Below are 144,179 nucleotides of genomic sequence, written 5' to 3' on the forward strand. Positions count from 1 at the left end.
TTATAGAGAAAGATGAACAGTGTAACTAATGATCTCCCAAATTAATGGCGCAGCTAGTTTCGTTTCAGCTGGGCATAGTTAATTTATCTCTGGTACTAAATTACTCTTTAACTGCTTTGTTATGCATTTGACGTTTGTACTGGGTCCATAACCTGGATGTAGACAGATTGAGAGGTTATATTTGCATCGAGAGCCCCGTCATCATCGCGTTCTATTTCACAAGAAACATAGGAACCGGCGTTATTAAAGGGAGTGTTCACAGTATCACCCAATCTTTCCTCGCGCTGCGCTTCTCCATTTATGGTAAGCTCCACACACATATATCTTTTTCCTCGAAGTAAGTGAGTTCACCACGGCCCATATCTATCTTTGGCAGTTTCGGTATTTTTTATGTAGTTCGAATGTATCAGTGTCCCGGGTGGTCACAAAGTGATGATATAACTTGTTCTTTACCCCTTTGAAGGTTTTAGCCGTACATGTACGGCGGCGGTTTTCTGTCCCGCAAGGTCTTCGCCGTACGGGTACGGTTCCGACCCTCCGTTTGAAATTTCGCGCCATAATGACGATGAGCGCTCATCGGGAAGTGCTGCCACCTCTTAGCACTTACAAGATGCGTTTGAAATTGGTGCTACCTTCTTGGGCAGATAAACAGAGCTGATTGCTAGCTTCAGCGCGTCGCTCAGACTGCGGCAACGCCCCTTTGGCGGTTTCGGTTTCGCCGCGTGATCGCAACGGAGGCGCGCGAAACGTCATTTTTTTCTTTGTCGGCACTCTCTTGCAGGGCGGTGGAAGTTTGATTTCTATCTTGATTGGCGCTGCTCTTAGCTTGCTTATAGCGGCGTTCGCGAGGTATTCCCGCTCTCAGTGGCAACGCGCTTTCGCGGTTTCGGTTCCGCCGCGTGATCGCAACGGAGGCGCGCGAAACGTTTTTCTCTTTGTCGGCACGCTCTCGCAGGGGCGGTGGAATTTGATTTCTATCTTGATTGGCACTTCTCTTAGCTTGGTTATCACCACTTGCTTATCAGCGCCGTTCGCGAGGTATTCTCGCTCTCCCCGGCAACGCGCTTACGCAAGAGGGTGCCTCAGACCTCTGCCCAAGGCAGCCGCACGCAGAGATGGCATGTGTGCGCCAACACAACTCCTCGCTTCAAGAGAACAGACACGCATTTTAGGCGTGCAGACTGCGATAAGGCGCTGTGCGCAGACCCGTGTTACAAGGAGTACCACGCTCGGAAATACTATTGAACATTTTGCAATTCTGAGTGATGCCGACACCAAAATACTGTTCCTAATTATTTTTGACTATTTATTCCCGACTTAATACATTTTGGACATTCAAGATCCGCAAAAAAATAATTTGACCACCTGGGAAAGTTTTTTTCAAAATAATTCGACCCTCAAAGGGTTACTTTGGTGCGATCATATCCATCTGAGGTAAATCACGGCCTTCTTTGCTTTTCTTTATTTTTAGAAGATATTTTTACTGGAAACGCAGCGTCATAGCTAGCGTGAAGCAGCTTTATGAATGTATCATACAGATCACTTGCATTTTATTTGCAAAAGATGTCTTGCCAATCGATTTTTTTTCAACAAGAAAAACAGACAGACAAGATATCTGATCCGTGACGGCTGGCGCGCGGCGACGAATGACGTTTTTTGTCGAAGCAGCGCAGTGTTACCGGCGCCACGTTTGCCGCCAGCGTTGGAAACAAAGTGCGGTGCTTCGACAAAAGTTAATTTTGCTGTGATAACCGCAGCTAACTTGCGATTTGCTTTCCAGCGTTAGTCCAACGCGTCCTGAGCAACACCGCGTAATCTAACATCGAGGCGCCAGTGTATGGTGCGGACGGCATCTCTGGTCGTGCTTTCGCGCATTATCATGAGCAGTTGTGCGGTTTACGTAGGAGACACGAGCACGTCGTCAATGCCGATAGGAAGTCGTGCGACGGCACCCCACGCATGCAAATCACCACCACACAGGCACACCAACTACATACATCGGCTCTGTGAGCGGCTATAGACGAACTAACAAGCAAGCACCGGCCAGCGATTCAGCGACAAATTTTAGATACCCAGGAGCGATAGAGCAAGCTACGCCATTTTGTTGCATGTCCAGGAGGAATGGCGACGTCTGAACGTCACAAAAGCATTCGCACGAGGTCTAGAATACTAACCTATAGGAAGGAAGCACGCCATATAGGCAGGCGCATGGGCAGGTAGTGGTTTAGTGATTCGTGTATGAATAGCCTTCTGACCCAACAAAGAACACAAGTTAATTCCAATTTACCATGCCATCCTAGACAGGAGCCGGAGAATCCGCAACGCTGCACGGTTGGACCTTGCAGCAGCGAAAAACGCGACAAATGATAAAACCTGGGACCAAGCCGCCGCTGCTCGCACATCCGAAGCCACCACAGAAAGCAGGCCGGCGTGCGCCAAGCCATGTTCTTCCGTGTGGTGGCGCCGTCACGCAAGTTCCGAGCAAAAAGTTAGTTCGATCGAAGTTTTAAAGGGCTCTTCACCAGGTCAGTCCATTTTGAGCTGACAAGCGCAAAGCCTACATTGCACGATAACGATCGTGTTTGCAATGTATTACCTCGCTACGCGCAGTGGAAAGATCCGAAATTTCAAACCGAACGCCGTTTTTCATTCTCCTCGCGGCCACCGCGCTCAAAGCCGGAGGATGACGTAGTCGCGTCCCTGCGCCTACGTACTCGAGTCCGCAGTATGACGTCGTTCGTGGTGGCACGTGACTTCGAGAATTATTCAAGGCACCATCTGTTATATGTGTGATCTGCTGCTAGAATTGACGAATTCAAGTTTAGGGAACTAAGAAAACACACAAACGGAATGTCTGCGTGTTTTTTGCTATACTTCGCACCGAAGCAAGAGAGATGTATTCCGCTTCGTCTGCTTGTTCCATTGATGAAGGAAACTGAGGCGGGGCACTGACGTCTCTCTTTGTGCAGCTAACTGAAGCCGGAAGTTGGCGTTGCTCCGCCTATCGGGCCAGCTCTCATCTCTTCTCTGCATTTCTTGCAAAACCACGCCGCGCTGCGCGCAACCGGGCTGCTCGGACGCGCGGGCTCCGCCGCAATACTAAACAATCGCGATGTCTCATTGCATTACCGTTGCCGAAATCAGGTTGAAAGAAGTTCATAATGAACTTCCCAAATTGAGCCGTGATGTCGAATGGGCTGCTTTTACCGTCATTTATGAAAATAAACAAGCCATATAAGGCCAGCCAACTTAATTGTTCTCATCTACCGCAGGGGCCGGCCGCTGCCCAGTTCTTGTGTGTTTTAAAGAAAAGTCACCTTTATCGCTGCCTTCCCCATGCATTTGTCTGCTTGGGCTTCCTGGGGCTCTCAAACGCACTTGCGAGCTAGACGCGTGGTGATACGAAAAAAATGTATGCATTCTCACTGCACTGCAAGAACGCACTGGAGACACTTATGACACCCCGACCAATTTGAGATCCATTTGGTCTTTATGAGCACAAACACATATTCTCGCTGTGGCTTGAGGAATCGCCTTGCTTTATTGAACAAACTTCGGCTGGCCGCGCATCAATACGACAGCGCGCCGGCGAGGAGGCAGAATTTCATTTCTGTCTGCGCGTTTAGATTCATTGACTGCGACGTGAGGTGCCTTCTTCGCACGGTAAGTGAAGCTTCCCACGGAACAAAAGTTTTGCGATAGAAGGCGCACGGTGCAGAACAGTACGCGCGTAGAACCGGCGTGCATGCGACCATAGAACAGCCGTTTGATGTATTCGCGGGCGTACGTTCTATGGAGCATTGCTCACTATGGCAGCGCATCCACTAACCTTCACTTCTCTGCGTTGCTCGCACGCACAGATAAGATACTCCTGCGGTCTGGATGATTCGTTCCTTAAGTCAAAGCAGCCGCTTCTTTCCAATCTTCCAGGATGAAGCATCAGCTGGCCGGCGCACGGTGCCGAGGGCAGCAAACTGCACATATTCTGCGTAACGCTCCATTAGCACGTGTATTGAGGTACACCTGTGCAGGTGTGCATGAACCTCGAACGCGCTCTGCTTAAGGACTTCGTGTTGTCACGAGTATCGCGAGAATCAAGCAACAGTTCAGCAACACGTGTTTTAATGTGCACAAAAGCAAGTTGTTACTGAACACGAATGTTCTAAAACCAGGACTGTGCATTCTTGCCGGATGAGAAGCCCTACCCCGGAATACCGTGGTGCCGAGCTCCAGTTCCCGGAGCTCGACCAGCATCGGTCCCAGCAAACAGCCCCCGAGGGAGGTCGCCGTCGCTCCAGATCGCGGTCTAGGGGTCGCCACCGTTCCAGGAGTTTATCCCGGAGCCATTCCAGTGGCCGCTCCAGAGGACGATCTGCTTCCATGGTTCGCTTCGAGCCCAAAAACCGGTCCAGGTCAAGATCCAGAGCCCGGGAACATCATCATCAGCAGCAGGTGGTACACAAGGAGGGCCGCCCTACTTGGGCAGATCGGGTCCGTGGAGGACCATCGGAGGTGATGTCGAGGTCGCTGCCAGAGCATGATGATAGTTTGGAAAAAATCACGAGATTAGAGCGCGAAACGCGGCTATGAGAGAGAACATTAATAGGCTATTGGCTGAGATAGCACAGATTAAGGGCGCTAGGAACTCGCAACCCACCGCTACCGTCAACGCGGAAATTCTGGAAGGCCCGATGGCCGAGGGTAGCGACGTGTCACGACCACCGAAGAAGCGGGCAATAGCTTGTGATCAGGAGAACGTGTCACGTAAAGCTAAATCAGAGGTGCGCGAGATGTTAACCGCTCTCAGCGAAAGTATGAAACAGTTAGGTGATAGGATCACTGATATGCTAAGCAAGATGACGACCTTAGAAGCAAACACCAACCAGCGGTTAGCCAAAATGGAATCCTTTCTCGAGTTTGTTGTGGGCCCGATAACGCCACCGAACCCACCGATGTGTCTTTCTGACCCAACAGCTAGCAACGTAGCCCCGATTCTAGCCCCGCCTAGGGTCGGTGTCCAGCTCGTAAGAGATGGCTCCGCCCTTTGAGACATTCCGAATTTGGCAATGGAACTGTAGGGGCTTCTCTAGAAAGAAGGCTCCCCTACAGCGATATCTATGCAGTTGTAAAAAGAGGCCCCAGGTTATCTTATTACAGGAAACTCTGTCGCCTGGCATCTCGATGACTGGGTTCTGCTCGGTCGCCGTGTAGTCGGGGGGAAGGGGGGTATGTACTCTCGTTAGTAAGAAACTCACTCATGTGACACATGATCTTAAATTGTCTAGTAGTAATATTGAGTATGTTATGGTAGAGATCATACCTGGTCGGGTCAACCGAGGCAGCATATACGTTCTTAACATATATAGTAGTCCCAATGAAAAAAGGCAACGATTTAACACTCTGCTCCGCAAGGCTGTAGACCTGGCAGGCTCAAGCCCTCTTATTGTCGCAGGGGACTTTAATGCCCCGCTTCATGTCTGGGGTTATAAATATGATACCAATAAGGGTAAGCATCTCTGGCAGAATGCCATGGATCTGGACCTGACTCCGATCACTGACCCTAACTTTCCAACACGAATCGGGACATCCACGTGTAGAGACTTTACACCTGATCTCATCTTCGTCAAGAACGTGACTGAAGCCAGATGGAATAACTTGGTGGAGAACCTTGCTAGTGACCACTATATTTGTGAGACCCAGCTTCCTATCGTGGGTAAAAAACAGCGCGAATTCTCGTACACGGACTGGGATAAATTCCGCAAGCTTCGGGAGGACAGGCCTCCCCCAGATTCCCGACCTACCATCGAGCAATGGATGGTTCAGGTCCAAGAGGACGTTCGGCGTGCAACCTCTAAGGTCTACACCAACCTTCCCGTTGAGAAAATGGATAGCAGGTTAGCCCATCTGTTAGGGGCCAAACAGTCCATTCTCAACAGATGGAAGTGTCAACGGCTTAATCGTAGGCTACGCAAAAATATATCTGAGATTAACAAACACAATGAGGAGCATTGTGTAACCCTCTCTAAACAGCAGTGGGACGAGGTTTGCAATTCGATAGACGGCCAAATGCGCAATGGTAAAGCTTGGAACTTGCTTAAGCATCTGCTTAACGAGACCAATACTAAGTCTAATCAGAGGCAAGTAATTGGTAGAAGCATACATGAGGCCGCACGAATGACCTCTGAGGACGAATTAATCCGCACGCTTGCTAACAAATATCTTCCAGTCGGCTCAGGGCGGTCTCCTGTACGTCTCGATTACCAGGGCCAGGCCAATTCCTACCTGGATGCAGAGTTTGCATTGAGGAGATTCGTAGCGTTCTACATGGACTCAATGGTAGATCCGCAGCAGGACCTGATGGCATCTCCAACAAGACGTTGCGAAATCTGGATGAAAAATCAGTCGCATACCTCACAGAGGATATTAATGAAATTTGGAGGAATGGAACCGTGCCATTACCTTGGAAGACTGCTCTCGCAGTACTCATCCCCAAACCTGGCAAAACACCTAGTGTTGAGAACTTGAGGCCCATCTCGCTTACATCCTGTGTGGGTAAGGTAGCGGAGCACGCGGTCCTGAATCGACTCTCCCGGTTTCTGAAGAATAATGACATTTACCCCCATAGTATGATAGGATTCAGATCAGGCCTATCCACACAGGATACCATGAAAATGATTAAGCATCAAATCATAGACAACGACTCTAGCGACACTCGGGCCGTTTTGGGACTTGATCTTGAGAAGGCGTTCGACAGCGTTCTACATTCGCATATCCTAGCCTCGATATCTCGACTCAATCTGGGTGAGAGATTTTATAACTACGTTAGATCGTTCCTCTCGGATAGGAAGGCTACCCTCCGGGTAGCCGATCTCGAATCACAACTGCTGGAACTTGGCGAGAAGGGCACCCCACAGGGGTCAGTCATTTCCCCCTGTTTGTTCAATATAGCCATGGTCGACCTAAGCAGAAAGCTTCTCGAGATTGAAGGCATCAAACATACTATGTATGCTGACGATATAACTATATGGTGCACAGGAGGCAATGACGGTCAGGTTGAGGGCGCCTTACAGGAGGCCATAGACACTATCGAAACCTATCTCGAACCCACCGGTCTCAGATGCTCCCCCTTGAAGTCGGAATTTTTGCTGTATAGTCCCAAGAAACGCGGTCCAAGGCCCAAGGGGTGGACATCGTTGGAAGACAGAGACATTAATCTATATACAAGAAACGGTTGCCGTATACCCAGAGTCAATTCAATCAAAATCTTGGGCATGATCGTTGAGTCAGGGGGTACAAATGGCAAGACTATACGCAAGCTAATTGCTAAAACTGAAAGTGCTGTTCGTTTAGTTCGGAGGGTATCAAATCGGCATCACGGACTCAAGGAGGATAACCTCATTCGACTAATGCACGCCTTCATTCTGTGCCACTTTAGATACGTGGCAGCCATGCATCGATGGAAACGGGCAGAGCGAGATAAATTGAATGCACAGCTTAGGAAGATTACTAAACGGGTTCTCGGGTTACCCGTATACACTTGTACAGAGCGCTTAATGCAGCTTGGCGTTCATAATACTCTTGAAGAGATTGCAGAGGCCCAGGAGCGCGCACAGCTAACTCGCCTCACAACAACGAAGGCAGGGAGATCCATCTTGCAGGAACTCGTATATCACCCCCATAGAGTAGCGGAGGAGTTCTCTGACGTTCCTCCGTCGATTCGTGAAAACATTACGGTCGCGCCAATACCTAGGAACATGCACCCCGATCATAATCGCGGTAGAAGGAGGGCAAGGGCGGCCAACCTCCTTAGGCAAATACACAGTGATCAGCTACAGGTCAGCTTTGTGGATGCCGTTTCTTGTAAGGAACGTCGGGCGTTCACCATCGTCGCTGTTGATAGTCGGCAAGGAATCACCAATGCTGCGTCGGTTCGGACGAAGGACTCCGAAATAGCTGAACAAATGGCTATTGCACTAGCCCTGCTGGATAGCTCACGGGATGTCATCTATAGTGATTTAAGATCTGCAGTCAGAGCATTTGAAAAAGGCACCATTTCCAAACCGGCCCTCAGACTTTTGGGGCCAAGGCAATCACGCACCACTTCATTTATTGGTTGCCCGCACACCAGGGTCAGATAAAGGGTACTCCTCCCAACCTCAACGAGTCGGCTCACGGGGCTGCGCGTGAACTTGCCCATCGCGCTACCCTCGACCCATCGAAAGCCGACTTCCCAGAGAACAGGGACACGCCCTCCACCTACAACGAGATTACTAAACACAACTATCTCAGCCGTAGAACCTACTTTGTTCCTCATCCGCGCCTCAATAGAGCTCAAGCATTAACGCTCCGTCTACTACAAACGAATACCTATCCCAATCCGTCGCTTTTACATAAAATCTATCCGGATATTTACACCAATGCTACCTGCCACGATTGTGGAGAAATAGCCACGTTAGACCACAAGCTCTGGCGATGTGCCCGGTCACGCTCTATCATCGCTAACAGCTCGGCCTGATGGGAGGCGGTTCTCCGCAGCCCTCTTGTGGCTGACCAACTCTGGGCTGTCCAGCAGGCCCACGATGCGGCCGAGAGGCTCGGCCTTCCGGTTCCCACGTGGGAGCGGCCCGCTTCGTGAAGACGCACGACCTGCAGGACTTCATTAAAGTTTTATCATACCATACCATACCATTCTTGCATACCGTACCTTCTACGTGCCGCAATTAGCACTATGTGCTTTCAAAAGCACCAATCACTGACCTGCAAGGCGTTCATTGTGCAGATTCTGAAATGAATCGGTTTCGGCCTGCGATGGCACGTTAGCGTGACTCCGCCAATGGGGGAAAAATTTCCCGCGGATATTCCTTCGTGCGTAGCCATTGCCGTAGTGCGGTACATTGCGTAAAGCGTTGCACGCGCGTTCATTTCACGAACTTTAGTTCCTCCTGTCGCGCCTGTCCCCAGCAACATCCGGGAGTGCACGGTCCAGATAATACAGCGCAACAAAGCAGGGAGACCAACACAAACCTGCCCACACGGCGGATGTGCCACGGTACAAAACTTAAGGAGCAAGACGTGTGATCGCACACCACAACAAAGCCGCCATTGTGGCCCGAAAGGCGTGGCTGCTACAGCAAAAGAAATAAAAAAACAGCAAAAAAGGTGACGCACTACGTCATTTCCTCCACATTTTTCTCCTAGCGCGCGGACCGGATAGGGCCTCTCCTAGCTTGTTCCCACGGTCTCGCGGTCACGTGCGTAGGTACCGAAACTATGCCATTTTTTACCGTGCTCCAGAGCGTGATCATGCTCTGCGATCCACTTGTTCTGCCTCAGTATTCGTGTAGCTAGCACTGACTTATACCGCTCGTCAGGCGATCTCGTGCCCACCGCGCAAAATCGTGCGCTGCGCGAACGAGACAACAGCTCGCGCGCGACGCCGTCAGCGGAAATGCGTAGCGCCGGAAGACAAAAAAAAAAAGCGCGAAGAAAACAAGAAGTAAAGGTTGGGTTCATGACGTATGTGTCATGCAATCCTCTAGGTACGGCATGGGAGAACGCAGGGAAGGAATATCGCTTGCGAAGGCTAGATGGGGTGAGTGAAGAAGGAGTCTTGCTATGCAGTTGGGCCCACCTGCTGAAATCATGGGTTAGCAGCACTGAAATATTTCTATCTCGGCTATTAATGAGCCGACAAGAAAACTTTTTGTGGCACAGCGCTCCCTAAAGGACACGCAACAACTTCCAGCGTATAACCAAAATTTGTTATGGTGCCTGGTGAGGGTTCCTTTAATGATGCATTAGCAAAACGGATATAGGAAGGGCTTCCTGGCGATCACAGTCAATTACAGTACTTACCACACCAGTCACACTAAGCGTAACTACTTATCCTAACCCTATATAGGATTCCATTGTTAAACGGCTTCTGAGCCGTTGAAGCCCGTTCGGCTGCTGTTCGGATGTTGCTGTTCTTTCGCGTTCTTTTCAGCAGCATGCGTCATGGTCGCAAGATGCCGCCCCGTATACTGTGCTATCACGGTCGCATAGTAAACGTCTCGGATTCAGGCTACTGAGTCCAGTTGTAAATTCTCTGTGTCTTTTCGTGCTCCACGTATCTTCAGTTGTCCAACGATGTAGTGACGCACTAGGACATCAGAGTGGACACCGGACTTGCACCCCCTTTGGGTAACCCCCTTCAATCAATCAAATCAGTTTATTCAAGATTTCTTACAGCACGCTTACATTAGAACCCTTCTACGGAAAGTATAATTTTTAAAGAAGTACTTGAAGGTATGAATAACTTGTGCGATAGTTCTATTTGTGCGTGTTCTATTGTGCCCCTTGGCCGTACGCACATCACAAGTCTCACGATAGATCCTCATTGGACTTTATGGAGCAAACTCATAAATATAACATGCATGCTTCGCGCGTTTTATACCACACCATAGACTTTCCAATAAAAAACAAACAAAACAAATCACTGTAGCACAATCCTTTATTGCGTCCGTCATTCTATTTTTATTTAATTCGTCATTTCTGTAATGAACGTTACATTACTTACTTTATACCATGAATACCGCAGGCCTTGGGATAGAATTTTTATTTATTGTGAGCAGATATTTTCAGTGCTAAAAATTACGGAATAGACTTATTTCACAGATGTCAAGATGTCAACATTGCACAGATGCTAAGGTTTTTCAGATGTGTACTTGCTGTTATCTCAGTAATTGTATTCTTTCTTTACAAAAACTATTGTGCGTGAGGAAGCTGCAGGTATTTGTTTATATAAATAAACTAAAAACTTGAAAGGCGATTAAACGTCTAGTTGATGTCAAAGAAAGACAAAATCTTGGGCGAGTTTGAGGAGAGAATGGGGCGTACAAACCGTATAATTTATTGTGAGCGCCGAGCTGGATTGACGACGTTTGATCGGCGCCAACTACAGGTTGAACCACCTTCAAACTTCTTGTCCTTATTTGTCACCCTCAGCATCATCATAACTACGCAACAGCTATTGTCATGATCACCACAACCATATTCATTGCCATTGTTATCATCTTCACCCCAATCGCCATCAGAATCGTTATTAAAGGGACACTAAAGTGAGAAATGATTTCTTCTGCATCTGTAAATTACCTTTCTACAACACCAAAAGCACCACTCTTACAACGATAAGACGTTTGGTAAGCCATAAAAAGGGCAAGAACGAAATACGGATTGCCGACGCTTACTTAATTTCCCGCACCTGGTGGCTGTGACGTGAGAGATTTTTATGGCATCTTGTAGGGCCTACTAATTATATATAGTGGTACAGATTGACTACATTGTGTTCTAAAGGAAGCGAATAATAAAAATGGCAAGTTTCGGGAATCTTTACTCAGCCAATGCGGCCCAAATGCGAAAACATACTTTGGAATCCCTGACGTCACGCTGACGTTCCGGCGCTGAGATTTCGGCGCGAAATTCAAATACTGATACTTGGACCTTCATTTTCTAATCTAAAAATCAAGCTACTTTTTTAAATGACTGCCTGCAGGGTTTTGAAACCATGCTTCATTAGTCTAAACTGATTTATTGTTTCACTTTAGTGTCCCTTTAACGTAGTGATCACTTATCAAGGGGCACATACCCAAGTTGGCATCCAATAGGCTTATTGAAAAATGGTACGTAGGCAGTAGGCCCAGTGGCACTTGTATTTAAACTGTACTATGTCGGACGCTGTAAAAAGACTAGAAACAGAATTAAAAAAAAAAACATACCGATACGGAAAAGGAGTGGTAACTGGGAAAGGAAGACATTGCCTTTTATAAATGAAAGTCATAAGCGGCCTACAGGTTAGTCTATTCCGCTATTGCACTAGGGGAAACTGGTTCTAATTTCATTCCTACACAATTTTGATGGAGCCGTAAATCACGACCGAGTCATCACAAGCAAGAACTGGCTGTATTTGTAAAGTAGTCTTCGTATTAACAAAAAAAAAAAAAACTGAAAAATTGTCACCAACAAGCAGGTAGTATAACTATGGTGGATTATTCTCAAGGAAAGAAACGACGGACGCAGAGATTGCCTCAAGAGGTATACATTTAGGCGAAAATAGCTTTGGTAGAAAAAAATGTAAATTCATGTATTGTAGAAACTTTACAACAAAAGAGTTCAAAATAGCTAATACATGAAGAAACAGGCAATAAACTTATCGAATAATATAAAGAATTTGACAGAAACGAAGTAATAAAAGTTCGGTGGTGATTAAACCCTTAGTGGAATTCGTTAAGAGACAGAGTCTTCCTGAGTGAGTTGGAGGTAAGATAGGAACGGAGTATACGCGTGGCATTCTATCCCACCACTCCTCACGTGAGGGTAGTAACAGCAGTGTCGGACTCCTACATTTATAGGCTTCACTATGTTCTGGAGTGGTCCACACTTGGGCGTGTGATGACGCATTAATTATTTTAAATTATATCCATGGTTGCACATACCAAACCTCAATTGGATTTTGAGCCATGTCATTGTGGGGGAGCGGGAGGGAGGCGTCGCCCCGAGTGAGCTAAGTACGCTCGCTAAGCTCGCGTGCTGTTCTGTAGAAAGGTTATCTCTCTTACTCTCCATGGCCTAATGGTTGCAGCAAGAGGCTTCTGTGCTGGAGGCCATCTGCTCGAACCCAACGTCACACGATCGGACTATTTTATGGATTCATTTGTACATCTTGTCGCACCCTTTTCTGCATCGAGCCACGATGGTGACGACAAAGATGGCCTGCTCGAGAGTGAGTGCAGGCTAAATTGAAAAAGGCCCCTTTGATCAGGATCAAGGCTCATGATCAGGATGATCAGAACTCCTCTGAGGAGCCCTACATCTAGCGGAGCGAAACATTCCTCTGTCGAGACGCTTGTACACTGTGCAAGCCGCCGCCTGCAATGCCTAAGCACAGAATTTGGTCTCCTTGAAAGACTGAAAGACCAGCCCTCTCAAAAATCAGCCTTGCTCAAGAAATGGCGTTCGCAAGACCAAAGTCGGTGACGGTTCAAAGCTTTCGCATCCCCGCGAGCTTTCAGGGCGGCGCGCATGAATATGCTGAATACCGGCTGGACCAGTATATGAGCGCGTAAACTTCAGTCACTGTTGTCGAACGTGTACCTCGCGCTAAAAGGGAACGTAAGAACACGGTTCGTGAACCGCGAGGGAAGATTGCCAAACCAGGACGAATTTTGTCATCGGTTACTTCAGACCTTTGGAAATACGAACCGAGTTTCGCCTATCGCGCCTTTTGCGTAGAACGCCTATCGCGTATCCAAAAGGCAAATGAGGGCGTCGTGATGTTTGCCGAAAACATGGCACGTTTGTTTCGCCGCGCAGATCCTAGCATGGCAGAGACAATGAAGCTGAGTCACTTCACGTGTGGCGTCAAAGAAAAGCTCTTTCTTAGTCCTGTGCGCAACTCAGCGAGAAGCATGGACGAATTTATTAGCGAATACCCCACAATCGAGCCGGCGCTGCAGCAACGTAACCAGCAATGTTACCGGCATGCTGTAAGAGCGTCTGCAGGCGCCCTAGTACTGGCGGCCACCAACGAAAATCATCTACGTCAATGGATAACAGAGATTGGGCGCGAGGAGACTGCAAAACAAACAGCGGCGCCGAAGAAATTCACAGTCAGCTCCATCACTGCAGTCATGCTCCAAGAACTCCGACAACCCTTTGCATGTCCTAAACCATTTCCAGAGCCATGCTTCCAGCCAAGCGCATACAGCTATGCCGACGCTGTGCGTCGTCCACTGTCTACAATACCGACGCCACAGCACAGCCAGCACGTCTTTAATAGCCAGCCTTTAATAGCCATGGCCGAACCACCAACGAGAGCCTTCTTGGTGATACCAACAGCTTCGCAGGACGGATATATGGAGCACCACCGACTTCCTACTATTCTGCTACAGTTGTGGAGAACTAGAGCATATTTTTTCGCTTCTGCCTTCATCGTGAAGTTGGCTACGAAGGTTATTCACTTGCAGTTACACGCAGTCAGCTTGATGAAAGCCGTGACCCTTTTGGTGGCTGCCTAATTGGACAGCAAGCAATCCCATCTAAAATTTTTTTGACAACCCCATTTTGGTCGGCGTTCGGTATTTTATTCATATTATGCTGATCCCATCTAATATGTGGTGGCGGTCACACCCTTGAGCACGTTTGTCATCGCAGAAACGCAGCGGTATTGTTGACGGGGTGAGAGGGAGGTGCACGACGCAGAAGCTGAAAGCAGCAATTTCTCGGGGGAGTTTGCAAGTAATCAACTTGCTAAAAAGCGCCCAGTATTGCCACAAATGCAGTAGACGACCTACCTGAGCAGAACGCCGACAAAATTCTGAGTGCCGACTTCCCTGTAATCGTTCATGGGCACGAAGTGACGGTCTTAGTTGACACTGGTGCCGACTTTTCTATAATGAGCGAGCCCTTGGAAGACAAACTTAGGGTGATTAAAACGCAACAGATGAGCCCTCCCATAAGAAATTCCGTAGGTCAGCCGATGACGCCTACACGTAAATGTACAGCAAGACTGGAGACCGAGAATATAGCTTGTGTCACATACCTTCGTCATTTTACCACAATGTAGCAAACCGCTCCTACTACGCATGCACTTCTTGCGGTAATATGGCGCCTTGGCTAACATACATCACGGCGTGGTGATCTTTTGCACTAGTAGACACACGACGGCCCATGGTGCAGAACCGTTACCCATATCGTACGGGTCGCCGAGGACCAGTGCTGGGCAGTATCACAGATAGATGTCTTAGATACTTTTTGGGTATCTTGTATGTGTACCTGATACGCCTGGCAAGACGTGTATCGGTTTCTGTATTTCAGATATAAGGTAGGATGTATCGTGCATCTTAGATACAAGGTCGAAAAGGTAATTAAATGGTGCGAATTCACGAAGGACTGAAGCAAGAATATCCTCTGTCTCTATTGTTGTTCACGCCTTATGTTAAGGGCACAGAATAACAACTGGAAAAAAGTGAATTAGGGTTTGAAGCCGACGACATAGTGCTACTAGTGGACAACAAAATACATTTAAAGAGACTTGCGAATATACGTGGCAGTGAAGCGGCAACTTCAGGCGCCAATTTTAGCACAGAGAAATCGGGGATTATGATGTTGAATTGAGAGACGAGTAATTACGTGGTGTCAATTCAACAGCAAGTCATACCCATAGTCAAGCAATGCAAGTACGTTGGTGTGTACATAAACGAAGGAAGGGCTTACGCAAGCACGCCCCAGGAGAATCTGAAAATAAAGGGAGAGCCGAATGCTGCAATAATGAAACACAGAGCACTGTGGGGCTACAGTAAGTATGAGGTGGTGCGTGGAATTTGGAAAGGAGTAATGGTGCCTGTGCTACCGTTCGCAAATTCCATTTTATGCTTAAAACCGGATATCTTGTCGGGGTGGACGTTGACCAAAGGTCGGCAGGCCGGCTGGCTTTTGGAGCCCACGATAAAACCACAATTGAGGCAGAGCAAGGTGACATAGGTTAGCCCTCTTTTTAAGTCGGAGAAGTACAGAACAAAATTAGTTTTGAAGAAAGACTCAAGAACATGGTTGAAAATAAAGTGCACAATACCTGTACTTGAAAAGAGTGGACGCAGAATAGAAGAAGTGTTCAAGAAACTTGGTAAAGAAGCGCAAAAATTATTGGGTTTTACGTGCCGAAACCACGCTCTCATTATGCGGGATGCAGTAGTGGGGGACTCCGGAAATTTGGACCACATCGGCTTCTTTAACGTGCACCTAATTCTAAGTACACGGGTGTTTTCGCATTTCGCTTTATCGAAATGCCGCCGCCGTAGCCGAGATTCGATCCCGCGACCTCATGCTAAGCAGTCGAACATTTTGCCATTTAGCAAACACAGCGGGTCGGCAACCAAGTGCAGGGTAACTGAAACTGTAAATAGACAACGAGAAGTCATCAGAAAGAAAGTGAGAGGAACACGGACACTTAATTCTATCCAAACAATGGAAACAAAGAGGAACTTGGAGATTCAAAATAATGAGAAAAATAAATTAGAAGGCAAAATCTGTACCATAACACTAAGGACAGTACCTTGCTATTTGAGGTTAGAGCCGATTGTCTAAAGACCAAAACATATCGGAGCAAATATTCAGAACTAGATGAGGCATGTGTATGCTGCAGCCACAATGCAGAGACCACTCAGCCCATTCTAACGGAATGCGAAGGGATTCACCCTGTGAGAACCGTAGCTAACGCACACCTTCGAGGAGTACTTGGGTGGACGCAAGTGGACACAAGCGTCAACCGATCAACAGTCGACATAAGTAAGAGACGCTTAGAGTATTGGTGGAAAAAAAAAAAGCAGTGCCGAATGTAATGGGAATATTTTTCCTCCAGAAAACCGGGATATGTATAGGGTCTTGTATCGCTCCATTGTTGAGCGATTTATTTTTGGCCTGCCCAGACAAAAACGACATGTCACGGCTGGGCAATACAAAAATGGAAAAAAGATTTTCGTTATGGGGATAATTTTTTTATTCTGTTCAATTGTGAGGACAGCTGTGTGGAGGACTCCGTTCGTCAGACGTCGGTTCTGTTTAAAGAATGCTTAGCTCCGCTCTCACTCACACATGGGCGTCCGGAGTATGGGTCTCTTAGGTATTTAGAATTTAAATTATCTTTTGCCCGGCAACATGTATGCTGGATGTATGAGCTGCGTGCCAATAAACCTCTATTATCCTATGCATTCGCCCATTCAAAAATGATTAAGAAAGGCATTGTTCATGCTTACTTGCATAATGCACTAACAAAATGCTATTATCATTTGGTAGAACCTAGTTTCAATTCGCAGATCGCTCGGTTGAGGGCGGCAGGGTTCCCTAGCAGCCTTCTTGTCTCAGTCTCGGGGAAATTGCGTACTAGGTTAAGCACTGATCTTCACAGCATTGAGCCTCAGGAACATGATCGACGACACAAAACAGCTGTTATCCCGTACGTTCATGGGACCTCTCACAAACTTAAAAAACAAGGACAAAAAGAAGGTATCGATGTTGCTTTCTCTGAGCCTAAAAAACCCGCAGAGCTTCGCGTTTCAACTAATCCTGTTGCTAAGGGACGTAGGTCTTGCAGTATCAATCACAGAAAAAAGTATACAGGTTGTTCGAAAGGTGTAGTGTACAAGATAGCCCTGAAATGCGGTCGGTCTTATATAAGAAAGACAGGTAGACGTCTAAATGTTAGATTACAAGAACATAGCAACAAAGTGCGCAAGGGCGGGAAGGGTTTCTAGGTGGCCATTGCGCACAATGCGGCTGTATTCTGGTTTTGGAAAAAAAAACAGTGTCTTAGGTAGGCATCCTAATGAAAACACTAGACGTATCATTGAAGCAGTAGCGATGGCTGAAGGTGATTCGGTTAGTAAGCTGTCGATTGCATTGACAGCTAAAAAACTTGCTTTTCTGAGGTCTCACATGCGCGCCCGTTCATCTTCAGGAGGCGGTCATGGTTCCTTTGAATTTTTAATGCTTACTTATGTCGGTTTTGTGCTTTATGGGGGGGGGGGTTCTTTTGTCTTGGTAAATATGTGTGTTACTCAAGATAAAAACCATTTGGGAGTCAGCGCTTGTCTTCGTCGTTCTTTTGGTCCCTCTGTCTATGTACGCGCTCTAAGTGATGTTTCCAATGGAATACTCCCGAGCCCGTACCCAAACCTTGCTTCGTTTCTCTTGGCCAGCGTTCTCCTTTCTACATCAACCATATAGTATGGATCGACAAATTGACATTTGTATGATGAATTCCACATGATACACATTCCCGCGTAGGATCTTGCCACCAAAGTGGCACTCGGTATGGCGAAGTTAGCTCTTTCTGAGCGACAATGAAATTGCCCGTGAGACAGGATAACTGGGCTGGGATGTCTCAAACAATTTATTCGAATGCAATTTCTATACACGCTTCGTGAGTGGCCTGAACCAAACAGAATAGTGCGAAAAGAATGCGCACATAATACCAACCCTGCTAAAGTTCCGCCTTCCATCGAATCTGAAGAACACTCTTAATCTGTAGAAAAAAAAGGGGAGAGGAGAGGGGGGCGTGATTCGGGCAAACGAACTATGATGGTTTGTTTTTCTGCTAGCTTTGTGCACCCGACTATTTGCAGGATCCCCATGTGTGCACCACGGGACTGAAATCCCAGCGGTCGGGGTGTCCAACGTGACTGTCGCGGAAACCGCTGGTGCTCCACTGGAACACGGGCTGCACGCTCCAGCTCGGGCCACTGATTCCAAAGAACTGCAGATTCTTGAACCTTTCGTAGCTGGTTACCTGAAACAAAGTGAAAGAAAAGGAGACCACGCACTCACACTGAAAATGCTGAGTGTCGTTCCCTGCTGTCGAGGAGATAAACACAAGAAATGACGTACAGCGCGAAGGACAACGCCTGCGAGAGGTGACATACAAGCTCTTTTCATTCAGCGCTGTGTATGTCATCTCTCGCAGTCCTTGTCCTTCGCGCTGTACATCATTTTTTGTCATGTATTGCCAACTAGCCCAAGCAGCCACCCTAGAGATAAGTACAATACGACTGTGTAACAGGCCATACGTGAAGAAGCTGCGTGCTGGTTTCGTGGCCGCATTACAGGTGCCTGCTGCCATTTTAAGGGAGAGCACTAACCGAGGGTCTTGTTTTTTGGTTAGTAAAAACGACATGAAGTCATGGAATAATATAGGCAATAAAAGCAAAAAAATATGTAAATAATTCTTTTCCTAATTGTAATGTAGGGCTCATAAGGAAAGAGGTGATGAAAGACACGAAAAGATTATTTGCTGCAAGTGGGAGCCGACGCCACACCTTCCCTATCGCGCGTGCTACGCACTCATACGGAGCTGCGGTGGCGTCGGTCTTCCATTCCGCTTTCTTGGGTATTACCTGTTTGTATATGTGCACTATATCTAGCCTTGGGATTGTTATGTCAGTTTGAGTGGCAAGTGCGGCCGATACATGAGAAACATTCTTTCACTCCACGTAACATAAGGGTAAGAAAGCCCCCCCCCCTCCCCCAGCAACAAGCATATAAACCCTCGTATGCTGCGTCATTACATCACCCCTGAAAACATCGGAAATGAGGAGCATTTTTTTTGTCAGTTATAATCACTTGAAGGCAGCATACATTGTAGTCCGGAAAGCACAAGGAAGAACAGTTTTATTTTACTGAAACCTAGAAATAAGAAAAGGGAAATTAAACATCATGAAAAGACACCTTGCTTCAGGTGGAAGATGAATCCATAGTTTTGGCAGAGTTGTCTTTTGGGCATCACGGAACAGCTCTCTGTTACTTCAGAAGCGAGCACTACGGTTAAAATGCACATTATGTAGGATTATTTCAAGTGTTTTATCGCCAGAAAGAAAAACAACAACAAAGTACGAAGGCATTTTTGAGGCAGGGGTTGTGGCAAATAGAACCTGTGCTTATTGCTTCCAACATGCTCTGCAGTTATCTGGATACTGTTGTGCTCATGGCATGTTCGCGGTGGAGCAATTGTCAAGTCCAGCGACCATCGCAGCCACTACTACTATGATGTCAACATCCGGTAGAGGGCGCCTGGTAGCTTGACGTCACAAACGTATATGTAAAAGGACGCTACCTTGAGACACATATCATTTTTTGAGGCAGCGGTTGTGGTAACCAAACCCTCTTCTGATTGCTTTGCGCTTGCTCTACCGGTTAGTGTCTGTTTTCTATACGCGATTATGTGTTCCTTGTTGCCGCGACTGCTGCCTTCGAATCCGTGTCTCTTTTCTCTTGTATGCGTTTGCTACTTTTGCTGCCCTTGCCTTCCAATGCAAAGCGGGCCAAGAAATATTGAATTTCTTGAGGCATTGCATCGCTCTTGGCTCGGCATGCTCGGTAATTATTTAACAGCTAAAATTAAAGAGAAGTTAGCTCAGGAAGCTATCGGGGAACATGCGTTCCTAGGTGAGAGTGTGCAATTTCTGCGTGACAGTTTTGACTCTGTCGAGGTGATGCAGGATGAATTGACACTACCTAACAAGGAATCCGTTGGGCGAAATGAAGCGCTAACCAGAAGAGTTACAGAACTCGAACAGTATTCTTGGCTAAGTAATGTTCAAATCAAGCGCATGCCAGTGTCAGCACTGTGGTGCCATTGTGATGTGGATTGGTGAAGCTAATCAATGTCCTATGACGCCTAGCGACATTGACAGAATTCATCGCATCTCAACTAAATCAGAAGAAAAGAGCATTGTCGCAAGGATATGTTGGCGGGGCAAGCAAAATGACTTTGTCAGTAAAGCGCGTAAGGTTCATCTGAACTTTTCCGATGTTGGCTTCTCTGGTGCTCTGATAGCGCAATTTGTGCGAATTATCGCCTGCCTTCCGAGAACGAACGATGGTTTTCCAAGGCTGTTACACTAAAAAAAAAAAAAAAGGCTTACAAATGGCAATTTAGAGGGACCGACAATTGCATTATCAAGGCTCCCAGGTCTGGTGATAGGGTATCTCGTATTAGTGACCTAAGCATGTTTTCTTAGCCACTGGGTTCTTTGTTCATTCTTTTTCCGCACACATTTTCCCCTTCTATCGTTTATCATGGCTCTGGTCTCTTCTGAACAGCCGAAGCACATGCTAGGTAAAAGTAATCACTCTCAGGAACATTTTAACGCACGAAGGCTCCGCAAAAAATTAGGATAGTGACAATAATTGTACAAGTTCAATTGCTCATTTCTTATCAATCGTTTGCATCTTTGAAACTTGGCTCTGCACATACTAAAGGAGCCTTTGGGGCCTGTCATCGTACTGAAGCTCAGTTACTGCCACCATTGTACTGGTAGGTATGATGGCGCAGCAATCTTTATTACCTCATATCTATAGTATAGCACGCTGTGAGGCTAGTTGGTTCATAGACTCTAAAAACAGAGAGTTTCGCGAGTATCTGCTTGTCTCATATTTTACTTATTTCCAGAGTAGATCGACCCCCATTGAGAGCGAGCAGAATAACTTCCCCTGAGAGAGTTTTATTACTCCACCGCAAGGGAGAGCTAGTACTCTTCTGCAGAATTCTCGTACTCTCCCCACAAGGGTTATAATTCACCCCCAGAGTGATTCTACTTCCCCAAACCGAGCACTTCTACTCCTTCAAGCCGAGTGTTTCTACTCCCCCAAACAGAGTGCTTGTACTCCTTCAGAAGAGAGTGCTACTACGCTTCCCAATAGTGGGAAAGCACGGTGTAGAGCCATGGTCACGTTAGAGGGCATTCGCAACATTTACATGTGGGGAATATTTGGTTACTTCCTAAGCAGCTACTGCATTTATGCTTGGTGAATAGAATGTAATCTGTAGTTGCCGAGTTACTCAAATGGAACATTTTCTCTCTTAAAAGGGCAAAGTCTTTATTGATCAGTCACAAGCGAAACTGCATAATAATTTGAGTAACATACTGACACACATAAAATCAGATTACAACGATGCCCACGAACTTTACAGCCCACCTTGTAATAAAACATTAGTGTACTGTCTAAAGGTTCATCAGTATTACAGTGTAGAAATATATTTTATATTAAATTGTCTCCATCTTTTCAGATATATATTATACAATAGAAAGTTAAACAAAGAACAAACATGCGCAAACTCACAAGGTATTGACACTATGATCGAAGAGAAATATGCTCCATATTACTGGCCAGAAAAGGCATTTCTGGCACAAAACGCGTGCACTTATGTGGCAGAGGTTGCCAGATGAGCTGCTAAGCATGGGTACTGGTAACGTAAATTGCGCAAGAAACTTTTTTTTTGCATATTTTTGTGGAATAGACAGCAGCTCATTTGATAACGCCCTGTACACCGTATGGAATTTCCTGACTGCGAGTACAGTGAATATAGAAATGTGTTGTATATTCTCATGTGAGGCCGTGGGTCAAGCTAGCTTTGCTTATATTTCACATAAAGTTATTCATGTATGGGCTGCACCCCATTCTTTCTAAGCGTGTCTTGTCGTGGTTCTGCAGCAATATCCCGCCCGGTCTCAAAGCAGTACAGAGGCGTATCATATTTCCTATTTGGTCGGCGTCCTCACGAAAGCAGTTTCCTTTTGCTGTTGGGATTGATCCGTTACACTTTCTCACGAATAAATTAAATTAAATTTACAATATTATCTATTGTGTAGCAAATGAGTGCAAAACTGCAAGGAGGATTGTCAAGAAAATCTTGCGCATCAGATTTCTTGTCATGTATGTACGTAGCTTTTCATTCCGCATTACGGTAAGAATGCGATACTTCTGAGCAGCAGCTAGCACAAATACATAATGAATTATTGTGAGCAGTAGAAAATGCAATCTAACTAAAGTATCGCATGGCTACAGTTGTGAACCAAAAATCAGATGTGATGAATATGATGCATCAAAGGCGACATAAGCATAAGTACAGGCACGGAAGTGCACGAAAAAGACAAACAAAGAAGCTAATCATCAATCAGGAAAGGCACCATTCTGTTTTACATATCCCTTCCATGCATGTGGATTTTGCATACGGCTATGCATATACTTGCACAATTAACCAACGACCTCAAACCATAGCATTTTTCCTACTGAAGTGGTTAAGGTACACTAAAGTAAGAAAAATTATTTCGCTTTACGGATTCTTATCTTCGTCTCAAAAGAAGTATATATGTGTCTGGGAAGACTAATACATCGCCTCACTGTGCAGTCTATCTTAAGTCCAGAAGTTTACATTTACTATTCGCGAGCAGGGGTCGAACTTCACCCGTACCGAGAAATGGAATATGTGCATGATCCATTAAACACGACGCAGTTCATTCCTGCATCACCACTGCACCAATCGATCGAGTAGCTTGGAGGTACACGCCCGCGTCTTGGTCGCGCTGGCATCCCTGAAGCAGAAATGATTACTAATGCTATCAACTTCCGTATGTTGACTAATGTTAAAAAGTTAACGAGCTATTTACGCCGCTGCCTCTATTCTATATTGAAGAAGACGTACTAGATGAAGTTATGTGCGCATGTCGTATTTGTCCTCTGTGGCAATATATTTTGCATATTTCTGCATAATGCCAATGGATGTCCGTGGTGGCTAACACAGACAACATGGATTTGTAGCTGGCGTTTTGTGAGAAGTTGCAAAAATGCCTTGAGTCAACACGCATCGTATGCGCCGACGATGTTTCTGGAGGCCACCGTGGGTCCCCTAGAGTGTAAAACTATTCCACTCTGTTTTTATTTCAAATAGGCCATTAGCCCTACGTGATAGGTCAAAATGGTTCGGGCTCTGTCCATATGGGTGTGACGGCCGCCCATGTGGGCTGGACCCGAACCATTCCCACCTATCAGGGAGGGCTAATGGCCGATTTGGAATAAAAATAAATTGGAATAGTTTTACGTTATGGGGCGCATGATATCGTCTCCAATTAACTACGCCGCGTCATGGCTAAGCAGACGCTGCCCTTTCGCCACATTGTAGCCACGAAAAATAGTCCTCAACTGTACAGATCTTCTTAAAGGCAAATTGAAGAGTACATTGTGTACATGTTATTAGAATGGAACGTACACACAGACACACGCGCGCGGTGCGAGACCTGGGGCGCTATTACGTAAGACTATTCCTAACTTTTCTATTCCAATGCTGCAATCAGCCCTCCGCGATTGGTGAAAAACTTTTTCGGGCCAACCCCACTTAACATGTCTGTCAGGCGACGTCACGAAAACTGCGATGGCTCCCCATCTGATATAACGTGTACACACTGATTACGCATGATTTGACCGAACAAGAGAAAAATAGTTATTTCTAATTCGACGCCTTTTCGCCATTAGCCCTCTGCTATTGATGAAAAGTTTTCGGACTGCACCGATTTCACCTGCTTGTCACGCGACGTCACAAAACCGCAAGAACTCACCTCGTCAAAGTGACGTGTACGCGTTAAAGATGCATTAATATGCCGAACAAAACTGAATTTCCTTCTGAATAGCCGCAGGCTGCCCCGTTCCGAAAGGAATAAAAGATGGCTGCCGCCGATCGCTCAGGCACTGGCCACTTGCACCTGCCGAAGAGCACGGGTTTATTTACATGTAATACAACTTTTTGCGTGGCCGTGTAACGTTTTCAAGCACTTTCGGCACGTTTACGACCTCGTTCTGCCAACTCTTCTTTGCTGAGGATCCGTTTTAGCGTCATTCTTAAGTTACCGTTGCATGCCGCCGCGATTGTCGACGAGCCATTGCCAGCTAAGTAAGGGAAAGCGGACCAATCACAGACGCCGGCACCACCATCTTCATCTGGTTATCGATTTTCAGTGCAGCGGCTCGGCCCCGTCGAATCCCTCTCCACTTGAGCGTGCTCCTCGCGTCTTGCGAGCCAATTAGATAAGACAAGCCGCTTACTGTAAACAATGTTATTCGTTTTCAAGCAAACAAAAGTGACCTCCTAGGAACGAGAAGAGCGTTTGATTGGTCTGTTGAGATAACCCTGCGGGTTACCGTCTGATGCTTGCGTCGGCGGTTACGCAAATTTGCCGTCAGGAGATTGGAATAAAAACATATTGGAATAATTATACGTTATAGGGCCCCTGCACAAACACGTGCAGTGCTGCAGGCAATCAAGGCGGTGCGAAGGAGAGATGTACTCCCGCTGGTTGGAAATTTTACCCCTCATGCGGCGTCATATAAGTACTATAGAATAGTACCATAGAAGTGGTATAGAATGGTATCAAGCTGCCCCTAATAGGAAATGTCTGAGCTTAGAGTGGGTCATGGTGGTGTGGGCTAACGAAATCTTTAAGAAAGATAAATTTAAAGTGAAGGGAAGTGAAAAGTATACAACAGGGCATCGCGTACCTTTGAGTCCATGCCACCGACTGGCCGTCGGTACATTTTCGGGATGTCGTACTTTCCGTGTGGGTCGAGCAGGTCATAGCGGGACGATACCGCGTACACTGGGTTGTACGGTGGAGTGCAGTTGCAGCGGGAGAAAGGGTCCCGGGTGTAGTCGTTGTACCTTGAGTAGGAGAAGCACAAAAAAAAAGAAAGAAACCACTTTGGAGGTTAGCACATGTACTCTAGAAGAACGCTGACTGCCACACGCTGACAAAATACCATGGAGGGAGTTTGCAATTCACTGCATAATGTCATGGTGAGTTTAATGAGAAAATGGAAAAGTTGATCTCAGTAATGGCATAATAGGCTATTCCAGATGATTGGCAAAGAATGTGACATACGCGTGCTGATCCACACACACACACACACACACACACACACACACACACACACACACACACACACACACACACATATATATATATATATATATATATATATATATATATATATATATATATATATATCCATCTATATAACCGACGCATTTGGGCCAGAGCCTCCTGATGCAGCGGGTGCCATCGTTGAAAAGCCCTTTAGACGTAGATTCCATTCCGTTCAGCATCAGAAAAATTAAAGCGTCGGTTTTTTCATTGAAGAGCGGCACATTTCCAGTAGCACACAGTTACCAAAGCTGGCGTTAAAGACGTTCAGTGAAAAGCGGCACACACAAGTACTGACACATACCCAGTAACTCAAGGTTCACTGAACACCAGCATACACAAATTGGCCCATAGCCAGTGCTCGAACTCGGCGACAAAGGGTTGCTTCGAACAGCGATACCTACCAAGTCCTGCACGTAATGACCCCTGTCGGTGTGAAAGAGGTTCATAGAAGAGCGGCACGTGTGTACACATTGGGACATAATAAATCACTCAAGCTGGCCCGACGGAATTGGCTTCAATACCTGCTTTCTCAGCGAAGCAGCCTGATGCGCCACCCACTTGGCCACGGACTACCCAGCAATCTCGGTAGGCGGTAAGACGGTTACACTCCGTTTCATACGTTGCGTGCAACGCTACCAAAGCTGGGGAGCGTAATACGGTGCTGTACTTGCGACAAGAAAGGTAGCGCTCAACGCTGCCCAAATGCAATTAAAGAGAGATTCTGTAAACACAAATATAATAATTAGTATTTTGTTAATGTTTTGTGAACAGACAAGATCTATGCACGCCTAAAGCTCCAGTATCCAAAGCGTCATAGTACTTTCAATATCCCTCTCAGTTCTCGCCAGGTTTAGCGCCGTCCGAACAGCAGACACAAAGATGGCGTCTCCCACTTCAGCAGGAAGCACATCACTTCATCGTTTGTTTTTGAAGATATCTCCTGCGAAGTTTTCAAGGGAATGCAAGCAACTTATCGTCAACGTCTACGCAGGGACAAATGCACGCTTCTCAGAGAGTACAGTCGGCGAAGTTTTTGATACTTTGAGTGCTCATACCGGAGTTAGTTAATTCGGGTTTAATGGCGCAAAAGCGACTAAGGCCATGCTGCGCCAGCCACAAGATATTAAGAATTCAAATCTTAAAGCAGCGCAAGCTGCGATACTTTAGAGTTTGTGTAAAAAACCAGTTTCTTCTAAAAAGCTGAACAAGTCACTGAAGGGCACTAGCGGTTAATCTCCGAGTATTGATGCGGGGTGTAAAGGTATGTGTAAGTTGTAGAGATTCTGTAAAAGCCTTTGTCTCTGTGTTTCAATGTTTCGACATGTCATAATAATGTGCATTATGGTGAGTGGTTCATGGCACTTCTCGCAAGTTGGCGGGTTTTCGTTTTGAAGTAGAAAATGGTGTGTCAGGTGTGTATGCCCGATTCGAATTCTACATAGGATCACCTCATAGAAGCGTTGCTGGTGACTGCACGACTTCCATTTATTAAGCAGGGGTGTTATTGTGTGTAACTTGTTATTTGTGCATGAGTCCCATTCTAGTTGCCACTTTGATGTCAGGGCCTTATGAATCGCTCGGATACTGTCTTTGTATGGAAGTGTTGTTTGTGTTATACTTTTGTGCGCTGCCATGAACGCGCATCTATCTGGTGCTTCATTCCCTGGTATCCCGACATGGCTTGGGACCCAGCAGAATCGTAAGGTTCTTCCGTATTCATTATAGGCCAACATGTTTAGGATATCACCAATTAGGGGTTCAGACGCGGAGTTAAGGTTTAGAGATCTGAGTGCGCTTAACGAATCGGTATATATGATAGCATTCATCTGCTTGTCGCTGGTAATTTTTTTACTGCCGTCCATATTGCAAAAGCTTCGGCGGTAAACACTGAAGAAAAATTATTTATCCGAATGCTATTTGCCAATTTTTTGTTACGATCCCGACACCTACGTATTCTTGTGTTTTGGAGCTGTCAGTGTAAAACTCGGTGTAATTTTTATATTTTTCTTGAATGGCTCGGAACTCTTGTATTATGTGTTCTTGCGGAATGTCTTTTTTCTTTAGATATGTTAGTGTCCAGTCACATAGCTGTGAAAAGTTGTACCATGGTGGCAACCTTGGTGACCTTTCAGCAACCTGCAGGGCCTCATGAGGAACATCGTAATTCTGACAGTATTCTTCGTGTCGTAAGATGAGTGGCCGAATCATGTTTGGTTTGTTTGTGTAGTGTATCCGTGATTTGCACTGTGTTACGATGCTGTAGCATATATGCTGTGGTGATGATCGAATTCGTAGCACATAGGAAAGTGTAAGTAGTGCTCTGCGTTGCTGTAAGGACGGCTCATTGCAGTCAACATATAAACTTTGGACAGGCGATGTTCTGTAGGCATCGCTCGCCAGTCGTAGGCCAAGATTGTGAACTGGATCAAGTCGCTTAATGTAGGACTGCCTAGCTGCACCATAAACTACACTACCGTAGTCGAGAATGCTACGTACAACAGACCGGTATATACGTAATAGACATGTTCGGTCAGATCCCCAGTGCTTGTGCGATAAAGCCTTAATGATATTTAGCGTTTCATTTGCTTTTATCTTAGTTGAGTTAATGTGGGCAAGGAAATTCAGTTTTGTGTCAAAAGTTACACCTAAAAATTTGTAGTCTTCTTTGACCGGTAGCGTTGTACCATACCATGTGAGAACTGGAGTGCAGTGTAAACCTCGCTTCTGGGAAAAGAGAACTGTGACAGTTTTGTGTATTGAAAAACGGAAACCATTTTTGTCAGCCCATTGTGTCAGATTATTTATCGTTATTTGTAGTTGTCTTTCGCAGGCGGGTAGATTTGAAGCGCGGCAAGCCACTTGCAAATATAATGAGTGCATAACAGATGATGGGATAATTTTATTAACAGAGTTCATTTCGACTATGAAAAGTGTCGTGCTCAGAATGCAACCTTGTGGAAGGCCATTTTCTTGTGTAAATGTGCGTGAAAGTGTTGTGCCGAGACGTACTTGAAATGTTCTATTTGACATGAAATCACAGAGACAATTTAGCATTCTGCCGCGAATTCCCAGGTCAGCCAGGTCTCTTAGGATTCCATATCGCCACATCGTATCATAGGCCTTTTCTAAATCGAAGAAAACCGTCAGGCAATATTGCTTGTGTAGGAAGGGGTCACGTATTTCCAGTTCTAGTCGTGCGAGATGGTCAATGGTGGAGCAACCCTTTTTGTATCCGCACTGGTGCATATCTATTAGGCGTCTTGTTTCAAGGATAAATGTGAGTCTTGTGTTTATGATGCTCTCATAGGATTTAGCTAGACAGCTTGTTAATGCAATGGGTCTATAGCTGCTAGGGGATGTTGCGGGTTTACCAGATTTTAGAAAGGGCACTGCTATCGCATTTTTCCAATCTGTGGGCATTACCCCAGACTCCCATATCATATTGAAAAATTTAAGAAGTGTCCCTACCGATGCTTGAGGTAAGTGTGCCAGCATTGTGTAGTAGACACGGTCAAGACCTGTTGCCGTTTTTTTACCGGCAGAGAGAACTCTGTTCAATTCATGTATTGTGAGGGGGTTATTATACATTTCAGCTGAAGCCCCAGTGGTGGGCAGTCTCTGTTTCTCCGCCGACTCTTTATATTTTAAGAATAAATTTGAATAGTTTGCCGAGCTGGAAATGTCGTAAAAGTGTTCACCTAATGAGTTGGCCTGGTCCTGTAGTGCTGTATGTGTGCCTGGGCATGTAAGTAGTGGTATTGTGTAAGATGAGTACTCTCCTCTAAATTTTCTCACCTGGTCCCACATTCGTTTTGATGTTACCGTACTATTAATTGAAGCGATGTATTTTTGCCATGATGATTTTTCAGCATGTCTACGAATGAACCGTGCTTTGGCTTTCGTTTGTTTGAAGGTTAACAGGTTGCTATAGGTGGGGTACCTTCGTAGGATTCCCCAGGCCCTATTTTGTGCTTTTCTAGCGTCGGCGCACTCCTTCGTCCACCAGGGGTTTAGCTTTTTGTGCACAATACCCGATGACTGGGGTATGGCCTTTTCTGCCGCACAGATTATAACCTCAGTGATTATTTTATTAAGTTTGTCAATACTTAGCTCTGGCGAAAAGACATCTTCTAGTATCGCGTTCTCCATAAAGACCGGTCAGTCCGCGAGCTGTAATTTCCATCGACGAGGTCTAGTTACTAGGGTTTTTGGTAATGATAGGAGTTTGATGAGTGCGGGTAAGTGGTCGCTACCATATGACGTGTCGAGAGCTTCCCATTTAAGATGAGTAAAAAGTGAAGGCGAGCAAAAAGCTAAGTCTAAACAACTAAAAGTGCGGGAAGTTGGTGAAAAGTAGGTCGGGGCGCCTGAATTTAAGAGGCAGACGTCATTGGATAAAATAAAATCTTCAACCAACTGTCCTCCTTGGTCAGTTTTGACACTCCCCCAAAGAGTACAATGAGCATCAAAATCCCCTACTAAAACAAATGGTTCTGGTAACTGATCTGTTAGATTTTCTAAGTGTTTAGCAGTAAAATGTGTGTGGGGTGGAATATACAGTGAGCAAATGGTGATGGTTTTGTAAGATAGAATGGTGACAGCTACGGCCTCTAAAGATGTATTTAATTGGACTTTTCGTGTAGGAGTGCCGCCCTGCACGACTATAGCCACTCCACCTGACAAACAGCTGGAACATTCGCGGTCCTTTCGGACAACGTCGAAGCCTCTAAGGAAATGACTGTGTTTAGAGCCTAAGTTTGTTTCCTGTAGGCAAAATGCGATTGGCGAAAAGTTATTTGTTCTGTCTTTAATGTCACCTAAATTGCGAATCAGTCCTCTACAATTCCAATGCACGATAAAAGCCATAGTGGCAAAATTGAGAATGGTAATTTACATATATGTACTAAGTAATGTAGGTGACATTTGTTAGTGGGAATGTACTATTGGAAGAACGGTAACCGTTCAGGTTACCGGTCCCTTTGTTCGCGTAGTTATCGTGAGCTTGTCTTTCTTAGCGCGCTCCAGATAGCGCTGATGTTTTGGCGTCGATGACGTCGGAGTTTTGGTGTCGACATCCATAACCTTCTCCGCGGCGCTGGATGATCGAGAACCAGGCGCTGAGACGCGCGTCTCAGGCCTGGGAGTTCGATTTAGCCTGGGGCCCTGTGGAACCGGGGTCTGCAGGCCCGTCTGTGATGATGATGATGGAGCAGCACTGGCTGCTGCCACCAAAGGGACGGATGGAGTTACTACTGGGCCACTGACTGCGGTCCCTGTAGACTCCTGAGACCACTGCGGTGCTGTCCCCTGCCGCACCGCACTGGCGTAGGTCGTTTGAGGTAAGTGTGCTAGTTTCTTTTTGCTTCATAAAATGAAATCTTCTCTTTCACTGTAAGTGCAATTACCTCTTTCTCTTTCTTCCAGCAGGGGCAAGATCGTGAATATGCTGGATGATCTCCTTTGCAGTTTGTACAGTGTGTAGCAGCATTACAGTTTTCCGACTGATGGTCATTGGCACTACACTTTGCACATGTCGATTTACCTCTGCATGATTGCGATGCATGTCCGAATCTCGGGCACTTGAAACACCGCCTGAGGTTTGGGATATACGGTCTTACGTTGATCTTAAGATAGCCTGCATCAAGTGTAGTAGGCACAATACTGGTACCAAAGGTAAGTATAACGTGTTTGGTCGGGATTTGTTCGTCATTTCTTCGGAGAGTTATTCTTTGAAGTTTGATTACATTTTGTTCTTGGAAACCTTCCAGGAGTTCTTCATCGCTTAGGTTTAAGAAATCTTCTTCTGATATTACACCCCTGCTTGTGTTGAGAGAACGGTGTGCTGAGATTGTGACTTTGATGTTACCGACACTGGTGAGATCAGCGAGCTTTGCGACTTGGTCTTTGGTTTTGAGTTCAAGGAGGAGGTCCCTACTTGACATCTTTGAAGCTTTGTTGTGCTTTCCGATTTTTTCTACTAGGCATTTTGCTATTAGGCATGACGATAGTTTTCTCATTGGCAGAGATCCTTCACTGTGGATCACATGATAGCGTGGGAACGTTTCTGCGTTGGTTTTCAAAGTGAAATCGAAAATTGCTTCGGTACGCCCTCTTTTGATAGGACGATCTGCAAGGGGGGGGGGGGGGGAGAATGCATTTGCCATGTATTCTTAGAATATTCAGCGGCGAAGAAGCCACCCACCACCGAGCCCAACAAGGGGACGCTACGAGGTTAGGAACATACCGGCATACGTCAGCTATACAACGCCGCTATAACCTAATATATGTACCCAAGGTTGGGTAGATACACACGGTTAACCCTTGCTGCCTGGAAAATTAGAAGTAAACTGAAGTTAGTAGAAGACAGGAAAGATTCAAAGTGAGAGAGAAAGACGAAGAGTGGAGAGGGGGACAGGAAGAGGCAACTGCCGATTTCCCCCGGGTGGGCTAGTCCTGGGGTGCCGTCTATGTGAAGCAGAGGCCAAAGAGGTTTGTTGCCTCCGCCGGGGGGCCTTAAAGGTCCAGACACTCAGCATCGGCTAAACCTCCGGGATCCCCCTTTCCCCAGACACGGCTAAGCCGCGCACGGCTACACGCGGGAGGGTCCAACCCCCGTGTGCTCGGGTACATGGTGTCGCAACACACCAAACGCCTGCTGACGCAGACGCCCCTGCGGGGACTCATACCGGAGTGTCCACTCGCACTGTCACGAAGTACAAGGCAAGTGTCTCTCAGGCCGACTGGCTTCATCGAAGAAGGAAACTCGCAAAGTGTTTCCAGCAAGCTCGCGTTTCATAAAGCATGATAGTTTTACGCTACACGCTGTTCGTCCTAATGTACATGGCATGTACGCTGAAAAAGAAATTCCAACTCTTGATAAAACTATCCGAGCTGTTAACGAAGACGACGATCTGCCGCTGTGCAGCGAGACCAGATTATGGAGGCTATTGCATGACACTGGTTTTACTTTTTAAAAACGAAAACGAAAGCTGGCATTCATCGTGTGCGACGACATAATCGCCTGGCGTCGGAAGTACTTGAGGGTCATCAAGGAACTTCGGAAGCAGGTCAAGTATGCAGCATACTTTATAAGGGCACATCGAGTTCTTTTTTCGTGTATTCTTGGCGCTTCGAAATAGAAAACAGAATGTTTATGCACTTTAATGGGCAGCATGTGCTTTAGCTCGCATTTTATTTGTTGTTTACGCACTGATGCAGGGTAAAATTTTGTGGCTATGCAGTTGAAGCTACAACAGTAACGTACCGGCTTCCACAAACGCACTGTTCGAACGTGCTCACGAGTGAGAGACACAGGCCTGCAGTGCAGAGTCACAGTGCAGTCACAGTGCAGTCACAGCTTCCAGTGCAGAGTCACAGAAAGCTGTCCCCGGGTAGTGTCAGGCGTTTTGCAGTTGTGAACAAGATTTCTGGTACGCCATAGAGACATATTCGTGTTCCATTTTTCCGCAAGGCAATCATTAACCTAGGTGAAACGTGGGTAAATGCCGGCTACACCAAGCAGCAAGTATGACAAGACAGCACAGTGGCATCATCTATAAGGACGCCTTCCTAAGCGGCCTAACAGCGGGTCCAGCAGCCCCATCCAGAAAGGGAGGCCGCCCGATCCTCACGCACGCAGGAAGCAGTGACACTGGATTTATTAACGATGCAGCAGACTTCTTCTGGGCCAAGAACGACAGTAATGTATACTACCATTCGGAGATAGATGGCCCATACTTCGAACACTGGTTTACGACTCAATTTTGCCCAACATCCCCGCCAGTAGCGTTATTGTTATGGATAACGCGCCGTACCACAGTGTCGCTTGAAAAAGTGCCCACAGCGTCGAGACAAAAAGGTGACATACAAGCGCGGCTTACAAGAAGGCGAATTGCTTCGAGCTCAAATATGGTTCGTGCCGAACTTCTGGAACTTTGAAAGAGACTGAGCCGACCCTACGGTGGCACTGTGTAGCGTATAGACAATACTGCTGCTCAACGCGAAGTGTTACGAACTCATGAAGTGTTAAGACTGCCTCCATACCACTGTGAATTTAACACGATAGAGAATGTACGTGATGTCGTGAAAGGGCACGTAGCCATGAGAAACAAGGCGTTTACTTTGGCGCATGGTGGGCATCTCTTATCAGGTGCACTTGCATCAGTAACCCAATAAATGTGGGCAAACTGTTGCACTTACGTCCAGCTTGTCGAAGATGACGCCTGGAAATAACGGGATGCAAACGTCGATAATGGAGTCGAGCTCCTCATTATTAGCACTGATGGGTCAACTGAGTTTTCTGACGAGTTTAGCTCAGCATTGAATGGGATCAAAGACCTTGCTTAAAGGACCCCTCAGCAGGCCCGTTGCTATTATCATGCCTGGTATCTTCAGCAGTTTGTACGCCCAAACCCGTGCATCTCGCTGCATGTTAATTGTGGGCGCGGGACCATCGAGTGGGCGCGGGACCATCACTGTCAACATGTCTCACGCGCCGCGCTTTGGCGCATTACAGGTGTTCCTGCCGCTTTTCCTGCTGTCAACCACTGCCTTGCCTCCTGGTGAACCCGAATGCCCGTCCAGCCCGATACCATCGACGCCGCACTGCTATCAACCGCACTACCCCTACCGTACTGCTCCGCTCGTCATCTCCGTCTTCTGCGCATCATCCAAGTCTACGATGACGTCACCAACCACAGTCGATATAAGAAGCTGCCAGTGCGACAGTTTCTTCAGTGGGTGTGGGACCGTCACTGTCAACATGTCTCACGCTCCGCGCTTTTGCGCATTACAGGTGTGTAACGTTTTTTCCATGTATGCCAGAAGGAGCGACGACGGTTTCCTATTATTGTTCCTGCACCCACGAGTGCTCCGTGATATTGCTGTTGATTGTTTTTCAATGGGTGTTTTACTACTATGCTCTGGAGATATTGAGTCGAACCCAGGACCCCTGACTCGTTCTCAGTCCTTGGCTGAACTACAGTCCTTGCCTGATGAGCCAGGCGAACAGATGAAAGTCATATTTCATATCCTAAAAGATCTTCAGGCTCGATCCGTGCAAGCAGCAAAAATCCAGTCCGATATGGCCGCTGACATTAAAGCCATCAAAGCCAGTAAAAAAAATGTTGAAATCAAAATTGGCGCCATCGAAAAAAGACTAGATGACCTAGAAGATAAAACGGACTCACTTGACCAAATTGATCACGAAATAGCCACCATCGAGACCTCGGTACAGTCGCTGTCAATCAATTCTGCTTCTTTGCAATCACGGCAGACCAAACTTGAAGACCAATCACGACGCTGCAACCTCATTTTTTATGGATTAGCTGACCACCGGGAATTGTGGGCTGAGTCGGAAAAAAAAATTAAAGTAGTTTTGGCTGAAACACTTGACACTCTTCCGAATTCAGCCATTGAACGCGCTCATCGCCTAGGTCAATATTCGCCAGGAAAACAACGTCTGATCATTGTAAAATTTACTAACTTTAAGATAAAAGAGATAGTCCTCCCTGCCCGAAAAAAGCTGAAGGACAAAAACGTCACAGTTAATGAAGAGTACTCACCTGCTACACGTCACGCTCGCACGAAATTAACCGAGTTTGCCAAAAGTGAATCCGAAGGAGGTCCGTATCAGCTCCGATATAACAAATTACTAATGAATAAGAAATATTACATGTATGATCCCGAATCTAACTGCGTTACCGAGCATACGAAGCAACCGCCGTCAGATGATAGTTATCCTACTAACTCTGTTAAACAGCACACGCAGAAACCGCCCTCAGCTGATAATCCCGCCAGTTCGGCTCGCGGCAGTCCGTAGGGACGCGGGAGGGGATGTGGACATTCTTCTTCGCAGATATCCGTTCTTTTTACTAACATCCGCAGTATCATCAGCAAACGTGACTGCCTTAACTCCGCCATCGACACCTGCAGCGCTGATATCATAGTACCAACTGAAACCTGGTTGCGTCCTGAAATTGGGGACCACGAACTCTTTTTATTGGAAATAATTTCTCTATCTATCGCTGCGATCGCATTGGGCGGCAAGGAGGAGGCGTACTGCTCGCTATCACGAAAAATCTCGCTTCACAGTGCATCCACGTCAACACCCCTTTAGAAACTGTCTGGGCATGTGTCGCCCTAAATCATAAAAAAGTTATTATTGGGGTCTGTTATCGGCCTCCTACCTATACACAGAACTTCGTAAATGAATTACACGATGTTAACATCGTTTCATCCTGTTACCCAAACTGCCCATTACTTTTGCTAGGTGATTTTAATATGCCAAACATAACCTGGTCTAACACTGTCCCCACGATACACCCAGCTTCCATGCTAGCTAAAGAATGTTTAGGAATGTGCTCCGTTTTTTTTTCTCTCGAATAGCTTGTAACTGAACCGACTAGAACCACAGACTCTGCTGGTAATACCCTTGACCTCGTTCTCGCTTCACAGCCCGACCTAGTTTCCAACATCACTCACGTTCCAGGAATGAGCGACCACTCTTTACTCTTTTTTCACTTAAATCTCGCACGACCTAAACATGCCAAAAGAACTGTAACCATCCGTAATTACAATAAAGCAGACTTCCACGCGATTAATAGAGAATTATGTTCATTCCTTGATGTTTTCCTCCAAGATTTCGACAGCCGTACAGTAGACACTAACTGGGCAATCTTCGCAGAAAAAGTTACTTACCTAACCAACAAGTACATTCCCATTCGCATCGTCACTAGCAAGTCAGACGCTCCCTGGTATAATGTTCATATAAGACGCTTATCAAATAAAAAGAGTCGATTGTACAGGTCGGCAAAGTTTTCCTCGAGTGAAGCTCGTTGGAGTGCCTACCGATTGGCTTCAAGCGAATATGTATCAGCGCTAAGAAACGCCAGAAACAATTTATGTCGCACGCTGCCGTCCATGTTAAGAAATGATACCAAGAAATTCTGGCGCGTTATTAACCAAAAAGATGATGACACCATAACTCTTGTAGATAACTCCGGGAATGCCATACCCTGCGATCATATCGCATCCGTCCTCAATGAAACGTTTATCCAAAACTTTTCTGTAACCTGCAATGTTTCCCCACCCACTGCACCTTGTTATGATTACCAGGCTATGTTTCCAATTACGGTTGAACCATGTGGCGTCGAAACCGTGATTAAATCGTTGCGTCTCTCCTCTGCTCCTCGCCATGACCTAATTTCCGTGAAATTTTTGCACAGCACTGTTGTTTATTCATCTATTTTACTAGCAAAACATAAAACATTTTCAACAATCGCTTGACACAGGATACCTGCCCCTTGATTGGAAAGTCTGTAAGGTGATCCCACTTTATAAATCAGGTGACAAGCATTCTCCTCTCAATTATTGGCCTATTTCACTAACCAGTAACCCATGCAATATATTAGAACATATCCTATACTCACAGCTTGCTAACTTTCTTGAGTCAAACTCATTTTTTTCAAGTTCACAGCATGGCTTTCGAAAATCATATTCTTGTGAAACGCAGCTGGCTTCCTTCATACATAAGCTACACCTAATTCTTGATACTCGTTCAATGGCAGATTGCATTTTCCTAGACTACTCCAAAGCTTTCGATAAAGTGTGTCACAAACTGCTACTTCCCAAACTACAGCTCATGAACATTGACCCCAAACTTCTTGCTTGGATTGAGTGTTTCCTTAAAAACCCTTCGCAATACGTGTCAGGTAATAATCTTAACTCTCACTCAAACCCTGTCCATTCCTGCGTCCCACAAAGATCCGTCCTCGGGCCTCTTCTTTTACTAATCTACATCAGCGATTTGCCTTCTTCTGTTTCCTCTCATATCCATTTATTTGCGGATGACTGCGTAATCTTCAGAGAAATAACAAGCAGTGACGATGTAGCCGCTCTTCAGTCTGACCTGAACGCTATTTCATTGTGGTGTAAAACATGGCTAATGGAACTTAACATCAGAAAATGTAAATCTCTACGCGTATCCCGAACTTGCAACAGTATCCCCACTTATTGCTTAGATCATGTCCTCTTAGAATCGGTAGTCTCATACAAGTACCTTAGTGTACACATCACTTCCACTCGCACTTGGTCTGTACATATCACATACATAATTAAGAATGCTAATCATATGCTTGGTTACATCCGTCGCAACTTTTCTAAAGCGCCCCCATCCCTCAAACAGCTGTTGTACAAAACGTTAATACGGCCGAAACTAGAGTACGCCGCATCCATCTGGGACCCTCATCATGAAAACCTAATACATTCACTAGAAATGGTCCAAAATAACTCGGTTCGCTTCATTCTTTCCAACTCTAACAGGACCGCTAGCATATCTTCAATGAAATCAAGCCTTAATCTACCATCCCTAGCCTCACGTCGCAAAGCGTTTCGTATCTGTCTGTTCCATAAGATGTTTCATCATCCACACTTCCGCAGCGAATTAATCCCTCCTCCACGTCACCTATCATCGCGATTAGATCATGCCTACAAGGTCGGTGTCCCATTTTGTAGAACTAACGCTTTCTTTCAGTCATTTATACCTGGTACAACAGTACAGTGGCATCATTTTCCCGCACTGACAGCCACCATCAAAGATTACCAGCTTTTCAAAAAAAAAAAAAAAATTAAATTATGGGGCTTTACGTGCCAAAACCACTTTCTGATTATGAGGCACGCCGTAGTGGCGGACTCCGGAAATTTCGACCGCCCGGGGTTCTTTAACGTGCACCTAAATCTAAGTACACAGGTGTTTTCGCATTTCGCCCCCATCGAAATGCGGCCGCCGTGGCCGGGATTCGATCCCGCGACCTCGTGCTCAGCAGCCTAACACCATAGCCACTGAGCAACCACGGCGGGTCAGCTTTTGAAGAACGCCTTAGCTGATATTGTATGAGTAGACACACCTGTTAACTTTTTATTGCGATACTCCTATTTCTTGTATGACATTTCCGATTTTTTCTTGTTTTGTATGCCTATAACCACTCCCCTCTCCAATGCGAATGGCCGTGAGGGTGCATGAAATAAATAAATTGTGTAGCCCTGCTGGTAGGCTGCTGGAACATGGTGATAATCCTGGGGAATGTTTGCATTGCTCATCATCCGCGAAAACAGCTGACTAAATGTTGCTTTTAGTTGCATGAAAAAGTTGCATGAAAAAAGCTAAAAGTTACATGAAACGGAGATTGCTGGTGGTAGCGCAACCTCCCATCGGCTATGTCCTTTCTGTGTCTTCGTATTAGCCCTTGGTGGGTTCTACTGAATGTGGCTTAAAAATAAACTCGCTTGTTCGTTTTCAACAATGCTGAAGTATATATATATTTTTTCATTACGTACAAAATTCATCATTTATTTATACACAGAGTATATGATGTCAGTAAGTCGGTTGTAATGCAGGCAACCACTGAAAAGAAAAAAGTTTTTACTCAACGATTCTTACGAACAAAAAAAAAAGAAAAACTTCGCCATACTGAGACTCGAACCCAGTCTCCAAGTAGCATGTAATCCCCAGACGCGCGCCTTGTACCACTTCGCGCGCGTCGTGCCTGTGTGGTACATTTTATTAGTTTTTTTTTTTTTTTGCTGCGGACTACTTCCTAAGTTCCAGCCTGTTGCTCTCTGTGTGAAACGGAGTATAGATACAAATATACATAAATGCACGGGGCAATTCAATAGGACAATTCGGGTGGATGCCAATTTTCTACTTCCCATCTATTTTGCTCCACCTTGCGGACTTCCGGAGAACAGATTTGTCATTTCAGTGTCACAGTGCCACGAGTTGTCGATTAATTCGCCTTCGCTCTGCGATTGGCTAGCCTCCTGGTTAGCTTACTTCACCGAGCGACATCCCCAAGAAGGCAGTGGTCCCGAGTAGAAGCCCCGAACCAGCAATGATTTTCCTTCAACCGCGAGGCTTTCTTTCAATGAAACCTGCACGGATTTCTTTTGTAGCCTTTTCTTTATTCTTTATTCAAGAATTACCCCGAATTGCCCGAAGGCATTATAGCAGGGGGGTTACAGGAGCAAAAAAGAACAAATCTTCAGTCGTTCAGCACACTTGCTCTTCACACAGCTGATTCCACTCCACAATAGTTTTGACAAAAAAGGAATCCGCGAACAAGTACGTCCTGTCACGGTACTCGCGGATTTTAAGTGAATGGTCATTACGCCTAGAAATATAATGTGGTTCTTTCAGGTAGCTTTTACTGCTAATTCCAGTCTTATTATTAAATAAGAGGTAAAAAAAACTTCAGTCTCAACTTTTTCCGCCGAGAGGAAAGCAGTTCCCAATTCCATTCGAGTTTCATTTCAGTACAACTTTCTGCGATTCAGTACAACTTTCTGCTGCGATTCGGGAGGACGGCATTTTTTTTCTTTTCATAGGTACGTATAGAAAGATACATCGATAGCAGCTTCCAGAAAGTGCGCGAAGTACCAAATCAATGCTAAGCATTCGAAAAAGGCACCTCATATATGCTGTTGTCGGTTCGGTATTTGCGTTGCATCTTCCCTTAAAACATTCGATATGTTGGATATATGTTCCTAGTAATATAGCCCTGTGTTCCAGCTGCATAATCAAGGAAAGTTATGTTTCACCAAGCCTGCTCATTTATATCTTGGCAGTTAATTGTCAAGGGCAAATAAAGGCGACTAGAAGTCGTCTGCTTACCTCATCAGCGCCATCATGGAATCTGTGTCGGTGACCTTGGCGTGGTCTCTCCTAAAGATTTTTGCCCTGGGCGTATTCTCGTAAGTGAAGTAGTCACCATATTGTTCCACCAGCGCTGCTTGACCGCTTATGATGAATAAGTCCTCAAAGTAACTGAAAATAAAAACAAATAAATATTGAGTTGGTGTGAGGCATGCCGAAAATTCGGGGTTGATTTTATGAGAACCAATTACTAATGCTGAATCACTGTGTTTGGTTGTACAAAATTTCACACAAGTATCTGTAAATGTCTACAATACAGTATAACGCAGAGATTATAGCGCTGTTATTGTTACTATTTTTCACACTCATGTCCATTATTGGTGCAGTTAATGCCCAACAACCTTATGTGCAGTCGTGCTCAGGCGCACACGATACAGTAGTCGCACTATGAATTCAAGTAAACGTGAGCTGACGTAGCGAAAACGAGCTGTGGTACCAGGGGTCTTCTGTTTGAATCGTGCCCTCGGATAACTTATGTTGTTTTTTAATTTAAAGCCGAAGTTTATCTTGGGCAATTAACCACCATTTTTCTGCATCGGGTATGTTCCAAACGCTTTCCTGGGCCGATTTCGGAGGTACTCCCTGTTACGTTTCGCCTACGACGCGCGGTATAGCCGGCGCGGATGCAACGGACGCCGGGGCTTCGTTCAAAGCGGCGGACATTTTGGCCCGTTCGGAGCTGCTGCAAAGCTTCCCCGCCAAGCGCGTCCAGGAGTGTTTCAGTGCCACGTGTCTTCGTGTGTGCGTGTGTGTGTGTGCCCACGCTTGTCAAAGCGCGGCAGCCGGGGAGCGGAGCTCCCTAAGTGTGAAGCGAGGAGGTCTGACAGGCGCCGGCTTGGCGGATGCATCACTACACTCGTCTCAACGTGTCTCTCAGCGTGTCCGTGGCGCCGTCACGTGCGCCAGTGACGAGGCGTTCCTTCTTGCCCTCAACTCCGAGAGTATAAGAGCAGCTGCTCCCGGACGCCGAGGGAGGCTCCGATTTCTTCCGTTGAGTTACGTGCTCTCCCGTCTCTCCACTTCGGTCGACCTGACCGCCCGCTCTTTTGCGATGTTAGAATAAACCAGTTGTTCTGTTACCAGTCGACTCATGCTTTGCCTAGACCTTCGGATGCTTCCAGTTGTGCCCCAGGCCGCCAGGCCAACGCTACCCTTGGGGCTTGCGACCCATTTGCAACAACGGGCGTCAGCACTGAGATTCCAACAACTGTCTGCCAGCGGTGAGATCGCGACAACGGAGGCCAGCAGCGAAGAGATGCGGTTGACTGTATGCTGGGAAGCACAACGACCATCCGGGAGCAGTGCAACGAGCCCTGTGTGATGACTGGTTGCCTGCAGCGGAACGACTGCGCTGAATTCTTGGCTGCGAGGTTTGGTGAGTGCGGGACTTTCTTTTTCTGAGTTTTGCCAGGCTTTTCTTAGTGTCAGAAACAGAGCTGGTAATTGTGGTTGTCGTTGCTGCCGGTTAGTTTGCGGCAAGACAATAGTAGGCAGTAGAGAAAGCAGCATTCAGAGCAGCCATGGATTTGAAGTCGTTGCGCAAACCGAAATTGCTGGAGCTTGCAAGAGAGCTGGGTCTGGATGTCTCAGACAAACTCAGAAAACCAGAACTGCTAAGGGCTATTCTTGAGTTAGAAGCTGAGGATCACGAGCTGTCGGAATGCCTTGAGACCATTGAGGAGAGGGAGACGGCAAAAAGACAGGAGCGCGAACTTAAAGAACAGAAAGAGAAAGATGAGCGCGAACGAAAAGAACAGAAAGAAAAAGAAGAGCGTGAACGTAAAGAACAGATAGAGCGAGAGCAACAAGAGAAAAAAGAAGAGCGCGACCGTCAACACGCTTTGGAAATGAAGCGTCTCGAGGTAGAGATGGAACGCGCTCGTAATGGAAGTCAGGCACACGGTGCAGGAGAACGAGTATTGTTCAAAATGACTGACCTGATGCGGCCGTTTAAGCTTGGAGAGGACATTGGTTTGTTCCTGGTTAACTTTGAGCGAACGTGCGAGAAGCAGGGGTTCTCTCGGGAAACGTGGCCACAGCGCTTGCTCCCTTTGCTACCCGGCGAGGCGGCCGACGTAGTCGCTCGCTTGAATAGAGAAGAGGCAGAGGATTTCGACAAAGTGAAATCGAGTCTGCTAAAAAAGTACAGGCTGTCAGCGGAGGCGTTCCGTCGGAAGTTTCGGGAAAATGAGAAAGGTAAAAGTGACTCACATACAGAGTTTGCCTACAGGCTTATGTCAAACATGCAGGATTGGCTCAAAGAAGAGAAAGCGTTGGGTGATCACGAGAAAGTTCTGCAGTGTTTCGGGCTGGAACAGTTTTATAGTCGGTTACCTGAGAACGTGCGGTACTGGGTCTTGGATAGGCCAGACGTTAGTATGGTGGCTAGAGCTGCTGAGCTAGCCGAAGAGTTTGTGACGCGTCGCGCTCGTGGAGCTAAGGACGGTCAAAAGGGTGAATTTGGCTCCAAGTTTGAGAGGCCGAAGTTCACGCCCATGAGAGAAAAGGGGGACAGACGTAGTGCGGATGCGAGTGAAAGCAGTCCGACCGAACGTAAGGAGACGGCGGCCGCCGAAGCCGAACGCAGAAAGCGGTTCGAGACGAGGCAAGTGCGCGTGTGTTATACGTGTCAGAAGCCGGGTCACTTTTCGGCGCAGTGTCCAGAAACAAAAACAAAAGTCGTGTTTTTGTCATGATGCAGCACTGACGAGAATATGAAGCTTCTCGAGCCTTACATGCGAGACCTCCTCGTGAACGGGAAAGAGTGCCGAGTGCTTCGCGATTCCGCAGCTACGATGGATGTAGTTCACCCCTCTTACGTAGAACCCGATATGTTCACGGGCGAGTGCGCATGGATCAAGCAAGCCGTGGAAGCTCATAGCGTGTGTCTGCCCGTAGCAAAAGTGCTTATTGAAGGACCTTTCGGAGCGCTTGAGACGGAGGCCGCAGTGTCATCTATGCTGCCCCCCCCCCAGTACCCGTACCTATTTTCGAACAGGTCCGATCACCTCCTGCGCGAGAAGGGGCTTTTGTTTGGTGAGGCTAGCGTTCAGGCCTTAACCAGATCGAAGGTTCGGGAGCTCGCTGCAAAGGCGGTAGTTGCGGGGCCGACGTTGTCGAACGATGAGAAAGGGTCAGAGGCGCAGCAAGCTGATATTCAGAGCACGCCCGAACTGAATAAAATTGAGCCTGTAGCGTTAAAGGCACCAGCTACTGGAGAGGAAATTCCTGATGCGGGAAAGTTAGAAGAGCTATTTGCAGATTTGCTCATCGCGCCTACGTCAGACGGACTTAATAGGTTGCTAAAAGTCAGCCGGTCGGCTTTGATAGCCGAGCAAAAGAAGGATGGCAACCTAGAAAACATACGCTGCATTGTCAAGGAAGGTATCGCCAAGAAAAATGCTCGCTTTGTGGAAAGAGGTGGGGTCCTGTACCGGAAGTATCTAGACCGCAGGGGAGCGGAGTTCGATCAGCTGATCGTGCCTCAATGCTATCGTCAGGATCTGTTGCGCTTGTCGCATGGGGGTTCGTGGTCCGGACACCTAGGAGTTAAGAAAACTAAGGACCGTCTCTTGCAAGAGTACAATTGGCCAGGGTGTTTTCGGGACGCAGACCACTTTGTGAAGACATGTGACACCTGTCAGCGGGTGGGCAAACCAGGGGACAAATCGAGGGCGCCGTTGAAGTTGGTACCTATCATTACGGAGCCTTTTAGACGGCTCGTTATTGATACAGTGGGACCTCTGCCGGTAACAACCACGGGGTACAGACACATTTTGACTGTGATCTGCCCAGCGACAAAGTTCCCTGAAGCAGTACCGCTTAAGGAACTCAGCTCAGCTGAGATAGTCAATGCATTACTGTCCATATTTGCGCGAGTTGGTTTTCCTGCGGAAATCCAATCAGATCAGGGCACAGTGTTTACTAGCGCTCTGACGACAGCCTTTCTCGAAAGGTGCGGGGTAAAGCTGTTACACAGCTCAGTGCACCACCCCCAGTCGAATTCCGTTGAGAAGCTCCACTCCGTCATGAAGCGCGTGTTGAGAGCATTGTGTTTTGAACATCAAACTGACTGGGAGCTGTGTCTGCCTGGGGTGATGTTTGCATTGAGGACCGCGCCGCATGCGGCTACGGGCTTTTCGCCAGCTGAGCTGGTGTACGGTCGCTCGCTGCGATCTCCGCTTCGCATGCTTCGAGAATCGTGGGAAGGCAGGGGCGACGACCCAGTCGTGGTGGAGTACGTGCTTAGGCTCCTCGAACGCTTAAGAAGGGCACAGGAGTTGTCAGGTGAAGCAATGGCAAAGGCCCAGCAGAGGGCCAAGGTTTATTATGATCGGACAGCCAGGGCCCGTCGTTTTGAGGTGGGCGATGAGGTCATGATATTGCGCACGTCGCTAAAGAACAAACTCGACGTGCAGTGGGAGGGCCCAGCACGGATTGTTCAAAAACTGTCGGACGTTAACTACGTGGTGAGTCTGCCAGGAAAGCGGAAAGCACAGCAAGTTTACCACTGTAATCTGCTCAAACCCTATAAACAACGGGAAGCAGTGGTGTGCATGATGGTAAACGTTCCCGAAGAGCTTCCGGTCGCGCTTCCGGCACTAGGCTCAGTGACGAACAGGAAAGACACCGATCAAGTCATTAGTGACTTAATCAGTAAAGCATGGCTGTCGGCTGAACAGAAAACCGAACTACACCAGCTCTTACAAGAGTTTCAAGGTCTGTTCTCTGAGAGGCCTGGTAGGACTTCTGTCCTTACTCATGACATAGAACTTACCTCCCCAGAGCCAGTACGATCCAAGGCGTACCGGGTGTCACCCCGCCAGAGCGATATTATGGAGGCTGAGGTAAAGAAAATGCTACAGCTCGGTGTTATTGAGGCGGGTGAGAGTGATTATACCTCCCCTTTGATTTTAGTTGAGGCACCGGGAAAGGAACCTCGTCCTTGCGTCGACTACCGCAGGCTTAATTTCATCACTAAGGATCAAATTTATCTGATCCCTAACATCGAGGAGCGCCTTGAGAGAGTGAGTAGCGCTCAGTTTATTTCCACCCTAGATCTTGTCAGGGGTTATTGGCAGGTTCCACTTACAGAAGAGGCTAGTAGGTATGCGGCGTTCATTTCACCAATGGGGACATTCCGTCCTAAAGTTTTGAGTTTTGGTTTGAAGAACGCGCCATACTGCTTTTCAAGCCTCATGGATAAAGTGTTGCGGGGACAGCAAGAATTCGCTTTACCGTATCTAGACGACGTAGCGATATTCTCCGCATCCTGGCCTGAGCATATGGTCCACTTGCGGGCAGTGCTAACCCGCCTGCGCGATGCGGGCTTGACAGTCAAGGCTCCCAAGTGCCAGTTAGCACAGGCCGAGGTAGTCTACCTTGGTCACGTGATTGGTCGGGGTCGTCGCCGCCCCTCTGAAATAAAGGTGGCCGCTGTGCGAGACTTCCCGCAACCGCGCACGAAGACCGATATTCGGTCGTTCTTAGGTGTCGCCGGCTACTATCAGAGGTACATCCCCAGGTACTCTGATATCGCGGCTCCCCTGACGGATGCTCTAAGAAAGACAGAGCCGCAAACAGTCGTCTGGGACGAGACAAAGGAAAGAGCTTTTAGCGTCCTAAAGAGCGCCCTAACAAGCCAGCCTGTGCTACGATCGCCCGACTACACAAAAGGGTTCGTTGTTCAGTGCGATGCTAGTGAGCGAGGCATGGGCGTTGTACTGTGCCAACGGGAAAGTGGAGAAGTAGAACACCCCGTCCTGTATGCTAGTCGTAAGCTGACCAGTCGTGAGCAGGCGTACAGCGCCACCGAGAAAGAGTGTGCGTGTATCGTGTGGGCCGTTCAGAAATTGTCATGCTACCTAGCCGGCTCGAGGTTTATCATTGAGACGGATCACTGCCATCTCCAATGGCTGCAGACCATCTCTCCCAAAAATGGCCGCCTCCTGCGCTGGAGCCTCGCTTTGCAACAATATTCCTTTGAGGTGCGTTACAAAAAGGGGAGTCTCAACGGTAACGCCGATGGCTAAAGTCGAAGTCCCTAACGTGGGAATCAGCCTCAAAATTGTTTGTTAGTGATGTTTTTCTTCCTGAGGCAGGATTTTTAACATATTGCTTTTGTGTAGTGTTTCAAAGTGATGATGTGCTTCCTAGTGCAATTTTCCGATTTGTGGACGCGTTCTGAGTGCTGCTAAACTACTGTAAGGAACTAGGCAGTAGTATAAAAGGGGAAAGAGGCTGGCAGGGCTTAGTGAGGGTTGTGCCGTGCTTGCTGACTGAGCGGTTGACTTTCGGCGTAGTTCTAACGCTTGCCCGGAACGAGAAGAAAAATGTCAACACTCAACAGTCACTTTGCAGTGTCCTGTGTGAACCTGAACGAGAGAACGAGGCCTTCTCTGTGCGCTGCGCTCAAGAAACGCCGAAGGACGACCGACTTCGGTTATGAGCATCATCAAGCGACATCCCTCCGGACAGCGGATGCAGTCCCCTGACCATCGGGATCTCCTTCCCCCGGCGGGGCGGTCTGTTACGTTTCGCCTACGACGCGCGGTATAGCCGGCGCGGATGCAACGGACGCCGGGGCTTCGTTCAAAGCGGCGGACATTTTGGCCCGTTCGGAGCTGCCGCAAAGCCTCCCCGCCAAGCGCGTCCAGGCGTGTTTCAGTGCCACGTGTCTTCGTGTGTGCGTGTGTGTATGTGTGCCCACGCTTGTCAAAGCGCGGCAGCCGGGGAGAGGAGCTCCCCAAGTGTGAAGCGAGGAGGTCTGACAGGCGTCGGCTTGGCGGATGCGTCACTACACTCGTCTCAACGTGTTTCTCAGCGTGTCCGTGGCGCCGTCACGTGCGCCAGTGACGAGGCGTTCCTTCTTGCCCTCAACTCCGAGAGTATAAGAGCAGCTGCTCCCGGACGCCGAGGGAGGCTCCGATTTCTTCCGTTGAGTTACGTGCTCTCCCGTCTCTCCACTTCGGTCGACCTGACCGCCTGCTCTTTTGCGATGTTAGAATAAACCAGTTGTTCTGTTACCAGTCGACTCATGCTTTGCCTAGACCTTCGGATGCTTCCAGTTGTGCCCCAGGCCGCCAGGCCAACGCTACCCTTGGGGCTTGCGACCCATTTGCAACAACGGGCGTCAGCACTGAGATTCCAACATCCCCAGCCCCGCCAATAGAATTACATAATTTGCAGACTTGAGCTCCGCCATTTATTTGTATTTTTCGTATGTAAGTCTCAGACAACTTAACATAAATGGCATACACTCTCGAAGTTATGTTTCATGAAATTTGTTTGTTGTTTGCCATTCTCAAAATTCTGCCGAATAATATTGTGAAGAATGTAAGACCTGGTATGAGCAACTTCATTGATGGAACGGTGGGTCACTATAAACAACATATACCGTATCTGGCATGGCATGGCATATAGCATGCACATATATAAATAAATGCGGAAGCTCACGGTGACGACGACAGCAAAAATTCACTTGAAGTGCCCATATATTGCTATCGAAATAAACAAACGCATCGTCCGCTCATTGTGCTCATGCGCTATATTGTGGAATTACAAGTAGAGGTGCCACAATATATAGTGAAGGCATAACAAATAAATACGGTCTTGGTTCAATTTCATTTTTAATTCTCAAATAATCCCTGCAATCTACATATTGTCTCAATTCGAGACAGTAAACTGAATGAGAATGTAAATATCAATGCGCGTGTGTATCCTTCGAATTTCATTAATATATTCCCGCTAGAAGGCCTTCTAGCTGTACTATAAATGAACATGTCACAGGCAGAGATTACACGCATGTAAGACCTTGGGGAACAAGAATACTTTAATGGCCTTATGCGGCTTCGTTTTATGCCGTCGATTCATGGCCAATCTTGCTTAGCGGCTTGCGCCACTTTCCAGAAGGACATTAGGTCTAACCAATGGCTCCGTGTTCAGTGGAGAGGCCTTAGTCGCAAAGAGTAGGCATCGTTAGCGCCCACCATAGCGATCTGCAATCTCTTCGCCAACTAGTGCTGGAAGGCCATGGACCCGATACTGAGAAGAGGCGGGCGGGAGAATACGTGCCGCGGTGTAATATTTTTGTAAGGCGAAAGCGCAGGTTTTGTCGCCTAGAGCTCTGTGAACGTGTTCTCCTTATCATTTTAATTGTGGCGGAGTGCGCTATTACAAACTCCAGTACATTTGTTCACGTGCTATTGGTGCTACTACAGGACTGAGTATTTCCTGCCTTACATTTTTGTGCGCTAGAGGTGTTTCCTAGAAAAGTTGTTCTATTGGAGCCAACTTGTTTAAAGGAAAAAAGGAAAACCACATGTGAATTTTTCGTAATTCCAGCCGATGCGCCAGCTACTAAATACCTGGGGTATGCTAGGTGTCCTGGGGTATGCTAGGCATACCTGGAGCATGCTAGGTGTCCATACAAGGTGCGTTTTAGTCAGCTCGGCGCGGAGTAACTGATAACCAGGATCAAAAACAGGAGACTCAACCGCACAACTACGCTGTTCCGCGACTGCCAATGTGTTATTTATGCGCGCCCCCAGACACTGCTCTGCATTGCTGCGCCGCAGCATTTTCTACACTGCTGTCCCATGTTCTGTAAGGAACTCGCTCAATATTAAGGGTATTCCCGGCGGCACACATTTCCGTTGCTCAATGCATAGTACATTGGCGGAACTGCTGCGCAAAGAGAGGGAAATCGAAGCACACCAAAGAATCGGTACGAATCGGGGCGTTCGTCCACTGGCCGCACCCATTTGCTTAGCAGAGCCGCCGTAAGCTGCGTTCTGCGACGAACATTCCCAATATGAGATGGTGTGCACTCAAGATTTTGGTGGTATTTTTATGTTAGCAGCGATATGGTCCCCGGTACGCAGGTGTAAAAAAATTGTCCTCGGAAGAACCATATTTGCGGCGCAATACGTTTTTCGTACAGTCACTACGCGAAAGTGCAAAGGTTCGGAGAGTATGTCCTGTCTGATTTGAAAAGATTGACGCCAGTACAAGGAATGAAATAGACGGCGTACTCACGGCACATTGTAACTAGGCCAGTACTTCTTTTTCTGGAGAATATCACTAACGTCCTTTTGACGCATGAATCCGCTGGAATGAAAAAGAAAGAAAACCGAGGTGTGACTGCGAGTTGAAGAGGTAAAGTGGATGAGTACTTACGGCATTTGTTCGACGATCCACAGCGTGTTTTCCCCGATGGCAGTTCCAGGCTTGAACAACTTGTAGTCGACAATGACATACTGGTTGTTGTACCTGCGAGGTCAAAATACCCGTTGCGCTTTTGTTTAACACTGAGAAGCCGCGTTGGACAATTGTTTAGAACCGCAGAGGCGGGAAGATTCACACCACCCGAACCATCAACAGGCCCTTCACCAAACTATTCAGTCCCTACACTAAGTGAGAAATTTTCGATGCATAATTATATCTCCAAATAGCTCAAGGAAATATTTTAATTCTTGAATAGAAGGGAGAGACGGTAGGGCCAATGCCTTTTTTTTAAATGAGGGAATGCTGCTATGTTTTTGTTCCCTGACCACCACAGGGGCGCAGTGGCCGCAAGGTTTCACTACATAGCCGAGGGTAGGTGTGCATATTATTAAATTATTGGTGCACGTCACGTGCACAATTAGCATACACACCTGTATTCATGTTTGAAAACCGCCCAAGGCCTGAATTATTCCGGAGTGTTTAACTATAATTTCTTGTAGCTTAGCTGTTGACTTGGAGATTTTCAACCCTGTATCCCATTCCCCCTGTGCAGGGTAGAAAACCATACGTGCCTCTGCCTAACCTCCCTTCCTTTCTTTCTTTTCCGTTTCTCTCTCTCTTTATAAATTTAATTCACTCGGTCTTTCGCCCTAGTTGCATTGGAGACAGTCAGCAGCTGTACTCATAATGCAGGGTTCGTATGGAACTACAAACAGACGCGATCGCAGATAAAACTACAACAAAGTAACAGTCTTCGATGAACATCATTGAAAGGTTACTGCACGTATGCAATCTGATACCCAGGATTGAACCTATTTAGTTCTGGGTGGACAGCACCAGCGAATGAATCACTCTGGGTTTAAAGTATTACGAGTGTGTTGCTTGTCGGCTATTTATCCCACAAATCATACTTCAAAACCAACAAGAATTTTGTGCGGGAGAAAGAAGTGGGACATATATGATCCACTATGATCCACGAGGACATCTCTGCCATTTCTACCAGCATTATCTATCAGGCTAAAAGCCCAGTGCTAAAAATCTCTTCAGAAAACATGTATTTTTGAGTCTACAATGCTATGAATTTCTAACATGTAAGGCTGCAATGAATGCGTGCAGATAATAAATTGATATTCTAACAATGGTCATTGTGGTAAGGAAAAATAACAATGAGCGTCAGCAATACTATAGAGCATGCAGCGGCCTTAGAACCCGTCTTCGTGCTAATTCAACCAACAAATCAGGACGAACATGCGTTAGGCCTCCATCTTTGCTCTACCACAAGAAAGAAACTTTATTCAAAAGAGCATTCTGTAAACGTTGTGGCAGCTCCGAAAAAGCCAAAAGAAACAACAAAACCTAGAACAAGAAGTTAAAGTCGAGAATCAGTGCTACCTTTATGCATTGTTAATGAACATGAAAATAAGACATATTCGTTTAATTAGATCGACAACAGCCCCAAACAAATTTTCAATGTGGTTATTATATTTTGCTACTGTCGCGCTGTGAAATGGCCTTAAAAGGTATCATCCATAGATCCCACTTACCATAGAAAGGCTAACAAACTCTCTAGTCGCATGAAAGTAAATGCATAATGGACGTAGGAGAGAAACAGTGCATTCATTGCTTTCCTGCTCATAAGTGATGTATCGTCTTTGAAGAGCGTAAAACTCAATAATCCAAACAAAAAAGACAGAGTAGTTACTATTAATCGTAAGGGTAGAACTAACTATATTAAGGGTAGAACTAACTATATATTAAGGGTAGAACTAACTAACTAACAACATTCGGGAGTTAACAGTCATAATCTTGGTTATTACGCTTGTTTCGTATTCACTATCTCAAGACAGACATAATGCGTCAGACAGCATGCCGTTTATATGTGTGCTGTTTCAGTATATGGCACACTATGTTTTGGAAGCAAGGAGCAGGTACTACACTGCGAAAGTTGTCAGAAGCTTACAGTAGCTTGAACATGGCACTCCATTTGTGGAATGGTCGATAGGTTTAGATTTGCAACTTATCGTAGACTGTTACTCGGTCATGTGTAGCGACTCTACAAGCGGAGTTCATTTTACTGCCAATTATACGGCACATTTCTTTTCCCTACTCGGGCGCACTACTGTTTTTCCCCAAAAAATGCCGCAGTTGCTCTAGACCTTGTCGCATTGCGCTACGTGTCAAACGATCGTCGATACTGGAGCAGTGTTGTCACGAGATGAGAATACCAAGTGGACATTTCACAACTGCGTCTGAGCTGCGCACAGCCATATGCAGGCACATTTTCTGTAATTTGTTGCCCAACAATGCAAGGAAAGAGGCTAGCTGGCAGCCCTCCATTTTGGTGAACTGCGCTTAAAATGGGAAAAAACATCGGAAACAATGAGAGTCCAATGATTTGTTCGTCATTATGTCGTGTTATGGCTCAGAGATACGTGTTTTTTTGTTCAGAAAGAAAGAAAACAAAGGAAGCATAATATGTTAGCCCGTGTGTGCTCCGTAACATATATTTCTGTAGATACTTTCCGTAGGACCTGAAAGGTCGTTTAGGACTTGTAAAACTTTATTCATAGAGAACATGACACCGATCTAAGATGTACTAATGGTTACTGTTCAACAGGAGCTAACAAGGTTACCAAACTCTCTCTTTTGTCCATGTTAGTTATACACTTTTTCCTTGGAGCAATGGGCAGAAGAATTGAGCCTGCCTTACAAGACAACCACAGTCTAGCAGTATTTAGGTACGTGGATGATTTTCTCGTCTTATGCAATACAGCTTATGAGTTAAAACTAGACGAATGTTGGGAAGGTGTCATGATAACTTTCCATGAAGTACGTCCGGATTTAAACCTCACCTTTGACGTGCCAGAAGGAAAAAAAAATACGTTTCTTTATTTGGTCATCTCCTTCACAAAGCAGCAGCACACATGCTGGAAGTACGAAACTCGCTCTTGCAACGGTTTTCTGCCGTACGTTTCCGACCATTCCAAGAATGCAAAAGAAGTCATCGTGACCACGGTACTACAGGGCGCCCTAAAGAAATAGTATCATCATGTACTGAAAGAGAGCTTCATGGACCAGGTAGCCAGGTTCAACAACTCTGCCTATCCGAAGGCCTATTTACACCGGCCACCGAATGGTTGCTAAAGAAGACGAAACTTTCGAACAGCGAGGTTCAACAAGAAGAAAACATTCCACAGAAAAGGAAGAAGGTCGCCGTTGTGCCTTATGTACACGGTCTAACCCACAAGCTAAGGAAGATGGCCGGAAAGGAAGGCATCACGGTTCTACGCGCTGCACCAAACAAGGCATATTCAACGTGAGCACGAGTCAATAATGGACATGAAAGTGCAATGCACAGGAAAGCACAAGAAGAAGCGCACCACTTTCAAGGCAGGGGTGATGTATGATATAGCTTTATCATGTGGACAACAGTATATAGGACAAACAGGCAGGTGTATCCGTGACAGGACAAGAGAGCATGCAGCATATTTGGAAAGGATCTACGCTGGCCGACTCGCTTTTCTTTATAGCCAGCGTCATTACACCGTTGAATTTCACAACAAGGCTCTAGGAAAAAGCAAGCATAAGCTCACGCGCGAAATTTTTGAAGCCACGGCCATTGACAGAAGCGGGCAATATTGCAATCAATACATATTGCAAAAGAAGAAAAGGGCTAATTGCGCAAAGACTTTATTTTAACCTAGGAGCCGGAGAATCGGCATGACAAAAAAAAGTCGAAAAGAGGCGTTGGCTGTCTTGTGCTATAAAATTTTGGTAAATCAACGCTAAACATTCAGGTGCTAGTCCAGCGTGTGTTGTCGTCTCCTTCTGTTCGTGTCAGCAGGTTCTGCTAGAAAACAATTTTGCTATGTGCAATCAACGAGCTCAGGCATACGAATTAGCGGGCCGTTGCGTCCTCAACACGGGTTATCAAAAATACTGACGAATATTCGTGATTGTTCAGTGTGCTTTGCCACTCTGCCTAGCCACTATAGAGGAGAGATCTCTTAGCGCGTGTTGTATGCGTTTGTCCCTAGACGTGCCGACACTGGGGAGTGGGATCGAGTTTGTTTAAGCTCGTATGTTGGTTGCCGGTGCGGTGAAACGGGTGATAACATCGCAGATGTTTCCGTGAGAGCAGTAGGGAACGTGAAAGAGGCCGGTCCGCATATATGAAAAAATCTAGAAGGCCTTAGTAACTGTGTCTTAGTAGTAACTGTGCCTTAGTAACTGCGGTTGAACGCGAGTGGCTCAAAGAGCGTCGGTGACTCGACGCCCCTGCAACCGCTATGAGAAAACGCCGCGCCCCGTGACGCGTTTAAGCTAACCTAAACTAAGGTTGACTTAATCTAACGAAGCCGAGACAAAAAGACAATAATGCTCACGACGTCACCGTTGTGAAAATACGCCGCGTCATCCTATCGGCTTTTACGCTACCCTGGCTTAACCTAATGTTAACCTAACCTAACCTAACTTAACGTGACCTAGACGCAAAGACAATAATCTGCACAGCGTAACAAATGTGGGAATACGCCGCGCCACCCCAACGCTGACCTAACGCAGCCTAAGCTAGCGTAAATCTGACGTAACCCTAAGCTAACCTAACCTAACGTGGACGAGACACAAAGCCAATAATCCTGACGGCGTGACATCAGGCAATCACATTCAACCGTGGTCGCTAAAGCGCTCTGTGTTTTTTCACTCAAAGGGGACAACTAAGAAGTGCTCTTGAAAAGTCCAGGAGAGGAGGCCTGACCTCTACTACGGCCCCTATTACACCCCCGGGAAAATCAGTTTCTTGTTTTTGTTTTGTTTTTGAAGGTAGAACGCCGTTAGGCGTGACAAAGTTATCATCCGGCATTACTGGCTCAGCATCAGCGTCGCACGCGCGAGAAAGTCTGTCCGACGTACCTTTAGACATTGTAGTGAGTGCTGGTTCACCTATTTCGCCACGCCAGCTGCCGGCGTCCGAGCTTAAACAAACTCGGCCCCATTCGCAATGCCGGCACGCCTAGGGACAAACGCATACAACACGCGCAAAGAATGTTCTTCACAGTATTGCCTAGGCACCGTCAGATATTCATGGAGCAAAGGCCCCTAGATTTCCTCTTTCGCATCCGCTTTTACTCGCGCCTGCGGCGAAACGTCGAGCGCCTCGAGAAACGCCACGCCCTGCTGTACCTACTATCAATTTTGAAAATGTGGCCAGGGGGTGGCAAAGGGAGCCTAGGACTCAGCCGGAGTCTGGAACCTTGTTGAGAAGAAACTGGCTGTCCAGCTGGATCAACCAGATGTTTGGCATGTTGACTCGGCACCCTACAACCGCGGAACGTCTGTCGGACCGCGTGAGGCCACGTCACTCTCACCTTGACAGAGTCAGTGCGCCGTCGCTGTTATGGTTGGGCCCGGCCATCCGATGTCAACGATTTGTGGGAGGCGGCGCTGAGAGGTAGTTGACGGGGGTACGGTCAATCTTGGCCGGCCATTCATGTCGCCAAAGCAGTTTGTTCGGAAGAAACTCTGGGGCCCTATAACGTAAAATTATTCCAATATGCTTTTATTCCAATCAGCCGACGTCAAATTTGCGTAACCGCCGACGCAAGCATCGGTCGGTCACCCGCAGGGTTGTCTGAACTGACCAATCAAACGCTCTCCTTGTTCACAGGAGGTCAATTTTGTTTGCTTGAAAAACGAATAACATTGCCTACACTCAGCGGGTTGTCTTATCTAACTGGCTCACAAGAGGCGAGGAGCAGCACGTTCAAGCGGAGAGGGATTCGATGGGGCCGAGCCGCTGCACTGAATATCGATAACGGGATGAAGAGGGTGGTGCCGGCGTCTGCGATTGGTCCGTTTTCCTATACTTAGCTTGCGGTGGCTGGTAGAACATCGCGGCGGCATGCAACGGAAGGTCAAAAATGACACTAAAACGGATCCTCATCAAAGAAGAGTTGGCCGAACGCGGTCGCGGACGTCCCGAAACTGCTCGAAAAGTTATTCGGCCAGGCAAAAAGTTTTATTATACGCAAATAAACCCATGCTTTCGACAGGTGCACGTAGCCAGTGCCTCAGCGATGGGCGGCAGCCATATTATATTCATTTCGGAACGGGGCAGCATGCGGCTGTTCAGAAAAAAGAAATTCAGTTTTGTTTGGCATATTAATGCACCTTCAACACGTGCACGTCACTTTGACGCGGTGAGTTCTTGCGGTTTTGTGACGTCGCGTGACAGGCAGGTCAAATCGTTGCAGCCCGAAAACGTTTGACCAATAGCCGAGGGCTAATGGCGAAAAGGCGTCGAATCAGAAATAACCATTTTTCATTTATTCGGTTAATATTTCGGTTAATAATTCGGTATATATATATATATATATATATATATATATATATATATATATATATATATATATATATATATATATATACGGAGTCAGCGAGAGAGATCAGCAATAGCTTTGGTAATTATATCAAATCTCTTATTTTTTTTAATCATTAATTTAAAGGCACATGTAATGGCGCAAGCGATGCAGATGAGTAATGAAGAAATGGTTGCTTAGCAGAAACCCTAAAACTAAGGCTCACTTCAAGACATGCGACCTTAACATGAGCTCGGAAATGTATTTATGCTCCAGTTAGCACTTTTCTAAAAGCGCGCCTTAGTTTTAACTGGAACGGCAAGGGATGTTTTTATCTGAATTTGGGAGGCAAGGTATATCGAAACAGGTGCTAGTGTTAGGATTTCTGCTAAGGAGACGTGGCTCCAATGCTCATCAGCACCAATATGGCAATTAAAACATGAGCCCTGAAGTGAATCATTAAAACAGATAATCCAGACAAGTTTGGTAAAGCCAGAATTATCACTGAAATGTTTTTTGCTGCTGATATGTGCCTAGCCATGTAGCATACCTGTAAAAGGATATGAGCCTAGGTACGACAGTTTCTATTAAAAGAAAATGTTCAGCACTCAAAGATACACTTGGTAGGTTTTCCCATGTGCGAACGCTGTTCGCCTGTGTTGCGTCCGCTACTAGATACATATGTTCATTATCGCTATGTTCGATCGAATGGGTATGCCTATCCGTAGCAGCAGCGTACGTTCGATTGACGAGTTCATTATGACGATGACCATGATAATAACAAAAAAAAAATTTAATATTGAAAGTTAGGAAAAAGAACCTAGTTCAATCGCTATCGATTCTGGTGCCTTTGACTCAAGAAATTGACACTGCTCACAGTTGCACGACAACGACGCCAAATGCCAAAGTGGTAGCCGTAAAGGCTGCTACGGTTGACGGGTCATGGTATGCTGTCGTCACACTGCCCTAGACAGTCTGCAATAGGAAATTATGTTATCGAGCGGAAGCGAAAAATGTGCAATATAAACAACGCTGCCGCGGTAGGTGATCTGCAGCGAAGCGTCGGCCTTCGGGGAGTCCGCCAGCAAAATGTCACGTTCTTGCGATTTCGTTGTCGACCGAGTAGCCTTAAACGCCGAAGAAATCAACAAATGTTACATCGCCGTGCATGATCACTGTGTATGATACGCATAGCCGCTGAATGTGAAAAAAATAATTGCGTTGTTTTGCGGGCCAAATCAACGATCTGATTATAAGCCACATCGTAATCGGGGGGGGGGGGGGGGGCGCTTCGGAATACGTCTGCCCAACTGGGCTTCTTCCACGTGCACACACATCTAAGTACACGAGCACTTTTTTAATATGACCTCCATAGAAATGCGCCCGCTGCGGCCGTGAATGGAAATCGCGAGCTCGTGCTTAGCACGCAACGCTAGAGCCGCTAAACCAGCCCGGCGGTAGACGTCGCGACAGTTTGGCGAAATTTCGCAGTGATGCAGAGGTGCGTTCACCGCTGCAATGCTCATTTGTGGTTCGCGAATACACGAAGCTCTCGAATGACGAATGCAGTAATCACTACTCATACGCACGCATACTTTACGAATACGTTCCCAATATTTCAGAAGGTCAACTGTGCTTAATTAAACATAAGCTTGGAGCAGAAGTGCGGAAGATTTTCTCCCCCCGCGGGCGTACTACAGAAATAAAACGTGAGAACTTGTGTAGTGGCTGCGTCACTTATGGTAGCCATATTTTACAGCCTACGAAACAGTAATTCGCGCTCTCTGAAGAGTCGTGCGCATGCGAAGAAGCTAGTTGTTGGCTCCTGACGCTCCATTCGTGCTTTTAATAAAGAACGCTTCATAACATGCTATGTCGTGACAAAACTTGCTAAACTTAAGAGTACTACGATGTGAACGTCGTTTAATATTATTCGTGATAACGGCCGTTCATTATTCGAAACACTATTCGACGTTCAATTCGATTCGTTTCGCTTCTGGCACTATCATATTTGTATTCGATTCGATTCGATTCCACACGCTCGTGGGTGACCTTTGCGGCCGTACTCACGTTCCGCTGTTCTTCTTCGCGAATAGGTCGGCCCATTCGCGTCCGGACGTAGCAAGCCTCGTCGCCACTAACGCCCGCATCCAGGTAAGCGGTGCCGCCTCTGGGTCGAGCAGATTCCACAGGTCGGGGTTGCCGCTCTCCACCCACGTCTCCGTGACGGCCTGCCAGGGTTTGCACAGTCGACGGTGTTTAGCAGAGAATCACTTACGGTCCATTGAAATCACATCCCACGCGCTCAAATGCAGCAGACAAGCACGCTGATTTCGTACGCATTTTTATAAATAAGCGCGGCTTCCACTAAGCTTTACTGCAAGACAAGGAAGCCAAGGGGATATACGTCACGCTACGGTAAACACACTCGGTTGCGGAGAGAAGGCATCGTTCCGCCTTCCACTTCCGGTATGAGCGCTGTGCTCACGAGCATTCAAGATCAGCGGCTGTATCCTATTATTCTTAAAATACAACGCTTTAAGAGGAGCCGGCAGTTAACGTTCACGTAAAGTTTTGATACGTCGTTGCTTACTAACGTTTTCAAGTTCAATATTTTCGACAGACATCACAAGATTCCATCAGGAATGTTAAAACTTCATAATAACTCTCCGGCGTGTTTTTCAGGGCCGCACTATACCAGCAAATACAGGTTATAGATGCAGGTCTTGAATATTCCTTTCATCAGTGTGCTTGCCGCGCAAGTGGTTGCAAAATGTTTAACTTCCTTAAAGCTGCACTCAGGACAGTGAAGGCGGTATAAGAAAAACTGAACAAGGCAGACAACTTAGACATACACATTGTTCAAGAGGACTAGTCAGCTATGAAGCACAGCTATGAATGAGGAAGAATTGTTTTGAAACATGGTGGTAGCACTCAACGAAATAAAATTTTGAAGAATCCAACATATTCGCCACAGACCGTATGTACAGGAGACTTTTATAAAAAAGCCCAAGCAAGTACTGATATATTCATAAGCAAAGGCGGCTCACATGGTGAGTTGTTACAAGAAATAATCTTACGCTTGATTTATTCTGTCAATATGATTTTCTCAGGACAATGTCAGTAGCGGTATTAGATGAGATTTGCTTTAAAATAAGCCGGTAATAAGAATTAAAGTGAAAAATACGTCTACTCGAGTAAGCAGGAAAGTCGTTAACGGTTGCACGATATCAAGGCCGAGTTTTTTTTTTCGCCTTTATTTTGAGCCGTAAGTGGTTTTGGGTTCGACCTGACTCTATAGTGCTCGGCACAGATGCCCTGTAGGGCGAACAAACTCCTAAAAAATATGAGCTAGCAGAATTGAAATATGTGCTGTTCGGTTGAAAGTCCCAGATCCTGTTAAATTAATGTCTGTAGAACAGCCGGTTCTTAGGTTTTAACGCTAAGCATTTTTTGCGAACGTCAGGCACTTTATACATGTAGCCTCCTACCCCGGCTGCGCAGACGGTGCCTGCCGACTGGAGCTTCTGGATATATGCTCACTTTTGCGCTGCCGGCGTGGACACGGCATCTACGTTATTCGACCTTCGTCATCCGACTCTGGCCTCCGGTTCTCGCGTACTGCCTGCGCCGGGGCAGCTGGCGCGCCTAAGTAGTTGCGGGTATGTCGGATACGGAACACCAGATGAGGGATGCGTCCGCCTGAACAGCGGTTCAAAAGCCAGTCTCCCGCCCCGTGCCCGCCGACCAGGTTTTGACGCTCACGAAGAAGAAGCTCTTAACATAACACAGCTTAGTCTACAAATGCGTGAGCTCGGACATTACGTTCCTCCGAGGTTCGTTTGAGCAGCTCGAGGGTAGCCCACCACTGGAGTACTGTTGGCGCACAACAAAGAGAGCGTGTTGGCAATCGCCCAGCAGCAGGGCAAGCCAACGTTCTTTCTGACCCTTAGAATGACTCAGCATCACAATATAAGCGCCTGCACGAAGTCAATGAGAGAGTGAAAGAGCCGTTCAAGGCGCACCGCCGCAGGGTCGGTTCCATGGCAAGGTACCTGCAAAATGTATTACTTAACTTCGATTCTCACAGTAAGCGGGATTTGTATAACTTTTGTTTCAGGTGAACTTGAACATCGGGATTGAAGGTGAACCGACCAGTCGGAAAAAAATTGGCCTGCTTGGGAATACTGTGCCAAGAAGTTGGCTGCGGCTTGGCTCAGGTAACTCCGGAATTATAAAGCGTAATCTTAAGCCTGTTTAAGTGTTGGTTTCACTTCGTTAACTTTTGATTTAGCTGTTATTATACTTAGGTATACAATCATCGTAAGACCAGGTATGACGGCTATGCCTAGGTTTGTGGCTAGACGCGACTGTGATTAGGCTACGCATCATTAGACGGTGCTACGCCTGTTGGGCCACAGGGAAATCGCAAGTGCTAGACATGCAAAGAGATGCCGCCATTTCACGAAGTGAAACGTCGCGCTAACCTTTTTGTTAACGTAAACCATCTTGCTTGTTTTCCCTATTTCAGGATAATGTTGTGATCGCTATTTAGACGCACTCTGTGATAGTATGGAAATGATGTCATAGACACAAGACTGCGACGTTCTTCTTCATTTCTTGATAAGGAGACGAATCCTACCTGAACCTATTAAAGTTGCTTGAAACCGAAAGTCCCCACTGGCGGATATTGAATCAAAATTTAATATAAGTTCAGCTCTGGAAGACCACTCCGCGAAAGCAGAATTTTGGACAGCTGTGGAAGGATGACATGAAATTAGAGCCCCAACTTTTTTAGCTGAACTGACGTCATAACACCATGGTATTTTTGGACGTTTCATGATCGTCTACACTAAACGACATTTCACGTTAGGACAATACCATAGCACTTACATGTCGTTAACAAGCGACCCAATCATCCGGACGAGGTGAAGGAATGGTATAACCATTAACAAACACGAACTTGGGTGTGACCTGTTCACCACCCCACCTCGATTAAATTCCTACAAGTTGGCATGTACGGTATGAAAGGACATGGTTCTTTCTTACCAGGCCGGCTGACGTCAGGTAGAAATCATCCATGGAGACCAATTTTCCGGGGTAGGAGGACATTGTTATCGTGTGGCCAGGAATTATACCACCTGTAATATAGCACGTCGTATGTATATAATATTTCTCAAAAGTAGAGAGACCTTACCTATTCTGCTATTTCTCCTATCTCCTAACTCCTTATCTCCTATCTCCTTATTTCTCCTGTAAGAGATATCTACAATGGCCGTGCACAGCCGCGACGCGAGATATCAACACTTCTTAATATCTTCGAAGCGGGGCCACCTACGTAGATGCTACGTACCTACATCTACAGCATCTGTGAAAACCTTAGAAGCCGGCCCGAAATCCTGCCGGCATTTATATAGTCTGCACCAACACATGAGAGACCTAACGGGTACGGTGAGACCCTATAAATTCGAGGCCCCAGTAACGAATTGTACGTTGCTCGAATTTAGCAATTTTCAGATGTCTGTGACTCTCGAAATTGCTGCAGCACAAATGATGCGATAATTTCTAATGTAAAAAAATATTTAATACCCTACGTAAAACGGGAACGTAAGACATTCGGGCTATTCTCCTAAATGAAGGTCCTGGGCCAGCTCGAACCTTTCGTGGCTCCACCAAGAAGCCATCGTTCATTAAATATTGAGATAGGGGCAACATTTTGTACATCCGGATAATCTGCTGGGTGTGCGAGGCTTCTTAAGCGCATAGACATGCACTCCGAACAGTTTGTTCAATTCCGACATGAAGAACGAATTCCTTCATTGACAAGACTCGCAAAATCGCGTCTCAGCTGAAGCGGGGCGAACATGACAAAGTGCCTCTAACGCATCACTGATCAAGGCACTTTATGTCGTCTCGCTCATCGAAGAACGGCACTGCCTCTCGGCGAGGTCAAAAATCCGTACAGAATTTGAGAAGACTGACATAGCGAAAGGTCTCACGATGTAAATCTAAAGCACCATGTTTTGGGGAGTACAGCCAGCAGAACAAGGCGGCAAAATAAATATTTTTGTTTTGATCACACTGTTCATATTTCTTCCCTGGAGTGCTCGCTTACCCGCCCATTTTGGCACAATTTCCAATCGCATTATTTGCGTGAGGGTGTGCGAATATAAGGGATGTTATAGTAACTATACATGTAATTTATAGCCGTGACTGTAGGCTTATCGAGTTCCGGTGTCACACGTCGCTTTTCTAAATTCCATTACATTATGTTGCAGTGTCCCTCACAATCTTCAGGCGTTTGAAAGGAGGAAATCGTAACAGAGCCAAATTCATGGTCCTGCGACAGGACCTATGAAACGTGCCGTGATACGTGAATTTATTTCTAACTTGGGTTATCTCCCTGGTAGTATATGATGGTCAGCATGTTTTAGACGACAGCTGCTCTCATGATTCACTTGACCAGGCCTTTAGCACCACAAGGTACGTTCACATCATGATGCCTTTGAAGACTATATAGCTATGTGGCATATATTCTTCCGAAAAAGAAAAATAAGCCAGAGCGACACAGGATATTCAGTATCGTATGATGTGCGCAGTTAAGCTTTATGAGCGTAGAAAAAACTAGTTGTTGCCTATAAATCTCGTAAATTAGAGGTTTTCATGCCAAATGAACTTAAACATGTCGATGAACGCCACACAGTCTTGTGCGCTTGTGTGATTAAATTTCGGGGAGATTTCTTCACAATTTTCCAAATATTCTTGCTGCTGCCACCGCGACATAGACTCAATGATGACACAACTGAACCTGCAATGAGTGATTAAGCTCGACCAGTTCTGGAAATTGCAATAGTTTTTCCTGGATCCGTGCTCATAAAAGTAGGCCCTCTGAACAAACGAAAGTACCTCACCCTCATCGCAAGTGGCTGCGGGCTACCAGCCATTTTGACGTTTAATGTTGAGGCTGAGCTCAGTGTTCTATTAAAGTAGCGTCCCCACTGCCGAACGTAGTGCTTACCAGGTAAGCGACATCGGTACGCAGTCTTTCCGCACACAGCGGCTAAAAGGGCACAAGAATGAAATAGTTGAGAGTGCGGAAAGCTCTGTATAGTTGATGCTCTTTGCCTGGCAAGCAGTGCGTTAAAATGACTCTGCAGTTTCGAAATCATTTTCGCCGGCTGCAACAGGAAATTCGAGTACGGCCGGTGGCATTAAGCAGACCGCAGCAGACGCGTGTGCTCTGGCCGGAAGGAGAACCATCCATTCTGAGTAGGAACGGAGATTGCGCGGCACTAGGAGTTAGTAAAGCAGTCAACGTCACGTCATCCACAAACACGGGCCATCACGCGCTCAGCAGCATTCTTGCGCAAAGATTTTGTCGGCACCCGCTTGTTGGTTGGCATCCTTATTCTTGACAAGCAAGGCAGAGAATTGTGCGTTTATTTATAAATAATCTTACAGTTGGATTATAAAGGTCAATAAAACATTCGTTTACGTACTCGAATAACTTTTGGTTTCGCGGCCACATTATTTTGTAAGAAGGCTGCGAAATAATTAGGAAATTTCACGGTAGAAGCCAGTAAAATTTGTTTCAGTAAGAGAGTTGCTCATTTTCCTTTTCTATGTTTGGCTTCATTGACTCTGAGCTTGAATTTTTAGTCAGCTGAATCAAAAAGAAACGCATCGTCGTGCCTCACTCTTTACTATATTAGCGGTGAAGTTGAAAGCGAAGGTTTGATTTCTTCGGCGTTTAATGCAATACGAGAGTGGTGCAGTGAATGTAAATGTTGCTTTGCGTGCACAACAGCTATTTGTCTGCGTAGTTCTCAGAGCACACAGCGAGACGCGTTTGCTTAAGGCGTTGTTGTGCGCCATTGTTCATGAACTCCGAGAGGGTTAGTATTGGTCACTGCCTCACACGGCACATCGCATCGGGGCACGGATTTCGAGGCACGCAGTAGTGACGTACTGCGCTATAATTTTGATCTCCTCAAGTTACTTAACAAGCCCCTAAATCTAAGTACACGAGCTTTTCACAGCGAAGCTGTATACCTCTAACGCCCAAAGAAATTTTTTGTGTCATTGTTGACGTGGTAAGCAAAAAACTCCCCATACGTGGGCCGATCCCGAAGATAGTGCAATGCCGCGCCGACCCTCGGCGGAGGTGTAGTTTGCCATTAAGGGGCCCACATACACAGCTTCGCTGGTCATCGTTCTTGACAGAGTGCAAGAGTACTGAGTTTCTTGTATTTCACCCCGTCATGGGATCAAACCGGCGATCTCGAGCAATGTCATAACCGCAAAGCTACAGCTGCGGGTACACAAGTGTTGAAATGACGCATAGACGCTACGGTGATGTTATGCAGCTTTAAGTATGCACACCTTGCGTCAGGTGTCCTCTTGACAAATTTTCGTGGTGTTTATTTTTCAGAATCAGAAACATACTGTACCGTCCCTTGAACTTAAATTAATGCCGTTTCTCCGCAACAGCTTTTCTCTCAATTAGTAGCGTTTTCTCGCCTTCTCACGTCGCCTTTTTCGCCTCCCGCCCTCCCGATATATGCGACATTAGGAGCAAACAGCGCCAAGGTTGTTATTCACTTGTTTAATGCCTGCGTCGTTTCTATACTTTCTATGCCTGTTCTCCCCTACCTCCCGTCTACCATTCCATCCACTTCCCCTCTGGACGGTTGTACATTGCAGATAGGTAAGCGTCAAAAATTCAGCAGTGCTTTTGCAGGGGTCACGGATAATTACAACCGTCAAGAGGGTATTGTAGCGACGCCCAGAGAGATCCAGAGGTGCATTGTGCACACGTAACGCGGTGCAAATGTTCGAGCAAGCTTCTCACATCGTCTTTTCTCTCTGCCACGCTACTGCCGTGTATATGCGCACTATCAACCGCCTTCCGATGTGGCGTGCAAGAAAGCAGCAGCCGCAGTAGTGAAAAAGTCGAAGGTAGAGGCAAGAACTTTAATAATACGACCTCAACAAGGTTCTTCTATAGTAAGAGATTTGTCTACAGCAAACTATTCTGTGCTTGCGAAGAAGGAAAGAAAGAGGAAGAAGATGGGTCGGTGACGATGACGCTTGCTCTGTCGAACCCGAAAACATCCGTGTGTGGTATAACCTCAATGAAGTGGGTAGCAAGACCGTTACGTCGGTGATGGGTTTATCATGCTTCTGACGGATATCGAACTGCGAAGCAGCAACTCCTACAGTGTTTACTGTGCATGATGAAGTGGTGGTACGTGCAGTGTCACCGCTGCGATAGACTCACTCTGTCCCGTTGCGCCAGGCGCATAGTGCCAGGGAAGCGTGTACTTCTTCTGAATTCTCAGCATACTCTTATACAGGAACCAGGCGTTGTGGGCCACGTAGAGTTCTTCGTTGTCGCCGACGACTTTCACCAGTGCCGTACACGCTGGTACCACGTTCAGGGAGTTTATATCTGGAGTGCGCCCCAGCGCTGCTTCAAGGTCGATGAAATCTCCGATAAGGCTGAAAAGTCTAGCAAACAGCGGAGAACACTGTGCACCGTGCCTTTCACAAAAGTTCAGCCATTGGGCTCAAACATATTTCTATACCATAAAACTGAATAATAGAGAACAGACTGGTGAGCTAGTTCCTACTGCATAACTTCAGACAAATCGCAATACGCTGTCTTGAAACCCAGATCGAGTGACTAGGGAGATCATCTAGGCACTCGAAATGATTAGAAACTATAACTCTCAAAGTTGCCAATTTGTTTCAGTTTCAAAGAAGGAAATCTTCCTATCGCGGTAGCGGTCTGTGGTATATAATTTTGCCGAAATATGTGTTGCGACGGTGGCTTTTGTTCTTCCTGTTGTACTATGGATTATATGGGGTAACCATATACAATACAATTCAGTTCTTAGCGCCGTGTCTTTGTTCTCTTCTGTTGTCCTACATGCTGCTTTGCGCTTTGCCTCAAGTTCCGAAATAAACCTCCAGCGTTGACAAATATGGCCATTAGTGCGACTTCGTTAGATAGCGAGGTTGCTGGTATGGAACCGTTACCATGGCATAAGCTTTCAGTAGTAAGATATAATTATCAGTACCTTGTGATATTCTTTTTCATTGGTTTGTGTAGTGGGCGATGGGATATTGCAGTTATCTGAGGCAGAACTTGTACATATACCACTTTTTGTTTTCGCTTGCGTGAGTACATTGGGGGCGAAGGAGGTAGCAGTCAGGTCAGAAATATTTTTTCTCACCTAAATTATTACGCTAGTTGCAATGATGGAAGGGCTTACAACGCTCTGGTGACATTTGTGACCTCCCTGGATGCGTCAAGAGGCAGGTTATCGAAGGCGTCACTCAAACCAAGAATTTGCTTCATTTGGATGTGTACCTGTCAAATGAGAGAAAAGAACATAAACCTTTTATTTTGACGGAACTCTATGAGAACATTATATCCAATATAGATTCTGAGGTTCCGTAAGGAACTCGCACTATTTAGGCATCTGGGAGCGTAACTGAAGAAGCACCAGCGTCTGCTGGTGCTTGTTTAATTAACCCGGTCATGTCCACAATAGTGCCATGAAGTGAACGTAGAAACGTGATCACTGGATATTCTGCAGAAAGAACTTTCTTAGTCTCGAGTAAAATCAGGGCACTTACTTCCTAAGAATTGTTTTGGGAGCATTTCAATCTGCATGCGTGACTTTCACAGCAGCAGCGCCTCTTGGCCCACTTCACTATGATTGTGTCGTTTTTACTTTTCGTTGCTCTTGTAACATTTTCGCTGACAATCTCTCGCCTTCACCGTATCACACTTATTCTCTGGCCTCTTTCTGACGGCCTCGATGCCAGCACCCTGCTTATTGTCGGTTAACGAGTGTCGGTGTAACAAAGTGGGGGCGTGCCGACCTTAGTGTCAGGAAAATTTTATGTTACAACCAAATTTGCCTAAACAACATCGCCTTGCGCTTATATGGCCCAAACGGGGACCTTTGAGAAAAAAATCGTCCAATATACACAATGGAGCATATACTACTTCAGAATTTAAATTAGACTTATTAGAAGAAATACACACAAATTCCGTGTAATAGATTCTACAAAACGTGTTCATATCATTCCAGCTGCTGCATCAGGATGGATGATGCAGATTTTCTTTTTAATCCGATCCTGGCGAAGTCTTCAGTGGAAGTTGATCTTGTGCAGACCGTGCATGTAGCTGGCGGGTGAAACTTACAACCACCCGTGTGTTGTCCAAGCTGTGGCATTAATGCGCCGGGATTCAAGTTTGAAGTTTTAGGTTTACTGTGTACTGCCGTGAACAATAAAATGCACAATAGACACTCTACAGGACCCCAAAAAATTGTGAAATGGCATAAACCAGCGGTTTCTTTAATATGTAACTTGAATGGCAATGGATTTCGTCGGACACTTCGAAGATTATTATCTAAGAACTGGTGCTCTCCATGGAATTCGTTTCAAGTCGATACGCCGTGCGAACTCAGCGGCTATAAATTGTAGTTTGATATATGTGGTGAAAAGTAAATAACTGAAAATTTATTTACCATAATTATTTTATTTATTGAATCGAACAGTTTGATTTCTTTTTGAATTAATGGCCGATTTATCGAGTAATTTCGATCAATATTTAGAATTGCGCTATCAGCCATAGGCAATCTTTAAAAAATTTGGTGCAGCTAAAAAGAAGCACCCTGTATACTTTGTATATCATGCAGGTAATGAAGTCTAGGGTTTGACTAAAACTCATCTGGCGAGGAAAGAACATGGCTGAATAAACGTATACTCGCCAACTGAAAAAATTCAAAACATAAATTGACGTAAACCAAACATGGGGACCCCTCCCTGAGCGCATTACGTCTTCCGACGCATATATTGTAACGTGGTAGTGACGTATAAAGAACACAGTCGCAATACTGTGATTAACGAAACTAGCGTTTTATTGGGCGAACTTGTGCCCTGAAAACAGCCTCACTGAAAGAACCGCGACAGCGGCGAACATAGTCGGCGATGGTCGAAAATCTGATCAACGGGTCAAGCGCGTCGGCTTTTACACATCAGTCGTCGAATGTTCCAGAGTAATCCCTGGGACCAGCGTGCTTTCCACAAAGTTCTACATTATTCGCGTCGCGCACACATGCGATCAGATTACACAAGGTTCGGTCACAGACAGCGGATGGAAGCATCGATAACATTCCAGAAACTTCCGATACAGGTAGGCGCGTCCTGCGCTGTGTGATAACATTTGTTAGGCGGTGAAACATGTCGCCCGATAAAGACAAGTACACGTGTCAATATCCCCTCTCAAGAAGCATCGACCCGATGCTGCCAACCAAAGTAATAAAGGAAAACACCCATAGCAAAGAGAACAACAACAAAATAAGGAAGTTCGTCAGCATCCGTAAAATGGTTTAAGACACACCACGTGGACCACTTCAGGTTCCCCTCTTCGACCGCGCCAGGGCCCTGTAACGCCGCAATTCCGTCGACCACCGCCGCCGCCGCCAGCACGCCCACCCATCGCCCAGCTCAGCTACCCGAGGAAGACATACGTTTGGCGCACTCCTGACCACTGCTCACTCTGCTACCACTGTGGCGAAGCCAGCCATGTGTACCGCCGACGCCCATACCGCGACCTGGGATTGCAAGGGTTCGCCGTCAACGCACCGCGCCCTCGGGTAGGTGAACGCCCTCGTGACATCGCCGACTACCTCGCCGCTACTCAGTGGAGCCCTCGACGGCCGTCCCGGTCACCGTCACCAGGCCGCTACCTGTAGCCGCAGCGCCGACCATACACTAGCCCAGCCCGGGGCCGGTCTGCGAGCCCATATCCGGAAAACAGAAAGCAGCAACCGATGGAGGTGCGGTTGCTGTTCGTCGAACTGACGAAGATGCTCCGCCGCCGACGAAGACGACGAAGAGACCATCTCGATGACATAATAACGACACGCCACCGTCCCGACGAAGTCAGGAAGCCAAGACTACACCGACGAAAGACGACTTGACGACGCGACGTTCCAGCTTCAGTTCAACACGACGCAGCCGTCATCCGACGCCGAGACCAAACTGCAACGCGAGACAAAGAACCACCGACCTCGACGTGCTTCTCGACGGTCACGCAGTTACCGCCTTAGTGGACACAGGGGCCGATTACTCCGTAATGAGTGGACACATGGCCGCCGACTTGAAAAAAGTTAAAACTTCATGGGAAGGCCCTCAAATTCGAACTGCTGGAGGACACCTCATTACGCCGACTGGAATCTGCACAGCAAGAATTACCGTTCATGACCGGGCTTACCCTGCCACCTTCGTTATCCTCCAACAGTGTTCATGAGACGTCATTCTCAGCATGGACTTCCTGAACCAACACGGCGCAATCATAGACCTGAAGTCAAAATCGATAACGCTTCGGAAGATCAAGCGATACCGCCGGAGACCTCTCGTAGTAACCACGCCTTGAGTGCGCTCGAAGATCAAGTGAGCATCCCGCCGCGCTCCACCATTACTATTTCCGCGGCACCGAAACACCTGCTGACGTAGAAGGCGTCATCGAGGGCGACCAACATCTACTGCACGACCGTGAAATTTGCGTCGCAAGAGCGATCGCTCGACTCCACGGAGGGAAAGCGGAAGTTATGCTAACCAACTTCAGCCAAGAGTTCAAGCACGTCAACAATTGTACGAAAATCGCGTACATCGAGGAAATTGTGGAAACCAGCGATGCCTTTGTCCTCTCGGATTCTGCCGCATCTACCCCGATGAGCATAGTCCCCTAACCAGACTTCGACGTAAATCCAAGTTTTCCTATGAGTAAGTAGCAACAGATCAGAATTCTTCTCCGACGATACAAAGACTGCTTTTCGACCTCATCGAGGATTCGACAAACACCAGTTGCAATGCATCGCAGAATAACCGAAGAGTGCGCTCAACCACTCCGGCAGAGCCCTTACCGAGTTTCTACGAGAGAACGTGTCGCCCGATAAAGACAAACAAGTACACGTGTCAATATAATACAAACCATCATGCATCATAACTAACTACATTGTGCACATGCACATTTAGTACGCTGAACTATTGCAACGAATCCTCCCTTCTAATATATATATATATATATATATATATATATATATATATTGATGTGTTATTACGGGAAGAGCCATTTGCTGGCGAGTTGGCACATCAGAAAGAATAATAAGTGATTCTGGCGAAAAAAGTAGCGTCGACGCTTGCGAAGAACGTGTAGCATGCAAGATGTTTCTTTAACAACACGGCGCGCATGCAAATTAAATTTTATATATGAGTCTGTAACTACTACTAGATATTTCCCATTATTGGAGCGCTTTTAATGGGAGTAGTTGTCATGCAATATGTCATTATTCTCTATGGTTTGCCGTCTTTCAGAGTAAACAAATACTGAAGACTGTCTTCGCTCTACTAAGTGTAACGGTCCCAATGGTGCACGAAGGCTGAAATTCATTGCGTAGAATCACCGGTGAAATAAAAAAAAAAGAACAGCGCAAAATAAACACACACAAGACATGAGCACAGGACAAGCGCTCAACTTTTTCATTTTCCGTGTTTCCTTGTGCGTGTCCACTGTCTCAAGCCCGTGGATATTTCACGCTGTTTTTCTACCGATGGATTCATACAAACTAGCTCGCGTACACACCCTTTTAGGCAGGATCATGCTGACTGTCCCAAATGAAACGCTGCCGTTACTTCACCGTAACAACCAGAAACGATTGTGTTGGGTTAGATATGGTTTAAGATGGTTGTTCTTTTTTTGTTAACTAGAATTTTAGTTTCCTTTATTCCAAAAGAAAAGTAATTTCCGTCTAAAGTTTACTTCGCCTTTAACTTTTTAAGTCTTTAAATTGACTTAAAACAGCCTGCTAAGTTTCATGCAAGGGTGGCGGCACGCGATTCTAGCCGCTACAATATAGCTTAAATAGCGCTCACGCACTCGCGATCAAGAAGAAATGTTCGCGAAAACGTAGTTCAAGTCCTGTGAATTTACTGTGACGGTATTTGTTGACCTTTAACTCCCGGCAATAGAACACGAAGCCAACTTTTCTTTTGCTGTCACTTACAGTGCAACGGGAGCTTCAAAGATAAATAAGGCGTCTAATATCGGTTACACTCAGGTGAACTGAATTCATTTGAAGGAAACAGCTTTGCTTTGCGTCGAAGGATTCCTTAATAAGAGAAGGGGTTTCGCGGGTTTTCTTAAATATATGTAATGACCTACCACATTCGCTTAAACACTCGTCATCTTTGAATGCATTCCATACATCAATTGAAATGTTTTTTTTTTCTGGATAGTATCATGCCCGATATTATGTTTTGCTGCATAGTTAAGCTTTTTGATATATGTACTTCTTTGCTTATTGTCACTTACCAATGTATTCGATTTCGTGCGTTCATCTCTCTTCCTTCTACATATTTTTTTGCGAACCACTTGTTGGCGGACATTTCCCCACTTTGACAGTATCTCTCTGTCTGTCTGTCTAGCCGCCTACGCCTTGGCGCTCTCACGGTCGTTTCGTTAACTTGGCATGTACCAAAATTGGCATAGTATGACACGAGTGTATGAAGAACATAAATTATAGGTCATGGCATGCGTCTCATGTAGGTCATCAAAGAGCCGCGTGCGTTTTGGTATGTACCAAAATTGGCACAGTACGACAAGAGTGTAGGAAGAACCTCAATGGTAGGTCATGACATGACCGTCATGACATGCGTGTCATTTAGGTCATGAAGCAGCCGCCTACGTCTTGGTGTGTACCAAAACTGGCGTGGCATGACAAAAGAGTGCATGACGAACATAAAGAATAGGTCATGACATGGGTTTCGCGTAGGTCATGAAACACGCGTCTGTGTCTTGGTGCTCTCATGGTCGTTTCATTAAGTCGGTATGTACCAAAATTGGCATAGTGTGACACGAGTGTACGACCAACGTAAATGATAACCCATAAGAAGAATTCCAGGCCATGCCTGTCGTGTAGGTCATGAAAGAGCCGCCTACGTCCTGATGCTCTCATGGTCGTTTCTACCCACTGCTTCGCATAACATCGATTCCCACAGGGTGTGCGATGTGCCGACTTTTTTTATTTTTCTGCAATAACACACATCTTGTATACAATTTTATTCAACTGAGGGCCCCGTTGCAGTTTTTGATTTTGGGAACTTCGTATCCATTCCATCTGTGAATAATCATTGCTTGCTGAATGGATAGTAAAATTAAACTGACAGGGATACACCAAATAAGGCGCCGTCTCATTTATATTTTTTAGAAAGCGCCCTACTAAAGAGAATGTACTGCTCACTTTCAAGGAAATTGACAAAAGGTTAAAGAACGGTGCATCTGGACATGGCTAAACAAAACATAAGTATAAATCGCAACGAACAGTCAGCATGTTGCACGAAACGACTGCCAGAGCACCACAATTCGCGTATTCGTTTTATAAGTGCGGTGTTTATTTGCTTAGCAGCAAAATTAAAATTTCGTTCCACAGCAATAGACAATGAGCGCGATAATACTTTTGAGCAGACACGCTGCTAATGGAGGAGTGCGGCCAGTCGTGAACGCGTCCCGGGCGTCTGAGTACACACGCGCTGTACACCGGCCGTGGGTAGAGCTGTCTTTGCTAGAAGCATTCGACAGTTAGCGACAACGTCGTTGTCGCTACGAGCCTTACTTCGTAGATTACGCACGATAATGAGCGGCCCGCGTTGGTTGGCACATCACCCACCATACGTTCCTGTTCACTGTAACGCTGCACCGACGAAACAAACAATCTTGAATGGCTGGAAAAACACGTGGACGAAAATCGCCCAAGGCAACTACGGCGAGTTCGGTGATGCAACAGTGGCGACATTTGCGACAGGACCAGCTGCATACGTTTGGAAATATGGCTGTAATAAATGTTCAATTCGAAACACATTAGGCGTTTGCTAACTCTAATAAACATTCTTGGCAGCAATTAAATTGACACTAGGGCTACAAAATATTTCGACAGCGTTTTTGTTCTTAATGAAGGGCACGAGGCTTTACGAGAATTTACGCGCAGAAAGTAGCTCGAATATTTCCTTTTTAGTAAGGGACCCTTACCAGAAAGGACAGACTTCGTTGTCGTATGTCACCTTGTGCACATGCCTTTCTAGTAGATGCTCCTTAGTTCAAAGGACTTTGCAGTGCCCATAAATAATTGGTATAAGTTTGCATGCATCTTAAATTACAGGCGCACTTTTGCTTAAGATATCACAAAGCGCCTACCAAATTCCAGTATGGATCGACGGCTCTCAGACGCTTCTCGCTCCGCCTTGAGTATTCGAGGTTCTTCTGGACGAAATCATACAGTTTTGCGCAAAATTTGGTCTGGTTCTCGCAGTAGTGAGCAAATACATTTTCCCACTGGGCATCGATGAGCTTGCGGGTTAGGTGCGCTTCCAGGGCACCAGCAGCGTAAGCCTGGATTTCATCCGGGACATTTGGGCTTGATTCCACTTCCAGGTATGACCAGCTGCAGGAAACAGTGAATCGTTAGACAATAATAACCACGTCAGATCAAATGTGTTACAAACCAGAGTACCTACTGTTTCCTCAAACGAAACCAATTGAGACGTGCTGATGACAGTAATAACGTAAAGGCAGTGCAAACCACAAAAATGCAGGAATAAAAGTGGATGATGATGGCAAAAACAACAAACAGGCACTTTGTAGTTCCTTCGATTTACTGCTCTCTTAATTTATTGCTGCGCTACCTTCGGCCATTTGCAATGCTTTTACGTTATGAAACGAACTCGCCCAAATTGCTATTTTCGTCAACTCGCCAAAATGATGCATCCTACGTAACCACGGCGTTTGGCCGAGAAAAAGCGTCTGTGCTGCATCGAATAAAAACAGGATCTTCTTATACCTCTGCGAGAAGCATCGAAGAACATGTAATAAGATCGGCTCCCGCTTTCAACATCGGTTTTGACCCGTTAATCAGAATGTACCCTTGGCTGGATTACATCAATCGACGCTTCGCAACCAGAGGATCACGGCGACACCACCCGCTCGCAGTAACAGCTGTCTGGCTCGCTGTTATCTGAACCCGCCAGCGATACCGCCGCCCAGCCTGCTCCGGCGTCCATCGCTGCTCGTCCAAGTTTCGTGCTTTGATGGCCTCGCCGGAGCAGCCCGTGCTCCCTAACGATGTACGACTGCCCGATGACATGGACCCACAGGTTCCGGACAACCAGGCTGCCTCGTTTGCGCTGCTGACTTTAACGAAGAACTCGGTCGCCGCTGTTATACCTTCCAGGGTGCTGCTGCTGCCGGACACCAACCCCTTCGCCCCACTCATGGACCTAGTGGAACAGCATGGCATTGAAGGCAGGTCTGCGAAAACTTTTTACCAAGCTCGCGTCATTTCCACCACGCCGAATGGAGAAAAACGTGCACGAGGCTCGCTCATGCTGACGCCCGAACGACAGCACACGAGTATACCCAGGGATTACCCCTGTGCGAGGGGCGCACGTCGCATGCCTCCTGCTCCCGTTAGTGGCCAGGACGAAGAGGACAACTGGGTACATGTTCGTTCTCGACGCACAAAGCAGAACCGCACGACGGACGCGGCGAAGCCGAGCTCAGGTGCCACGCGTAAACATCAACACACCGTCATCCTTCGGCCTAAGCAGCCGTGCCGCATTATGGACGAGCAGTTCATACGGTTAGACAAAATCATAACGCGCCACATTTTGGCTCATCTCGGTCTCTCTAAGGAAGACCAAATACCGGAGTTCTCGGTTCGCGACTTAAGTCAGAGCAATCAGCTTGCTGTCGACGCGTCCGAACCCGAGGTGCGCAACGCACTTCTCGCAATAGCGTCCCTGCCAATCCGTGGACAGGATGTGCCCTTTCAAGCATACGAAGCCATTGGACGTAATCAAATCAGAGGCATTATTAGAAATGCTGGAGATAAGATTTCTGAGGAACTAATGAACTCCTTGCATTGCCGCAAGTGCAAAATCCTGCAAGCACGCCCACTTGGAGACAAAGGTACTGCCATGGTCACATTTGAAGGTAACAGCCTACCCTACAAGGTCGGCCTGCGGTCATTTACTATCCGTGTCTTTCCGTACCGTGCACGAGTGGCAGTTTGTGACATATGTCACAAGATCTGGCACTACAAGGAGCAATGCCCCAACACTCTGGCAGCGAGATTCTCTACATGCGGTCTGCGGCAACACGAAGCGGGAACACAGTGCCCGAACGCAGAACCTAAGAGCCGTAGCTGTGGTGGTTCTCACTTGGCCACAGCCACAAACTGTCCAAAAAGACGACAAGTCAACAAGAAAATTGAACAAGAACGCAAGCCGGCTGCCCAAAGGCCACGTAGGAAAAGGCAGACAGAGGGGCGTCAGCACCGCTCTACCGAGAGCGGAACTGCACAAAATTCATCTAGACCCATGCTAAAGGCAACGTGCCAGAATTTCTACACCGGGCCACCAGTACCCCCAGCAGCCCAGTCAGAAGCCAGCGGTAAAGCGACCTTCGCGGATGTAGTTAGACAAGCGAACGCGCACCTAACAATCAGTTCCAGCAATAGTACAGCATAGTACAGCGCTGCAACCACCCTCAGATGGAGTAGCGCAGCATACTCGCAGGGACCCAGCTCAGTCAACGGTGCATACACCTCCCAGCGATAATCCATATCTTCCTCCCCCAACGACACTTCACGATCTCGAGCGGCGTCTTGAAAATCGTATGGCGCAAATAGAGAAGTCCATCCATTAAAGCGTCCAACAGCTTATTAACAGGGCCATACAAACATGTGTCCACACCATCATGGAGCGTATCATGCTTTCCGGCACTCTCCCTTTTGGCACAACCTCTCCGACAACCGCAGGAGCACCAGCAATGCATACGCCTTGGGTACCACCAAGCTTCATTGCTGCTGAAACAACACTGCCTCACCATGTCTAGCTCTTTAAATTCATCACCATGGGTAACTGTCCTGCAATGGAATTGTCGTTCTCTTCGCACCAAGAGGGCTGACATGATCGCCCGGTTCTCCAGCAAGCGAGACAACACCAGTCCCTTGGTCATTGCCCTTCAAGAAATCAGCGGCCCTGTGCTGAGCATAATCGGCTATGACGGCTACGCCCCGCCTGTAAAAGTCGCTGAACCCACGAAGACCGCATTGTACGTGCGACGAGGAACTACACACGTGTAATTAGACACGCAACCGTGGTGCAGCGCTACTCTTAGCGTTGTCGGATGCCGGTTAGAAGCCTCATCACAGCGTACAATGCTCATCTTTTGCGTCTACGTGTTCCCCGAGAACACAAGGAATAAGGCAACTAGGGCACTCGTTGATCTCACCTTCATTTCCCACTTTAAGAAAATTTATGCGCAAGACACCATATTGTTGTGCGGGGACTTTAACGCTCAGCACATCGCCTGGGGATACAACAAATGCAGCCCGCGCGGTCGGCGCATCATGCAAGATACCTCGGAGAACGGGCTGACACTCCTCAACATGCCTCAAGCACACACGAGGCTGGGACAGACAGTTCACCAAGCAGACACATCACCAGACCTTACCTGGAGTACTCGTCCGCAGCTTTTTCAATGGGAGGTGCTGAACGATTGCATGGGGAGAGACCACTTTCCGATCCTCATACGCTTTCGCACAGGCCATGCCAATCCGAAAATGAAGTCACACGCCACTACACGGCTAAGCCACATAACACACTGGGACAAATACCGCAAGTTACTGCAGCAGCAGTCTCCAGCCAAGAACATTGACCATCTGGTATCACAGCTGTGCGTAGCGAAGCGAAGAGCCACCAAACGCTTACGGGTTCCCTCTGACCACCCAGAGCCTGATAGACATCTGCTCACCTTATGGAATAGAAGGCACCGGATACTCGCTCAGTACAGGTGGTCTGGTCGCACTGCTCACCAAAGAGCACGGTTGCGCAAAATACAGCGTTTGATCGAAGAATATACGACTACGCTCGCGTCAGACCGCTGGATGGGAATTTGCGAATCCATCAATGAACAGACTCATACCTCCAAGGTTTGGGCCATCCTGCGCTCTCTTCTCGGCCAGCGCAAGACCAACAACGGCGCGGCTCGTGTGGCCCTCCGCGAAGGCCTCAGCGCTCAGGAACTTGCCGAACAGGCTGCTGAACTGCTTTTCCTGCAGACGTCTCGCCCCACTAACACCACATACCAGAAGGATGTACATTCTGAAGATAATGAACCACTTAACAGCCCCTTCACCTTGATCGAGCTGGAGCATGCCTTGCAGCGTGGTAACGTACGTAGTGCTCCAGGGGTCGATGAGGTGGGCTTGGCTCATCTACGCACTCTGCCCCTTGAGCACAAGCACGCTCTTCTCGAAGAATTTATTAGAGTCTGGGATACCGGGATACTGCCCTCCACTTGGAAGTTTTCGGTGGTCAAGCCCATTCCGAAGCCTGGTAAACCACCACATACCTTATCCAACCTCCATCCGATCTCTTTGACCTCGTGTGTCTGTAAAGTAATGGAGAGCATGGTCAACACACGCTTGATGTGGTACCTTGAAGATCGCGATGGTACCAAGAGGCATCGTTCAGTGCCAAGAGGCACTGAACGCATCGTATACACGGACGCTGCACTGCCTGCAGACGACGTTAGTAACACCTGTTATGCGACTGGGTGGTACGACCAGACAAATGAAAATCAGAACCGCCACCATCATATATCAGCAGAAGCAATGTCCAGCACCCGCGCTGAGCTAATGACCATCCTAGACTATTTGGAGTGGGCCCTCGCAACTTCATCTCACACTGACCCTGTTCACCATCATGTGTACACAGATTCCCAGGCTGCCCATCGGGCATGTGCTAATATTATGTACACAGATCCCGTACTGCAGAATATCCGGCACCAGGCACGCCTGCTCCGCGAATGTTGCCACGATGTTACCATTCACTGGGTCCCTGCGCACTGCGGTATCCCCGGAAACGAGAAGGCTCATAGACTGGCGTGCGCTCATCTCTCTACCGCGCTAGCCAGAGCCTCCGATAATCCTTATCCTCTCCTAGCTACCACATCTGAGGTAGCAGACCCAGTGGCAGACAAGCATGCGACCAAACAACGACGTGCCGCCTACCTCGCAGCAGTCGGCAATCCTCGCTCTATACCGTCACTTCCACCGAAGGTATTCACACGGCGAGAGTCAGTCTTGCTTCGGAGAATCCAGACAAGCACCCTCCTTACTCCTCACTTGTTGAACCGTTTCCACTAGGGTGGCACACCACCACCCATAAGTGGCTTCTGTTCCATGTGCACATGTCGTGCTGATCTAAACCACCTTTGTTGGGAGTGCCCCCTCTACATCCCACCAAGGCTTCGTGCCCTTTCTTCTCTCCGGACTTGGGCTTGCCCGGATACCACGTCTCCGGACCATGCCATCGAACTCTGGCGAGCACTGCTGCTGTTCCTTCAGGACCCTGCAGCACCACCCGTCGGCGATCGGCTCCGCGACAGCCACAAGCGACATGCCGCCCCCACTTAGCTGCCTCCAGGACGTTCATTAATAAAACGGAGGCAGCCTTACCCTTCCCCTTTTCCAATAACACCCCTCCTCTTTCCACCGCAGCGTCTTCGACGCATTTTAATGTGGAATAAACGTGGTTTCATTCATTCATTATACCTCTGCACGGTTATCGAAAACGTGACATACGAATTTCCTGGCTGTGCTTGAGACTGGAGACACTGAACAGTTTTTGTGCTCCTGTCCTAGCTAACATACCCAAGAAACGCCTCCCGCATGCGGGCCTGCAACAACTCGTATTTCCGGAAGGATTGGTTATGTTCCGCATGGAAACGTCCTACTGTCTTCATATTTTTCTTAAATTTATGCTGCAACTCCACTTGAGTTGTCTAAGTATGTGTAAGGAGACTGCCAAATTGAAGTTGGCCCAACCCCAAGCATCAAGTTGGCCGAACTCCGCATTTTAGTTGGCGATCCACAAATATTCAAGTATGCATATACCGCCAAATTTAGGTTGGCCCACCTACTAATTTAGGTTGGCCCCAACCCAAATATTTCCGTTGGTCAACCTCTATTACCCGCTCCCGGCGCATTTTCTATGGAACCCTACGTCATCATCATCATCATTGTCATCATAATTTATTGTCCCTTAAAAAGGCCGCTTTAAGGGTATTATATAAGGGAGGGGGCAAATGCATCAATAAGAACTACAGTAATTGTTATACAAAGGTTAACTTACTTATACAACCGCAAACAAAACTTAGTATACACCCTCGAAGACGGTGGGCGTGAAAAAAAGAAGGTACAAGTCATAGCACCTCCGGCAGTAAAACTGGCAGCACAACTGGCAGTACAACAGAGCAGTAAAAAAGTTAGAAATTAGGGTAAGAGCGAAGTGGTGGTAGGTTACGTGTTTAAAGAACATAACAATAGGTTCTTAAATTTATCTGAATCACTTTTATTTACTAACTCGTCGGGTAGCGCATTTCATAGTTCAATAGCAATAGGTAAGAAAGATTTGTTGAATGCATTAGAGGTACCATGCAGACGTTGTAGACCCATGTTGGTAACCAGACGGTGAGAAGTGTGGTTGGGTGGTAGGAGAATAGTGTTCCTCAGGTGAGAAAAAACTATAATGCAGCTTGTGAAAGACAGAAAGTTAAATTTTGCTACGAAGTGTTAGACTGGAGATGCTGAGATATTATTTAATGCCACTTATACTTATATGCTAGTCATAGTCTAACTCATAGTCATAGTATGCATATATCTGACCCTATGCCTATTCTCCTTGATCAATTTTAATTTTGGGGAATTCAGATTTTACGTTATCGCACATAAAGCTATCAGTCATCTAATGTACATTATCGTAATGATTAAACTGCAGATTTTTCCGCAGATGCCAGCCAGTACAAGTTTCACGTTACGGAGCGGATTTGCTGGGGTACTGGCCAAAGAATGCTTACGCAGTAATGCACTAATCAGCTTGTCTAGTGGTGAATACACCATTTACTGCAAGAGACATTCATCGGGAGCAATTGCGGCCTGGATCTCCACGCTAAACAGCATTTGTAGCGACAACATGCCACTCCCACCGAAATGCATACTGTCCGCTCACTTGGGCAAAGTTACTATCTGTTCCGAGGAAAACCTGTTCATCTGTTCAATAATCAGTTGAAAGAATACTACAGTGTGGTTCCCAATAACACTTTCCTGGATTGCGACAATATGTTGTGGCTCTCGAAATGCCTTCACGCGCGCATTCCCTCGTCGGTGCCAACAAAATTACCTTTACGAACATTATTAAAAAATCTCCCCAAGCACTCCGTACATATGGTCAACCAGCGAAGCTGAAACGTGCAGCCCGGTGTTTAACACTTGGTCAATCCGGACAGTTCATTAAACGACGGCTTGGTAGGCTGCCGGATCCTCAGTACGCAGTTGCGGCTTGCGCTCCGCTGCACAAGCAATGTTTTTGACCCCGGGCTGCAGCATCGGCATGACGTAGACGAGTTCGTTCCCGGTTCTGCTCGCGGCGTTGCTGATCGAAAGCTGCCTGCTCTTAAAGAGTACGCATGGCACGTGTTCTACCAATTTCGGAGCCGGAGAGAAACTGCTGCGCGCACGCTCGGCTGCGACGGAGAGCAATGACGTCACTACTGGCGTAGCTACTCAAACACCACATAGATTGCGCAAGGCGTTTTCACTCCGATACATGACGTCATGTTACCTCGTCCCATTGCTATAGAATGTAATGTTGGTGCTGCCGAGTAGGCAACAGTGATTTTGATGTCCTTGGCCAGGTATCGTGACGTCATGGATCCGAGTAAACAGGCGTTGTGCTATCTAGGTGGTGTTCGCTAATGGCGTGCCTCTCTTTTTCTCTTTTTTTTCGCGCATGCACATGGGGTTGCGCCGGAGTAGTTTTCGGCGCAAAGGCGGCCGACAGATGGACGGATGAATCGGCTAGCCATATACAGCTTGGCTACAGAATTTACAATAAACCCAGTGGAAAGCAAAATGCTGAACTGTTGCCTCCATATTGATTTGACTTATGGATAAATACGAGGGGCGGCTTGCACGAACAGTTAATAACGAAAATAACAGCGAGTTTTCGAACACGTCCTTTAATATTCCGTAGACAACACCTAGTCCGGACAAGAACGGGCCCTTGAATTTGTTATTATTTTCGTTATTAAATGTTCGTGTAAGCCACCCCACATCTTTAGGCGTGGATACTAGGCACTAAGGCTAGGAACTAAGGCATATATAGGCACCAAGTACAGTCATTTGGTCATGTAGAGGCTTCAATGATTTGATCTTCCACTCTGAATGTCAGGATACATTGTAATTTTTAAAGGGACGCACTCCAACAATGTCATATTTTGTGAAATTCAGTTGGTTTTCTTCATGCTATACTTTCGTCCTGTAGTAAAATTGTCGAAAAAATATTCGTAATACGCTAATCAAATTATTTCTCTAAATTTCATTTCCTATCACAAATTAATTTGGCTTTAGGGAGGGATACTCAACTGATTTAGCATTATTATTCCTATTACATAAGATTCGGCAGGCCATTGACGCTGGAAATTTTGCTGGCGCATTATTTACTACTCTTTCTAAAGCGTTCATATGAACAAGTTATGAGTTATGTACAAGTGTTATGAACAAGCTCACTTTTTCATAACATATTTATTGCTAAATTAGACTCTACATGTATAACTGTCCCAGCGCTGCGGTTATTGCGTAACTATTTGAGAGTGACAGAATATACGATGTCAATATCTAGCACTTGCAAGAATTACCATTCATTCACCGCAACAATCTATATTAAGACTTCTCTTGTTTTTAGTATACATAACGACCTCTCACAGTGCCTAAGGTCATCTGATGGTATCCTTTACGCCGGCGACACTACCATTTTATCCTCAGGCAAAAACCTCGATTAAGTAACGTATAACGTTAACCACGACACGGCCAACATTGCAACCTGGTGCTGACTCAACAAACCACACATTATTGCTACAAAATCTAACTTCGTCATTTTCTCAGGCCTCCGTCGCCAACCTTTGCTTCCTGCATACTTTATCCTAGTGACAATGTAGTGTTTCTTGGCGTCATATTAGATAACCACCTAAAAGTTAATGAACATGTTTCATCTTTAACAAAGAAGGCAGCCCACGGGATTAGAATATTAAGTAAAGTTCTGAATATACTAATGTAATTACACTCATCTGCCTTCACTACGCTGTTGCTCAGCTCTAAGGGTATTTTATCATTACAGAAACTAAATAAATACTGACTTGGAAAACTTGTTCATAAGTCTGTTAACGGAAAGCTCCCGCTCCGTATAAATAGTAATAGCCAGTCTCCTCACTACACGTTTCCCCGATTCACTTCTTCCAACAGTTAGATATTACCAAAACCTATAACTGGTAATGGTTCATTTACTGCAAATTTTTCATATCACGAGAAGCCAACGAACGAAGACACCAAGGAAAACACGGTAAATTATTTGAACTGAAGCATAACTGCGAGCAGGCCTAGTTGGAACAGATTCATTTTTTTACAAACTTTGTGTGCGCAAACGAATAGGGACAAAGAAGAGGAGCAACACAAGCTTAGAAAGCGCTCGTTCTTGTGTTGCTCCTCTTCTTTGTCCCAGTTTGTTTGCACACAAAATGTTCTTCGGAAATTATTTGTACTTACTCATTGAATTAAAGAAATTATAAAGTAATGGCAATACCAGGGGATGAAGAAACAATTTGCCGCAGAAAATGCGCCGGGAGCTGGCAGAGGCTACCGACTTGAGCCGCTGGGCATAGGCAAGTGTTTGCGATGTCGCCGTGCTCGCCGCAACGTCGCCGCTGAAGATTCTTGATCTGACTCTGGCCTCTGATTCTCGCGTATTAATTGCGCTCTAGCCAGGTGGCGCGCGTAAGAAGATTTGATCAACTCGGCTGTGAAACGCCGTGTGGTGGTTGCTTCCGTAGGTGCAGCAATTTAAGAGCAAGTTTCCCACGCGCGTAGATTTCCGATCACCGGAGAGCAAAGCGTCCCTTCCCCGTTCCTTCCCAGGCTTTCATCGGACGTTCTCGGCCCTTCTTGTACTTGCCAGGCCGCTTAGTCATGTACCGAGGACAGCTCTTTCGTTGCGCTCATGGAGTGCGAATACAACCACGCTGCAGCCAAATCCAGAATGGCAGCGTTGAAGGAGCGGCTAAGAGTGACGATCCGCGGGTTTTGAGGACCGCAAAGAAGCTCTTAGAAGGCCGGAGCTTCGCAGAAAAGTGCGTCACACTGGACTTTGCGTTCTTGGGAGGTTTACTTGAGCAGCTCGACGATGACGGATATAGCGCTGGAAGACGTATACAGCACTGGGCGCACAGGAAGAGGAAGGTGTTGGTATTATTCGAGCAGCTTGGGCAAGCCAACCCTCCTTCTGACCCTCAGAATGTGGGAGCCCCACAATGAGTGCCTTCTCGAGGCTCATTCAAAGAGTCAAAAAGCTGACTGAAGCGCACCATCGCAGGGATGACGCCCTAGTCAGTTACCTGCAAAATGCTTCGCATAGCTTTTAGTCCTTCAGCACGTTACCATCTGCATACCTTTTAGTATAATTTGGAGGAATGTGGGACCCTAGGTTCCTCTGATAAATAACAGTTCGTAAGGTTGTCTGTGCTAGATAATGTACAGGTGTATTAAACAGTTGTTCATTAATAAGTTTTCAATCTGTCTACATACTTCACAAAGTGAAATGAGTGCCTTAAGAACACGGGTATATTTGTCTTTCTTCACTTTATTCACATTTGGAACTTCTCGTTACAACGACCCTAATTTACTCTGTGTTCTCAACGTTTTTCTTAAATTACCTACAGACATGTGTGCCTACGGTTCAACATCACTGTACCCAACACATTTTCTGTCTAGTTTATTCATTGGCTCGTCATCAGCGCTTGCTTGTGAGTTGTGTGTCCTGCTAACCGCTCAACCTACCAAACCAGCTACATTGCTTAATATTGCCGATGTGGGCTGGATATGCAGCTATGATACAGTGTGTGCGTATACAAAGAGTTTTCTTTTAGCTGCACCAATTTTTCTAAAATATTACCTATGGCGGATAGCACAATTCTATAAAGTCTATTAGGCGTCCATTACTTCTACGAAAAATCACTATGTCCAATTGAATTATTACCATAATTACGCGATTTAACTTTTTAATTATTTATTTACGTCACATATTTCAATCTACGAATTATAGCCGCTGAGTTCGAAAGGCGTGTCCACTTGGAATGAATTCTCTCTCTGGACATCACCAGTTCCGAGATATTAATTTTCAGTGTCCATCGAAATGCATTGGTGTTCCAGTTACTTTTGCGCTTCAGTGCATAAACAGCGGCTTACTAAAAGGTAACTGGAACGCCAGTGCATTTTGCCGGGAACCGGTGATAAGAAAGCCGATGATAATGATAATGACGATTTATTGGCATCCCCTTTGAAAATGAGCGTTGACAAATGATAAGCTAGCCTGCTTGAGGTAATGAAGTATGGTAGACATATTTTTCTTTCTAGCATTTCTGTACACACCTGCTTAATCGTTTATCCTTAAAACTTCTTTATCTACCTTGTATCGCTGCCTATGCTTTCAACGGATCTGATGGTATCAATCACTTCCTTGTTTTTTTTCCCCCAATACTCTAAACGTGTCTTGCTTATCTCGACTGCTGACCGGTTAATACTTCCGACCACTTTAAATACAAGCGCTTATGGACGGTGTACGCTACTTACGGGTCGAAATCGGTTAGTACGTTTGTATTGCATTTGGATGCGCTGAGTTAGCTCCGGATTTTCGCTACAGCAGACACATGCCTCAGCTTGTTGACAATAATTGCTCCGGTATGTTTTTGTTAGGAAACAAACTGGAGCATCAAATAGCAAGGCAATGCCCTGTTTTCTGTCACTTATATTTTCCTGTGTAATTAATTTCTGCTAATTCTTCCAAATCTCCATTAACCTTTTGTTGTTTCTATTATTTGCATCCACCTCATTCTCTCCGTTTCCCTCGCCTTCTTTTTGATGAGAAGAAACCCATGCGGATTTTCTAAGAGAAAGCTTAGTAGTTGAAGAAAGATTCATCCTGTTTAGGGATGGCTAGATTTGCCTTTGTATGCCATTGTAATGTCCCATCTTTGTCTTACCCTCGCCAATAACAACAAGGCCTCCCTAGCATGCTTCAGTTGGATTCGACGGACCTCCTTCTGTCACGTGGAAGTGGTGTAGCCACTCTATGTGCGGCGAAATGTTTCTGAACATAATTCCAGACGCATTGGGGCAATACAGTGATATCGGTTTCATATTCCCTAAAAAATATACATACATTATTTTAGCCGGCAAGTGCACCACCAGTCCAGACTCACCCGCTCTTGGGGATGTCGTTTTGAAAATTTGCCCACGCCACTGTAGTCAGGGTCGAGGAGCCGCCATGACGAGGAACCGACGGTGGTTTGCCGTCGTGGATGCGAAGGCGACTGGTTCCTGATTCTAGTGTGACCCAAGCCCATTGGCAGTCAGTCGCTCGACACGTAACCAAGATTCCGGCCAGAAAAAAAAGTAGTAAGAAGAGGGCAGTGGCCATTCTTGAGCGCCTCATACTGCGTCCGGATATTACAAGAGGTGTCCTGCGCAAGCCGAAACAACAGGTAAGCAAATAATAACACCAATATTTCGATCTTGTATGTTGTCTCCGCCCATATGAATCAAAACGTGAATCGTTTTTTTTTGTGCTTTTGTAGAACTTATGCAGGGTTTATGTTTTTCTAATGTCATTATCATTTTTAGTATCCTTGACACACTTTGGGATGTCCGATCCATCCATCCATCCGTCCGTCCGTCCGTCCTTCCGTCTGTCTGCCTGCGTCTCTAACCGTTTTCCCTTCAACTTAGGCTAATGTGCTGTTCATGGACTGAGAGGTAGAGCATGAGTCTTCCATGCTGAGGAAACTGGGCTCAAAAGAAAGGCTCGGACCAATGTGGGTCACTGGGCACGGGACTGTGGGCATGTGCTCTTTTTAATGAGCCTATTTCATACAAACCTGGGCCCCTCGGTGGGCGCCACACTCGAATAAACCGATTTCACACCTATTTGGGCCAGTGCGCATGTGCAGCTCTGCAATGAACCTCTTTGATGCCAAGTTGCATTATTGCTGCTTGTGTTCACAAGCAGCTGTATGATATCGAAGAGGAAGATGATTGCCTACGTTATTTTGATTAGCATTCTAATCCTTATCATTTTTTGCTGTGCTCCAGAAGTAATCCACGAGTTTCTGCTCAGGCAGGGTAACGAATCAGCTCAACAAGCAAAGATTGCAAAAAAAAAAAAATATTGGCGCGAATCCTGAATATTTTGAAGAAACACAGCATTGAGACGCATGTGGTCCTTGCCGTCATCAAAGCGCAGTGGCTCGATGTCCACACCTCCTTCGAGGGAGATTTACGTCTCTTTCCGGACGCGCGCCCTCCCTCTCTCAAACGACTATAGTGCTGACACAACATACCACACAATTCCGTCCTTCTGTCGTTATTTCAAGCTTCTTAAGAATCTTGCTTTCATATCTTAACCTATCATCAGAAATAATGGTCACCGTATCATCGCCGCATGTCGATTCCCAAGGATATGTGCGCTGCCACATTTTATGGTGCATATCGACGCAGTACGCAGCATTTGACGCATTTAGCGTTTTTATGCAAACATATCGTTAAATATTCAAATTTCAAACATGAGTAACTAATTACTGTCTCAGAATGTACAATACGATGGCCAAACAAACGGGACTTCAGAAATGTGGCGAGTCGTTCTGTAGCCCAAATGCTAATCGCATTACCGTCGACACTCTATGGGAGATGAGTTCCGCATTACTTTTTTGTGAGTTGGTGTGTCCATTCTTTTTATCTTTAATTCTCGAGGTCTATCTTGATCGAGCTGTTGAATTACCTCTACCTATTTGAGAGCCACTCGGATAGCGTTTAGGTGTAGATTCATAATTTTTTGATCATATTCAGACCTAGCTCCGTTGGAGCCTTTAGCGTTATTGTAACTGGATAATGAAGAAATGACAATGACACAAATTTTCGAAGTTCATGACAACTCTGTAGCCGCTGAGCAGAAGAACAAGAAGGCTACCTCTTCGAATGAAATCGGCCACGCTAAAAAACATGCACATAATCAAGAAAGTAAAGGGTGCCCTAAAGAACGTTAATAAAGAACGCCAGAAAGCACAATAAAATTTCATGCTGTATGGAATGCGCACAAAATAAACCGCGCATTATAACCCCCCCCCCCCCCCATACAAAGCAAACACTAACTTGTGCAAAGCGCCCCAGATAATATAGAGCATGCTGTAAAGAACATGATCATATGTTGTACCAGGGAATTACAGCAGAGTTCCGAATCACATTGCGTATCTTGAAACCTATTGTATTAACGCGAAAGCGTTAAGGGGCCCGTGCCGCAGGAAATCTGCTGTCGGACGTGGTTACGGCAAAAAAGATTTTCGAACCACGCATACCCAGGCCTTCCATGTGACCGAAGGAACAGACTGAACAAATTGAATTTCTGAAACTTAAATACGGGAAAAAATCGTCAACTACGACTTACACATCACTTACAGACATGATATCTCTCGGACTGTAATTTGACAATGCGAGAAAGCGTAGTTATGTTACACGAAAATTTAAACAAAACTTTTTTCCAGCGTTTCTACAACCCATAGGCCGGAGACGGCGTCCGCATTTGCGCGCGCCGGCGCTTAAATATCGCAGAGTCCACTGAGCGGCGTGCCCGCTTCCTTGAAACACTTCCAGATGGCGCTCGCCTCCGGCGCATCGTGGCGCATGCATGGTGTCTCTAGCAGAAAGCCCGCCTTCGTGCATAGCGTTCGCCGCGAGCGTTTCCCAGTAAACAATGCAGTTACATACGCTGCAGTTGCCGGGAAGCGTGAGAAGCAGTTAGGGATCTTTGAATGCTTTCGCGTTCCACTCTTAAAGGCGAAGGTTCAGCGTCCTCCAAATTTTTTCCGTGATTAATGAGGGAATTGCAGAAAATTGCTGGGCTAACTATTCAAATATTCTTGCTTTGGGCCAGCTTTCTTAAAGAAACATTAGGGTAGCGTTCGCGAAAACAACACGTAAAATAGGCTCCAACAAATGCACGGTCTTTTTCTTTTCTTCTTTCTTTGCGTTACTTTCTGATGTGACCTAAAGCACGCAGAAGGAAAAAAAAGAAAATACTCGCAAAGTTTCTTTCCTGTATAACATATGAAAAGTCGCTTTCGTTCCGCCGTGAATGCTGCAGCTAATCTGGAGTTACTTTTGTTGGTATTCGGGAAGCGGGTCCTTCTCAAGAGAAACCGCACAGAGACATGCTGCACTACGCTTTCCCCGTCTCGCCCGCACGCCGTGCGATCGCTTCGCAAATTTCATTTTATTAGAGGGTTTCAGGCTACGGGACACAAGGCACACCGAGCTGTTGGGGTACGCAACCCAGCTGTTTGCACTTCGCTCTATTTTGATCTCGCTTTGGGTTCCTTTGTACAACGGGCGGTTTCGGCCGTTAACCTAAAGTTGCGGTATTAATTTATTATTATTGAGCTGATCGACAAATCACGAGAACGTTATCTATATTTGTTGCTAAATGGAGGTGACATTTCGTAATTTGGTAATACTTGGCACGAGGAATTACGTCGATTTAATATCTTGATGTGATAACTTTATTTGGAATCCCGCGATTGGGAAGCCCGGGCCTGGGGCCGCCTAGATGGCCACTGGGAGCTGCTGCTCCCGTGCGGCTTCCTTGGCTCGCTGGACGGCCCAAAGTTGGTCTTGGAGTTCTGAGCTGAGCAGCACGGCCGACCACCGCGCCCGTAGATTTTCTGGGGAGACTGCCATTTTATTTTGGTATATTTCAGAACCCCTCAACATGTGTTGAAGGGTGGCTCTAACAGACTTGCAGAGCTTGCACATATCGCTCTCGTATATATCGGGGTAGAAAGTTTTTAGTTGCACGGGACTCGTATAAGTTTCTGTTTGTAGTCGCCTCCAAGTAACGGACTCAGCTCTGTTCAGTTTAGTGTGAGGCGGTGGTAATACTCGCCTCCGATTTTGATAGAATTTGGTAATATCGCTAAATCTTGTTAATATATCTTTTTCTCCATTGCCTTCACCGAGAGACTGTTACAACGCCAGACAAAGCGAAGACCTCATAGAAACGTGGGAGGCCAAGCTCGTCTCCGAGGACCTGGAACAACAACGACGCCTCGTCGCCAGGGCCAAGGAGGCAGCGAAGGCCAGAGGGTTCCTGGAATGAGGAGACCTCCCACCCAGAGTAGAACCGGGGCTTACTCCGGAACACTGTTTCCAAAATAAAAGTTTATTCCTCCTCCTCTCCAGATTTCCTCCTCCGCGTTCTCCTGACCGATGGAAGTCACTCTTTGCTCAGCTCGGCGAGTGAGACCTCGAGCTTCGCGGTGTGCTACCTCGTTGAGGTTGATTGCGGGAATGTCTAGAGTCGTATGCGCTGGGAACCAGAGCAATTGCCTGCCGTTCTTCTCTGCATTGGAGAACTTTGCTTCATTGACTCTGATGATGTGCCATGCCTCAGGAGAGATCCTACCTTTTGCATAATTTCTAATGGCCGCTTGAGAATCACTAATGATGTACTGAGCATTCGTGGAGACCAATGCTAGTGCAATGGCTATCTCCTCTGCGGTCTCGGAATGTTTGGTATTAACTGATACGCTTGTAAGGAGTTTTTGGGTGTGATCAACGGCAAATTTATTTTTATTTGCGGTATCTCCAATACCATCTTACGGTATAAGACCAAGTGCGGCCACTCTGTGAAACTTGCGATGAGAACTGAACAATAACAACGATAATATGAGAACTAGACGTAGGCGCATCTAAATTTTTTAATGCAAATCAAATACGAATATTGTCAAATATTGAATCGAATATTGAATATTCAAAGCCAGACGCATATACCTAAAGCAGGAACATTATTTACGTATAATTAGGTAGGCAGCCAGCACTAACTAGTAAAAAGAAAAGGCAGACCAGCCGGAGTGGCGTGGTGTTTTTGGCATTTCGCTGTTAAGCCCGAGGGCGTGGCATCGGCTCGCAGCCATGGCGGTCGGATTTCGATAAGCACGAAGTGCAAGAACACCCACGCATTTGTTGCATGTTAAGGAACCCCTGGTGGTCAAAAGTAATCTGGAGTCCCCCACTATGGCGTGCCTAAGAATGACATTGTGGTTTTGGCACGTAAAGCCCAATAATTTATTTGAGAAAAACAGGCAGCTAACCACCAGGGACACACGATGAGTTTTAAACATAAGATCCTTAATTACCATTAAAAACAGGACGAATGGCCTCTCAACAGTTTAGCCTGATTGCTAATAAGCTTTCTAAAAATGAGTGGCGGCTTTCTGAGAAGCTTTGCAAAGAAACACTAAACACATGTTTTGTGTAAAAATATCAGGAGTTGTTGAAAAAGAAAGAACCAGCTTCTAAACGACTTGTGCGACGTAAACGTATCTGAAAGGGCCCCTTTCGGATACGTTATATTTTAGCCCACTGGTTGTAGGCTAAACTATAAGATATAGCCCCCATCCCCATCACCAGAGGGGCAAAAGTACTGTCAGTGTGCAATAAAAATTGGCAGGTTGCCATGTAGGCCTTCTTCTTGTTCATTTCTTCTTCATTGTTTCTAGAACTTTTGCCATTGACTCCTGATGATTTGCGATAATTTGTTTAGCAGACATGGAACAGTGATAAGACTGTGACACTCGGTTCTTGCGAAGAATTCAGTTAGCTTCAAATATTCTATAATGCCAAACAGTACCGTGAATTCGTAAACTTAGTGCGTAATATTTGATTCGTATTTGAAAGCTTGAATATTCGCCCACCACTAACAAGAACTTCACAAGGCCCTCTCATGAAAAAGAGATAAATATTTAGGTAAGTTCGTGAACAACAACCTGTCATCGCACTGCATGGGAGCCTTACACGGGCTGCACGCATACGCTAGGGTAAAACTTCGGTATAGTATTCTCAATTTCAGGCTTTTCAACATGGCCTCAGAGATGGCCCTCGCTGTGTGCGCTTCCAACTGTCGGAGTGCACGCTTTCGGTGACAGCGCTCCGCCTGCTGCTGTCAGAAAGCATGCCGTGTGGCTCTCTCGCGCACCCTTGAGCCCGTCCCGAACCTATCGTGCGTTGCGTCAACATTTGAAAAATATTACTTGAATGTCGTTCAAACCTTTTGGACCCCTAAATATATTTTGGCGAATGAAGGCAATGTACTCGGCTAAGTCATCTGCAAAGGCAAGAAAGAACCGAGCAAATAGCTCAAGGAGAACCGCGCTAAAGAAAAAACGAAAGATTTGCTCCGAAAGGAAAAGACACCGATAGTAAATGAAGAATTTGCTTGTTAGGACAGCCATTTTTATTTTATCGATGTCCTTTTTAGAACTCTTTTCGTTTGTGCCGACCAACTCACTGCATGCAGCACATCACCAGCGTTTTCTCTCGTTTGTGGGAAGGCAGTGCACAATATGTGCAATGTGTAACAATTCTATCCCATTCAAAAACTGATCGTGTGGTTGAGAGTGCTAGGCCAACTGCATGTCTGCGACCGTTTATGTGATTTAAAGCACGCGTGCGGCTTAGAGTTGTCACGTGCCCATACGTCGAAAGGGCAAGCATTGAGCGCATACGGTGTGTCCCAGCTGACTTTAAAGGTAAGTTGTTATAGAGGCCTTGAAAGCGTTTTTCGCAATTTTGTACAAACCTACTGATTCATAACAGTACATTCTTCTGATCATAAAGTGAACCATTTGAGCACTCCGCGTAAAGCGTGTAATTCATGAAAAGTTTTGAAAAGTGTACGTAGCTACAGATCGCAGCGGCGCCGCTCCCTGAGCTTTCGGCCACCCCATCACTATCTACATAGCGGGCGCGCGTGACATTCGAGCGACCCATCCGACCTGCTGTCTGCGTCGATAATTTTCAAATACATGGTGAACCAGTGAAAACACAGGCAAGGCGGGAGATAGAAACTCAAGACGATGAGCAAAATGAGAACAAGGTGAAAGTAGGAGGCAACGTTTTGACAAGTGGATTTGAAGAAGACAAGTCCAGTTGTCGAAACGTTGGCTCCTGCTTTCACCTTGTTCTTGTTTTGCTCATCATGGTGAACCAATGTTGTTCGTAAAAGTTGGAACGTTGGTTAATTTGTTCCTTTAAAAATGTAACAGAAAGAGAACACACAACGTCAATTTGTCACTTCACTCAAGCACTTCCCGCACACAGCAAGTGTCGTCTGCTCGTCTTGCAACTTCCGTGAGCTACGCGATCAGTTTTGGTCTCGAGGTTTCTCTTCGCGGGGACTATGAGCCGCCCTTGTTGCTTTGTGGGCGGCAAATCTATCAACTGACGACGCGTCCAGCAGCCTCATTGTGTCACTCTACAACACCACAGGTGAGCGAAGTGGCTGCAGCGCATCGGGCTGCCAGTATATATGATCGGTGCCAGGACTTATGCGTTTACGGCCGTCACTTGAAGCCGCATGATTACTACCACAATATCAGGAATGCATGACCAAATTTGCGATCAGTGTATACAAATGAAGTGGCCGTTTCTTTACTAGATTGTCCGCGAATACGCGTTAGATGTTTCTTCGTTACAACTTGTATTTCTTTACTAATATAAGATCAGTGATTTTCGATGCATAGTTCTTACCGTTTCTTTGTGTTACTTCGTCTTTTATACCCACTCAGTTGTCTATCTGTATTGCGCAAATCGGTTGTGATGCCCTGCGCCCGACAAGATGCTCTCGTGCTGCGTGCCACGCTGCAAGTCATTCAGTAAACAACGGACGCCAGGCATATCTCTCCAAAAAATAGCAGGCCATCCGGAACTGCGCGCAATATGGCTAAAAGTCATTTCTCGTGAAAACTGGACACAGAAGACGACGTCGTGCTATTAGACTGCATGCAGGTGACAGTTGATTTCCTTTAACTGACTTCAAGGAAGGTTTCCAATTTCACAAACTTAAGAAAGACGCCGTCCCTAGCGTTTACAAAGAATATCCGGCGTACTTGCAGCCTCCTAAAAAAAGGCAGAGATGCGACACATCAATGAAAGAGCGCGAGGGGAGTGCGCTAGCCAACGCTTCACTGCCGAAGCGACGAACAGTCATTGATTACAACCAAATGGAGTCGTGCCCGCATCCGCTCGACGACTTGCCGCTCGTCGACGTCACCTTCGGAGATTTGTCAGCCGTGCACTGCACCGCTACCGTACCGTTGCCACCCGTGAAAAACCATGCTAGATAGCGCTGCATCACTGCAACCGTGGAAGTGCAACTGAGCAGTGCAGGTGTCCTCACAATTCTCGGTTTCGGCAGTGGACAAACGAAAGTGTAGGCGCAGAGAGCGAGTCTTAAATGCCGCGTATTGAGTGGCCCAAGAATACCGTGGACAATTGTAAACAGGAAATACGAAAGCTCAAGCAAGATTGTTTTGTTCCTGCATTCCTCCAAGCGATCTTGCTGCATCAGTTAGTAGAACAAGTTCAGAATTTCGGGAAGAAACCAACGTGGTCTGATCTCACAGTGCGCCATGCTGTGGTTGTGTGTAGCCTTTCGTCTGGCGCATACGATCATAAAGAGCACATGCAATCTCCGGCTGCCCAGTCAAAGCACATTGGAGCGTTTTATGGGCTCATCACGTGGAGAAGTTGGCGTGACGGAACTCGTGAAATAACGGCTATCAACCGAGACCGCTTCTCATCCCTCATCACAAGCCAGGGCGTACTCGTTAATTGTAGACGAAATGCGCGTGGAAGAGCGGCTAGCTTACCATAAGCAAAGGGACACCTCCATCGGCGAAGCAGACTATGGTAAGAGCTTCCCTAAGGAAACAACAAATGATCCTGTGCTGGCCAACTAACTTCTGTGCTTCGTCATTAACGGTCTTGCAGTTTCGTTCAAAATACCTGTGGCCTACTGTTTCATGGGAAATTGCACTGGCCGCGAGCTGCACTCGCTCATGCGACACGTCCTGAAGGAAGTTGAAGACATAGGATATTTGGTCGTGCGAATTGTCACCGACAACCACAAAATCAATGTCTTGGTGTTCCAACTTCTATGCAACGGAAGTCTCAGGCATTGCATTCAGTACCCTGGAAGGAACAGCGAATTGAAAGTTTTTCCTGGCATTCGATCAGTGCCGCTTGGTCAATACGTGCGATCGCGGTTGTTGTCGCGCCACATTGGAAAAGGCGGCGAAATAATGGCGAACCACTTGAACATTCATAAGGCAAAGAATGGGTAAGGGGCGCAGACAAGGACACAAAAGAAAAGAAGTGGACAACGCGAACGCCGATGGGCGTTCGTGTTGTCCACTTCTCTTGTGTCCGTGTCTACATGCCTTACCCCTTCTAGTTTTAGTTTTACGAAGCGTGCCTAACTTATTTGAAGCTGAAAATAGTCCTGCACGTTTCTCTGGCGCCCCATCTACTTCAGGCAGTACGAAAAATGGTGGAGATATCGAATCATGGAAATTTTCTCCTGGTCCCGGCGGCTACCTTGCACTGTTAGCAAGCGACTGCTTGTCGAGCGCACCTGCTTGAGCAGCCCTTCCGCTACCAACAAGTAACTAATGATTAGTATATCCAGCGTCCTTAAGACGCGTGGTTTGCGACTGGAAGCTTGCTGTCAATAAATGCGGGCGTGATGTCTTCACTGCTTTCCTCAAATACAAGTTAGTTATGTCCCTGTTCATCAGCGTTTAATGAAATAAATGAAAATGTAAATGTTTTTTAGCTCGTGGACTATAAAAGCAGCACGTTAGATTGTCTTAACACAAACTTAACGTCAATGAATCTGAGAATATTATCTACTGGCAATTCAAGAGTCACATCAAGGGAAGTCAAGCACTCGCTAACAATAGTAAAAACACCGTTTTCGAAAAAAATGACATTTTTGAAAAACTGAAATATCATCGACACATCTAAAAACATTCATAGAAACTGTTGATCTTGTGAGGCGTTCACTTATGTTCCTATCCAGTTGGGCTAAATAGAGCTTACTAAAAACAGGAGCCAGGCGCGACCCGTGCATATGGCTTCCTTCTGCAGATGGCCTATTGTTCAACTGAAACACCTGCTTCGCGTGTAAATCTAAGAGCACCACACCTGTCGACACAATCTTCGTCACATTGAAAAAACTCATTGTGCGACGGGGGATAATATACTTCCTCGACATCTGCTGTGATGTCTTTTGTCTTTTAGGTCCTTGTTAGCGTGACATCTCAGAAAATAAGGACCTCATGAAAGTTTTTTTCATGAATGAGGTCACTAATATCAGTGCAGTTGAGATATGAAATCACATAAAGGGCATACATGCCCCCATTCACACATGCGCCCTCAGAAGCCTTTACTATCATGCAATTTTCCAAGGTATAGAAGCCATTGTTGCTTTTCCACATTTTGTGGAGCGATCTCTAGGATAGTTCCCAACAAAAAGCAATGACATGGTTGCGGGAAGATTTGGGGTTGGTATGTCAATGCTGGGCGCAGGGTTCTTAGCAGGTATGTGGCCAGCACCGATGGACTCCTGTGCCACAAATGATATCACTGTGCATGAAGCTACCCGCCGTGGTTGCTCAGTGGCTATGGTGTTAGGCTGCTGAGCACGACGTGAAGTCGCGGTATCGAATGCCGGCCACGGCGGCCGCATTTCGATGGGGGCGAAATGCGAAAACACCCGTGTACTCAGATTTAGGGGCACGTTAAAGAACCCCAGGTGGTCGAAATTTCCGGAGTCCTCCACTACGGCGTGCCTCCTAATCACAAAGTGGTTTCGGCACGTAAAACCCCATAATTTAGTTTTGTGCATGAAGCTTTAACAGGTTAATGGGATTCATACATCATAAATAAGAGCAGGGGCTACAGCGAACTCAGCAGTGAAGAACTCCGCACTGATTTAGACCACCTGAGCGTTTTGAATGCGCAGTCAATTTTGTGTACACAAGCGTTCTAGCATTGCGCCCTCATGAAAATTTTATAATTGAACCCTCCTCCTCATTGTTAGCCGAGCAGCACCGTGCCTACTGAGCGACCCAAGGTAAGCATGTTAGTTGAGGTACATCAACTAAATAGCTATTTTTTCACCATTTTTGCATAAAAGTTGATGAATGACGCTACCAAAGCTCCTGGCGAGTGAATGGTACAGTGTTTTTTATCACTCGCAGGGCGCAGTCCACGAATAGCACTTATATGGGCCGATGGTCTTAACAAAGCGAATCATTGTTTCACTCAATTGCCGACATAGTACTCACAAGAAGATGCAATTTTACTGCAGCATTGCGCACCACAATGCGAAGCTTTCTAAGAGGCTACAGCCTATTAGGAAGTAATGGGCTCACCCACCGGGGTAGCTTTGTGGCTATGGCGTTGCAATGCTGACCTGAAGGTCGTGGGTTCGATCACGGCCACGGCCGCCGCATTTCGTTGTGGGCGAACTGCAAAACACTTGTGTGCATAGATTTAGGTGAACGTTAGAGGAACCCACGTGGTCAATATTTGTCGCGAGATCTCCAACTACAGCGTGCGTCATAGGTTCCCATTTCACCACAGAAAAAACCCCAACGTTGTTGCCATGACAGTTTCTGAGCAAAAAACTGCGGCAGGGCCTAAAGGTTTGTCTCTTACGCACACTCTCGAAGGCAAATCAGAGAGCTCCGATCTCCAGTAGTTTAACAGGCGATGCATGCAACAGTTCCGCGGTACGTCCCATTGATTAGTGCACACTTGTATAACCGCCCATTTCGAGGTGTTTGACAATATATAAATTTTATTTATTTATTTATTTATTTATTTATTTATTTATTTATTTATTTATTTATTTATTTATTATACCCTCAGGTCCAAAGGCATTACAGAGGGGAGTGGGTAATATAGGTTACAAAGACAATAAATACAATACAGTGAATTTTGTTAGAAAATAATTTCAACATTCTCCAAAACAAACCAATGTTGTTAGTGCATCACGAAATCGTTGATTATCCTCAATGGCTGCAATATCGGGAGGGAGGCGGTTCCATTCGACAGATGTCTGGGGAAGGTATGAATGAAAACAAGGTTTAGTTTTGCACTTTTGGATGCCAACCTTGTGCCGATGATCAGTGCGATGGGAGATGTATTCCGGTGGTGAAATAAGATCCTCATGTAGCGTGACGTGATGATATACCTTGTGGAATAGAGTGAGGCGACTGATTTTCCGACGAGATTTCGAAGATGGGAGAGAAAGGTTAGCTTTCATAGCTGTGATACTTGCAGTACGGTTGTAATTTGAAAAAATGAAGCGAACGGAGTTATTTTGTATAAGTTCAAGACAATATATAAGATTTTCCTGCCCAGGGTCCCATATAGATGACGCGTATTCAAGTTTAGGGTTTGGCAAGTCTTTGCTAAACTTGGGGCTATGGTATCGTTCTTGAGCCTATTATAGACGCAGCATTTGGTCGTTTTCCAGCTGTGCGCATACTTGAATGCTGCGAACTATGCAATGCGGCAAGTAAACTCTGTGGAGACAGCCCCAAGCCGCTAGAAATCATACCAAGAATACAGCACTTGCACAGTTACAAACACCGCGTTTAGAAAGCGCAAGTCTCATGCTGCTTACGCGACTGCTGTTGATGAAGAAGTTGAACCAAATCACATAGGAGCCTCTTGCAAGCCGTCAAGATTATTTGCAGCCGAAGAAACGCGGACGCAGCTCGTCGTCACAAGACTAGTTCAGACGCTCGGCAAAAAGCAGACAATTCAGAAGTTACTGTGCCATCTGCTGGGCACGTTGTAATTGAAATTCCAGAGCACTGTGTCGTCTTGTCGATGCAATGTCAGTGTGTTGCTCTCGAAGGTGTCACGCGGTGTTCACAATCTAGCTGCAGCCTACGACGAGAAGTGAATACCACGCTTACCGCAAGCAGGCCCCGACGTTCGTCTCACTTCGCTGCTCCGCGCAGGACGCCCGCTTGTCACAAAGGGCCGGTGTCACGTGTGGGCGTTGCCGGCGTCGTCGCGCTGAAGTGTCGCGCACGCTACAACGCCGCCGTTACCGGGCCACGTCTGTCGCCGCGTTTGCTCTCCTTCGCCGCAACAGACGAGGGGCGCTGAAGGCTGTCTCCTTGTCTGGAGTAGAAAATGACCGTGTCCCACCGTCCGACGTGGCATACATCATTAGAAAGACGTTTTACATGTTTGTCTAGGGATAAATCGAAGAGGGTGGGCATCAGATGCAGATTAGGAAGAAGCCCATAAATGTGAAGACTAACAACGAAACAAAAGTTCTGTCCAGCCAGCTTATTGAAGTAAAAGGCAGAAAATATACGGCGGTTGAATGTCTTTGATGACTCTATTAGTACTTCGTTGCAAATTAACGTTACAGGTCATTTCTGTTGGAACCACCCGTTGCAATCCTTAAATTTTATGAAATTTTCCAGCACAACACGAGCGAACTTTTCCCGAATTATACTCCCAGTGTACTTTTTGTGGCTACTAGTCATATACTCTTGGCCATTATTATGAAGGTCTAGCTCGGGAGCTCCTGCCTGCATACGTAGTAAAGGAGAAATTACTTTCAACGCTGTCCACGGCGAAAAATTGTGCGGTGTCTCGCAAACAAGAATGTCATAGTTACGCCCGAAGGGTGAAATATTCATTGCGATAACAAATTAGTAGACAACTATACGAAGTAAGCATAGTGGTTTTATGGGCTGCAGAATTATGTAAACATTGGATTACTAAGTAAATTAGCAAAAATAGTTCCAAGAACGCACAGGTAAACGAGAACGCAGCTCGCTCGATGACCACGAAAAGTCGCTGTCAAAACGCTGGAGTGAGGAATCGCGGCAGCAGCAGCGAGAGAATTGACCACCGTACTGCCTGTCGCGTCAACGCGAAGAAGCGAAACATAGCGCATATCAGCTTTGAGCCCTCGGTGCACCTAGATTCTGTATTCAATGCAGATCGCTTTCAACATAAAGCCCGCGCGGCCGCGCTACACGCAGCACCCGTCCGTGAAGACGCCGCCTCCCTCCTCTCCCCTCCGGTGTCATGTGCACAACAGAAGACAGCAACAGAAGACAGCATATTTGGCAAAGTTACACTCCTGCTTTTAAAAGGCATAAATGCGCAGTTTCTTTCTGGTACCGGAAAACTAGGCCGCCGCCAAAGCAGCGATGCCATGAACTTGTGTTACCGCTGCTTTACATCGGCGGAAAGCAGCGGTCCCGGTAGAGTTGGCAAGGTTGCCGCGTCTATGCCGCTTTTCTGGCACAGCGTCTGGTACACGCGCAGACTACCTGTTAACGGCCACTTTTCGCAGCTGCTGACAAGCGGCGGCACAATTTCATACCAGTGCCACCTTGCCAGCCCACTACCTTTTCCATAGATTAAGGCGATGTCGCAGTTTTCCGCGTAAGAATCATACATGTAACGAAGAATTCGGACCCCAGAATGCGATCTTTCTGCAAGAGTTGAGGCCAACAGAGCAGGAGCAAGCTCAATATAATTTTTCAACGGCCTTGTGAGAAACGCGCACTGTACTACAGGCAGGTACCAGGAAAAATAATCTTGAAAAAAATGAACCAGTAGGGAAAACAATACTCGTTTTGGCCACCTGAGGTGTAGCATGAAGACCACAGTTTCAGTATAAAGTGCTTGATATCGGGCCCATCAAAAGTCTCTCCAGTGTGAGTCACGCCATCATCATCGTGCTAATTTGGTGGCATCTCCATTAGATGATGCTATATTGTGTTTTGTGGCAGGCGCGGACGCGAAAATCTTTTTACTACCACTGTATCTAGAAATTTCAATAGCTCACAATAGGCCTTAAGAGATAGAATTTCTAGATATTAAGGAAGCCTACGACAACGTAGACAGATAATTGCTATGGGATATCCTCAAGCATGAGGGCATAAACAACCATTTCGTGGAGCTGTTGAAGGAGATGCATATGAACAACCGGATGCAAAGTTTATGGGAACGCCGGAAACGCAGTGAAGTTGTGCAAGTTCACTAAGGAAGGAAACAAGGATGTCTTTGTCTCCATTGATGTTCCCGCTTTATGTTAAAGGCGTATATAAAGAGACATATTGATAGAAAGACGACTGAAAACAGTGAATTAGGTTTTTAGCTTACCTCCATAACGACGAAAAGGTGCAACAGAAAGAAGCGCATGCGGAAGACCTGGTGCTACTAGCGGACAGTGCAAAGAATTTAGAGCTGCTTGCGAATACAAGTGCCAATAATGTGACAAATATAGGCCTCGAGTTTCGCACAGAGAAATTGAGAATTATGATGCTTAGTGACGAGACGAGTGATGTCGTGGTATCAATCCAGCAGGAAGGCGCACCCATTCTCAACCAACAAATATCTGGGTGCGTACGTAAACGAACAAAATAAAGACTTGCTCAACCAGATACGACAATGTTCTAAAAATAAAAGGAAAGTGGAGTGGAGGAATAATGAAACACAAATCACTGTGGGGCTACAATAAAGTCAAGGTGGATCAAGCAATTTGGACAAGTTTAATTGTGCCAGCGATAACGTTCGCAAATGAAAACATAAGTTAGAATGCATGTGGGGGTTGTTGATTAAGCTGAGCGCGGTGGGCCTACGGTAAAACCACAAATGAGACACTGCAGGGTGACATGGGCTGGGCCACTGTTGAAGTTACACAAGTACAGGGCGCAAGATCAGTTTGGAATGTAGACTAAGGAGTAATGATGAAAAGAAATGGCTGGAGAAAGTGCACTAATATCTGTACCTCAAAAGCGTGGACACGGAATTGAGGAAGAGATCAAGAAATATGACAAACAAGTACAAGGTTCTTGAAAATGTAAAGAAAAAACCAGGAATCCTGAAGAAGACATAGAAACAGAGCCAGCAAATTGGATGCAAGAGATGTAAACGAAAATACCATGAACATATACAATAACAGCAAGGAATAAATCAGAAGAAAAAAAATCTGTATGGTAGCGCAAAAGAAAGTGCCTTGCTAGCATAGTACAGAGCTGGCTGCCTCCGAACAAACACACCAGAGCAAATGTGCGCCACAATATGGGGCATGTGCGTGCTACAAATAAAGCCTGGAAGGGATTCGACACATCCTAACGAAATGCAAGATGTTGACCGAGCAGGACCCGTAGGGAGTGCCCATCTTCCACAAACACTGAAATTAAAAGAAGACAGAACGATTACCTGGATAGTAGTCGAGGTAAGAAATGATTAGAGCATTGGTGAAAGAAGTGCAGGGAATAGATTGATAGAACCGCAGTCATTCTTTGTGCAGATAATGTTGCAGATATTAATAGAGGTTTTAAATGCGAAAGTTAGAATTGTGATCATATAGGCAAGTTGCTAGATAGTGATGCATATAAAACCACAATAATTCAAACAGACTAAGGGAATATTTTTTCCGGTCCGTTTTAAATGTGAAGCCATCATCATCTTCCTCATCATCATCATGAGGCAGTGGGAGTTCAAAGAGATCTGAGAATGCCACCAGATGTTGGTGTTGTGGGTAAATTGCTCCATCCTGGGAACGATGGGGCATGTTTTATTAGAATGTGAACATATCTATCCAGTAGTCAATTTAGGCACCTCTGGCCTCCTTGAAGCCCTTGGGCTAAGCGATAGCAGGGGGAAAGCGAACATGTCTGCAGTATGAATTAGTAAGGGGCCAGTGGAAGATCGGTGGAGGAAAAGTAGGGAAATGACAAACAACGGAGACATACAAAAACAAATTTCCTAATAGGGGTTTAGAATGTTTGGTGATAGGAATTCTTCATTTTATGAGATAGGTAGGAAATTAGGCAATATAATAACAAAAGCTTAGTGGCGCAACCCAGCGCCCCGTTCAAGAGAGGACGCTCCATTCATCCATCCATCCATCCATCCATCCATCCATCCATCCATCCATCCATCCATCCATTCATCCGTCCGTCCGTCCGTCCATCCGTCCGTCCATCCATCCGTCCATCCATCCATCCATCCATCCATCCATCCATCCATCCATCCATCCATCCATCCATCCATCCATCCATCCATCCATCCATCCATCCATCCATCCATCCATCCATCCATCCATGATATGCGGATCATCATTTGCGGAACCTTATTTGCAAAGGTAAAGTTCATAGGATAAGACGAGCTCGTGCATGCCAGCTACAGTAACGTTAGTGATACATAGAATGGCAAAGCAAGCCATAAAATTATAACTGCTGAAGCGCGTAGAGAAATATGATGTACTAAGGGCTCTACAGAATGAGTTCAGTCCACGCAGGCGCTCAGAGAATAAGTTTGTACTAACTCAGTGCACCAATATCAGTAGCTCAGAATGTACCTTTATGATTAGCATTTCTATACATTAGGGAGCCTATGCCAGCGTAGACAGGGAACTTTCATGAGATATTCTCAATCGTGCAGGCATAGATGACGATTTCGTGAAGCGGCTGAGGGAGATTTCTAGAGTACAAATTGTTGGGAAGGATGAAAATGTAATGAAGCTGTAGAAATTCACCTAAAATAGAAAAAAAGGATGTTCCCTGTCTCCAGTGTTGCTCGCGCATTATGTGAAGGGCATAAAAAGACGACTGGAAAACAGTGAATAAGAGTTTGGTTCTTACTACATGCGTAATGTGCTACGGTGCATCAGGAGGTCCCCGCACTGACCTATGCGGACGAGATAGAGTTACTAGCGGACAATGGAAGAGATTTAAAGACTTGTGAATACGTGTGGCAATGCGGCGACAAATCCATGCCTTAAGCATGAATGGGCACAGAGAAATCGGGAATCGTGATGTTTAATGAAGAGACGAGTAATTACGTTGTGTCGATTTAAGAGCGAATCATACACATAGTCAAGTCATACATTTTAAATGCCTTTTCGTATAAATGAACGCAGGAACGGCTTGCATGAGCACCCACCAAGATAACGTGAAAATACTGGCGAAGCGGAATGCAGCAACAACGAAGCAGAGCAGATTGGCTCGGCAATAAATATTGTGCGTTGAGTGGAATCTGCAAATGAGTGGTGCTGCCAGCACTAACATTCGCAAGTGCCATTCTTAGCTTAAATCAGGACTTTTGTCCGGGTTGGAAGTTAACCAAGGATCCATATGCCGGTTGGCTTTAGGAGCCCTCGATGAAACTACAATTGAAGCAATGCTGGTTGACGTGGGTTGGGCCTCTTCTGAAGTCAGAGCAAAATTAGCTTAGATCAAACACTTAGGAACAAGGATAAAAAAATTCAAGGCCATTCCGCGCTGCAAAAGTGGACGGCCAGCGGAGCTGTAAACATTGTGGTAACTAACGTTCACAATCTCCGAAAGGCCGTGCTCAAAACACAGTCGTTCACAGACACGACAACTGAATCCAAACGTTTCGTCCACGAAGTCTCTGCGGAATCGCGCGTCCGAACCAATGTATACGTGTGAGCCTCCCGAGCGCGGTACTTCCGTCGTTGCATCGCATTATTCGCTTCGTGTTTTGGGGGGCTTTCCGCTCGAGACCACCGCCTCCTCGGGTGATTAACACACAGCACGGAGCTTTTCGTACTTCCTGCTGATAGATAGCTTCCATGTAACCACACCAACGAAATACACGCTGCCTTTCAGACACCCCTATTACAGGCATGGTTGCTGCGCGGTGGCGACTCGACATATGCAGTGCCGTTTATTGACTCCCCGACTGAATCGTGAATGGTGCCTTGCAACATCGGCGACATGGTAAACGCTGAGGTAGCAGAGTCATTCAAATGGTCGATTCTGTGCCAGGCACGTCTGGGGTTATTTCTTTTCCTGCCGTCCGTGTTCCGTCCTCCCCTATTTTCGTGTGAGCTTATCGGAGCCATTGAAGAGCTTTTGTGTTGTTTCCTTCGAGCTGCCCTATGCGTTTGCTCGGACAATTGAGTGTGACATGCTGTTCACCCCTCTGATCTTCAACTACAAGTTCAAAATAATGAAGATTTGACAGAAAAGGGAATTCCCAGGATATAGCAAAACTTAAGCACACATGATATTTCACGTCGGCCATCGCACAAATAACGCAGACTGCGTCCGATGCTAAATAGGCAATGCAGTGAGCAGACTAAATTTCGTACGAGAATGCTGCTTGCTTAAGTGATGAACACAATAATGTAGTATGTCTAAGTAGTGCAACTCGTTAGAGTGGCCGTTTCTAGCACTGGCTGGAAACATTTGATCTTTCTCATGAATTTTAATAAACACCTACCAGCGAAATAGTAGAACAGACTACAGTGGAGAGAGCTATAGGACAGTTAACATTATCTCAATTTTATTGTCACTTCTCTCCGGTATGATTTCTGTACGATTAGTCATACACAGGGTGTTTCACGTAACATGAACCAAGGAATAAAAAAATAGGGTTAGCCGCAGCTGAATAAAACCAACGCTATATGGTCTGCCGGCATCTGGCTCCTTAACATATTTTTTTATATACCGCCTGATTATTTAACTAAGACGAATTATGGAATATTATGAATATTCGCTTAGGGCCACGGGCGTTTCGTTGCGTTGCAGAGCGGATTCCGAAAGGAGGGATCGAATTTTTTTGCTGCAATGTACATGCTGCGTGGGGATTTTTTTTTTTCACATCTACAGAAAGCCAGTTAAATATGACATAAAATCCCAAGGGTGAATCTCCGCATGGCTGCCATTGGCTGTTTTCGAGCAGACACTCTTTCGACGCTAGCGCCAAGGTCCCCTTTAGTTACGGCCCTAACAGGAGGGCGATGCTCTAGCAAAATGGCGGCACAAGATTGTTTACGTTGTCATGACGACCGCAACAGCAGCCGCGTGGCCCCTCCTCTCCCTAGCATTTTTGTTTTGTTTTTATAGACAAGAACGGCACCGAGAGCGGCGCTGCTGCGCCGGCGTTGAGAGCGCCGCATGCGAAGCAAAATTCTTTTAGCGGGTGGTACCCCTCTCCCATCTCTCGTTCGCACCGCCTTGATTGCCTCCTGCACTGCGCGTGTTTGGGCACGTTTCGTGCCGCGCGCGGTGTGTGCCTACGGGTGTGCGCGTGGACATTTCATTGGAAGGGCGATGTACAGTCTGTTTCACATTTAGGGGGAAACTCGGAGCGCATTGCATCGCGATGCGGCGAGCGCTTGAGTCAGGCGGCGGCAGCAGCTCGCGCAGGTGCTCGAGGGGCGGGATCTTGAACGGCGTCGTCTGCTACGGCGGCGCGCGCTGGCCGCACTGTCGGGAAACCGTCTACTGTAAGTTGCAGGGCGCCCATCTCATCGTTACTGCGTGAAATGAGCCGGTATTCTTTACTAAGCGTTGTGCTACGCCCACTGATACGCCTCGAAGGTAAGTTCATCGCTGCAGGGCAGTCATAGACGACGTACTGATTCCATACATTCTTGACGGCCCGTTTCTGGAAGGCGACTATATATTCTAACGCGATAGGTCGCCGATCCACACTGCTCGCGTTGCGCAAGAACTGCTGGAAGAGCGCGCAGTCACTCTCTTGGGGTGGTCACCTCAATCCGCGGGCGCCAACATCACTTAAAATGTCTGGGGCTCGTTGAAAGTATCGCTGCCGCACCATCCCCTCTATCAGTCGCCCGAAGATAGGCTTCCATCCACCATCGTCAGCGACTGAGACGTGCTGCGAATGAACACATCCCTGATCAAGTCATTCTACACTTCACTGCCTTCAGGATGAGCGCTGTCATCGCTGCCGCTGGGGACATGACAAGATACTAACCGAAGTTCCGAGCGTGACGTGTCCAATTCCCCGCCGGCGGGCAGGGTCTGTCTGGTGTAGTGATTGATTGTCGAGAAAAATCACTTACAGCTCATTGTCTTAACCTAAATCATTCCTTTAATCGTACCCGTTTGTTTCATCGTGTTCGACCCCCATAGTAATCATTGTTGAGTGCTTTGTTTTCCTTTCGAGTCAAACAAAGACTGAGCACGTTGCGCGCACATCTTGGTGCGTCTTGTCGCTGCTTATTACGGTAGCACACACAGTGAAGAAATATACGTGCACGCGCTCAGTACCCCACCCTTTCGAAAGAACAAACGAAGCATGCTGTTAAAAGAAGTTTGTGGAACTCCATTATCGCTAATGAAGGCTCAGAGTTTGGCGCCGCACAACGTTTAATAAACAATATCAGCTCAGCTCCCGCAGTGCCGATGAAATCGGTAGTCTGCCCCTGTCAGTAGCACGCTTCCTGACAATGCGGCCAACGCGCGCCGCCGTAGCAGACGACGCAGATCACGACTCCGCCTTTCGAGCGTCTGCGCCTGCTCGAGCTGCTGCCGCCGCACGACTCCATTGCTTGCCGCATCGCAATGCAATACGTTCCGAGTTTTCCCCTAAGTGTGAAACAGACTGTACACGCTTCTATTTGCCTTTAAGAAGATAGGTACGCTTGACGATTATTTTTATGGCTGCAATGCGGCGAAAGGGCAGCGTCTGCTTAACCATTTAAGTGACGCTGAGCAGGTAATTGGAAACGACATCGTATGTGCCGCCGGAAAAATCGTCAGCACATACGATGCGGCACATGCATACGGCACATACGAGCTAAAGTCATTTTTGCAGTTTCTCACAATATGTTTGCTACAAATCCGTGTTGTCTCTGATGGCGACAACGGATTTCCATCGACACTGTGCGGAAATAAACAAAATATATCGCTGCATAGCACAAGTACGACATGCGCACACAACTTCAACTAGTACGTCCCCTACAATACAGAATAGAGGCAGCAATGTAGACAGCTTGGCCATTTCTTAACAGTGCTCAAGAGGCGGAAGTTGAAAGTATTAGTAATCATTCTCGCTTCAGCAATGCCGGCGCGACCAAGACGCGGGCGTGTATCATCCAGTAACTCGATCGATCGGTGCAGTGGTGAAGCGGGAATTAACTCCGGTTATGTTCAATGCATCGTGCACATATTCAATTCCTAGGCACGCGTGAACTTCGGCCACTGCTAGCGCATACAACAAAAGTGGTTTCCATTCTTGGGCAGCGCACACACAAACGAAACACGAGAAAGAAGACAGGACAAGCGCTCGTCGAACAACTGAAAGTTTTATATTGTTACGCCCACAAAAGGCGTTACTTTGAAGCCGGGTAGAGTTAGAAGCGATGGCCTTGGTCAACTGAGCGCCTGTCGAGATTCAGCCAGCCAGCCACACGTCGTCGTCCTCGTTCACTACCCTCCGGTGCCCCCGCATACTCTTTTTTGAGGCGTGAACCCACTATGCACCTAAGCGCGTCACATTCGTGAACCCACTATGCACCTAAGAGCGTCACATTTCCCTCCGCGCAGACGAAGCCCGCCGGGCAAGTCAAACAGGCTGTCGAGAAATAAAGGGCTTTAAACGGGCGACATGCGAAAGTTCAGTCTTTGCTGACCGTCGGCCATTTGATGTGAGACGTGCTATGCGGTAGGTTAATTCGCTGATGCGCTCCGTAATAACATAGGGTCCAACATAGTGGGCCAGCAGTTTTTCACATAGTCCACGCTTCCTGGTTGGTTTCCAGAGCAACACTAAATCACCGGGGTCATATATCACGTGTCGGCGTCGGCGGTCGCAGCGTGCCTTCGAGCGGTCTTGTGAAACAAGAGTGCGTAACGAAGCAAGTCGTCGGGCTTCTTCAGCAAGACAGACTGTCTCTGATATACAAAGATTATCGTGGCTGGAAAACGGGAAGATAGTGTCTAGTGTATAACGAGGCGGACGAGCGTAGAGAAGAAAGAAGGGACTGTAGCCCGTAACTTCATGCTTTGAGGTGTTAAATGCGTACGTAATGAAAGGTAGCACGCTGTCCCAGTTCTTATGATCTGACTCGACATACATGGACAGCATGTTAGTAAGAGTTCTGTTCGTGCGTTCCGTAAGGCCATTTGTTTGGGGATGATACGGGGTGGAATGTCGAAACCTTGAAGCACATAGACGAAGCATCTCTTCGACCACGTCTGCAGTGAACTGCCGCCCACGATCGCTGATGATGACTCTGGGAGGTCCATGTCGGAGAATGACAAAACGCAGCAGAAAAATACACACTTCGGTTGCAGTAGCCGATGGTATTGCAGCTGTCTCACAGTAGCGTGTCAAGTGATCGGCACACACGATAATCCAGCGATTCCCATCGGATGAACGCGGGAAAGGACCGAGGAGGTCGATGCCAACTTGCTCAAAGGGAGAGCTGGGGGGTGGCACTGGATGGAGTTGACCAGGAGGAGCACTCGTCGGACGCTTATAACGTTGACACTCGCTGCAGCTGGACACATACTGGGCGGTCGTCTGGCGCATTTTAGGCCAGTAGAACCTTTCTTGGAGGCGGTAGAGAGTTCGCGCAGAACCCAAATGTCCAGATGTTGGATCGTCATGCATAGCGCGCAAGACGGAGACACGGAGACTCTCCGGGACCACCAGAAGATATCGTGGGCCTGTAGTAGAATAGTTCTTTTTGTAAAGAACCCCATCACGAACACAGAAACGAGTGGATGGTGCTGATTGCCTTGCAGTAATGAGCAGTGGTTCTAAAGTTCTGTCTTTTTGTTGCTCGACCTTGAAGGTATTTATATCAGGAAATCCCGGCTCCAGTGATGCGATATAGCAGTCGAAGTTGTCCGCGTCGCAGTCCGTCGTTGGAAGCGGCATGCGCGAGAGGCAGTCAGCGTCGGCGTGTCGGCGGCCGCTTTTATAAGAAACCGTAAAGTTATATTCTTGTAAACGGAGTGTCCAACGCGCAAGCCGGCCCGACGGATCACGGAGATTAACCAGCCAGTAGAGAGAATGATGGTCTGTCACCACAGTGAAGGGGCGCCCGTACAGGTACGACCGGAAGCGCTGTACTGCGAAAATAACTGCAAGACATTCTTGCTCTGTAACGGTGTAGTTACGCTCGGACTTACTTAAAGAACGACTCGCATAGGCGACGACGTGTTCTTTGGTGTCGACGCGTTGAATAAGGACGGCGCCGATGCCAATACCGCTAGCGTCCGTATGAACTTCTGTGGGAGCCGCATGGTCGAAGTGTCGGAGAATGGGATGAGACGTCAGACGAGACTTTAGCTCACGAAAACTAGCTTCACATTCAGGAGTCCATTCAAAGGGAACGCCCTTCTGGAGGAGGCATGTCAGCGGATACGCGATGTTGGCAAATCCACGAATAAACCGGCGGAAGTACGAGCAAAGCCCTAGGAAACTGCGTAGCTCTTTTACATGGCGAGGTTGCTTGAAGGCTTCCACCGTAGCAGTCTTCGCTGGATCAGGTCGTATACCGTCCTTATCCACTAGGTGTCCCAGAACGAGTGTTTGGCGCTCTCCAAAATGACACTTCTTCGAGTTGAGCACCAAACCCGCTTTGTCCAAGCAGTCTAGCACAAGATCGAGACGTGCGTTGTGCTCACTGAACGTGCGCCCGAAAATCACTACATCATCTAGATAGCACATGCATACTTCCCACTTCAAACCACGCAGGATGTTGTCCATGAAGCGCTCGAAAGTTGCAGGCGCATTACAGAGCCCGAACGGCATCACATTAAATTCAAAAAGTCCATCTGGTGTTACAAATGCCGTTTTCTCCCTGTCTGCCTCGTGCATAGGAATCTGCCAGTACCCCGACCTCAAGTCAACAGACGAAAAGTAAGACGCTGATGAGAGGCAGTCGATAGCATCATCAATACGCGGAAGAGCATATACGTCCTTTTTAGTGATGGTGTTGAGGCGGCGGTAGTCAACACAAAATCGCCATGTACCATCTTTCTTTCTAACCAGGATCACTGGCGCTGCCCACGGACTACAGGATTCTTGGATTACATTCTTATTTAGCATTTCGTGGACTTGGTCATTGATCACCTTGCGTTCCGATGGTGAGACTCTGTATGGTTTCTGCCGCAGCGGTTGGGCAGATCCCGTATCGATGCGATGGTGTATACGAGAAGGAGGAAACAATGGTGGTCCCTCTTGCTGGGAGAAGTCAAACAGTCGGGCATGTTTTAGAAGAATATTCGCCACTTCGTGACGCTGCTTAGTGCTGAGCGACTTGTTTACCATAGTCAGAAATGAGGAGTGCGCCGCAGGGCAGACATTAGCGAAATGGCGCTCATCCGCAGAATCAAGGGCCTCTGTAAGGATGGCGAGCGATAGCACGTGATCTTCATGGTAGGCGGCAAGTTTCAGACCCTGTGGTAGTATTGCAGGTTCACTCGAACAGTTTACGGCCCATAAGTTGGTGCATCCCTGAACAACTGACAGCGTGCAATACGGTATCAGTACATTCCTCTTGATGCAACTCAGGTGAACGGGCTCCACGGTAGCGTCAAACGTTCCGTCGGTGGTGGGGAAACAGGCGACTGAAACACACGTTGCGGATAACGGAGGCACAACTGTATCACGGGATACACAAAGCACACTTTCACGATACGGTGGGGCTTCCATAAACGCCGCAGCAAAGCTCGTACCTACACTGATTTCACCCGTTTTGCAGTCGACGGTGGCACCACACAGTTTCAAAAAATCAAGACCCAGGATTACGTCATGCGTAGAATGAGGTAGAACAGCGAACTCCGCGTTAAATATTTGACCACCCAAGGTAACGTCTACATTACACACGCCCACAGGATACAACAACTCCCCACTCACTCCGCGAAACGTATCGGCACGGTCCCAGCGAAACATCACCTTTCGTCCTAGGAGGCTTTTAAACGCAAGACTCATCACTGAAACGGTTGCTCCCGTGTCCACTAAGGCCATGGATGAAACCCCGTCAATTAATACAAACACCTTATTCTTAAACATACAAATGGTTGGAGGTATCTCTGTCGATATCGAAGATTGTCCAGCGACCTCACCTCCAACGGCCGCGCTGGCTAGTTTTCCGGAGGTGGCGACGGGTATCGACGCCGCGGAGAGGGCGACCGGCTTACACGAGGAGCGGGTGGTGGTGTCAAGCTGCGATCGGATGCTGGAGAACGGTTCCGTAGCGTCTCCGGGTGCTGGTGAGGCAAGCTCCCTAAATATGTGTGCGAGGGCGAATATGTTTCGCCCAGAGGAGCGCGGTACCGCCTAGACATCGTCGATCGGTCGAACCTCGGTGGTTGGCGGCGATTGCAGTACCTGGCAATGTGACCCAAGTCGCCACAGCTATAGCACACAGGTAAACGACGATCGATGAACTGCCCTTCGAAGCGCTCAGCCGTGGGGGGTCGTGTAGCAGAGCGGAGCGGCTGAGCCTGCTGCACAGGAGGAACGGTCGGTCTGCGTGCAAACCTGCTGGGGCGAGGGTGTTCTGCTGGTCGGTGTTCGGGCGTAAATGTGTCCTCACGTGGCCATGGAGCACCTCTGTGGTTGACGTCTGTGACACATACCGCCGGTTGCCAGGAAGCGCAGGGTGCGGCAGGCGCCATGTGTTGCGGGTAATAAGCGTCAGGTTGTCGTATGACGTCGCGCGCAAGTTCCTGGTGCCGCAGCAGTTCTTCACGCACGATCTGCCGTATAGTAGACGAAAGATCGGCAGACGGGCTCTCATCGACGCTGGCAATGGTTGTCACATTGGCCAGGCGTCCAAACTTTGGCACAATGCGACGTGTTTTCAACGTCTCAAACGTACGGCAATGACGCACGACATCTGATACGGAATCAACCTGTTCCCGACTTATGAGGAAATTGTATACATCTTCTGCAATTCCTTTGAGGAGATGTCCGACTCTGTCTTCCTCGGACATCTGCGGATTTACGATTTTGCACAGCTTGAGGATTTCCTCTATGTAAATAGTGCATGTTTCTCCAGGAGCTTGAGCTCTTTGGGCAAGTGTCCTCTCGGCGCGTTTCTGTTTGGTGTGGGTGTCGCCAAAACACTTCTTAATTTCCTCGACAAAGTGCTCCCACGTTGTTAGGGAGTCTTCGTGGTTTTCATACCACATCAGCGCTGTCTCACTCAGAAAGAGTGCAACATATTCAAGCTGAGTGACAGAATCCCAACGGTTGTAGCGGCTCACCCTTGCGTAGTGCATCAGCCACTCGTCGACGTCTTCGCCCACTTTTCCCGCGAACGAGCGTGGTTCCATGTAGTGCCGCAAAGGTCCAACTGGCGCTGACCTTTGAGAAGGTGAAACTACTGCTGGCATTTGTCCACCTCCGTCCTGAGCCATAGGGAAGGTCGTTGGCAAGAGACCGGCAAGACGACGGCTCCGGCGAAGTTCTAGGTGTTGCGACTCCGTGGTACGTTCTGTCGTACCCAGCACCTCCACCACTCTGTTACGCCCACAAAAGGCGTTACTTTGAAGCCGGGTAGAGTTAGAAGCGATGGCCTTGGTCAACTGAGCGCCTGTCGAGATTCAGCCAGCCAGCCACACGTCGTCGTCCTCGTTCACTACCCTCCGGTGCCCCCGCATACTCTTTTTTGAGGCGTGAACCCACTATGCACCTAAGCGCGTCACATTCGTGAACCCACTATGCACCTAAGAGCGTCACAATATGAATAAAAGGATTATGTACCGAGTAATTCTTAAATTCATGTGGCTTACATATAAAAACCGTCATACACTTAGGAGTGATCAATGAACGAGCTCGCTTCGTTTGCCAGTTGTTTACTTCGCTCGGCGCACCGCAGTAATCCATGTCTGTCGTCTGCTTTTTTCGTACCATTTTCTTGTGAATCGGCAGAATTTCACTGGTGGCATCAACCCTTTCATGTTTACATTGCTGTCGTGACAGTTAACAACACAATAATAATTTCCGGTCATCCGAAGAGGCGCCGTCGCAAACAAGAGACGTTTCGCCCGCAGCGCGAACTGAACGCGGGCGCGATCGTGAAGGGAAGCGGCGGCGGAAACCTACCCCCGTTGGAGGTGAAATCGTTCCGCCAGGGGAGAAACGAGCGCTGGCGTCTAGGATGAAACTTGGCGTGCGGTCGTCTATTCTGCCGCCCTATCCGCTGCCTTTCCCCTATGCCGCGCGCTGCTTATTATTTTTTTTTGCCTGTACGCGGAGCGTTCTGATTTTTTTTTTTTTTTTTTGTTATCGTGCGTTCGCCCGCGCTACTGCACATGGCGCTCCGTGGGCTATGCGATAGCACGCACACAGTTTTGCCCATACTTATACCAGCATGTGCCGGGACATAAAAAAAAAATTCCAGTTCCAACACAACACATCTTTGACGTAATAGTTCTGCGGAAACCCGCAAGATGGAGAGAAGTAATCATTAAAGGAAAAATCAGACATCCACCCGTTCGTAGCAATTGCTATAAAGGAAACCCATACGGGTTCCTCGAAGGAAAAGCCTCGCAGTTGAAGAAAAATTCGTCCTGGTCCGGGACTCGAAACCCGGACCACCACCTTTGCGTGGCAGCCGCTCTACCATCTGAGCTAACCAGGCGGCTAGCAAATGGCAGAGGGAAGTCGAATTTGTCGACAACTCGAAGCAAAGGCAAGAGTTTGACCTAATAGTTTTGCGGAAACCCGCAAGGTGGATGGAAGTAATTTTTAAAGGGAAAATCAGACATCCACCCGTTCGTAGCAATTGCTACAAAGGAAACCCATACGGGTTCCTTTGCTTCGAGTTGTCGACAAATTCGACTTCACCCTGCCATCGGCTAGCCGCCTGCATGCCCATACAAAAATGCATGCTTTCTTTAGACTTCTTTCCAACTTTCTATCAACTTTATTAACATCCTATACACCTTTACTTCTTATTAACGCTTGTTACAAGAAAGTTGGTAGGCTTTGTACTTACTTTCGTTTGAAGAAAGTTTGTAAAAAAAAAGTTTATAGGAAGTTGTAGGCTCTGTCCTTACTTTCGTTTGTAGAAAGTTTGTTAAAAGAAAGTTTTAAAAAGTTGGTAGGCTCTGTTTTTACTCTTGTTTGAAGAAAGTTTGTTAAAAGAAAGTTTTAAAGAAGTTGGTGGGCTGGTGTTTTTACTTTTGTTCGAAGAAAGTTTATTGCAAGAAAGTTTTAGAAACGTTGGTAGGCTCTGTTTTTACTTTCATTTAAAGAAAGTTATACCAATTGTATTTGCTTAATTCATTTGTTCATGTAATACTGCGATAAAGAAGCATAATGTGCAAATTGGTAATACAATAATTAGTACTAATGCAAGAGTGTCATAGTGATAATTCCTTCCAGCAGTTTAAAAGAAAGGAATAATAGGAGACAGAATAATTTACGTGAACTGGAATGCTTTACGTGAACGGGAAAGGCTAGATGCAGCAATGCCGAATGAAGCCATCACATTTCTATTGCATCTTGACTCACTGGAAGTTTCTGAGAGACCTACAGATATAAACCACAGCTTTTGTTGCAAGGTCACCTATGTTACTGTATCATAGCATGAGTTCCTACAATAGACCATCGAAGTAAGAGATTATCATTTGTCGAATATTATAGCAGTGGAAAGCCAAAGGGGGGGGGGGGAGGGGGGTTTCAGTTACAACGCATAAAAACCTGAACTAATGTTTGCTTTCCGTTTTCAGGTGGACCTCGGGGAAGGAATTCTCCTTGATGAGGCCACGCTAGCAAGACTACGGCGAGGCGGAGAAAACTCAGGCTCAAGATTTGCACGGGGCCTCCTGAAGGTTCTTTTCAGCCCAGAAGAGCTAGAGCACAAGTCTCTATTTGGGCAGCGTTTCAATGCCCACAAGGACGTCCCCCAAAAAGAGGCTTTGGACCCAAGGCGTGTGAACACCATTCTGAGTATGTGTGACAGCGCAGACAACTAAAATGTTTGTTTTAATTCATAATTTGAAGTTAAAATCTTATGAATCACTCTTTTGTGCTGTCCTGCCCAGATACACTAAGAGAAATAAGGCTAAACTAACTCTTTTTACTTTTTCTCTTCCGTTAGGCTACACAGCAAGGCACTTCGACGCTACGACAGGGGAGATCAAAAACACGTTGTCATTGATGCTCGCACGCGGGTTTTGAAATGTGCTAAACAAATGTCAGTTTTCAAAAAGATTGGTGTGTTTTCTTCATAGACAAATACATTTATATATACTACCCATGTTGAAGGTTACATTGCAACAGCACCAGACTATATTAAAAAGATGCCGGAGAAATTTGCTTAAATATCACCAGCACATTTAAAGCATACTAAAATAGTTGCTAGAATGTTTCTAGGGTGAGCAACAGAAAGTTGGTAGAATGCTACTGGGCCGTTTCTAGGTCGAGTTATAGAAAGTTGCTAGGTTGTTTCTAGATCGAGCAAGAGAAAATTAGCAGAAAGTTACTAAAATGTTTCTAGATCGAGCAACAAAAAGTTAGAAGAAAGTTACTAAAATGTTTCTAGATCGAGCAACAGAAAGTTAGTGGAATGTTACTAAATTGTTTCTAAGAAGTATGAAAATGGTCATTAAATCCTGCTTTTAGTGTCCAAAGCATGTTGATTCAACGTCTAAAAAAGCTTGTAAATAAGGTTTCATTCAATATCGGTGGCCAATAGTCGATAGGATGTCGGCATGAAGTATATATGAAGTTTGAAAATGGTAAAAAAAATCAATAGACTGTTGGTAGGTTCTAGTAACATTTGTCTAAAAAAGTTTATTGAAAAGTACTAGAAATTTTTGTAACGGTGGTTAGCTCAGATGCTAGAGCGGCTGTCCCGGAATGGCGGTGGTCCCAGGTTCGAGTCCCGGGCCAGGACGAATTTTTCTTCAACTGCGAGGCTTTTCTTTCGAGGAACGCGTATGGGTTTCCTTTGTAGCAAATGCTACAAACGGATGTATGTCGTGCCCAACAGGTTTTTGGTCACGCTTTATTGACTTCGTTTCTGAAAACAACAATTTTTCTTAAAACGTGGTGTGATATACGCTCAAAAAATGAACAAAAGTGAAAGGTGTATGACATATGATACTAAACACAAAAGTTCCCGGAGAGTGAAATCACAAAAAAAAAAACGCTAGAAAACGCGAAGGCCGTTTGATGTACACACACATATAAAAAAACAAGAGTTTTATATAACGCCCTCAAAACCGAAATGTAGACGAGCTCCTGACATATGCACTAACATATTGCACAAAACTAGATGAACTAGATGACGTTTATGACATAGGCATGACAACTAAAGAAAGGGAAAAACTCAGTGGTAATGGCAAAAACAATGACACGCTAAATACCTAAAAAACAGAAAATGCGAAGATTGTTTCATTGACAGCCATACAAAAAAAAAAAAAACAAGAGCTTACTTATAAACCTGCACGAAGGTATATGAAATACGTGACATGTTCATTACTACTAGACACAATGAAAAAGCCATGGCAGTACAAAAATAACATTGCACTAAAAACTGGAATACACATTATCTCATTATTTTGCACTTGGCCACAACTTGAGTAACGGTGGCAAGAGGAACAGAAGGTAGTCCGCTTTTGCAGCAGCACATAGAAAACATTCGCAGAAAGGCCTATTCCTCGAGCAAAGACCAGGTAAAATTAGCCAACAACACGACTTTTCTTCCCCCTGAGTGCTATCGTTAGCAGTAAAATTACGTCACTTAAGGCACTAAGTCGTACGTACTGGGCACTCCTTTGTATAATAAACACTAACTGCAAAAATCTGCATTTAGGACATATGGAATGCTCATGCTTTGCAGAACCAAAATAAATACGTATCGTGCCTACACATGAATGTTGTTCGCGCGGTTTTCCCATCGGCGATTACTGAGATAATAGACAAAGACGAACAGTAATTTTTCACATGTTTGTACGTTTGTAGAACGTGACACACAGAAAAAGCACTGAGGGCGGAATGGAAAGTTAAGCAAGTTACTTAAGTTGAAGAAGGAGACTTGGCACAGAAAAATATGTCATAGACCAGGTGACAATGAGGACGAACATTTATTTGTCTGCTTTAATTCACTACCGGTAAGAGGGAAGTGTAGCACGATCAAGGCGCAACGACCTCCGGAGGCTCATGGAGCACACACATGGACAGCGCTGTGTTCGTGTACATGCGCCTTCGGATTTCCTTAGGTCTGCGCGCTCACCTGTTGTCTTCAGGCACCCGGAACAACCTTAACAACCTTGCAGGGCTTGTTTTTGAGGTATTCGTGCACCACTGCACGATGCACGAGCGGTACGAGTCGTGAAATGGGTGAAAGATCGCGGAGCAGAAGCACAGAGCTATCGAGGACCACGCAACTGACGAAACTACCCACGCCGGTCAACGCACAGCAGCGCACGCTTCCCGGTAACAGCCGATAACAAAACATGAAACGTCATGCAGCGGGTAAGCTGGCGGCGGGCCGCCGGGCGCCCACGTTGCAAGAGAAGGCAAGGGGAGAGGAGTTGAGAGGAGGGGCAAAAGGCTCGGCTTCCTGGATCGGCGAGCGCGGGCGTGCGCCAATCTAGGAGGTCGTACAAGGGAAGCGGATTTGATTTCCCGCCCTCCCGATGGATGGCGTAATTTACCTCTGCCATCGGAGCGGCCGAGTTTCCTAGGCCGGATAAAACCACGAATTAGGCTGGTGCACTATCGTATTGCAGCGCTCTCCAGCGCGTTTCTTGCGAAAGAACCATGCTCGCGGTCCGTGCCGAAGTGAGCGTCCGCAGCTCCAGACATAGGCTTCACGATGCGTCAGCATCTTTGGCGCTGGCACCCTGAAAGGAAGCGCCGTTGTCCGTGGTAAGCGATAGCCTATAGGATCTGTCATTTCCGAACTACCTCTAAAACGCAGCGAAACACGCCTGGCCCTAAACTGGACATGAAAAAACTTTCATAATTGATCTCAGTTAATAAACAATTTAAGAGGAATGTAAAATATACCGTAAAAAGCGCCACGTGATGGCAAACCAAATGTCGCTGCTTTCATTTCGCCTGTTTAAGCTCTTTTTTCTATAAAATGCTTGGTTCAAGTTACGTGGAACACCCAGTATACAAACTGACTACACCCTAAACACCTCGCTCAGATACAGGTCTCACTTTTCCCCTTTACTCTTTCTTTTTTTTTTTCGCAGCGTCACAGTGACCAGAGAGGCTGGCATCATTCAAAAGGAGTACGAGCAGGCCATTCCTCCTTTGGAGCGCTGCGCCATCGTCGAAGAAGAGGAAGGACTGAAGATACAGGACACGGCATCTATATTTCTACTCTATGCACCGTTAACCATCGCCAGTGTCCTTGTTTTTCAAACCAAAATCATTGTCCGCCGCTTCGTTCGCCGACGCGTGGACTACCAAAGGCGGGCAATGCGAATCGGGCATAACCAGCTCATGTAAAAGCTACTATCTCTTTCTGACACTATATCCTGCAGAAATGTTTGCTTGTGCAGCCCTTATTAGGCGTGGGCAACGTGCATTATAGGCGACTTTGTGCGAAAAATACGCTCAAGGTACCTGCGTCATTGTAGCACACTGACACGCGCGTTGTGGTCGTCTTTATGAAAGTATTCACGCAAGAGCATGACAGATAAACTCGTCGCCCGCTTATTTACACCGCTACGGCGAGCAAAGAAAGGATAACAAAAAAAAAAAAAAAAAAAGGAAAAGGGAGCTGTTCCTTCCGTTGTCATGGTGAGCTTTTTTACAAGGTTACCATTTTTTATGACGCGCTGGCGAGCGACGGGGAACTGTTTCATTTGGATTTGATACCGAGGCACCAGGTCACCCATTGCCCCTTGAATACAAGTGGCAATGGGTGACCTGGTAATTAGAACATGTAATTAGAACATGTAACTTACTCTAATCTAGTCTCATATCTTGAATCAAATGACTTCTTTACCTCCTGCCAACGTGGATTCCGGAAAAACTATTCCTGAGAAACACAGCTTCTGTTATTTACTAATCACATCGCAGCAGCTCTAGACCAAGGCTCATTTCTTCATAGTGTTTTTCTTGACTTTTCTAAGGCTTTCGACAAAGTACCTCACCAACTACTCTTACTAAAAATCAGCACTTTGAAAATTGACCTAAACATCCTCAAATGGATCGAATGCTTTTTATCTAACCGAAGCCAATATGTTATCGCTAACAATCACGCTTCCTCTCCTTGTCCTGTTGAATCTGGCGTCTCTCAAGGTTCCGTTTTAGGTCCACTACTCTTCCAGGTCTACATAAATGATCTTCCAGATTATATTAACTTTAGTACAAAGCTATTTGCAAACGACTGCGTTATCTATCGCAAAATAAGTAATCCAAATGATACACTTGTCCTTCAATCTGACCTAAATAGCTTACCTGAATGGTGAAATAACTGTTTAATGACCATTAACATCAATAAATGCAAGCACATGACATTTTCGCGAAGCACTAATGCCTCAATGTCTTCAAAATACAGAATTAATGGCATCGGACTGGAGCGCGTGTCTGCATACAAGCAGCTCGGTGTCTGCATATCTGATGACTTGTCATGGCATACTCACATTGACTACATCATAGGTAATGCAAATCGCCCTCTCGGTTATTTCCGGCGCAATTTTTTCCAAGCTCCACAGCGCCTAAAATTAATGCTTTATCAAACCTTCGTTCGTCCGAAACTCGAATACGCGTGTGCAGTTTGGGATCCGGCTCACCGCACTCTCATTCAATCCATAGAATCCCTTCAGAATCGATCAGCTTGTTTTATTATGTCGAACTATTCACGTACCGCTAGTGTCTCGCAGATGAAATCGTCACTTACCCTTCCTAACCTTCTAACTCGGCGCAACAGCTCGCGCCTTTGTTTGTTTCACAAAGTTTTCCATCACCGTTCATTGAACCAGCAACTCATTTCGCAGCCAGTGTACTTATCCTCCCGTATCGATCAGAGTAATAAGGTAGCTGTTCCTCTTTGTCGCACTGACATGTTCCTGGATTCTTTTATACAGAAAACCTGTTCTGAGTGGAACCGCCTTCCCTCTTCTATCGCCACCTGAGCGGATGCGTAATCATTCAAGACACCTATGACAGATCATCTTTTAAACTGACTCGAATTTTGCTGGTTCTTTTTTCTTTTAATTTGATGCTCTTACTGACTGTTTATATCGTCCTTGTCCTTATAGGCTTGAATGCTTTTTGTTTGTAAACCATGTACCCACACCCTCTGTAATGCCCATTGGGCCCTGAGGGTATGATAATAGATAAATAAATAAATAACCATTTAGGAGTAAGCAAGTAAACATTGGAGACTGACAAAGAAGCTTGAGAACAAGTTACGAACCGCACGAAGAGCGGTGGAACGAAGATTGCTAGTCATAACGTTAACACACGGAAAGAGAGCGGTTTGGATCAGAGAGGAAACGGGTATAGACGACATTCTAAGAGAAAAATCATCAAGAGAAAAAAATGGAGCTGGGCAGGTCTTGTAATGCGCCGGCTAGATAACCGTTGGACAATTGGGGTTACAGAATGGATACCAAGAGAAGGGAAACGCAGCCGAAGATGGTAGAAGACTAGGTCGAGCGATCTAGGTCTAGTTGGGATCGGTTGGCGCAGGACAGGGGTAATTAGAGATCGCAGGGGGAGGCCTTCGTCCTGCAGTGGACATAGAACAGACTGATGATAATGATAACGAAACATTTAGTATTCTTGGTAGCATGCGCGCCATATCAGATAATTTCGTTCTTCTTCTGCTCGCTTGAAATGTGGGCACAGATGGACGTAAACGTACAAAAGATAATGTTGACAGTGAACAGAAAGGCACAAGTCTTTCCTTTCGTTTTCGCCTTTCGCCAAGCTTATGAGAAAACCGGTTTTCAGTGAGCCCTTCTATAACGACCACGCAACTGTTAAAAACAATCTTTATACAGACTTAAAGCTGTTAAAGCAACTGAAGAAAAAAGGTGGAATTGTTGACATATAGGTGCGGCGTTCGTTTCAGCGCAGCACCAAAGCACATTGGAGTTTTCAAATGCAACGCATGTGTCTCGTAGCCTTTTCAACAGCACTTCACAACTGTACCCCTCACAAGACACGTTGCTATGGTGTTCACAACGTGCATAGACGTCAAAATTAAGGGTGCATGCAGAGACTCTGAAAGTGCTAACTTGCAAAAGATTTGCTTTGCAAGAAGATATATGTATATATTTGTGCACTAGTAAAGAAACTAGAAGAGTGAAGGGTGACTGAAAACATAAGCGCTCATTTCTCAGGCACGTGCTCAAATTGTTTCATAGCTCAGCTACGTTATCAAGTTCGAGTTTCATTATTAGCCCGCAGAATTCACTAACACAAACACGACGCAGCTCTTAGCCTCAATGATTTCACGACCTACCTGCGTCCTCTGCTCTGAGGTACCTTTGCGTAAATTAAAATTGTGCGGTGCCACCGCAGTTGTAGAAAAGAATGTGCCGTTGACTGACAAATACTGTGAACGTTACCGTGATGATCACACATACAATTTCTGGGGCATATGTCCATCTGTCCAATTTACCTTTTTTGTCCCTTCATCGGAATTCTAGGGGTCTTGAGGACATTCAATGCCAAGACTCAGGTTGCTTTCAACGGAAAGCTTTGATTTGCGTACTTGTATGAGTGCACAAGCCGTTGCACTCTCGAGATATAAATTTTGTTACCATGTATAACTTTGAGGCAGTTTTAAGCACTTGTTTGAAGAATGACACGAAATATACCAGTCACGCTCTTTTTGCTACATTTTCTTTCCACTAAGGTATGTTTTCATTTCATGCAAAGAAATACTTCATTCCCTGCCTCTCACTGACACCTGAAATTTCCTGCGCGCTGTTAACACTATCAGAATGGCACGTCAACCACATGCCAAAGCTTGTACTAGTGCACACGACACGCTGAGTTGGCGTTACACGTCGTCTAACATGTCACTGCTCCTAATCTCCGATTTGAGTTCAACTACCAACTGTTCGCGCTAATTCATGTGTGTTGTATGATGCCTGGAGGCGATGTACCGAACTCCTGTTTCGCATCTTCTCGCGTCCGTTTATGTATTTCGAGGTTACGTTTACTACGCTCGACGGTGAGAAACAGCGCCTGCATAGGAAATATTGAGACGTAACGAGAAGTGTTCGACGTAAAGATTTCTCCGGGAAAAACGTTGTCAATCGCACTACGAGTAGTCCACATTAACAGCGATGAGTGGCTATGGTGACAGCTGGTGAGATCCACCTCAAAAAAGCTTTCGGTGAAAGTCTGTGATCGCACATGTAGCAGATTTTATAAGACTGCGTTAACGTCTCCTGGGAAGAGAAATGTGGTCGTGCCAAGGCTATTGTCGTAGCCAGAGACCACGTGCGCGAGCGCGTATTGAACAAAGAGCAGCGTGAGTAACTCTGTAGCATTCTTATGTGTTGTCGGTAACCAGCGGTCAATTCGACATCCATGCGGCCACACTTCGTTAAATTGTAGAGCGTCCGTCTCGTAGGCACGAGGTCCTTGGTTTGAATCCCCGTGCCGCCAGAAACCTACCCTCTATCCTAATGATATTTACCACGACCTGGCGCTCGGCTGTTTCCATGGGCTCTCATCTCGAAAAGGAGCCCTCTAGATGTTGGCGACAATTTCTGTGCACTCCTTATCCCATCGCAGCTTTGGTGAAATATAGTCAAGTAGCCGCCGCTGCTGCGGGATGCAAACGAGTGCGGCCACCAGATGCCTACCGGTAAAATACGTACAAGCGCGCTTTCTGCCTGGGAGCGCACTTTGCAGCTTCAGAGAGACGTTCCTCTTCCCATCAGCCCTCCCTTCGCAACTCCGTTTAATCGGCACTCAATGCACGCCTTGGTTCCGTTTTGCTGCTGACGCGTTTTGACAGCTTGAACATGACCGACACACTTGCTTGCTTCTGTTGTCACCAGCTCAATTGTTGTGTTTGATTGCACCAAGCGGCAGGAAACCAAAGGTCGCGGCAGGATTGCGGCACAATGCGTAGACCGTAGCGTTGCATGGATGCAAGACGTGTGGGTAGTAAGTAGCGGCCTAGTTTGTGTAGCAGTGTGCAGTGTCGTAGTGCCTTGTGGTTTAGTTGTAACATAGTAAGCATCATCATTGTCATCATCATCCTCAGCCTGGCTACACCCACTGCACCAACTTGTCCAACTACCCCGGTCATGTGCTAATTGTGGCCATGTTGTCCCTGCAAACTTATTAATCTCATCCACGCACCTAACTTTCTGCCGCTCCCTGCTACACTTCCCTTCTCTTGGAATCCAGTCCGTAACCCTTAATGACCATAGGTTATCTTCCCTCCTCATTACATGTCCCGTCCATGCGCATTTCTTATTCTTGATTTCAACTAAGATGTCATTACCTGGCATTTGTTTCCTCACCCAATCTGCTCTTTCCTTATCCCTGGACGTTACACCCATCATTCTTCTTTCCATAGCTCGTTGCGTCATCCTCAATTTAAGTAGAACACTTTTCGTAAGGCTCCAGGTTTCCGCCCCGTAGGTGAGTACTGGTAACACACAGCTGTTATACACTTTTCTCTTGCGGGATAATGAACACCTGCTGTTCATTATCTGAGGATGCCTGCCAAACGCACCCTAGCCCATTCTTTCTTTTTCTGATTATTTCAGCCTCATGATCCGGATCCGCGGTCACTACCTGCCCTAAGTATATGTATTCCCTTACCACTTCCAGCGCCTCGCTACCTATCGTAAACTGCTCTTCTCTTCCGAGACTGCTAAATAATACTTTAATTTTCTGCCGATTAATTTTTAGACCAACCCTTCTGTTTTGCCTCCCAGGTCAGTGAGCTTGCATTGCCATTGGTCTCCTGAATTACTAAGCAAGGTAATATCATCAACGAATCGTAAGTTACTAAGGTATTCTCCATTAACCCTTATCCTGAATTCTTCGCAATCCAGGTCTCTGAATGCCTCCTGTACACGCTGTGAATAGGATTGGAGAAATCGTATCTCCCTGCCTGACGCCTTTCTTTATTGGGATTTCGTTACTTTCATTATGGAGGACTGCGGTGGCTGTGTAACCGCTATAGATATCTTTCAGTATTTTTGCATATGGCTCCTCTACACCCTGATTCCGTAATGCCTCCATGACTGCTGAGTCTTCGACTGAATTAAACGCTTTCTCGTAATCAATGAAAGCTATATATAAGGGTTGGTTATATTCCGGACATTTCTCTATCACCTCATTGATATTGTGAATATGGTCTATTGTTCAGTAGCCTTTACAAAATCCTGCCTGGTCCTTTGGTTGAAAGAAGTTTAATGTGTTCCTGATCCTACCTGCGATTACCTTAGTTAAATACTTTGTAGGCAACGGACAGCAAGCTGAACTGTCTATAATTTCTCAAGTCATTCGCGTCCCCTTTTTTATGGATTAAGATTGTGTTGGCGTTCTTTCAAGATTCCGGTACGCTCGAAGTCATGAGGCATTGCGTATACAGGGTGGCCAGTTTTTGTAGAACAATCTGCCCACCATCCTTCAACAAATCTGCTGTTACCTGGTCCTACCCAGCTGCCTTCCCCCTTTGCATGGCTCCCAAGGCTGTCTAGTTCTTCCGGCATTACTTGTGGGATGTCAAATTCCTCTAGACTATTCTCCCTACCATTACCGTCGGGAGTGCCACTGGTACTGTATAGATCTCTATAGAACTCCTCAGCCACTTGAACTATCTTATCTATTTTATAATGACATTGCCAGCTTTATCTTTTGTAGGCTTGTAGGCTTAAAGGTACAGCGATTTACAAGAGTTACCCCTCCTTCAAACTTGAACATAATCGCTCTCTCTACATATTTTCTGAATACTTCCTAAAGGCGAAATTGCAGTATCATCATCATACTCCACCTCCTCATCATCATGAGCCTGTTTTGTGTAGACTGCAGGACGAAGGCCTCCCCCTACAATTTCCAATTACCCCTGTCCTGCGCCAACCGATTCCAATTAGCGCCGTATAATTTTCAATGAAAACCAAAATACAGCGTAAGAAAGAGTTCATGAATATTTATTTGTAGAGAATGGTGATATATTTTCGCTTCAACATAATATCTATTCTTAATTTTGTGAACTGCGACTGGGTCACAAAGAAAGGGTGCCAATCGGAGCGCTTCCAGACGCAATAGCATTGAGGAAGAAGAAGAACAATTGCCTGAGCGTGAGTAGAAATCGCCTACCTTTATTTTGCCGTGATTTATAGCTTTGTTATCCCCTATTATGATAAATGTTCTTGAAATAAGCTTAAATTAGTACGCATTATTCGTACTAGCGTCCAACAGGGAAGGAACAAAGCTGACAATCGTAATACTACGCAATTTGAGAGCGTCGCGGTCTGCGATGCTGTGACGGCAGTCACAAAGATAATGCAAGACACGGACGTGTGAACTTAGGTTATTGTTTTCAATAGCGTTCGCTTTTCGCTTCAGGAAGCTTAGTCTAAGAGAACCACGGCGTTGTTTTCTTGTTAACGTTGGACGCTGTGTCGGTAACCGGAGGAAAGTTCCCACGTGTCGTCTCACATACAGGAAATGTCATAAGCTCGTGGGATGCGGCTCTCTTGGAAAAAGTTAGTTTCAGCTCTGATGGAAGTTGCATCCAATAAAACCGAAGATGAGTCTTTTGGCCCCGTGGCACCAATAGACGGAGTAAATCTGAAATCCATGCTGCAGGACAAGTGTTATGAACTGTTTCGATTATTTCGCAGATAGCGCTCCTCGTAAATTTCATTCGCCCAGATTCTCTCGTTGGAGAGCGCAATCACAAACAGCAAACAGGTGCTTTGCTTGTTCGTCTGGACATAGCGGATATTCATCTTTAGTGACGTTAACATAATTCTAGCAGAATGTCACCCTCTGGGAACTCATAGAAAGGAGGATCTTTTCCCCAGAACATGTTACTACATTAAGAGGCAGTCAGCCATGAGAGTATCGTGTAACACTCCAAAAGGAGGCGTGGTTGAGAGCCGGAGGTGGTTAAACAGCGCGACACTGGACAAAGAATAAAATGACATGAAGTTTATTGCATTCTTCGTCGCCCTTTTCAACGACCTGTTATTCAGATTTGGACAGAGCTGAACAAGATGCATTAACAAGTGGCCCAGTTGAATAGGCTGTTCACATTTGGAGAAGCTCGAGAGTAGTTTTCCCCAAGGCTATGGCAGCGGAACAACTGAACTTCTCAATATCTGTCCTGAGATGCCCCATTGGAAAGAGCTATTTTTGCAGTGGTGCCTCCCGCTTTTCGGGCAACTTGTCCCGCAGTCTGAATTTGGCGCCTAGGAATTGGTGAATTAAACTTGCAAAGATTAAATTCACACTATCAAATTAAAAGTGATCCCAGTTTCCACTTTACGAAATCGTCCAGGTGCTTTCTGTGCTAGAATGGTCGGTAAGGAAGCAGGAGACTGCAGCCGTAGCTGTCGGTGCGCCACGAAATGCTGGCTGAACGCACAGTGCAGTCACGCGAGAAATTCAGAGAGTCTGTCGCTGTCTTTCCTTGTATCTTGGACCAAGCTGCTCTCACGCTTTCACCACGCAGGTCTCGGCGCCATGAATGCCTCTGGTGAACCGGGAGAAGCGTCGTCGTCTACGTTGGCACTAAATCTTGACGCGATGAATGGGAGCTGCGAGTCGATTAGTTTCGACTCCACCGCGAAGGGCAAACTTCTTCCGTGCTCGTCACGGTGCGACGGTGGTGACCAGGACAGTATCGTGGACGATCCGCGTGATCGGAACCTGAAGCGGGCTCGCACTCCGTGGTCCAAGTCGCACCAGCGCATGCTCGTCGCAGTCTTCGTGGTCGGCTTCCTTTTCGCCGTGGTCGTGGGCGCCGCCTACTTCCTGGATATCGACCACGACGACGTCGCCCCCTACCGGCCAGTGATCCAGCCCGTTCCTGCGTCTGTCACAAGCGACACTGGCAACGCCACTTCTACGATGCACTAATGGTTGTTTCGTCAGATGCTTGGCTCCCGTCTGCGTGCGTTCCGACTTATTCCCGAATGAAAAGAACAGAAACTAGTGGACGAAGCATTTCTATGAGCGTGCTTCAAATTAAAATATAAGTGCTCAATTTTTTATTACGCAAGTAATTATATTCGTTAAATTAAACGGAGATTGAAACCAGGAGAAGCATATGAGTAATTCGCTTTCGCAGTTACTCTTTATCGTGTTATGTGGTCTAAAGTTTCCCGAGGATTGAATGAACATGGTAAATAAATGGAGGGTTCCCGAGGAAGTTTAACCTGTTTGATGGCTTGAAAATGGAGCTGACTCTATGCAGACGATTGTTTTTGCATTCCGATTTCATTGTAATGTGGCTTCCACTTCTGACAAAACAATCCATGGCCTTAGCACATTGGCCTCTCACAGTTCCGAATTGCTATTGCGAATATATCTTTTTTTTTCACATTTTATATTTAGGCGAAATTGGAATACCATACTTGACTATGCGTGTACGATGACAGAAGATAACCTATGGTCATTAAGGGTTACGGACTGGATTCCAAGGGAAGGAAAGCGTTGCAGAGGGCGGCAGAAAGTTAGGTGGGAGATTAAGAATTTTGCAGGGACAACATGGCCACAATTAGTACATGACCGGGGTAGTTGGAGAAGTATGGGAGAGGCCTTGGCCCTGCAGGGGGCGTAACCAGGCTGCTGATGATGATCATGATGATGATGTGCGATGACAGACTATCAAGTTTTTTTACACTCTGCGTAAAGCAGAGGCAGCTAGCGTATCGTCACAGAGCACTACTCGTCATGGAGTTCGAACAGGTTTCCATAGTTACCGAGTGGTGGCAATTACGACGCAATGTGCAATCATACAATGGAAGCTCAGTTTAATTTTTAGCTGTATTCGTTGTCAAATGAATACAAGAGAGAGTGTTTTTTGTAAAATCAATAAACCAAATACCCAGAAGGCGAAGGTAGCCCCATGAAAAACAAATGTGATTCACCGGACAGAATTTTAGCTTCCTTGTGATATTGGGTGGGTAACGATTTTTCACTTTGACCCCTAGACCATTTTGCTACGAAAGATGATTTTTTGCATCATGGCCTGGGTAGTATAAAACCACGGACACAGAGATAGCGATATCCCACTTGACCACTTTCACTGAATTGCCCTTCAATGCTTTTGTTGAGTGGCGACCCTAGATGAAAAAGTAGGCATCTTGTTCTGTCTTTTTTTATTTGGAAATACACCGTGTCCAAACCGAGCCTTTTAGTGAGGGGCATGAATTAAATAACGTTGCAAGCTGGTCACCTTCCGTCATTGCATTTCACATTCTTCGAATTGGTAGTCCCCGCAGCTTAGTCGTATGGATCTTTACACGACGAAGTCGGTCCCGTAGCCAATGCCTAAATGTGGACTACTATAGACATTATAATCATCGTAATAATAAAAATAGTATGCAGCTGAATATTGAGCGCGTATCTGTGAGTTTTTTTCTCGCCGGCACCACACGACTGCGTGCAAGGCTTATTGAGCAAAATACTGCGCTTGTATCGATGCTACAAATGAATTAAATAACTCTACTAAAGCGCTCTACTTGGTGCACGCCACGTACTGCATTTGATATAGAAATGAGCGCTTGGTTGCAAGACAGAGAAAATAATCTTTTATACTGAGCAAGCCCTGTGTGCGCCCTAGGTGGGCGGCCTACTTATTCCAGGTAGCCGCGTGCTATGGCCATCTCTCGTGCCCTTTCCATGAGGCTGCGCTGTTTCTTCGGGTTCAGGTCTCTTAACCTGGCATCCCACTGCTCCGCAGTTGGTGTTTGGATGTCTACTGTGGCATGTTTTCCTACACATCCTCGTTCGATATGACATAGGGTGTCTGGGACATCAGAGTACTTGCAGATGTATGAGTGCTCAAATGGTGAAATTCGGTGCGTCAAGGTACACTGGATACAAGGCCATTCAGCGAACCCTCACAACATTGCTGCTGACCAGCAGGCACACTGCCCTCCTAATCCTGATCCTCCACCTATTCCCCTCCCACCCCAACCCCGTAACTCGCTCCGAGCCCGTAAAAATGTTCTCCGGCAGGACACACGCGCTCTTATCCCACCGTGTGTCTGCTCCCTCCCCCTTCACCTTACTAGGGCGGAGGAAGTTGTGCTTAGGAGGCTTCGGGCCGGGGTGGCCCTTACACCGACTGTTGTCTCAAGGTGGAACTGGTCGCATTTACCACTGGGTGCTACGTGTCCATACTGCTCCGTTCCTGAGGTGGAAGCAGATGTATACCACCTAATATGGACATGTACGGGTTTACAATCGGAACGCTCGCGTCTCCTACTGCAAGCCCACCTCCGCTACAGTGTGACAACCAGCTATGACCGCTGGATACATGACAAAAGATTCCACAAAACACTGCTTCAATTCATACACAACACAGGCCTCACAGTACACATATGATACACATATACGCTCCAAGAATTATGCCTGAAGGGCAAGTCGTTATCGCAATAAAAAAAAATTCGGTGCGATAAGATACCGTGAATGTAGGTATTGATTTGCACTTTCCTAATCGTTGCTGCTTTTTACCTAGTTAGGCTGGGGGGAGGTAATGGGTAAGTTCTTCTGTCTAGCCTGTAGTGTTGCAAGGCGTCGGATGGCTCATTCCCCAGCATAGACAAGTGGCCCGGAGTCCAAACGACGTATATATCTGGTAGGCGCTACTTTGCTGAGGCTGTGAGGACTTGTAGGGCTTGCTTGGAGATTCTTTCTTTCTGAAAATTTCGGCAAGCTGCATGTGAATCAGCGAGTATTACTGCTCCATCCCCGCAGGTTTAGATGGTCAAGGCTATTGTTGTTTCTTCTGCCGTATCTGCTTCTCTTGTTAAGATGCTAGCTGCCGTTCTCTTTTTGCCCTTGCTGTCGAGAATGCTGTTAGCATGCGCTGGAGCTTCCGAATATTTCGCTGCATCGGTATATTGTGTGTCCGTATCTTGGCCATAGGTTTCTCGGAGAGCCTCTATTCTAGCTTTCCTTCTCCATTCTCGGTAGGGTGGACACATATTTGTTGGAATGGAGGGATGCAAATAAAAGCGAAGTTGAACTTTTCAAAAGATAATGAGGAACTAGGGCAAAAGTAAGAAGCGAGAAGTGGGATAGGAAAGAGAAGCAAGAATCGGGGCCACTCTATTTGTTTGTTGTTCTGTAGGTGCGACTGCCATCGAAACCAGCGCCGCACGGACAACGCAAGGCACACCGCGACGGCGGCCGGACAGAAAGATTGGACGCCGATGGATAGCAAGGCGAAGAACGCTTGTATTCTTCGAATAGGCGCTTATATTCATTCTGGCCGACTAATGAAGCGCACTCTGAGGGCGGTTGAGCTTCGTTTCCAAATTGGGACTCACAATACCACGTCACCCCACTCTTTTTAGGAAGGACTAAGGGAGAATATATTTCATTATACAATTTTGTGCATTTCGGATACATTTGTATTCCTTGAAAAAAACCTTGGGAAGCAGACATTAAATACTTCTACAATTTAAGTGCGATTCCTCGTCCCCCGTTTAAGGAAATTTATTGGAAAAGAATGCAGGGCACGCCCGGATGGTGGCCGGAAGAATAGATTAGGGGCATGCTCCCATACTCGCGGTTGACGGCAAAGTATACGGCTAAGTATCTTAAGTATCAGATCAGTTCTTACGAAGACGTCAAAGTACAGCTGCGCGTAGACGTCATCGAAGTCAAAAACGATCCAGGTTACTTTCCTCAGCAAACAAGATGGCTGCTCAGCAGGAGGCTTTGAAAGCCGACAGGAGCGTTGTCTGCGCACACGAAAGCATACACAAGCTTTCCGACCTCCTTAAAACGAGTCTAAAGGCAAATACTAAGTCGACCGGGACATTATAAATACCATCCCAGAAGCCTCGCAACGCTTGTTTCGTTCCAAGAAAAGACAGCTTACGAGAAAATTGCATCTGAGCTGCCCGAATGCGTTTTTCTAAATTCAAATTTTCTGCCAGCCAAACGGGGAAGTGGTTACGTTGCATACGCCATCACCACCCTTTGCTGCCTGCCGTCGGTCACATAACAACAGCGCTCGACAGACAGCGGTAACGAGCCATGACAGAGCGGTGGATTTGCCGCTGCAGATGCTTTTTGTTCAAGTGGCGTGGACCTTTCGGGCATCCCGCGACATCACACGGAAGTTGAATTCTCTGCTACTGGCAGTTTGTGGAAGTTTCGCCAGCCCGCGAAACCAGCCCTGCACTACGCGATCAGGAAAATACTGAAATGCGAAAGCTTGGGCGGCGCAGAGTCGAACGCAAACGTAACCGTTCGAACCCGCGTCGTTGTCAACGGGAATTTCAATGAGTTCTTTCTTTTTCTAAAAATGAAATAGAACTGGAGAAGTAGCATTTTATTTCATCTGATAATGCAACACAAGGATGTTTTTTGCTGCCAGTAGTTGAGCACTAGTGGCAGAATTTAACTGATGAATGCTTTCATCATCAGGTAAGTACTTGAATGTCCCGGGGGAGCCTCTAATCATGTCCGGCATTTACCTCAATTTCTCGATTATTAAGACTCTGTTCGCGATAATATTGACGCCTTAGGGATTCCCGAGCACGAATTTATCATTTTAGTTTGATTTTGTATTTGCCTTTAGTGTCCCTTTAATGTAAATCACATTGTGTTTTTCGCAGTTTTGTAGGCGCAAACAATGAGTGCTTTTCTCAAAATTTTCTTGCCACCGCAAGGTGATGTCACGTCGCCGAAGAGTCTTCCATACGTCTTCCAGACGGTTCGAAACCTGTTCCGTCGCATGTCCTCTAAGCTGTCTCGGCTGCTTACAGAGACTGTCTCCGATGCTGGAAAGAAATGTAACACACCCTAAGGCACAGATGGATATTGAGGCGAAGAACACTTTTATTGTCGGAACGGCCGGTTATGTACATTCATGGATAGATGGATGCTATCAGCGTCCCCTTTGGAACAGGGCGGTGGGTTCCAACACCAAGCTTTGTTTGCTATTTTGCCGAATGTCCTACCTATCTTAAAAAAGAAAAAAAGAGAAAAAAAGGGATAGAACACGGAGAATCCCCATCACCAAACTATCAGAAAGTCTATTGTGAACTTTCATTTTGTACGTCTCCAAGGTTTATGGTCTCCCTACTTTTCTTCCATCAAACATCCAATTGCCTCTTGCTAATCTCTATGGTGGACATCTTTGCTTTCCCCTTTTCTCTCGTTGAACCCAAGGGCTTGAAAGAGGCCAGAGGAGCCTAAATCGATAGCAGGGCCGATATTTTCACATTCTAACAGAATATGCTCCATCATTTCCTGAGCTTTACAGCAGCAAGCACATGCTTCTTCTTTCTTGTTGTGCCTCGAAGTGAAAGGCTGGCTGCTGAAGTGCCTCGTGAGGGGCAGGTGAACTTGTTTTGCAAAATGAAACTCGCAGTACCACATTTAAAAACAGCAACTGAAAATTGTGGTGGGGCCTGCATTACTCCCACAAAGAAAGGCGACGTGAAGTAGAGTCGACATTAGCGTAAGAGTAACGGTACAGATGATGCAAAAATCAATTCTAGAGGCTCTGCTTCTTTTCAGAAGCAGGTAGCCTGTACACGACTTAAAATTTTACTGCGAATAGCATTCTTTGCCTACTTCGACTGTTTTCAGCCTATCTATCCGTCCGTCCGTCCGTCCGTCCGTCCGTCCGTCCGTCCGTCCGTCCGTCCGTCCGTCCGTCCGTCCGTCCGTCCGTCTGTCTGTCTGTCTGTCTGTCTGTCTGTCTGTCTGTCTGTCTGTCTGTCGGTCCGTCCGTCCGTCCGTCGGTCCGTCCGTCCGTCCGTCCGTCCGTCCGTCCGTCCGTCCGTCCGTGCGTCCGTCCGTGCGTCCGTCCGTCTGTCTGTCTGTCTCTGTCTGTCTGTCTGTCTGTCTGTCTGTCTGTCTGTCTGTCTGTCTGTCTGTCTGTCTGTCTGTCTGTCTGTCTGTCTGTCTAGCCCCTTACGCCGACCCAGGGGTCCAAGTTGTCTACTTGCTTGGGCCACTACGTATGTTCTCCCGGTCACACTGTCATCGCGGCCGTTCCATCGTCGACATTCCAATTTTGTGAGCATGCTATCACCAAGCCGTCGTCGTTACGTCTTTTACCCCGACCCAGTGCCCCATATTGTCTAATATCTTGAACCACTATGTACGGACTCGTTCTTGTGATGCCACCGTGGCCGTTGCATTGCCATTATTTCAGCTTTGTCATCAGACTATAGTCATGCTATTGTCGTTATGCTGTTGTCCTATATTTGACAACACATCAGTAACGTTTTCCATTAGTCGTCATGCCATCATCGTCATACCACCTTCTTCGTTCTATCAACGTCATTCTTCGGCATTCTATTGCGATTATGCCGCCGTTGCCATGACGTAATCGCGAGACAGTCAGTCATGCATCCGTTCTCAGACCGTCGTCGTCGTGCCGTCGTGCACGTGCCATTGTCGTCATACGCGCTTCGTCATCAACTCTCGTCATGCAGGCTTCATACTCCATCTAGTGTTTCGCCATTGTGATCATACGATCGTGGTCATACCATTGTCCTCATTCCGTTCTCACTCCATCGTCATCATTGCGTCGCGACACAGTCGTCTTCAGGCATTTCTTGTCATACCACAGTCGTGAGGTCGTCGCTGTCTTTACATCGCCGACATTGCAATTTGTGCATCTGATTCCCGTCACGCGGTTGTCCTCAGCGATCGTCGCCAGACAGTCGTCGTCGTACTGTCTTCATCATGCCATCACCGGCAAGCTGTCATGCCATTCCACCATTATCGTCACTTCAGTAACATGATCCTATTTTCGTCATTTTCGTTTCGTCATACCAGCCTTGTCCATCCATCGACGTAATTCCTTGTACGTCATTCTGCTGTAATCATGCTATCAGTGAATCGTGATTATACCGCCATTGTCTTTCCATCATAGTCACTGGGTCGTCGTGAAACTGACGCTACCATGCATCCACTGTCATACGTTATGCGTCGTCGTCATTTCAACTTTTCCTCCGGTTGTAGCCCTGCCTTCGTTGTCACGCTATCATTGCCATTCAGCCGCCGTCATCTCATTGCCGTCATCTCTTTCCACGCTGTTCTCGTTACCACCAAAGCGTAATACCCCAATGCACATTTCATTGTCGTCATGCCGTAGCCGTCATACCGCATTTGTCATTCTTTGAATATCAAGTCGTCCTTATTTCAATTTGTACATGCAAACAAACTGGGGATGGTGAGAAAAATGCAGGGAATTATAGACCGCTTAACCTTGGTCACCAGCCTTAGAAGTTAGTTGTATTTTCACAAAGCGAAAAAACAATCAGTGGACAAAAAATTAGAACAAGCTCATATGCACTTATTAAGAGCTAGATTGACAGAAACTACGTATGTCTCATAGTCGGCTACAAAAGAAACAAAAGTAATTGTAAAGCTATAATACTGAGTGGTACAGTATAAGATGACATGCAGCACGCTACACGTGCAAGCACGAGGTGACGGTATTTTTTTTCGCGAGCGTGAAAAAAATGGCAGAAATAAACTTCAGCGATACCTTCGGCTCTAAACTCATTTACTGCGACAACAAGATTCTCTCTTCGAAACAAATAGAAATATTTCGTAAAATATTTAAATCGTCATTTTCATTGTGTGATCGTACTAAATATGGTAGAAATTGGCATGGAATAAATCAATAAGTTCTCTTTCTTGTTCATTTTAACGCGATAGCGTTGAGGGCCCTGTGTCGCAGAAAATCCGGCGTCGGCGTCGGTGGCAGCGTCGATGCCCGTATCAGAAAATCATCCGGGACCACCCATGCCTATTCACATAGGTCCTGCCCGTGACGCATGGGCTTTTTGAGCTAACTGAATTTCTCAAATTAAAAGGAGTCAGAAAATTTGTAATGCACTACTTACACGCTACCTACAGACATGATAGCGTTGGATAGTAATTTGAACAGAGGAGAAAACATTTTTCTGTTACGCGGAAAATCAAACACAAACCTCCTTTCCAGCTGCCACTTTAAGTCTGTCTTAGTCGGAGCGGCGCCACGCTTGGTTCCATGCAGCACCATCCAGATGGCACTCACTTTCGCGCTTATGTGGTACCGAGGTTGCCCACTGGGGGCATAGAAGCAGAAAGCTCGCATTCGTGCACAGCGCTCGCGACCATGGTTTCTAGGAAAACATTGCGCTTGCATAGGTTGCAGTTGCCGAGAAGCTTTAGAAGCAGTCAGGGATCTTTGAATGCTATGTGTTCCACTGTTAAAGAGGTTGATGCCCCAAATTTTGAGGTTATAAAAAGCTTGTTATAGGCTGCTTCAGTATGCGAGGACACCGACAACGAAGTATTGGATGCTGCAAGCATTTGAAAATAATTTTAATTCAGCTCCAAAAAGTCAATAGAAGTTCCTTCGCGTGGTTGAGACCCATCGCTAGTGCGGCAATTAGGAGGTAACAACGGAGGAACAAAAATATTGACGTCATAATGCACTAACACAATAACGTGACGTGTGATCAGTAGCGAAGAAATGCCGATTCTGAAGCATTGAACCGAATGACCGAGCATATCCTCATGTATGACCGAGCTCAGGTTGAATTTCTTTTTCTATGCTACAGGCTTCTAGAACACTGTAACCGAGCTAACCCTGGCCCCTGGCTAACCAAGACCACCTATACATGCACAGCGCTGTAGCGTAAAGCAGTTGACGGAGCATCTGCGAGTCGCTTGGATTGCATAGTTCGGCCGTTTAGAGCTGTCTCTCGTTTGCTTGGGGTTTGTCAACGTGCAATGGTACCAGCCAAGGACGCAAGTTTTGCACGCTTCTACACATAATCCCGCAAACCTGCGGCGGTGACGTTCAACGTGCGAGCACTTATTGTTGGAGCCGTTCGAGGCAACTGGGTGGTAGCTGTGGAGCACAACTACCGCCATGCCTTTGTAGTATTGTGTTGTGGACTTGTCCCCTAGCAAGCCGGAGACGGTGCGATATTTCACAAGTTCTCTTCGCACGGTGCGCAAAGGGACGCTTGGACAGACTTTGTTCGTGCTACAGGGCCGCATTATGGAACGCAGAGAAATTCTAGTGTGGTTTGCTCACTGCACTTTTCGTCGGACTCGTACCGTAATCAGTATGCGGCCGACCTCTAACGCATTGAGAACGCATGCCTCACAGGACTTCTAAAGCTATGAAGTGCTTTCAGTTCAACTAAATACTGAAATAAAACGTTTATATGAATATCTGCAGTCAGGGTCACTTCAGCAGCAAACGTGTCAAAGATGTTGATTCATAGCAGTGATCATGGGCCCTATAACGTAAAACTATTCCAATATATTTCTATTCCAATCTCGTGACATCAAGTTTGCGTAACCGCCAACGCAAACACCGGGCGGTCACCCGCAGGGTTGTCAGAACAGACCAATCAAACGCCTTCCTCGTTCATAGGTCATTCTTGTTTGCTTGAAAAACGAATAAGATTGCCTACACTGAGCGGCTTGTCGTATCTAATTGGCTGACAAGAGGCGACGAGAACGCTTAAGGGGAGAGGGATTCGATGGGGCCGAGCCACTGCACTGAAAGTCGATAACCGGACGAAGAGGGTGGTGCCGGCGTCTACGATTGGTCGGCTTTCCCTTACTTAGCTTGCGGTGGCTGGTCGAAAATCGCGGCGGCATGCAACGGAAGCTCAAGAATGACGCTAAAACGGACCCTCAGCAAAGAAGAGTTCGCAGAATGAGAGGGTAAACGTGCCGAAAGTGCTCGAAAACGTTACACGGCCACGCAAAAAGCTTTATTCTACGCAAATACACCCATGCTCTCCGGCAGGTGCGAGTAGCCAGCGTCTGAGCGATCGGCGGCAGCCATCTTCTATTCCTTTCGGGACGGGGCAGCCTGCGGCTATTCCGAAGAAAATTCAGTTTTGTTCGGCATATTAATGCATCTTTATCGCGTACACGTCACTTTGACGCGGTGAGTTCTTGCGGTTTTGTGACGTCGCGTGACAGGCAGGTGAAGTGGGTGCAGCCCGAAAACTTTTGACCAATAGCCGAGAGCTAATGGCGAAAAGGGGTCGAATCAGAAATAACTGTTTTTCTTTTTTCTGTCAAATCATGCATAATCAGTGTGTACACATCATATCAGATGGGGAGGTATCGCGGTTTTCGTAACGTCGCGTGACAGACAGGTGAAGTGGGGGTGGTCGAAAAATGTTTTTGACCAATCGTGGAGGGCTGATAGCAGAATTGGAATAGAAAAGTTTGGAATAGTTTTACGTTATAGCGCCCCATGTGCGGCTTTAGAAGTATGGTGTACTCAATATGAACGGTCAACATTCATGTTCAACATGCGGCTTCGCAGCCATAAGCTGCAGTAAAAGCACAAACAAAAGAAAAGCTGGCTTCAATTTAGGCTACAAATTCACTGTGTAGAGGCCCATATTCGTGACCTCCGTGCTTTGGTTGATAAAGAATGTCACCTGTTTCTTTTTTATTTTTTATGGTAATGCTAGAAGTCACTTTTATTGGAGGAAGCATGAAGGTATATGTGCTTTTCACCTAAAAGCCCACTATGACGGCAGGTATGCGTTCAGATAAGCAGGTGTTGAGTTAGACGAGCGCACTTCTAACATTCTGCACATGCCTGCACAGGTCCCAACTGGCTGCACTTTATTATAACGACAATGCGGACAGGTTGCAAGGCAGCACCTCCATTGACGAGCGTCGATGGACGGTAAAACATCCCAAGGCAATGAAAGGCAAGGAAGTGGCATGCCCAGTCAAGGAGCCTCCAACTTACGATGCGTACACAACTGCAGAAGGAAGGCAACACTTGAATGCCTACAATTCAGGAACTATGATATTAACATTGCTGGCTTCGGATGCCCGATCTAAGAATACCGGCTTACAAGGAAAATATTGCACACACCAACAGAGAAGAAGTGGTTGTGGTGCTGAAGCTACCTCCAGTTGGCCCTCTCAGGCCATATCTGGCCCTTCCGCCAGTCAACAAAACACATTCATTCTATTTCAAGTTAACAGCGCTGCACTTAGCAAGAAGGATCAAAATGACTGCACCAGTTGACATTAGCAGTAGAAACTAAATTTTAAATTCTGCCTCTGATATATCAAATGAATTTTTTTTTCTATATGAATACAGAATAATCCCGTTAGGACAAACTTGAAGGGACCAGAAAATTTGTTCATCTTATAAGAAGTTCGTCTTAAAAGTACCCCCCAAAATATTTGAGCATGCTAGGTGTATCCATATATATGTTATTTGAAAACTATGTATAAAATAGTCTTTCAGAGAGAGGATAATTGCAAATAGAGCTTGAAATTGGCTGCCATTACCGGCTTGCAAGCGGCAGTGGTCTAGTGCTCTTAATTTTTCGTTGTCTTTTTTGCTCGCAGTATTTCGCAAAGACTGTTATTTGTCTGCGTGCTTTTCTCACTTATGCTTTCCATACGACTCCGAACGCTTTCAAGGTGCCGATTAGAGTAGCTGTGTGTACCTCGCTCCTTCTGTAACATATATATATATATATATATATAAAAGAAAGGCGTGCGCTCTGGTGGAGCGCACGCCTCCCGCAAACACCAGTGGATGAGGGCAAAAGTTTTGTTGGTGAGCCTAGTCCCCATGGCGCGAGAGAGAAATAACTTGGAGAGGGAACGGTAAGAGAGGGGCATGACGGAGTTGCTTGATTACAATAGCTGTAGCTCCGTTGTTATTTGCTTTGTTTTTAGAAAAAAAAGATTAGTGGCAGCGTGTTCCGGAGACGACCTTCGAGCTAGAAAATATCATAGGCTGCAGGGTTGTCAGTGCCTCTTTAAGCAGATTTCTTTTTTTACATTGAGTACTATGGGAAACCAACCAAATGTCTCGGATTGTTCTTATCAGGGAATACTTCTTAATCAAGTTCATCTTGACGGGAGTGTACTGTATATACAAGTATGCTATCTCTAAAAGTATGTTTTATGCAGTGTTTACATGTTCATATGGATGCATCTGGCGTTCTGAAATATTTTTAGGGGTATTTCTGTTAAGTGGAACAAATTTTCCGGTCTCTTTAAGTTTGTCTTGAAGGGGTGTACCGTATAAACAAAAGAAATGGCAAGCCTAAAGTTTAAGAGTAGATTGAAAACTACTGCAGAGGGAAGCACAGACGTATTTAACCCTGTTGTTGAGCAACCTAGAGTTCACTGCAATTAATATGTTACCCTTTTTTGAAAAGTTCAATTTCTAAATGATATTTTGCCTAACGTGCACATGGGGTATGTATCATCATATCAGTTCTGCACTTTGCCTAAGGAGAGCAGAAATCCTCAAGGCTATGTTTGTTTTCAACTAGTAGCAGTCATTCTTTTTGGATTTCAATCTGAATACCTGCACTACTGCCCCGTGTAAATTAATAAAGTAGGGAGAAATCAGGTATCCCAATTGTGCATCAGTTTAAAATATTCTGATGCGCTTTTGTTTGTTTGCATGTATCTTGTTGCGAGTAGGTTGGGCGTCTGCTTGAAATTGTTCAACACCTAGTGGACAGCAACATTTTGGCGCTGCACACCTGACTACCCTACCCCTGCACCACCACCCCACCACAAGCCCTTTTGAAGCTGCGGATAAGATGGATCTAGTGTGGCACCACCTTTCACGGTTTGCGCGAATAGAAGACCGCCCCGGTGGTTTACAAGACAGAGAAAGCGGAGGCAATCATTGTCATATATTTCCCGCAAATAGTTGTGGGGGTTAACGTTGCAGAGGGACAGATGCTGTAGAGATGCCATCGTGAAGGAGTCAGAATTAATTCTATGAAGAGTGCAGAGTTGTTGTGTAAAGCGACCATTTGGAGACCACTGTATTGCCCGAACATTTTTAATGTTGGTTATTGTTTAAAGCCACGGGCATGTGGGATTATCATTTTCTTTGTGATGCGAAAAGCGGCTAGGTTTATCTCAAATGATTGCAGTCATGCACAAGAGCTTCTATATTGTTCGAAATTGTTGTAGTTATTCTTTCGCCTTATCTTGAATACTCTTTGCCAGCTTAAAATTCAGTGCAGCAGAGATTCTGCTCTTCAACAACCGACAACCACGTTTGTTCCTATTACGGCCGCTGATTCGTTCAGTTTTTCATGAGCGCAAGTCAACCCAATGGAGTTTCTTAAGGAAGCCCTTCATGCCTACTGGACTGTTAATTGTCACCACTGCGTGACACGTGTTCGAGATGAGGGTACCCGTTCATGTTCCAGATGCCCCCTACAAGTTGCTACACAAGCCCTTTTTGTTCAGCACTGGAGGAGCTGACAACATTGTAAAAAGCTAGCCATTGACTACTAAGTGTCGAGCCTGAGTTCGGGCCCTGCCAGATAAAGCCCACAAAAAGACGCCAGCTGCTGCATCGGCCATGGCTACACCTGCTCCAGCTTCGGTCATCCTGCACTGTTCCTGAGTGCTGCCAATTTCAACGGCTGACTAGGTGAGGATCTTAAAGACTGAATCAGGCAATTCGAGTGTGGTGCCGTACTCAGCTATTGAGAGCACTCCCAAAAAAGTGGGCCACGTTTTTTGTCACCCTAGAAGGCCCTGCAAGGATGTGGTTTGGATATGTGGTTTTCAGTCACATATCCAGCACCCAATTGAGACGGTGCTTGCATTCATTCAAGAAATTTATTGAAGAACCCAGGCAAGCAGCATCGGTCATTACATACGCTGCCGCACTACGCAGTCCTGAAGCGTGTCGAGGTGCCCTATCCATCTTTGATAACAACCTGCTTAAATACTATGCCACCCTGTAGCGCTCATCTGCTCTGCGTACAAACAACGCTCTAGCTCCAGGAAGTGTGACACGTGAAGAACCCATGACAATCTTCCGCTGTGTGTTTACTGCGGCAAACCTAGCCACATCCTCTCGCATCGCTCATACGTAAGAATGAGTCTCTGAGGCTTCTTCTACGGAGCACCACGACCACATCCCCGCCAGCGACGTCGCAAGCTAGCTTACCTGCATGTCACCGAATACACGCCAAGCCGCTCATTGAGTTCCTCTTTGCAATCAGCTGCGTACTTTGCTTCGTCACACTGCAGCTACGCAGCCGCTGTGCAAGTGAGTGCCTCTAGCCTGCGTAGTCAAACTAGACAGCAATCTTTTGTGGCAAGGTTGCTCACGAGTGGAATTCTGAAGATCCCCCATTGACCAGGCCACATGCGGCACCAAGTTGACCATGATGTTACCCGAGTTATGGATGATGCCTTCACCTTGCAAAATTATGACGCGTTTTTTCCGCCTCTATCGCAGCACCTTGAGACGCCGTTACCATACGCCAACGCCAACTTGCAAAGCAGCAAAATGAACCACCCACCTTGAAGCAGATGTTGATGGTCGCACGGTAAATACGTCAGTTCGCACAGAGTGGGTCATTCTGTCATCATTGAACCGTTTGCAACTCAGCTCAATTAGATGACAACCACTTTTGACGGCTCTCAAGTCGGCACTGCTGAAGGCGACTTCGTTTCACCGTCAGTACAATGCACCGCGGAAGTAACGGTCAGTGGATGTTCTTACCCAATGACATTCATAGTCTTACAGCAATGTTCCTAAGACGTGATCGTAGGCATACGTTTTGATTAAACATCGAGTGATCAACGACTTTCAATCTAACGTATCACATTTTGGGTAAACAAAGACCAAACATCAATGACAACACCGGAACCTTGCTTTGCTGTTATTGTGCTTGATGAAGAAATGAGCATTTTACGCCAATGAAGCATCGTTGTCCCTGTAGGTGCCAACATTATACTGAGAACATCGAGGGTACATCCGAGGAAATCGTGCAGTTGCTCTTAGGTCGAGGACTGGGTATTGCGAGAGCCCTTCAGTGTTTACTGGTCACGAAACTTTTCCACAGCACTATGGGAGAGCTTGCTCGAGGTTGCCGCACTGCGGCACCACCGTCACCAGAAGAGCATCGTCCGAGGCGCACGGTGCTGTCACAACTACATTGGCAAAGTATCTGGTCTTAGTAGTGTGCTTTATGATAGAAATGTGCATTTGTATCATGATGCGATTTGTTCTTGCTTGTGTAGGCCAGTAAATCAATTCATGGCTGTGCTTTATGTTCACTCTGGGGAAGGACTGTTCACTTCTGCTGTGAGAAATTAGCAATTTCTGATTTGTGAACCATATTTCTCTGAGGTCGATTAAAAAAAATAACATAACAAGTACTATCATGGAAGATACATCTCATGCAGGCAATTGTAGTCACACTCAACAATATCTAACAGGTACATTAGTTTCCAGCACAGTCACTGCGATTCTCCAAACACTTCTTTGAACACTATACAAAAACTTGAAAGTTGTCTGTTGGGCGCGCTAATTTATATAGCATACGGAGTTTTGAAAACGCAGGTAAAGACAAAGTACTGCAGAACTGATCAGGACAAGCGCTACTCGCAACCAGGTTTATTCAGGAATTGCAGATGCAACCACAAACCAAACCAAAGCCGCCGTGCGGATACAGGAGCTGAAAGGGGGTTAAGCGAGGGGCCCAAATTTTAATAAGCATCTCATAAGAAGCCAACAAGCATTGATACCAAGGACAAAACTTAGGGAAAATTACTTGTACTTACTAAATGAATTAACGAAATATAAATTATTGAAAATGAAAATGGATGAAAAAACAACTTGCCGCAGGCGGGGAAGGATCCCATGTCTTCGCATTAAGTGTGCGATGTTCCACCAATTCAGCTACCACGCCGCCGTTTTCGCATCCACTTTTTTCGGTATTTAAGTTTTCGACTAGAGCCCTGGAAGTGTTACCAGCGCCACCACTCACAAACCTTGGCGGCGGATGTGGAACGTCCTTTTTACCGTAGGCGCCACGCTTACGCGAGCTTTTTGGGTGAAGGCAACTGGTCAATAAACCCACGTATGCTAACTGAAGGCATCAATGTTGTTGAAGGCATCAACGTTGCAAAAAGCATTTCTTATTTCATTGACCATGCAGCTGGACAGTACTATACACTCTAAAAATGTTCACACCCTTATGGGTGTAATGCGGGTGTATTCATCTTTTCACCCTTGTAAACACCCTTGAAACACCCTTTTTTAACGGAAAAGGGTGTTCAACAAGAAAACACCCTTGGAACACCCCAGTCTTTCTAATTTACACCCTAATTATAAGGGAGTAAGTGAACAAGCTTACAGTATATAATAAATGAACATTGCCAGTTAAGGCGTTGATATTGGCTATACATGAAACGCGCGCTACCTGCGCTTGAATCAGGTAGCTGGAATGATTAGATCGGGGCATCTAGACAGCGGCGCACTGGCTCCGAACAGCGGTCAAAAATGAAGTTTCCCACGAATGTTGATATCGAACGGATGACACTAACGCGCAGACTTTGTATAGCCGGATATCTGCAAAAGGCTTCATATGATCAATGGCAAAAAATTTACAATGCTATCACTGAATACTTAAAGGTATGCAACCAGTTAGACTGAGAATGGTTAGGAGTGAAGGCTAACGGTAAATAGCACACCAACTTACGGTTTGTAGATGACATTCGCATACTCAGCAACGCTGCAGACTATTTGCAACAAACGTTTGAGGACCTTGGCGAAGAAAGTGTAAGAGTCTAATTGAGAGTTAGTATGCAGAAGAGAAAAGTAACGTTCCGCAGCCTGGCGACAGATCGAATGTCATGGTCGGCAGTCAGCCTCTAGAACCTGCGCAGAAATACGTTTATTGAGGTTAATTACTCGCAGGGGCCTCTGATCAAGGAAATTAACAAAAATAAAAAAATAGCTGGAGAGCTTACGGCAGGCACTACTAAATCATGACCAGGGAGCTTACTGCTAATCATTGCTTTCTACCGTTACTAACGTATGGGGCCGAAACTTGGAAGTTACCAAAGAAGCTTGGGAAGACGTTGAGGACCGCGCAACGAGCGATGGAATGAAAATTATTTGGCATGGCGATAATAGACTGGAAGACAGCGATGTGGATTAGAGAGCGAACGGGGATAGCTGATATTCTGGTTGACATTAAACGAAGAAGTCGTGCTGGGCATACATTGCAAAGCGTAAGGGAGAGAATTAACTGCTGCTCTATTGGAGTTAGAGAATGGGTGCTAAGGGAAGGGAAGCACAGTCGAGGACGGCAGAGAATAATGTGGACGTGATGGAATTGGGAAACTTAAAGACACGTGGAACCAGTTAGCACAAGACAGGGGTATTGGAGATCGCTGGAGAAGCTTTCGTCCTGCGATGGACGTCAAAAATAAGCTGATAATGATGATTATGTGACGACATCCATGCCAGCTTCGCGGCATGTCATTCATGTTATGTCATGCATGCGTGTCATGCACGTTCTGATAGCTCGATTTACATCGATTGCGGGGGGGGGGGGAGGGGGCGGAGGAGTAACGGCGTAGCCAAGTGGGGCACGCCGGGCACTTGTAACGCTCACTAACAGTAAATTTTTTGCTACTATGGCAATGGCCCCGCTCCTTCCTCCTCCACGGTCAATTGGGACCCCCCCCCCCCCTCACACGCAAAAATTTTCTGGCTACGCCACTGTGGGGAGGGGGGTGTAAGATTGCTCTAGACCCC

General features: G+C 46.4%; 1 protein-coding gene across 1 annotated transcript; it reads right to left on the reverse strand.

The window, feature by feature from the left end:
- Window positions 1-17,908: 17,908 nt before the first annotated feature.
- Window positions 17,909-97,784, reverse strand: LOC126527912 (putative phospholipase B-like 2). The gene is made up of 12 exons (XM_050175756.3): window positions 97,651-97,784; window positions 85,030-85,290; window positions 72,853-73,099; window positions 65,855-65,952; window positions 64,858-65,087; window positions 60,627-60,718; window positions 57,648-57,808; window positions 49,174-49,266; window positions 49,033-49,104; window positions 39,955-40,107; window positions 24,862-25,021; window positions 17,909-18,322 (listed from the first exon to the last, which is right to left on the reverse strand). Exons 2-12 carry the CDS (start codon window positions 85,260-85,262, stop codon window positions 18,149-18,151), a joined length of 1,713 nt encoding a protein of 570 aa, XP_050031713.3. The 5' UTR covers window positions 85,263-85,290; window positions 97,651-97,784; the 3' UTR covers window positions 17,909-18,148.
- Between the last annotated feature and the right edge of the window lie 46,395 nt (window positions 97,785-144,179).

This window comes from Dermacentor andersoni, chromosome 9 (genome assembly GCF_023375885.2).
Source record: "Dermacentor andersoni chromosome 9, qqDerAnde1_hic_scaffold, whole genome shotgun sequence".
In the NCBI taxonomy this organism is placed as follows: Eukaryota; Metazoa; Arthropoda; class Arachnida; order Ixodida; family Ixodidae; genus Dermacentor; species Dermacentor andersoni.

Excerpts from the sequence above, each read along its gene's own strand:
- LOC126527912 (XM_050175756.3), bottom strand. The coding sequence starts at position 85,262 with ATGAGGCGCTCAAGAATGGCCACTGCCCTCTTCTTACTACTTTTTTTT. Across the intron at positions 57,809-60,626 it reads ACCTGACGTCAGCCGGCCTG|GCCGTCACGGAGACGTGGGT; the intron begins GTAAGAAAGAAC and ends AAACCCTGGCAG. Across the intron at positions 49,267-57,647 it reads GCGAAGAAGAACAGCGGAAC|GTACAACAACCAGTATGTCA; the intron begins GTGAGTACGGCC and ends TTGACCTCGCAG.